The sequence below is a fragment of the Chiloscyllium plagiosum genome, unplaced genomic scaffold (assembly GCF_037043375.1).
Source record: "Chiloscyllium plagiosum isolate Xiang-an unplaced genomic scaffold, Cpla_swu_hap1 HiC_scaffold_6, whole genome shotgun sequence".
Classification (NCBI taxonomy): Eukaryota; Metazoa; Chordata; class Chondrichthyes; order Orectolobiformes; family Hemiscylliidae; genus Chiloscyllium; species Chiloscyllium plagiosum.
The window spans coordinates 72175333-72282976 of record NW_028270144.1 but is presented as its reverse complement, the minus strand read 5'-3'; the positions used below and the strand labels follow the sequence as shown (position 1 = coordinate 72282976).

The 107644-nt window shown below is 41.5% G+C and overlaps 1 protein-coding gene across 1 annotated transcript; it reads right to left on the bottom strand.

The window, feature by feature from the left end:
• Positions 1 to 23702: 23702 nt before the first annotated feature.
• LOC122550649 (interleukin-1 receptor type 1-like) lies at positions 23703 to 87204 on the bottom strand. The gene is made up of 9 exons (XM_043691721.2): positions 87016 to 87204; positions 85236 to 85416; positions 67109 to 67277; positions 62940 to 63008; positions 60064 to 60196; positions 55713 to 55861; positions 49632 to 49775; positions 40381 to 40548; positions 23703 to 24560 (listed from the first exon to the last, which is right to left on the bottom strand). The coding sequence occupies exons 1-9, from the start codon at positions 87189 to 87191 to the stop codon at positions 24154 to 24156; spliced, it is 1596 nt and encodes a 531-aa protein (XP_043547656.2). The 5' UTR covers positions 87192 to 87204; the 3' UTR covers positions 23703 to 24153.
• Between the last annotated feature and the right edge of the window lie 20440 nt (positions 87205 to 107644).

Genomic DNA, 107644 nt, shown 5'->3' with positions numbered 1-107644 from the left:
CACCTACCCACCCACCAGACAAATATTCATTAACACACTGAAAAGAAATATCCACCACTGTTTGTTACTCAATGAATGAAGACTTACCAGAATAAGGCAGCTAGCACTTAAAAGGTGGCATAACTTGTCTTCCCTCTATTGAGCTTGCACTATGGACAAAGAATCCAATGAAAGCCCACTTCAAATTTCAGTGCAACGTGTTTATTCAATTCCCATTTCCTTGTTCCCCATTATTATTTCTTCTGCCTAATTCTCTAAGTGGCCTCTGTCCACTTTGGCGTATCCTTTCTTATATATTTAAAGAAGCTCTTCCTGTCTACTTTCCCCCCCCACTTTCTTTTGGTCATTGTCATTAGCTTTTAAAGCATTCCCAATCTTTCACTTCGCCACTAGTTTTTGCTACATTGTATACAGTTCTTTCAATGTAATAAATTTATATTTAACTTTCTGAATTAAGATTAGATTACTTACAATGTGGAAACAGGCCCTTCGGCCCAACAAGTCCACACCGCCCTGCCGAAGCGCAACCCACCCATACCCCTACATTTACCCCTTTACCTAACACTACGGGCAATTTAGCATGGCCAATTCACCTGACCTGCACATCTTTGGACTGTGGGAGGAAACCGGAGCACCCGGAGGAAACCCACGCAGACACGGGGAGAACGTGCAAACTCCACACAGTCAGTCGCCTGAGGCGGGTATTGAACCCGGGTCTCTGGCGCTGTGAGGCAGCAGTGCTAACCGCTGTGCCACCGTGCCGCCCACAAATTAAACATGGCTGCTTTATCCCCTTTTCAGACTGTTTCTTCTACACTGGTATATGTCTTTCCTATGTGATTCATTCTTTTTTAAAACATTTGGCATTGTTCCTCAACCATCTTTTCTGTTAAAGTCCTTTTCCAATGTAGACAAGAAGGAGGCTGGAAGAACACAGCAAGCCAGGCAGCAACAGGAGGTGGAGAAGAACATAAAAAAGAAAAAAAGTATTCAATGTACCCTATACAAGACCTATTTATGTATCTATTCACATAGATACCAAAGTGGTACAAGAAAAGACAGAGTCCACAAGCATAAAGAAACACAGCAAACAGTGTTAAAGGGGAGGAAATTGTTTTCAAATAAAGGCCAATATTAATGGCTGTTTAATTAATGCTTGAAACAAAATAAATAAATTAATGACACACATAGAGGTTAACAAACATGATCTTATAGCCATTATGGAGACATGGTTACAAGGAGATCACAGCTGAAAATTAAATAATCTGGGCATGTGTCTCTTCAGAAAGACAGGCAGAAAATAAGGGTGGTGGGGTAGTTTTGTTACCATGAGATAAATAAGAATGATAGCAATACATGATCTTTATTGCATAATGTAGTGTACAATAGACAATAGACAATAGTTGCAGGAGTAGGCCATTCTGCCCTTCGAGCCTGCACCACAATTCAATATGATCATGGCTGATCATCCTTAATCAGTATCCTGTTCCTGCCTTATCTCCATAACCCTTGATTCCACTATCCTTGAGAGCTCTATCCAACTCTTTCTTAAATGAATCCAGAGACTGGGCCTCCACTGCCCTCTGGGGCAGAGATTTCCACACAACCAACCCTCTCTGGATGAAGAAGTGTCTCCTCATCTCTGTCCTAAATGGTCTACCCCGTATTTTTAAGCTGTGTCCTCTGGTTTGGCACTCACCCATCAACAGAAACATGTTTCCTGCCTCCAGAGTGTCCAATCCTTTAATAATCTTATATGTCTCAATCAGATCCCCTCTCAGTCTTCTAAACTCAAGGTATACAAGCCCAGTCGCTCCAGGCTTTCAGTGTAAGGTAATCCTGCCATTCCAGGAATTGACCTCGTGAACCTACGCTGCACTCCCTCAATAGCCAGAATGTCTTTCCTCAAATTTGGAGACCAGAACTGCACATAGTACTCCAGGTGTGGTCTCACTGGGGCCCTGTACAGCTGCAGAAGAACCTCTTTGCTTCTATACTCAATCCCTCTTGTTATGAAGGCCAGCATGCTATTAGCCTTCTTCACTACCTGCTGTACCTGCATTGCTTACCTTCATTGACTGGTGTACAAGAACACCCAGATCTCTCTGTACTGCCCCTTTACCTAAATTGATTCCATTCAGGTAGTAACCTGCCTTCCCTTTCTTGCCACCAAAGTGGATAACCATACATTTATCCACATTAAACTGCATCTGCCATGCATCTGACCACTGACCTAACTTGTCCAGGTCACCCTGTAATCTCCTAACATCCTCCTCACATTTCACCCTGCCACCCAGCTTAGTATCATCAGCAAATTTGCTAATGTTATTGCTAATACCATCTTCTATATCATTAACATATATAGTAAAAAGCTGCGGTCCCAGTACTGATCCCTGCAGTACCCCACTGGTCACTGCCTGCCATTCCGAAATGGAGCCATTTATCACTACTCTTTGTTTCCTATCAGCCAACCAACTTTCAATCCAAGTTAGTATTTTGACCCCAATACCATGCGCCCTAATTTTGCTCACTAACCTCCTATGTGGGACTTTATCAAAAGCTTTCTGAAAGTCCAGGTACACTACATCTACTGGATCTCCCTCGTCCATCTTCAGAGTTACATCCTCAAAAAATTCCAGAAGATTAGTCAAGCATGATTTCCCCTTCATAAATCCATGCTGACTCTGACCTATCCTGTTACTACTATCCAGATGTGTCATAATTTCATCCTTAATAATAGACTCCAGCATCTTTCCCACCACTGAGATCAGACTAACTGGTCTAAAATTTCCTGCTTTCTCTCTCCCACCTTTCTTAAAAAGTGGTACAACATTAGCCACCCTCCAATCTGCAGGAACTGATCCCGAATCTATCAGCCTCTGGAAAATAATCACCAACGCATCCACGATTTCTCGAGCCACCTTCTTCAGTACCCTGGGATGTAGACCATCAGGCCTTGGGGACTTATCAACCTTCAGACCTAACAGTCTCTCCAACACCAATTCCTGGCAAATATAAATTCCCTTCAGTTCAGGTCCTTCAGCCACTGTTACCTCAGGGAGATTGCTTGTGTCTTCCCCAGTGAACACAGATCTGAAGTACCAATTCAATTCTTCTGCCATTTCTTTGTTCCCCGTAATATATTCCCCTGTTTCTGTCTTCAAGGGCCCAATTTTAGTCTTAATCATATTTTTTTTCCTTTCACATACCTAAAAAAGCTTTTACTATCCTCCTTTATATTTTTGGCCAGTTTACCTTTGTACCTCATTTTTTCTCTGCGTATTTCCTTCTTAGTAATCCTCTGTTGTTCTTTAAAAGCTTCCCAGTCCTCCGTTTTCCCACTTATCTTTGCTATGTTATACTTTTTCTCTTTTAACTTTATATGTTTCTTAACTTCCCTCGTCAGCACGGCCACCCATGCCTCCTCCTAGGATCTTTCTTCCTTTTTGGAATGAACTGATCCTGCAACTTCTGCATTATACACAGAAATATCCACCATTGTTCCTTCACTGTCATCCCTGCTAAGGTATTGCACCATTGAACATTGGCCAGCTCCTCCCTCATAGCTCCATAGTTCCCTTTATTCAACAGAAATATTGTCACTTCCGATTGTACTCTCTCCCTCTCAAATTGCAGATTGAAGCTTATTGTATTATGGTCACTACTTCCTAATGGCTCCTTCACTTCAAGGTCCCTGACCAATTCTGGTTCGTTGCACAATACCAGATCCAGAATTGCCTTCTCCCTGGTCGGCTCCAGCACCAGCTGTTCTAAGAATCCATCTCTGAGGCACTCCACAAAGTCTCTTTCTTGAGGTCCAATACCATCCTGATTCTCCCAGTCTACCTGTGTGTTGAAATCCCCCATAACAACTGTCGTAACATCTTTGCGACAGGCCAATTTCAGCTCCTGATTTAACTTACATCCGACATCCAGACTATGTTTGGGGGCCTGTAGATAACTCCCAAGAGGGTCTTTTTACCCTTAATATTTCTCAGCTCTATCCACACTGACTCTACATCCCCTGATTCTAGGTCGCCCCGCGCAAGGGACTGAATATCATCCCTTACCAACATGGCCACCCCACCCCCTCTGCCCATCAGTCTGTCCTTACGATAGCACATGTAGCCTTGAATATTCATTTCCCAGGCCCTGTCCACTTGAAGCCACGTCTCAGTTATCCCTACAATAACGTATCTGCCAATTTCCAAAAGTACGTATAGGTAGAGATGAGAACTAACAAGTGGAAGAAGACATGGAGTTTAGAAGGATGACGGAGGTATCTAAATGAAACATACAGAATACTGAGTAGATGCTGGGAAGATGTTTCCATTGATAGGAGAGACGAGGACCCAAGTGCACAGCCTTAGAGTAAAGGGTTTGGAGTGTACCCCTGATTCAGGACTCGAAGAAGGGTTACACCTGAAACATCGGCTTGTCCACCTTCGATGCTGCCTGGCTTGCTGTGTTCTTCCAGCCTCCAGCTTATCTACATTGGATTCCAGCATCTGCAGTGACTTTTTGTCTCTAAATGATCTTTTTGTTGGCAGATCAGGATCAAAGGCCAAGTGGCCTACTCATGTTCCTTGTTTATAAGACTATAAGACCATAAGACTTAGGAACAGAAACTAGGCCATTCAGCCCATTGAGTCTGCTCTGCCATTCAATTATGGCTGATAGATTTCTCTACCCTTCTCCCAATTTCTCTTGATCCATAACTCTTGATCCCCTTAATACTCAAGAACCTATCTATCTCAGTCTTAAATATACTCAATGACCTGGCCTCCACAGCCTTCTTTGGCAATGAGTTCCACAGAATCACCATTCTCTGGCTGAAGAAGTTTTTCCTTATCTCCATTCTAAAAGGTCTTCCCTTTACTCTAAGGCTGTGCCCTTGGGTCCTAGTCTCTCCTATCAATGGAAACACCTTCCCAACATCTACTCAGTATTCTGTATGTTTCAATTAGATCTCTCCTCAACCTTCTAAACTCCATGTCTTCTTCCTCTTGTTAGTTCATTTATTGCTATCATTCTTATTCTCTCTCATGGAAACAAAGCTACCCCACCACCATTATTTTCCACCTGTCTTTCTGAAGACACACGTGTCCTGAGTATTTAATTTTCAGATTTGATTTCCTTGTAACCATGTGTTCATAGTGGCTATAAGATAGTATTTGTTAATCTCTATTTGTGTCATTAATTTGTTTATTCGTTTCAAACATTAATTAAGGAAGCATTAATTTTGCCCTATTTTGGAAACCATTTTCCCCCATTTAACACTAATTGCTGCCTTTGTTTATGCTTATATAATCTGTCTTTTCTAGTATCACTTTGGTAGCTATCTGAAAGCGGATAGATAAATAGATCTTGTGAAGGGTAAATTGAATACTTTTTTTCTTTTTTTATATTCTTTGGTTAAATGTACAAAGAGAGGGGACTATCTAGGCAGAGGCACAGACAGAAGTTTCTGTGGCCAGCAGCAAGAAATCAGAATTGTGTGTTGCCTCCCTGATGCCAGGATCAAGGATGTCTCAGAGAGCATGCAGAATATTCTCAAAGGGAAGAGGGGCCAGCAGGAGGACATTGTACACATTGGAACCAATGACATAGGAAGGGAAAGGAAAAGAGTCTGAAGGCAGAATGTAGAAAGTTAGGCAGAAATTTTAAAAGGAGATCCTCAAGAGTAGTAACATCTGGATTACTCCTGACGCTACAAGCTAGTGAAGGGAGGAATAGGAGGAAGGAGCAGATGAATGTGTGCCTGAGGAGCTGGTGTATGGGAAAAGGATTCCCATTTTTGGATCATTGGAAGCTGTTTTGGGGTAGAAGTGACCTGTACAAGAAGGACGGATTGCACCTAAATTGGAAGGGGACTAATATGCTAGCAGGGAGATTTGCGAGAGCTGCTCGGGAGAATTTAAACTAGTAAGGCGGGGAGGGGGTGTGTGGTGGGACACGGAGATAGTGAGGAAAGAGATCAATCTGAGACTGGTACAGGTGAGAACATAAGTGAGTCAAAATGTCAGGGCGGGCAGGGACAAAGCAGAGAACAAGGTAGGACTGATAAATTAAACTGCATTTATTTCAACGCTGCTGGAACAGCGCAGCAGGTCAGGCAGCATCCAGGGAACAGGAGAATCGTCGATTCTTCTGTTTCCTGGATGCTGCCTGACCTGCTGCGCTGTTCCAGCAACACATTTTCAGCTCTGATCTCCAGCATCTGCAGACCTCACTTTCTCCTGCATTTATTTCAATGCAAGAGGCCTAACAAGGAAGGCAGATGAACTCAGGGCATGGTTAGGAACATGGGACTGAGATATCATAGCAATTACACAAACATGGCTCAGGGATGGACAGGACTGGTAGCTTAATGTTCCAGGATACAAATGCTACAGGAAGGATAGAAAGGGAGGCAAGAGAGTAGGGGGAGTGGCGTTTTTGATAAGGGGAAAGCAATTCAGCTGTACTTGGGCAGAATATTCCTGGGAGTACATCCAGGAAAGTTATTTGCATGCAACTGAGAAATAGGAAAGGGGGGAGTACATCCAGGAAAGTTATTTGCATGCAACTGAGAAATAGGAAAGGGATGATCACCTTATTGGGATTGTATTGTAAATCTTCCAAATGTCAGCAGGAAATTGAGAAACAAATTTGTAAGGATATCTCAGTTATCTGTAAGAATAATAAGGTGGTAATGGTAGGGGATTTTAACTTTCCAAACATAGACTGCGACTACCATAGTGTTAAGGGTTTAGATGGAAAGGAATTTGTTAACTGTGTACAATAAAATTTTCTTATTCATTATGTGGATGTACTGACTAGAGAAGGTGCAAAACTTGACCTATTCCTGAGAAATAAGGCAGGGTAGGTGACTGAGGTGTCAGTGGGGGAGCACTTTGGGGCCAGCAACCATAATTCTGCTCGTTTTAAAATAGTGATGGAAAAGGATAGATTGGATCTAAAGTTGGAAGTTCTAAATTGGAGAAAGGTCAGTTTTGAATTAGGCAAGAGCTTTCAAAAGTTGACTGGGGACAGATGTTTGCAGGTAAAAGGATGGCTGGAAAATGGGTAGCCTTCAAAAATGAGTTAACGAGAGTTCAGAGACAGGCTATTCCTGTTAAGGCTGGTAAGTGTAGGGAATGCTGGATGACGAGAGAAATTGAGTGTTTGATTAAGAAAAAGAAGGAAGCGTCTGTTAGGTGTAGACAGGATAGATCGAGTGAATCCTCAGAGCAGTATTAAAGCAATAGGTGTATACTTAAGAGGGAAATCAGGAGGGTAAAAAGGGGACATGAGATAGCTTTGGCAAATAGAGTTAAGGAGAATCCAAAAGGAATTGATTAATGTATTAAGGACAAAAGGGTAACTAGGGAGCGAATAGGGCCCCTCAAAGATCAGAAAGGCTGCCTTTGTGTGGAACCACAGGAGATGGAGGAGGTACTAAATGAGTATTTTGCCTCAGTGTTTGCTGTGGAGAAGGACATGGAAGATATAGAATGTGAGGAAATAGATAGTGATATCTTGAAAAATGTTCATATTACAGAGGAGGAAGTGCTGGATGTCTTGAAACACATAAAAGTGGATAAATTCCTGGGACCTGATCAGGTGTAGCCTAGAACACTGTGGGAAGCTAGGAAAATGATTGCTCGGCTCCTTGCTGAGATATTTGTATCATCGATAGTCACAGGTGAGGTGTTGGAAGACTGGAGGTTGGCTAACGTGGTGCCACTATTTAAGAAATTTGATAAGGAAAAGCCAGACCAGTGAAACAGACATTGTTGGTGCACAAATTGTTGGAGGGACAGGAATTACATTCATTTGGTAAATCAAGGAATAGGCAATATGGCTTTGCACATGGGAAATCATGTCTCACAAACTTGATTGAGTTTTTTGAAGAAGTAACAAAGAGGATTGATGAAGCCAGAGTGGTGGACATAATCTATATGAACTTCAGTATTGCATTCAGCAAGGTTCCTCATGATAGATTGGTTAGCAAGGTTTTATCTTATGGAATACAGGGAGAACTAGCCATTTGGATACAAAACTGGCTTGAAGGTAAAAGACAGAGGGTAGTGGTGGAGGGTTGCTTTTCAGACTGGAGGCCTGTGACCAGTGGAGTGCCACAAGGATTGGTAATGGGGCCATTGTTTTTTGTCATTTATATAAATGGTTTGGATGTGAGCTTAAGAGGTATAGTTAGTAAGTTTGCAGATGACACCAAAATTGGAGGTGTAGTGGACAGCAAAGAAGTTACCTCAGAGTACAACTGCATCTTGATCAAATGGGCCGATGGGCTGAAAAGTGGCAGATGGAGTTTAATTTAGATAAATGTGAGGTGCTGCATTTTGGAAAAACAAATCAGAGCAGGACTTATACACTTAATGGTAACGTCCTAGGGAGTGTTGCTGAACAAAAAGACTTTGGAGTGTAGGTTCATAGTTCAGTAGATAGGATAGTGAAGAAGGTGTTTGGTATGCTTTCCTTTATTGGTCAGATCATTGAGTATAGGAGTTGGGAGGTCATGTTGCGGCTGTACAGGACATTGGTTAGGCCACTGTTGGAATATTGTGTTCAATTCTGGTCTCCTTCCTATCAGAAGGATGTTGTGAAACTTGAAAGGGTACAGAAAACATTTACAAGTATGTTGACAGGGTTGGAGGATTTGAGCTATATGGAGAGACTGAACAGGCTGGGGCTGTTTTCTCTGAAGCGTCGCAGGCTGAGGGGTGACCTTATAGAGGTTTATAAAATCATGAAGGGCATGGATAGGATAAATAGACAGTCATTTCCCTAGTTTTGGGGAGTCCATAACTAGAGGGCATAGGTTTAAGGTGAGAGGGAAAATATTTAAAAGAGACCCAAGGGGCAACTTATTCACGCAGAGGATGGTGCGTGTATGGTATGAGCTGCCAGAGGAAGTGGTAGTGGCTAGTACAATTTCAGCATTTAAAAGGCATCTGGATGGGTAAATAATAGGAAGAGTTTAGAGGGACATGGTCTAGTGCTGCAAATGGGACTAGATAGGTTGGGATATCTGGTCAGCATGGACGGGTTAGACCAAAGGATCTGTTTTCAGGCTGTACATCTCTATGACTCAATGACTCTATTTCATCCTCAAGCAGCAGATTTCCAACTCAATTAAGTCACCAGATATTTATCAAGTCAGAGACTTGGAGAGAGATGAAGTGGTGGTAAAAGTATTTGGCAAACCATTCTCTCATTAATTCATGGGACTTGTCACTCATTGGCTAGCCCGACATTTATTGTCCATCCTAAGTTGCTCTTGCAAAGTTGATGGTGAGCTGCCTTCTTAGCAGTACAGAAAATAGAAACAAGGGGAGACTGGTTGGCCCTTTGAGCCTACTCCTTCACTCAATATGATTATGGTTGGTCATCCAACTCAGTACCCTGTCCCTGTTTTCTCTCCATATCATCTGAAAACTTTGGTCCGATGAATTTTATCTAACACCTTCTTGAATGTTTTGGACTCAACTGCTTTCCGTGCCAGAGAGCTTCACAGGCTCAATACCCTGAGGGTGAAGAAATTCCCCATCTCATTTCTAAATGGCCTACCCCTGTTTCCTTACACTGTGACTCCTGGATCTGGAACAATTCTTGAGCTGCTGTAGTTTATTTGCTGTATGTAGGCCCACGATGCTGTTAGGGAGGGAGTTTGAGGATTTTGACCCAGCAGCACTGAAGGAACGGTGATGTATTTGCAAGTAAGGACAATGAGTAGTTTGGAGGGGAACCCACAGGTGGTACTGTTCACGTGTATGTGCTGTCGTTGTCCTTCTAGATGACTGGGTTGTGGATTTGAGAGGTGCTGCCCAAGGAGCCTTGATGAATCTCTCCATTGTACCTTGTAGATCGTACAGACTGCTACTGTTTAATGTTGGTGGTGGAGGGATACTGCAGTGATTGTAATGAGGTCACCCAGGTGGAACTCATAATCTATGAGTTCCCTGTTTGGGGCTGTTAACCTGGTCCAATCAGGGAGCCCGAGCTGACAGATATTAACAAAAGAATCAGGGGTCAAAGCCAGGGCTCCTTTGATCGTCCTCACTTTATCTTCTACAACAGGTGTAATCCAGTTTTGTTGATCATGTAGCCCAAGTAGGTCACTTGGGGTGTCTGGAACACACATTTCCCATTCTAAGGCTTATGCCCACCATGGAGAAATGTCTCAGGACTATGTACACGTTTTCTAAATGCTTTTTATTGGTCTTCTTTGTTAGCACATTATCCAGATGAAAGGCGACCTGGGGTAGACCTCATAAAATGTTCTACATCATTTGCTGAAAAATGACACAGGCTGATGGTACCCCAGATGGTGGTCTCATATATTGGTACTAACCATTTTGGGTATTAATTATAGCATACCTTTGGAATCTTCATCTAACTGCGATTACAAGTATTCATGGCTCATGTCCAGCTTCGTGAAGGACAGCTGCTCTCTAGTTTGCATACAAGTCCTCTATGTGAGGGATTGAATATTTGTCCAGCTGTGAGAAGCCATTTATTCTTTATTTAAAAACCCACAAAGGCCAACTGACCCATCAGACTTCACCGGTATGACCAGTGCTGCCCATTCCACAAACTAGACTGGTTTGATGATTCCTTAACTTTAAGCATCCTAATTTCCACCTCTACCTTTGCTCATAAGGCAAAAGGCACTGGGCGGGCCTTGTAAGAATTGCCTCCCGGTCAACATGCAAAGTGGCCTTGGCTCCTTTGATCATCCCTAGACCTTCCTGAAAATCTTCCAGGTATTTGATTTGGATTTCACTCAGGCAGCCATTTTCTAATTGAAACATGTTGAGCCAATCAAGGTGAATCTTTCTCAACCAATTTTGCTGCATCAGGCTCAGGCGTGAGCGTTCTACTACAATCCAAGGTATTTGAACCAACTGCTTCTTCAGAACCGAAGTTGTACCGTTAATGTGGTACAAGGTTCCTGGTGCAGGTTTCCATTCTAGCTGAGGTCTTGCACAAATTTAAGGGCTGGAGCCCAGAGCAAAAGGGCCATCCCAACCCGAATTGAAACCTTTCTGGACCTGGCAAGAACGGATCACCGGAGAGGACACCATTTTATTATGGGGAGCAAGAATGATTGTCCCGAGCAAAAGTTGCCTTCAGATACTGGCTGGATCCCACCAGGGTCACCTAAGGGTGTCCAAAATGAAGATGTTGGTGAGAAGTTATGTCTGGTGGTCAGCATTGGATACAGACATAGCTTCGTTGGTGTGGCATTGCCCAGAGTGATAACAAGGACAAAAACTACAACCCAGCAGCACCCCCCACATTCCTGTAAATGGCTGGGTAAACTCTGGAGTCAGATATACGTTGACTTGCTGGTCTATTCATGGGCTCAATGTGATGGCATACGGCCTTCATGGAGTTATTTCAAAGACCCAGAGTGGGAGAGACAGAAAAAGCTGCTGAAAAGTAGAGGAAGACCATTTTATGTCAGCCACTAAGCAATATGCTAGTGAGAACCGGTTCTTTGTATGAGGAGACTACGCTTGTGCAGGTTTAGAAACCAAATATTCAGGGGAAAGAGCCTTGCAGAGAGCAGCTAGTTTGGGGATGTTGCAAAAACTGAGTGAAATAACTTTCAAAGGATACCTGAAGTGACGTAACAGGGAAAATGAAGCTTTCTGAAAATCTGAGAAGAGTATTTCCACTGTGGGTCATTGGGAATTTCATCTGTTTTTAAAAAATGTTATTGGCTTCTGTACGGATTAGCAATATAACAGAACCAGGTTTACCAGAATCCATTTTGCAGGTGAGCAAGGCTTCAGTAAAGCTAGTCTTTTATACTCAAAGACAGAGGACAGAACCTTACAGGGTTCTGAGTGATGTAGGCGAGTGTATGGAATGAGCTGCCAGAGGATGTGGTGGAGGCTGGTACAATTGCAACATTTAAGAGGCAGTTGGATGGGTATATGAATAGGAAAGGTTTGGAGGGATATGGGCCAGGTACTGGCAGGTGGGACTAGATTGGGTTGGGATATCTGGTCGGCGTGGACGGTTGGACTGAAGAGGCTGTTTCCATGCTGTACATCTCTATGACTCTGTGACTCTGACTAGATTTGTGGCAGAATCAAACGTCTGGTGAAGCCTATCTGTACTTTGGAAACAACTCAATCCACAATGGGAAGTTTCATGCGAGGCAGTGGTGAGTTGCCAATTAGGGGCGATTATTGCTTGTTAAAAGCCTTGTAAACATGACACTTCACCTCATTAATATTCAACTTTCCATTTTAGCAAATGTGCCAAATAATCTGGAAGTTGTGGAAACCCAGTGCGGAAATCAGAGCAGGAACCTGGCAGATTCACCTCACTGATTGCTGATATCCATGTTGGATATCTTTTGCACTAACATCTCGGGCATGCAGTGGTCGTATGCACCCACATCCATGGACATTGGCATCTGATGTGTGCCAACCTCTAAGTACTCTCACAGCATATCTTTGATCCAGTTACAGAACAGTTCTCCACTTCAATGCTGCATTGGCAATAATATTATAATGCTACTGCAAGGATGCTGTTAAAATCACACAACACCAGATTATAATCCAACAGGTTTATTTGGAGGCACTAGTTTTCGGAGCACTGCTCCATCATCAGGTGGTTATGAGGCAGGATCATAAGACACAGAATTTATAACAAAAGATTACAGAGTCATGTAGTTGAAATGATATACAGTACTGAACAAAACTAGATTAAGTCTTTCATCTTTTAGAATGAGTTTGTTAGTTTCGGTTCTTTAATATGTAAATCCCAGAACTTCGTTTAAATCACATTCTGAAGATAGTTTAAGATTTTATAACAAAAGGTGCCTTCTCAGCTCAGACAATGCATTAAAGGTGTGAGGTTAAAGTCTGTCTTCAGTCAGACTGGTTCTATTTCTAAAGTGGAATTTAGCATGCAAGCTGCTTAAAATTAGGGGCAAAACAATTTAGTGAAATATATGAATGAGGAGTCATCAATGATAAGTGATCTACCTCCTTTGAAGAAATCTTTATTTGCTTTATCCTTAAAAGCTTTTGTTTAAAGAAAATAATTTAGCACAACTACAATCTAAGCATATAATCTTGATGTATAGGATTACACAATTAGAATGGTGATGAAGCAGTCAGACTTCACTGTTCTTAAAAAGTGAATAACTTGCAGCACCCATAGTTAAATGTGGAAGTCACAAGTTTCTGTCTGAATCATACTACTTTTCCAGTTGCTGTATTAACTTAATACTTCACTGAGAGAGTTGATATTTAAACATAGAAATCTTACTTTTTTTAGCTAAGTCCAAGTCCCACAAGATTATTGGGGGATTCTCACCACAAGGCGTAGTGAGTTTTATTATTGAATTCACCTCATTATTTACTTACTATGCCCCATGGCATCTCTCACAGTCGATTTCCACCCCATTAATACCATGCACCATTCCAGACATAACTTGTCATTCGCTGTATAGCCGCTGAAAATCTGGCAGCCCTGGTTCCGGTGCCATCTTTAAGGCATGACTGTAAGCTGCCGTGTTCAGAAGCATGTGCACAAGATGATGAACAAAGGGGGAAGATGGCACAGTGTTTCTCCAACAGAGACCAGGAGTTCCTGGTTAGTGGGGTAGTACAACAATGCATTGTCCTCAGTGGACCAGCAGAGGGATATGACACCAGACAATGCCAACCTGGTCTGAGGTTGCCACCTGGGTCAGTGCTGTTGCCAGGGTGTGGAGGAATGACCAGCAATGCAGAGAGAAGATCAGTGACCTATTCTGGACTGCCAGGGTGAGCGCTACACTCTTCTCTCTGCCACTTCACAATACCTATCAGTGGCACTGCACAAACCTCTCACCAAGGCTCACCCTCCACCATTCTCCCACCATTGTCTGGAACACCTTCCCATACCTGCTCTTCCCCCCTCAGTCTCCCATACCACTGACCTAGCACACACTTTGTGTTACCTCCTCAGACCATTGTTACATCTCACCACCTCTCTCCAACAGCTATGCTACCCATCATCATCTCACTTGCTCCCCCCGCCCAGTTTTTTTTAATTGCAAGTGAAGACAGCACAAATCAGGGCAAAAGAGCCTGTAAGGGTGAGCGGGGCAGCCCAAAATTTATGTCCTCACCCTCTAGAAGGAGAGATCCCTGGCCTTCACCAGAGTAAACCAGGACTTCTCTTGTGGAGTCACACAATATCCATGTCATTCTAAACAAGGAAATCCCCAGGATTCTGTACACCTGTCACTCTCCCATGATCCCCACTCTCACTCATCATTGTCACACAGCATTGTTAAGCACTAGCCATGAAGCTTTCTCTCTTTGGTCTTCCTTCTGCAGAGAAATGTCTGCTACAGATCCTCCAAGTTCTCTGAGTACTGAGGCCTCAGAAGTGGCATCAGCAAAGCTGCCTCCTCCACGCCACCAGCTCAGCTACCGATCCCTCAGTGGGAATGGTTGTGATAGAGTGTGCATACACAATCTGGTAGCTCCGCAGCTGAAGAAGCACCCAAGGCTGCTGGTACTCAGAGAACAGCCAGAGACCAGACACCTGCTCAGCCTCAGGTAAGAGAGGACCCCATGGTGTCAATAGTCTGGGAATTTGTCCAGACACACAGGATTGGCAGGAAGGTATATGGCATGAAATGGCTCTCATTACACCAAAGCTGCATCAATGCAATGAGTCATGTAATTGTTTGACTGCCTCCATGGGCAGGTTGGTGGCTGCCACAGAGACACAGGCCAGCAGTCTCAGGGTTTGCTGGATTGTCACACACTCTTGCACTCCTTATATCACCCATTGGCCCCCAGGAATAAAATCCTGACCACAGGGTCGGTGGGGACTGGTGGGGGGAGGAAGACCTTGACCAGCAGGCACACAGCTGGAAGTGAAAGAGGTGGAACCACACACAGACACCTCAGCAGTCTCATCTCAGAGCACTCCGGAGGTAGGCAAGCCCTCCACCTCCAAATGAGATGTTGTTGCCCATGATCTAAGATGGTCATCATTTGGAGTATGTAGCAAGCTGAATCCATCAGGTGCTCACTTTATTTCCCACATTCAGTTTTCCCAAAGTTTAGCTTATTTGGCTGTTTTAGTAAGATGATACTCTTGACTATTATTGAGGTGACTTATGGTGTTAAAAAGACATGTAACAAGTGTTTAATCTTGTCAATTGGCACCTTGTCAATGCACAGCAAGACTCTCACTGTGGTACTGAGGGTGTGAGGTGATCTTGACATTGACATTTGTCACACTTGTTGCCTGATTCTGCCTCACACCTCACCCATAGCCGTCATTACTTCGACTCCTGTAAACATCCACCAAATGAAGTTATTCGCGTATCTACCAAATACCTGCTAAACTGGTTAAAAAAGGGCCTCTTCATTAAAATGTGATAAATCTTTTTAATTGACATGATAACTTATCACCAATGCCAAGCATCCCTTCCACAAATTTTGAATGTAGTTTTATCAGTGTGGTGTGTCATTCCTTCAGATTTTATTTATTGTTGAAGATAGTTTAAAAATACATAATATATTAAAAATACCTTGCATTTTGATTCTTTTGCACCTATCCTATTATGCCGTCTTTCTTTCTATTTCACTTAATGCTCATCATTTTACAGTGAATAAAAAGGGCTGACTTTCACTTCCTGGTTTAAACTCTGTATGCCGCATTAAGGATTGTTCAGAATATTTTGTTGAGGAAGCCTACAATTGGTTGCACTCTTCACATGCATCCCAGTTCGCTGTCTTGGTTTTCTGATAACTACAAATCACAGTGTAAAAGCCCACACAAATTCTGTGAGAAAGTGCAAGAGAATGCAAATCATCTATAGTTAACCACAAAATTGATTTTTTTTGTTATACTTTTTAATGTATTTTTCTTAATTGTTTTGTGGAGGCTGGCATAAATCCTTCAATGATTCAATCCAGAATCTTGTGTATTTATATGCTAAAGTGATCCCAGCACAGATTAGGGAATATTCTTTATATCTCTCCAGCCTGACCAATTGCCCTTACTTCTACTGTTTTAGCTGAATTTTCCCAGTTTCAGCTAAAATGTTTGATTGTGTGAGATTCATGTCATCTTGCAATGGCTCAAAGCAACCTGGCTTACAGTATCTTCTGCTGCTCACCTCATTAAGCATTCAGGATCTATGGTGGCCTTCCTGTGGAATCACACAGATGTTTGTAAAAGAAGAAATACCCCAGATCTCTGGGCCACTGTAGACAGGCACCTGCTCAGCCCCAAGCAGAAGACAATCACGTGGTCTTATTCATTAATGACACTGTCAAAATGTACAGGCAGTAAGAGGCACAGCAGACATGTTTGTCAGAGGTAGTCGGTAAACTGGAGCAAAGGACAGAGGAATCCGCCAAGGTCACCAGCTGGCATTGTTATGTGTGGGTCTGGCTATCTCCATGAACAGGTTGGCAGCCACTCTGATGAGCCAGTCCAGTGCACACAATGGGTGCCAGGTATGGACACAGACCTTCACTCCATAACTGCAGACATAGGTGCTCAGCATCAATGGTAGGGGGTACAAGGGGCCATTGATCTCACTCCGAGTGCCCCTTCATCTCAGGGAGGCTGGATGGTACCATGAGGCACCCACAGGGAGGAGGTGGCACATATAAGACTCCACAGAAGATTCTTCTCAGAATTCCAGAAGTGCTTAGACCTTCACATCCCCAGTTATGATGTCAAAGACTGCAGGTATTCCAGATGAAGTGGGTAAGTCTGACAAAGGGTCACTGGACTCGAAAAGAAAACTGTTTTTCTCTCGACAGATGCTGCCTAGACCTGCTGAGTTTCTCCAGAACTTTCAGGATTTTCCCCTGGGGATAAAAAAAACCCAAGTTTTCCAGGCCAACACAGTCAACTTCAGATCAGATTCCCTCCATCCCACCTATAGACATCCTACTTAGACAGGGTGGGTGGGAAAGGAAGAAAAGGCCTTGCTGAGAGCATATCAGTGACATGGGTGACATAATTCTAAATAATCCTGCATGATTATAAACTTGCATGCGCTTACACTCTGAAGGATTTGGAGGGATATGGGCCGGGTGCTGACAGGTGGGACTAGTTTGGGTTGGTATATCTGGTCGGCATGGATGGTTGGACCGAAGGGTCTGTTTCCATCCTGTACATCTCTATGACTCTATGATGTCTTTGTCCCTGTCAGACCTGAATAAGTCAGATCCATGTGAGATTTGGCAGCATCTCGAACATCCCCAGGATGAAGGAAATTGTGATGGCCAATCCTTGTTCATTTCTCATAAGCAACTGACTTTTCAGCTTACAGGTGTCAGCGGTCCTTGGACTGTTGGCATTGAGGACCCTTTCATGTGGGTAAAACTGAGGGTGATCACAATGTTCTAGGTCATGGCATGCACACATTTTCCACAATTACACCTACCTTGTGAGTGAGAGTACAGAATCAGTGATGATTTCGCACATCACTGGACTCAAGGTTAGGTGACATACAGTAAGCAGTTCACACCTCCACTCTGCCTCATAATACATTGGTTTGCTGATAAAAGCTATACAAAGCATTGCCTCTCACTAATTCAGCACTATCTTACAAGGAGCTCAAGCCCATGATTCTATGAACACGCTGAAACATTGAAGGGTTACTGATGTTGAAAGGGTCAAAAGAAGAATCTTCAGCATTCATCTAAGCCTGCGGCCTACCTTGAGAGATTTCATTGCACAGCACATGTTTGCCAAATGCTGACTGAAGCCTTAAGAGCTACCTCTTGTGGGTGTCACGGTGGCTCAGTGGTTAGCACTGCTGCCTCACAGCGCCAGGGACCTGGGTTCAATTCCCGCCTTGGGCAACTGTCTGTGTGGAGTTTGCACATTCTCCCTATGTCTGTGTGGGTTTCCTCCGGGTGCTCTGGTTTCCTCCCACGGTCCAAAGATGTGCAGGTTTGGTGAATTGGCCTTGCTAAATTGCCTGTAGTGTTCGATGCATTAGTCGGTATGAATGTAGGGGAATGGGTCTGGATGGGTTGCTCTTCAGAGGGTCGGTGTGGACTTGTTGGCCGAAGGGCCTGTTTCCACACTGTAGGGAATCTAATCTAACCTGATTTAACCTCAGCACCATATGAAGTTAGGGCCCTGTCTCAATGCCTATTGCTTAGTGAGTAGGACATCTGTTGTGTGCATACTTGAAAGTGGGATTAACCAAAGATATTGAATGTACAATCAGACATTCAGACATTGTACAATCAGAATGGACAATGAGACACTTAATCTGCAAATCAAAAGATAAAGGACTGCAAAAATAACAAGTTCCACATGCTTTTTGCGTTATGTAGAACTCTTTGTCACAGAACCAGCAGAATGTTAAACAGGTAAAGAAAGTTCCGATACGGGTCATTTATTCTGGAAACAAGTTTCAATTAAATTCTCTCAGGCTTCTTGCAATTAATGATGATGAACATCAATTACCTGAAGGACACGGTGGAGAGTATTTCATAGGTTTAATTGAGTGCCTGATAATCGATAGCAGGTAACATAGCCAGCCACGCATTGAGACCTTGCGATCTTGTTTGGATTATGCCGGATAATCAAGGTTCTTCTGTATTGCTCTTTTGGATATCCTTTTAGGTCAATATCCAGATTCTCATCTATTTCCTTATAAAATGGCTGTTATCTCCCAGTTTTACTGTATCCAGGACATCCCTGTTTTGTTGGCTCCAGTTGTGAAGGAATGGCATGCCATGAAGATGCTATACTTCAGAGTAGTCCAGGTACTTGAACCTCATCATGAGGAGGCCTATGGTCTGTTCCACATTAACTTGGTGGTAGGATGAGCCTTATTGTTACTATGGCTGTATCAGTCCTAAGGGTTTTATAAATGTGTCATCAACCATGTTTAGAGGAGGTAGCTCTCATCTCCCAACAACCAGTTGCCCAGACAACTTGAATAGAGGCAGGAAGCTGTGCGTTCTCCAGTATGTAAGCTTCATTGGAAGTTCCCAGGATATTGAGAAGACATGTTCAAAATATGGCATCTTTGGTTTAGATTGATCATTGATTGAGTTGAAGCCTTTTCTGTTGATGAACTTTGCAAATTGGTGTCTAAAAACTAGTCTGATAGAGATCTGTGTATACTCCCCCTTGTGGAGTTCCCTGCTTTTCCTATGCTCAGTGAGATTCCACCCTTCTTTCTTGAATTGCACCCTTTCACTGTATTCATCCAATTCATGTCCCTGTCTATTGAAACTCATCCCCAGACTTGAGTTTCTCGCTTTCCCCAGGACTATACAGACTGCTCCCTGATAACCGCCTCTGACCATTATTGCTCAAATCCCGAGGGCTGACTATGGTTCATTGACGACTGACTTGGCAGGTCAGCCCAACTGAACATAGATATCTCTACAACACATGACTACAAGTACTTGTAAACCCCAGACTAGTTGCGCTTGCCCTGCAGGATTGGCCACAGACGGCAAGGACATGGATCCCAAACTCTGGTAAGATGAAGCACCTACCTGACCATGGCCTGCTGTACTGTAATGAACTGACTGTAGTTTGCCTTGACCCCACCAAGGATTGCTCTACTTTGACTTTCAAGCATGACTATTTGCTTGATGCATAGGCAATGTATTTGATGTGTTAGCCATAGACACCTACTGTCGCTGGGACACCGACATAGCACATTGTCATATAGCAACACAACTACCCCGTTGACTGTTCAGTGTTATGAGCCATGGCAAGATTCCTGCCTTTCTCTTTGCATTAGAAAGTGTAATGCCAGCCAGAGAGGCAAGCAGCTCCAAGTAAGCAGAAATGAGCACTAAGGAATGAAGCTAACAGCAATAAGCTGCTTTCCATTTAGATGGATGAAATATGGGCATGTCTCTGAGTGCTAAATGACCTGGCAGAAGCATGCAAATCATGGGTGTCCCTGAGCTCCAATTTAAAGTCCTGAAGGCCTGATGTGTGTGTGAGTTGGATCAAGCATCGACCTGTTGATATTGTGAGGTTGGTAACTTGTGTTGATGAAGGGTGGAGATGAAAGGTATCCATGAAGCATACAAGGTGTTAAGAGAAACGTAGAGTTGGATGAAGACCAAAACAAGCTAAAACCACAAGTAACTTGTAATAATCACATGTCGGGAATTTGCATTGTCTAGTTTCTTGGAGGTGGAGATGGGTTCCTTAATTCCTTATACGATTATCCTTGCTAGCAGCTGAAAATGTGTTGCTGGAAAAGCGAAGCAGGTCAGGCAGCATCCAGGGAACAGGAGAATCGACGTTTCGGGCATAAGCCCTTCTTCAGGAATGAGGAAAGTTTGTCCAGCAGGCTAAGATAAAAGGTAGGGAGGAGGGACTTGGGAGAGGGGCGTCGGAAATGTGATAGGTGGAAAGAGGTCAAGGTGAGGGTGATAGGTCAGACTGGGGTGGGGGCGGAGAGGTCAGGAAGAAGATTGCAGGTTAGGAAGGCGGTGCTGAATTCGATGGATTTGACTGAGACAAGGTGGGGGGAGGGGAAATGAGGAAACTGGTGAAATCCAAGTTCATCCCTTGTGGTTGGAGGGTTCGTAGGCGGAAGATGAGGCGCTCTTCCTCCAACCGTCGTGTTATTGTGGTCTGGCGATGGAGGAGTCCAAAGACCTGCATATCCTTGGTGGAGTGGGAGGGGGAGTTGAAGTGTTGAGCCACAGGGTGGTTGGGTTGGTTGGTCCGGGTGTCCCAGAGGTGTTCTCTGAAACGCTCCGCAAGTAGGCGGTCTGTCTCCCCAATATAGAGGAGGCCACATCGGGTGCAGAGGATGCAATAGATGATGTGTGTGGTGGTGCAGGTGAATCTGTGGCGGATATGGAAGTTTCCTTTGGGGCCTTGGAGGGAGGTGAGGGGGGAGGTGTAGGCGCAAGTCTTGCACCTCCTGCGGTTACAGGGGAAGGTGCCGGGAGTGGAGGTTGGGTTGGTGGGGGGTGTGGATCTGACGAGGGAGTCACGGAGGGAGTGGTCTTTACGGAATGCTGATAGGGGAGGGGAGGGAAATATATCCTTGGTGGTGGGGTCCGTTTGGAGGTGGCGGAAATGACGGCGGATGATGTGTTGTACATGGAGATTGGTGGGGTGGTAGGTGAGGACCAGTGGGGTTCTGTCCTGGTGGCGGTTGGAGGGGCGGGGCTCAAGGGCGGAGGAGCGGGAAGTGGAAGAGATGCGGTGGAGGGCATCGTCGACCACGTCGGGGGGGAAATTGCGGTCCTTGAAGAAGGAGGCCATCTGGGTTGTACGTTTTTGGAACTAGTCCTCCTGGGAGCAGATGCGGCGGAGACGAAGGAATTGGGAGAATGGGATGGCATTTTTACAGGGGGCAGGGTGGGAGGAGGTGTAGTCCAGGTAGCTGTGGGAGTCGGTCGGTTTGTAGTAGATGTCCGTGTTGATTCGGTCGCCTGAGATAGAAATAGAAAGGTCGAGGAAGGGGAGGGCGGAATCTGAGACTGTCCAGGTGAATTTGAGGTCGGGGTGGAAGGTGTTGGTGAAGTGGATGAACTGTTCAACCTCCTCATGGGAGCACGAGGAGGCGCCGATACAGTCATCGATGTAGCGGAGGAAAAGGTGGGGGGTGGGGCCAGTGTAGTTGCGGAAGATGGACTGTTCCACATATCCTACGAAGAGGCAGGCATAGCTGGGGCCCATGCGGGTGCCCATGGCTACTCCTTTCGTTTAGAGGAAGTGGGAGGATTGGAAAGAAAAGTTGTTCAGGGTGAGGACCAGTTCAGTCAGTCGAAGGAGGGTGTCAGTGGAAGGGTACTGGTCGGTACGGCGGGAAAGGAAGAAGCGGAGGGCTTTGAGTCCTTCGTGATGGGGGATGGAGGTGTACAGGGACTGGATGTCCATGGTGAAGATAAGGCGTTGGGGACCGGGGAAGCAAAAATCATGGAGCAGGTGGAGGGCATGGGTGGTGTCCCGAACGTAGGTGGAGAGTTCTTGGACTAAGGGGGACAGGACGGTGTCAAGGTATGCGGAGATGAGTTCGGTGGGGCAGGAGCAGGCGGAGACAATGGGTCGGCCGGGGCAGTCAAGTTTGTGGATTTTGGGCAGGAGGTAGAAGCGGGCGGTGCGGGGTTGTGGGACTATGAGGTTGGAGGCGGTGGATGGGAGATCCCCCGAGGTGATGAGGTTATGGACGGTCTGGGAGATGATGGTTTGGTGGTGGGGGGTGGGGTCATGGTCAAGGGGGCAGTAGGAGGAGGTATCTGCGAGCTGGCGTTTGGCCTCAGCGGTGTAAAGGTCTGTGTGCCAAACTACTACTGCGCCTCCTTTGTCTGCTGGTTTGATAGTGAGGTTGGGGTTGCAACGGAGGGAGTGGAGGGCTGCGCGTTCCGAGGGTGAGAGGTTGGAGTGGGTGAGAGGGGTGGGGGAGTTCAGGTGGCGGTTAATAGCGTGGCGGCAGTTTGCTATGAAGAGGTCGAGGGCAGGTAGGAGGCCAGCACAGGGTGTCCAGGTGGATGGGGTGTGTTGGAGGCGTGAGAAGGGGTCGTTAGAGGGTGGGCGAGAGTCTTGGTTAAAGAAGTAGGCGCGGAGGCGAAGGCGGCGGAAGAATTGTTCGATGTCACGCCATGTGTTGAACTCATTAATCCGAGAGCGTAGGGGAATGAAGGTGAGGCGTCTGCTGAGGACTGATCTAGCACCTTGCTAGCACCCTGTTAGTAGTATCTTACCATGTGGCTTTTGTAGAAACATGTAAATCACATCCACAGCTGGTCCTTTCATTTTCCAGTTATTTCATTCTGGAACTTCTAACAGTTGTTCTAGTACCACCTGTCATTTAGAAAATCATGCTGACTAGCTTGATTTCTTCATGTCTGCAAATGCTTTTGAATTATTTCATGTTATAAATCCCTGTGGTAGGTTTTACAAGGGTAATGGTGAGAAACCACAGGTGCAGAGTGTTATAGCTTTGTGACTTTGATATCGCCCAACTGCAGTGGTCTTGTGCAAGATTCCTTTCTGGTGAGGTGTCCACAGAAATTTTAGATTTCGTATTTTACCAACAATTGAAGTAAGATTAACTGATCTGTCATGAGTCTTTCGTTTTCTAGAGCTGTGACAGATCTATCAGCCTCTAGCCCTCTGGCAAAATTCCCTTTCCAAAGAGTTTAGAATAATGTAAATTGTCACATTTTTTGTGATTGTCTACCTTATATTTGTGCTTTAAATTGTTAAATGCCTACTTCTGACAACATCCCACCTCTGAAACTAAAGCTACACATTTTGTAAGTAAGTTGAAACAGAAGGCGCTGGAGAAACTCAACAGGTCTGGCAGTGTCTATGAAAAGAGAATTGAAGATAATGTTTCAAGTCCAATATGATCCTTTGTCAGAAGAATAGCATTCTGTTGTTCAGTTCCAAAGAAGATATTGGACTCAACATTGGCTTTATTTTTCTCCACAGATGCTGCCAGACCTGCTGAGTTTCTCCAGAAAGTTTTGTTTTTATTTCAGATCTCCAGCATCTGCAGTACTTTGCTTTTATTTGTACCTGAGAAGTATATCTACTACAGTCTCTCCACAGACGAACAAAATTGATTTGCATCTGTTTGTCAATCAGAAACTGAGAGTCAATCCTGTCAACTGATATCTGAAGCAGGGAGACATTGCAGAGGAAGATACTCAAACAACACCTTTTCCAAAATTATTCACCATCTGCTATGATTTATTTCACATAATTTTAATTCATCAATGAGTACATCAAAAGAACAGACTTAACAGATTAAAAAAACATGAATGCACAACTAATTTTTGAATAACATGCAATAAGCACTGATTATTGCTAAAATTTTGTGTTTGGTAATTCTCCTAAATTGCAAAATAAAGAGCTGTGTTCACATGAGAGTCCAATATCTGCTTCTGGTGAGTAAATTTTCACGCCAGGGATCCTTACATAGAAAATAAACCTTTACACATTTAACAGTAATAAATGTCTGAATAAAACTCATTTAAAAGGGGACTTTAATAGGCACTGAAATATTACATAAATTCTCTTTCTAAAGCAAGAAAAATATCAAAGTCAATTTTTATGTTGTCTTGTCATTTCGAAATGCTATGTAATGCCAGTATCTCTTTTCCAGCTTGGCAGAAGTACATTAGGTCAACGAGGAGAGGTTCAAGTTTGTTCTTTTCCGAGTAATTGCCTGTCACTCAGCTTGAATTTTATTTGTGAGTTGTACACAGCAGACATAGAAGACTTGCTTCTCAATGGCATTTTGTACCTCACTTGTTTCCAAAACCTTGAATAAGAGCTGTTCAGTTTGCTTCTACTATCTGGTTTCCATTTAATAGTACCATATCTTTGAATGATGTGTCTTATGGATTCTGGAAAGTGATTCAAGTAATCACCTTTCTCCAATTCAATTAGAATGACTTTTATTTCATTCTGGATTAAAGCCTTATATAATCCAATCTGCTGTTCAAATCCACAGTATGCTTGGTCACTAGTCAAAGGCTTCTGAGCCAAAATGATTATCAACCTTCTGCTGTTCCTTATGTTTGCTTCAATAACTTCAACCTCGGCTGTAAATATAAACCAGGCATAACACCTATTTCAGATATTTTCTTATTAACATTTGTTCTGCAAAGATTTATAGAGAGGCACCAAAAAACCATTAGGGAGGAAATTGATTCCAATAATCATAGAAGCCCTACAGTGTGGAAGCAAGCATTCTGACCTATCAGGTCCACACTGACCCCACCCCCCATCACCACCTTACCCCTGCATTTGTCATGGCTAATCCACCTAAACTGTGCACTTTTGGACTGAGAGAAAAAAATAAATAAATACACAATTAATTTTTGAGTAACATGAGCCAGGAGGTGATCATTGCTAAAACTTTGTGGGACATCATATTACATAGCCTGAAATTTTGTGTTCAGTAGTTCTCCTAGATTGCAAAATAATGCACTGTGAGGAAACCCACGCAGATATGGGGAAAATGTGAAAACGCTGCAGAGGGTGAAATTGAACCTGGGTCCCTGACGCTGAGGCAGCAGTGCTAACCACTGAGCCACTGTGCCACCCACATTGTGGCTTGCTTCTGTCTGCTTTTCTGTACAAAATTCAGACAGATAAGCACAGACTATACACAGTTGTAATCGCCCATGTCCAATCCCCAATGGAAATGTTTTGACTTCTAAGTGCTCTCTTAAAATAGGCATTTGATAACACACGTGCTCAATATTTGTTATCGTACCACAATGTCTAGTTTGGCTGCTGCTGTTAAACAGTCCTGCAGTCTCAATTCCATGTTTCCCTCTTGAAGGGAAGCGGCACTGAATTACTGGAGACATTTGCCAAATATTCAGAAGAATATTTATAGAAATATTTATACGTATAGTGGCTTATAGATACATATAAAATTATGAAGGGAATCGAAAAAACAGAAATAGATAGGATGTTTCCACTGGTACATGAGTCTAGGACAAGAGTGCATGGCCTCAAGATTAGAGGAAGTAGGTTTGGAACTGAACTGAGAAGAAACTTCTTCACCCAGAGAGTTGTTAATCTATGTTATTCCTTGCCCACAGAAGTAGTTGATGCTACTTCAGCAATCACTTTTAAAGTTAAGTTAGATACTTTTTTGAAAAATAAAGGAATTAAGGGATATGGTGAAAATGCGGGTAAGTGGAGCTGAGTCCACGAAAAGATCAGCCATGATCTTATTGAGTGGTGGAGCAGGCTTGAAGGGCCGGACGGCCTACTCCTGCTCTTAATTCTTATACTCTATTTTTGCTGCAATTTCATACAATGTATGGGGAGAAAGCTCCAGGGACATGGAATGCAGTTCTTGAGCTTTTAATGGTGGACGTGAGCAGGAGGAGATACACCATGCTTGTATAGGACAATGTGGAAGGAGACCCTGGAGAACTAACACAGTGAGAAGAGATCAAGAACAGACAACCAGGAAAGTTAACAAACAGATTCTGGAACCAAGAACCTGACAGCAATGTGAAAATATGTCCAGTAATTTCACGAAGTGATCAATGTGAATTGATGCATCTGCATATGACATCACCTGCCTGTTGGATAAGGCTGAAGATAAAAGGAACTGATAAGAGGCTTTACAGTGGACTGTTATGTGAGTGGAGTTGCACTGTATTATTCAAGTCAGCAAAGAGCTAAGATGGCAGGAAATCAGTAACTGCTGTCTCTTCCAATTAAAGATTGGTTACGTGCACCAATAACTCCAAATAAGGCAGACACTTGGCAAAGAGACCTGCGTATAAGAAAATCCTTGATTTTCAGCAGAACTTTGAAGAATGACTTTGCAGGATGTACCCCGTGTTGGGATACATGGTAAAGGCATCAAGAGGAGTTCCAGCTTGACCAGGCACCAACTTTTCCAGATAATAATGTTTGGGGTTTGTTACAGAACCCAGGGTAGTGGAAGACAGTGATTGAGTTATCTCTATTGGTTAAAACTGTGTGTTATTCATTTTAAGTACTTGATAAATTAATTGAGTTTTATCGAACTCTAAGTGTCTCCCACTGCATTTTCATCTGTGTATATACTTTTGTCTCTCAGAGACGGGCAATGGAATTTGGCATCCCTGGGTGGGCATCAATAAGAAGTAGCTTTAAGTTACTCTGACACCGGACCTAGTAACCTCTGAATTTTCCAACATCCCGCTGGAATACGTGGGTGTAAATAAAAATAACAGCAGATACACTAGAGAAGTTAGCACTAAAAGAAAATGTTGGATCAGGGCACTCTGACTTAGGAGGATTTCACCAATAGTATGTGGCTGGAAAATGGCCAAAGTACCATGAATGTATTAGGTGTGACTGATACAGGAATGCAAATGCATGGAGTACAGCAAAAGATAGTTTGTGCAAAAAGAACTTTAAAAATGTGAAGAAAGCCGTAGCTGTAGGCTGTATGTTGGAAGACTGAGTAATAAAGCAGCAGCAAGAGCTGAAGCTATGAACAGAGATGGCTGAGATTAAAGAGATGCAGAGACTGACTGAGAAGGTCAAGAATTTACAAAGCCAGAGAGACACAGATCTCAAGTATAGCAACCATTATCAGATGCAGTGTGAGAAATTGATAAGGGGAAAGGAGAAAAGTGAAGAGGAAACTAGAACACAGATTATTCCTCTTTGTGCTAATATCTGGCTCTATAACTTCTCTATCAGCATTTACAAACTCACCCTTTGAGGAGGGATGGGAGCAAGATGGTGATGTTGACTGGGAAGGGCTTGCAGATGAATTGGCCAGATATGGAAAGCAGGACCCAAGGCTCCTATGGACCCCCACGATCATGAGGAGAAAACAGCCAGCAGCACCAGGAGGCCATTGCACAGTGCCTCCTGACCTCACATAGCCCACCCTTTATAATGTTCAACAGCTAAGAGATATAGCCAAGTGGAAAGGGGATTGTCAGCCTCACATGGCCCCTGGGAGCTTTTCCAAGTTATCCCCAAGCAGCAAACCAGACACTGGTTAGATAATAAGTTGGAGGAAAAGCTAATCCTGATGTGTCCCCCTCCCACTATACATTCAGCTTTGCCCAAGCTACAAAATGCAGGAGGCGGTCCATCAGATGAGTTAAGGGAGGTTGTACTGACAGCCATTGGAATTAATAGAGGGGCCCCAGTGAAAACCCTAAATAATTGCACACAGAGGAAGAAGGAGCATCCAACAAGGATGTGGGTAATGTTCTGCAGCATATATGGCCCCGGGCTAGACTTGGCTGCACATTTTGACAATCGGTGGGTCCATATAGTGGTGTCTCATGGGACAGAGAAGTCATGAAAGGCACATGACATGTTTGACTGCTCTGACAGTACTCACACTGAGACCTGGGAATTGGGGAAAATAGTCAGAGCTTGGGAGAAGGAGACAAGAGGATATAAATCTAAGGGAGGATAAATGGCATCGCTTAGGGATCAAAGGGCAGCAAGGAGAAATGAAGGAAAGGGATCAGTTCCAAGGGGACCATCATCACCCTCTCATATTAGAACTATAATTAGGTTTTATTGCCACGTGTACTCAAGCACAGGGAATACTGGAGTACAGTGAAAAGTTTACTATGTCACCATTCACAACACCAAGGAACGAGGTACCTAGCCACAAAATCTTAGGTAAAGAGTAGAAAAATGAAGAAATAAGTTAAAAGTTCAACATTATAGTCCTTGCAAGTATAAAGTAGTAAATAAGAAATAAAGTTAGAAGTTCCAAATTGCAGTCCTTCTTTAGGCATGGGCCTGCAGTCAATACTTGCTGGCCTTCCCCAGGAGGCCTCGAATTCTGTCCCGTGCTGGGCTCAATCTCTCAATCTCTGTGCCTCTGTAGTGCCATCTCACCACTGACTGCCATCCAGACTAACCAGCCGCATTGCCACAGGCTGCCACAATCCTGCCATGGTGCCCCTCCAGGCCCCAGCCACTTTCACAATGCCACCAGAGTTTGGCCTGAGCACCCTGAACACCTCGTGCCCAACTGGCAAAGTCCCTGCTCTGGACCCCCAGCTGCTAAGTCCATGACCGGCTCTGTCCAGAAGGTAAGTAGAGAGAAAGTCTAAAAAAAAGAAAAAATGGAAGAAAAAAAGAAAAGCGGTCAGAGCAGACAAACCCCAGCTCAGGGGCTCTACTCCGCCGACATCTTGGATAAGAACTGAGAGGAAGGGGATGTGGGCGTGGACAACAAGGCTGACGTGTGGCCATAGGGAGCAGCCAGACCCCAGGAAGCTCATGGAAATGTTTCAATTGCAATGAAGAACAGCATTATGCCAGACATTGTCCAAATCCCCAAGGGGAAGGATGAATCAGGTGCAGGTCCAATCCTTATGACTAGAGGGACCCCAGTCTGTGCCACAGGACAATGTGCAACCAACTGAGGCAACAAATGGATTGTACCCCAACCCACACCTGAACACATCCATTATAAATAGCTTTGCAGGTCAATCTCAAGTAGGACAAATGACTAGCCCTTTAAAAACACATATAAGAGAGGTATAGTTGATGCTTCCAACAGTATTAATAAACCTTCCAGCAAATCAAGAGCATATCCTGGCCAGAGCAGGACTCTACTTTGATCCAGTGAAATGTATGATGTGGCAAATGCCAGAAATAAGTCAGGAGCAGTATTTTATTGATATCCCTGCAGGACTGTGCAGGGAGAGAGAGAGTGCATGGTGAGAGAAATGTGGATCAGTCCTACTGACATGAGTGAGGACCAGATAGTGTAAGGAATTATTGGACAAAACCAGGAAGAGTTTGCCAAACATAAGCTTGACTCTGGACAGATGCAAGGAGAGATGTGCATTTGGGCCAAGATCCAAGCCCCAAAAGCGGTATGGGATTCCCCAAGCAGCTGGAAGCTAATATGGAAAAGATAGTACAAAGCCTGGTAGCATAAGGCATGTAAAGGACCATTGCCTCCATGAATGATTCACCTATTGGAGCGGTAAACTAACCAGATGGGAGTTGGTAACTGATGATTGATTATTGAGAATGAAATAAGCTAACACAGTGGCTACCACCCAGAAACCACAATTAAATAGAGGGAATCTGCACAGTGGTTTATGGTGCTAGATATAAGTATTGGATTTTGGGCAATCCCCTTGTCCAAGGAGTGTCAGTATAAATTTGCATTTACCTTTTAGGGACAACAATATACGTGGACAGCTTTGACACAGGGATTTCACAATTCTCTGTTAATATTTCATCAATGGTTCAGCAATGGGTTGTGGGATTTTTCTCGGCCAGACTCCCAGGTACAGGATGTTAATGATTTGCTTCAGCAAACAGGATCAATATCAGTTCCTGAATGAATCACTGCAATTGCTAAAGGAGCTCAGGTTAAAAGTGAATCCGATAAAGGCTGAAATAATGAAAAAGCAGAGAATGAATTACTTCTGGAGTGGTGTTAACACCAGGAGAAAGAGAAGATAGACAAACAAAGAATTGAAACAGTGATTAGACTTCACATTCCCACAGATGTGCTGGGATTAAGATCGTTTTTGGGCTTGACTGGGTATTTTAGAGACCATATTGGCTTTTACCACTAATGATGTTACTAAAGAAAAATGCCCCATGGGAATGGAAGGCAGAACACAGGCAAGCAATAGCAGCTTTGAACAGGGCTTGACATGTGCTCCTGCCATAAAAACCCCAAATCCAGCGGAACCAACCTCCGTGGAGGTGGCTGCAACCGGGTTCATAATATTGCCAGTATTATTGCAAAACGCGCATGGTCAGTGAGACCAGTGGCCTATGTCTCATGCATACTCATGCCAGTAGACCATGGCATGTGAAAGGCACTTCCTGCTCGTGTTATGGGCGGTACAAAAGGGTTCAGAAAAGATTTACAAGGATGTTGCCAGGGTTGGAGGATCTGAGCTACAGGAAGAGGCTAAACAGGCTGGGGCTGCTTTCCCTGGAGCGTCGGAGGCTGAGGGGTGACCTTATACAGGTTTACAAAATTATGAGGGGCATGGATAGGATAAATAGACAAAGTCTTTTCCCTGGGGTCAGGGAGTCCAGAACTAGAGGGCATAGGTTTAGGGTGAGAGGGGAAAGATATAAAAGAGACCTAAGGGGCAACTTTTTCACGCAGAGGGTGCTTTGTGTATGGAATGAGCTGCCAGAGGATGTGGTGGAGGCTGGTACAATTGCAACATTTAAGAGGCATTTGGATGGGTATATGAACAGGAAAGGTTTGGAGGGATATGGGCCAGGTGCTGGCAGGTGGGGCTAGATTGGATTGGGATATCTGGTCGGCATGGACGCGTTGGACCGAAGGGTCTGTTTCCAAGCTGTACATCTCTATGACTCTATAACATTTTACCTACATTGTAGGGTTGAACCTGTTGACAATCTTGACAGAAGATACACCCAATCAGATGCTGCTGGATGGACGTACTAATGCTGACACAGTGAGCCAAAACAGAATCGCCATATGGACACTGTTATTACAGGGGAGAAACACAAGAGGTAAAAATGGTTAAAAATACTACCATGTTAACAGATAATTTAATTTACCAGGGACACCCCATGAGTATCAGATGGTGATAACAAGTGATTCCAAGAGGCCATTTGTATCAAAACAAAAAGAAGCGAGTACTCAAAACAAGAGACAGATAGAGACAGAAATAGGAGAACAGCAAGGGAATGCCAAATCACCCTTTGTTGATGGCTGGTCATCAGGATGGAGAATGGAGAACTGGTCGTGGTATCTATATCGAAGATGAACAAGAACAAGAAGTCAATAGTATAGTATAGCCCTCAAGCTGCTGTGAATGCTCAAGCAGCTGAGTTGGCAGCAGTGGCAAATATCGTGAACCACCCAAATAAACTCCCCCTCCAGAATCAACTGTCTCTTCAGATAGCATGTGCGTGTGCAACAATCTGACGCAATACTGTACCCCTGTAGGAGGCAAAAGGCCTTGTGTCAGCATATGGGGAGGTCCTACCATCCACCTCATGGCTGAGGTACATCTTTGAAATGGTGAAAGGGCAAGAACATGGAGTGATGAAAGTAAAAGCTTATTCTAAGTTATCACCAGAATGAAATAGAATGGCAGATGAATCATCCAAAAAAAGGATAATAACTGGAGAAGAATGGCAGCTGTAAATCAAGGAAACAGGGAAAGAAAGTGAAAGAAATGGCCTCAATTGACTTAGCAGGAGAACAAAGAAAAGATAAAGAATTATAAAAAGAATTGGGAGGGAAGGAGTCAGAGGAATATAAGGTTCAAAAAGGCCGACACATAAAAGAGGGTGTGGTACTGTGTAAAGAGAAATTTGTAGAACCAGAAAGAGAAAGGGATCAGATGATTTATTGGTACCATGACATATATGGATGCCAAGAGTTGGAAAGCACCTTGGAGAGTTTGAAGGAGGTATATTAGTGGCCATGGTGAAAGGAGACGTGGAATATTATGTGAAAAATTGTCTGATATGTTCCCAAAACAACCCTGACAAAAATGTGAAGAACAGAGTCCTTAGATACACAAGGCTAGTAGAGGGGCCCTGGACAAATCTACAAACTGGCTTTGCTTGTCCCTTACCCCCAACTACAGAAAGTTATAAGTATATCCTGGTGAGAGTAGATACCTTCACCAAATCGCAAGAGGTGTTTCCCACTCGAATCAATACTGCTAAGATTGCAGTGAAGATCCCTGTTACAAAAAGCTTTTACTCGTTATGGTTTACCAAGGAGTATTGAACCAGATCAAGGGGTGTATTTTACAGTACAGGTGATGTAGAATGGCATGACACTGGTAGGGATAAAACAATGTTTCCACATACCCTATAGGCCCCAATCCAGTGGGATAGTCGAAAGGATGAAACAAACTTTGAAGTTTGTTGGCCAAAATGGTGCAGCAGCACCAGGCCACTTGATTAATGGTGCTTCCTTTTGTCTGGATGATAATAAAAAGCACTGTAGCTTCCTGGACAGGATTTACCCCTTATAGGTTGATGACAGGTTGAGAGATGTGTGGCTTGGAGCCACTGCTAAGATTAGACTTATCTGAGCTAGAAGTAAAAGGAATAATGAAAAATAAGTACAACAGCGCATTGAGGGTGTGAGATAAAGCAGATTATATGGTCTCAAATTATCTGGGAAGGAAGAAACAACAAAGTAAGGCCTACTTTGACTCCAAGGCAAAGCCAAAAGAGGTGCAGGTGGGGCAACAGGTAATGACGACTGCAGGTGCTGGAGATTAGAGTCGAGAGTGTGGTGCTGGAAAAGCACAGCAGGTCAGGTAGCATCTGGGGAGCAGGAAACTCGATGGTTCGGGCAAAATTCCTGCTCTTCCAGCAACACCTTCTCTACAGGTACTGATGCCTATACATCAAACAACATTCTTCCTGACCCCTCGCTTTGCAGGACCATATGAAGTGATAGATAAACCAAGTTCATCAGTATACAAGTACTAACAATGCCTAACAAGAGTGGCTAGTATCATATTAACCAGCTACAAACATTTGTAGGGGACAGGATAATTATCATCATTTACACATGACGTTGGAAGAATGTGATGCCCCAGAATTAGGAAACTTAGAGTTGGACTGGTTTCGGAACGTAAAACATGGCATCGTGGGAACAGAGCAACCTGAACAAAATGTATATCCGGCAAGTGCACTGTTATCTCCCAACCCCCTTAAGATTCAGATGGACCCTTCAGGCTCACCAATGCAAATGAAAATGAAGGGAAAAGAAAAAGGGGAACATAATGGATAAAAGTTCTATGCCTCATCCAAAATGGGTGAGGGGAAGGAATGGAAGGCTAGAAGCAACCCTTGATGTACATAAATTGGCTGATGGGGCGAGGAGATTAGTGCTCTAAATAGAATAACAAACATCGAATAAACTGTAAGCAAGAGCAGAAACTATGCTTGTTTTGCAGGAAACTAAGACAACGCGGTAAAATAAAGGAAGAGACAAACATGGGAGAATCAATTGTCATAGTCATCTTCCTTGGAATTGCGATTAGTGTAACCATGGAATCTTGGGAACAGCCAGCTGACGGACTTGTATTGTGGAAGGAAAGGGATGGCGATTGTTGAGTGCAAACATAAAAACTTAAGTGTTCAAACAAATGTCATGTGTTGGGACGAGATGTGAGTCTTTCTATCAAGTTTTGGGATCCACTCCTTTCTTCAGGCAATGGCTCTGTCAGACTAAAAGATGGTGATACCTTTTACATGGTCTGAGACAAGAGTAAGCCTCAAGGATTGAAAACCTAAGTATTTAACAGCTCAGTTGAGTGGTTTAGAGTAGAGTTTAAGCCCACACTTAACACAAAGCCAAATGTATCCAAAAAGGATGGGGACAATTTGCTTAGGGCCAGATACTTGTATATTGTACAGAGATAGCCCACTAACTATCACCTAGTGCGACTGCCTGGAACTACCTCAGAGCCACAGTGTAGCAGATCTCAGAGAGGTACAAGGGGAGTAGGGTTAGTATTAGAAGAAGCAGAAGAGATAATTAATCTCATACCAGGATATGGAGACTTACAGGTAGCGTTTAGCCTGGTGGATATACAGGTGTTGTCTTGGTGCAATAGAACAACATTGAAGACAACTTAATCATGGTGAATTTATATCAAAAAGAAAAAGGAGGAAGAGAGGATTGATAAAGTTAGCAGGACTAGGCTATGTGTCAGGTGTAACAACTTTTGAAACCCTTGACATAGCAGAATTAGAGGCTCTGTTAAATTCCCTCCAGGAAAAGATGAGGATAATAGTTGGCCAGGACTACCAGGATCAAGAAAAGACGGGTAGGATTGGATTGCAAGCAGCACAGGTAGCCCTGAGCACCATCAAAATGTTGAGACGCCTTCAAGATGTTTGTTAAAAGTTAAGAACTGGGAAGACTGACAACTAGATTATAGGCAAGGTGGCTCACGAGGCAACATGCAGTAATAAAGCACAATTGTTCATATTTTAGCTGGCTCCTGTCTACATTAAGCACAAATATGTTGATTATTAGATGCTCATAGAGTTCCAGAATAGGTGTCAGAGGAGCATTTGAGAGTATGGGTGGTAGAGGAGATGCACCAAATCAACTCAGAAGCCTCACTCTGAAACCAGGTCTTAAGCACCTGTGATGATAATAAGGTCAGCTCAACATTGGTGTGGTGCTTGTTATACTCCAGCATGGGGGCAATCTGACACACTCACAAATGTGAGTTCATAATGTGTGTAAATACCATAAAGGAACTTCAATATCATTAGGTAACCCACCAACCCATGCTATTGTTCTAGAAGGATCCAAAGGGGGCTGAATTTGTCCTAGTGCCATCAAGGGGAAACCACTGGGCATGTCCAGAAGAAATGATCGAAGAAGGACTAACTCAGTGTGGATTTGCCTCCTATGAGAACTGCTTATTGTCTATCCTGCTGGTGAACAAACAAGCTTTTCTTAATATGTCTTGGTGGGAGACACCTTCAATGTTGCCATGGGTGCCTCAGGATATCAAAAGGAAGGGCATGGTGTACCCTAGATGGACTAAATGTGACAAACAGCAATATCTCTTCTGACTTAACCATTCTGTTTAAGTCAGAACCCATTGAGAAACTAAGCATAACTCTATCCATCCACCTAAATGATGCAGACAAAGATTTTTGGCAGTTTATAGCTACGGAACTTCCATCTATACCACACTTCACCGCAGGCTGGCTGTAGGTCATTTTTGAGGCAAAGGAAATTATCCATAAATGGGCCATGGATGAGAAGGAGATTAAAACTCACACAAAACAGGCAGATAGAAACTTGCATCTCCAAGTTCCTGGAGTAAAATTTGGAATTGAGGACTGAACACACATCCATTCATGGATCAGAATTGTGTCTCACGTGATTGTTGTGCTGCTATTTTCTATAATTGTGATAGTCTTATTTTGTTTGTTAAAAGTTAAGAACTGGGAAGACTGACAATAGAGATGGGTCTTGGATATCAAAAAGATAGCTCATATGGAAGAGGGCTTGTAATGGCTGCTTACTATAGAGTAGGAATAATCTAGATGTAGCTAATTGATCATGTTTCTTACTATTCATTCATTTGCATTGATATTTTGTGTAACTTGCAAGGTGTGGAAAGCGTATAACATTGTATTTGCCACAGAACAAAAGGAAAATGTGAAAGATATTGTAAATTGCTTTGTAATGTTGTCAGACTTATGACTGTGTTTTTGATAAGTACAATGATATAAATGGCATTTCAAATAAAACAAATGAAGTACTGCTTTGTTGAGAATGCATCAGTGTAAGGGAGGTAATGCTCACCACTCCCTGAAGGTGCCCTGGAGGATATAGCAAACCCAGTAGGAATGATCCTCAGATAAATATTTGAATCAAATGTGGGGCGAGAAGTTGGATAAGGCTGAAGTTAACAGGAACTGATATGCGCCTTTGCAAATGGGCTGTTATATGAATGGAATTACACTGAGTCATTCAGGTCTGCTAATAACTAAGATTGGAGGAAATTAGTAATTGCTGTCTCCACCAAATAAGGAGGAACCATTTAGGACTGGTGATGTGCACAGACAATTCCAAAGAAGGCTTACACTTGGCACAGAGACCTGTGCAGAAAGAGCACATGGAGATCCTTGATTTTCAGCAGGACTTAGGAGAATAACACTGCAGGAGGTACCCTATGTCAGGAGGCATGGTGAAGACATTGAGAAGATTCCAGCTTGGCCAGCTGCCACCTCTCCCCAGTAGATATTCCCTCTGGTTCTATGTTTGGCTTCGTTACAGAACTCATGTTAGTGAAGGACAGTGGTTGAGGTATCACTGGTAGCTAAAAGCATGTGTTATTCATTAAAGTACTTAATAAATTAATTAAGCTTTGTAGAGCTGTCTTTTCTGTATCTTCATCAACATATCTCCTGTTATCTCTTAGAGACGTGCAGCATACCAATCCTGTCACTACTCTATTTTGTTGCACGATACAACACAATCTAGTAACTCATTCAATACATCCCTGGCATTCATGGACTCAACCAGAATGCCAGCTGACCCTCACATACCAGAGACTGCTGCCAGTCTCTCGTTCACCTTTTGCTGATACCTTCTTGTGAATTAGTATCATGCAAAATGTAAAAGCAATTCAAAAGGATGATAGCACAAACTGATTGGTTAGACCGGCCAGGAAAGATAAGTTGAGGCTTCTTCTCTAGAAAAGGCTGATAGGTGGCCTTAAAAATAGAAAAAACGATTGATCAATTAGACATAGAGAAATGGTCGTGCAATTGAATTGCCTAATGTATTCCTCGGGGGCAGGTTATGTCATGGATCCTCTAAGCATGTGAGATCATGCAATCTCCCCTCCGGCTCTCCTGCACCATTCATGTCTTTAGCACTCCCTCCATTAATCTAGATCCCTCTGTCTGGAGACGTGCTCATTTTGCAAACTTTTTCATTGCAGAATCTTTTTGTTGGGCTTCCTTTAAAAGGCAGCTGCGTTTAACAAAGAGCTGTCTGTCTGTATTTGTGGTCAGCACTGAAACCTCAAACACAATCTACTGTATCCAGAATGCAGATGCAGAGCTGAAAAGATAGAGCAGCTATAGAGGTACAGGGACTTACATAAAAATCATTCAGGGAAGTTGGGTAAATTAATTTTCAGTCTTACCCAAACTGACGTGATCTGCTTGGCCATGCCATGAATCCTTGGCTGGTACACCCATTACGTTCTGAGGAAGGGTCACCGGAGCTGAAACTTTAACTGGGATTCCTTTTCTCAGATGCTGCGAGAAATGCTGAGCTTTTCCAGCAACTTCTGTTTTTGTTTCTGATTTACAACATCTGCAGTTCTTTCAGTTTCCACTTGTCAATTTGTCCAAAGCAAGAAATATAAACGTATCACGCATAAATCCAATGGAGGATTTATCACCCAGCTAGTGATAAGAATGTGAAATGCAGTACCACAGGGTATAGTTGAAGGAATAGTGGAAATATATTTAAGGAAGGAAGGAAATAAACAATGTGATGGCATAGGTTAAAAAGATGAGATGAGGTTTATGTGGTGTATAAGTGCCAGCAAACTCAAGTTGGACCAACTGGGTTGCTTGTCAATTGAATCAAATTTATTTAGCAATTATAGATAAATCTGGGACATACATGTGTAGTTGCAAGTTTATGAGATCATAAGAACATAAGAAATGGGAAGGTAAGTATATCTTTTAGATCCTTGAACCTGCTCCATCATTCAATGCAATCATGACTTGATCTTTTTTCTACCTCAACTTCACATTTCTGTTCCCCCTACCACGTGTTGCCTTAAGAGATCAAACGCATTCAATCTCAGTCTGGAATATATTCACTGAAGGAGCATTCACAACCCTCTAGAGCAGTAAATTCTAAAGGGGCAGAACCCCCGATTGAAGAAATTGCTGTTCATTTCAGTCCTAATTACACGACTGAGTCTTTACCCTAAAGCTGTGCCATTAAGCTTTAGACTCCCCATCAGGGAGACCAAGGTACACACCCTCACTAGCCCCTTCAGAATCGTCTTTCAATGAAATCACATGCTATTATCCAAACTCCAGAAAATTCAGACCCAATTTACTCAGCCTCACAACTTAAGACAACTCTCACATCCCTGGAAGCAATCTAGGAAGGCTTTGCTGTACTGCCTCCAAGCAAAATATATTCTTTTCCAGATAATGGCCAAAACATCACAGACAATTCAACCAAAACTTCCCCATTCTGCATTCCAATTTCCATATAGCAAAGGAAAGGCTTACTATTCCTGTCTGCTAACTTTATGAGTTTCTTGTATGAATACTTCCAAGTTTCTCTTAACAGAACAAGTTTAAGCATAGGAAGCTAGAAAGACAAATATGTATTCATCCTTGCCATTCAAAATGAACAACTGACATGTTATCAGCACAGGAGAAAGTGAGAACTGGAGATCAGAGTCAAAAAGTGTGGCACTGGAAAAGCACAGGCAGTAAGGCAGCATTTGAGGAGCAGGAGAATCGATGTTTTGGGCATAAGCCCTTCCTGATAAAGGGCTTATGCCCGACAAATCAACTCTCCTGCTCCTCGGATGCTGCCTGACCTGCTGTGCTTTCTCAGCACCATACTTTTTTACTCTGGTGTTATCAGCTCAAACAGGTGAAAGCATACTCATCTGGAAATGTCTACTGGTAGAGATGGCAATTTACCAGAAAGATTGTGATAGGAATGTGCCGTTCCCTCCAAACAGATTTTGAACATGTCAAATTTATATTGTCTTCTATTTTTATTTTCCAGTGTCAGTATAAACAAATTAGGAATATGATGTGTTTTCTCAACCAGCTGCATGCCTTTTTTCTGCATTAGGCTCATGGTGACTTAAACATACAAGTTCTAGACCTAACGGGATGCAATCATTAAGGAAAGTCCTGAGTAGGGTGTCCCAGAGCTCAGAATTAGGATGACTATGGTTTCTAACATGCATCATTGATTTGGATTTTGAAACTTAATACAAATCAGCTACATTTGCAGATGATAAAAAAAATTACAGTGCATTGTAAAATTTAATGAGTCAATATAATGCTGACAAGATATGTGAACTGACCAAATAATGGCTGATGAAAATTTGTATGAATAAGTGTGAAATATTATAAATAGAATAGAAACATAACTCCATTATAATGATGATAAAATAGTTAAGAATAAATTTGCATCGGTCTAATCATCTTATTAGACACAATGCTCAATAAGTCCTTCCAATGCAGAGTAGACATTCATTAACGATGGCAAGTGAACGTTGTACAATGTAACCAAAACAGTAAAATTAAAGTCAGAGGAAGCTCCAAAAATTAATTGCTTTTCTTAAAGCACATGTTGATTTCTGTGCTGCATCCAATTCTGGATGTGGAGAATGAGAGAGATGGTGAAGTTGGAGGTAGTACAGGGCAGGTAGGGTTAGGATTATCATTGATGACCCCTGTGTCAGAGTCTTAGTTATAAGCTGCTATTACTGAGCAACCTTCCCGCTCCCTAGCTTACACAACACAGCATGCCAGAAGTGCTGAAATATCCTGAAAGTTAGCTTACTTTGCAGTATTACATAATATTAGCTCAGAGTAACATAGGCATATGCAACACTCAAAGAACAGTACCCCCTCTACACTAGTTACACTGTTTGCCTCCATACAAAAAGCTAGATAGAATGAAATAAATCCATTTCATTATACATTTACTTATACGTGATACTTATGTGTAATTTTGAAATATTTAACAATTGAGTAAAATGGAACAGATGTAAATAAGTCTTAATGAGGATGATCCAATTTATACTTCTTTCTCTGATCTAATTTTAAATAATTGTCATTTTCCCATAATTCAATCTGTCATGGAGTCATACAGCATAGAAACAGAGCCTTAAGTCCGACTCATCCATGCCAACCAGGTTTCCTAAACTGAACTTGTCCCATTTGCCTGCATTTGGCCCATTTCCCTCTAAAGCTTTCCTATTCATATACCCATCCAGATGCCTTTTAAATGTTGCAATTGTACCCATCTCCACCACTTCCTCTGGAAGCTCATTCCATACATGTACCACCTTCCGTATGAAAAGGTTGCCCCTGAAAGCTTTCTCCTCTCACCTTAAACCTATTGCCTCTAGATTTGGATTCCTCTAGCTTGCAAAAAGACTTTAGCTATTCACCTTATCTATGCCCTTCATGATTGTATAAATCTCTAGTATAATATAAATACTGTGTAGTATTATATTAGATCAACATTTTGTTTTTCATCTTTATTTTTGGTCAATGGACTGACACAGAAATAAAATTAAAATGAAGATGTTTTAAAAGAAAGTACTAGTCAGTACTTTTTGTTCAGTGACCAGCATTTACAATAGAAGGAATTAAATTTCTTCATCTTACCCTGACCAGGAAGATCATCTCTGCCAGAAATGAACAGTTTGTAGCCATACTTTTCTTCAAGGGTCTCTGGCAAAGTGTGGAGAGCAAAGTGGTTTGCATTACAGTTATCAAGAGATCCTTCATTCACATATCTTGGATAGATGACATATGCATCAAACATCTTACCATCTGTATAATCAAAGAAAAATATGTAATTGTAACGATACTAATTGATAATAAATAATTTGCTTGTACTGATTAAAGATGGTGCATTTATTTTTCAACAAAATGTAATTTGAAATTGTAAGTGTGCAATGCTCTAATGCTGTAATCTGAAATTTACACTACAAGACTAAATAATCTTTGTTGTCTTAACCTCATTCAATGTTAGCAATTGGTTGATGAGAGTAATAGAAACAGAGTGATTTATAGATTCATAAATCCATACAGCACAGAAAAACATCAAGACTGCACAGTCATAACTACTACTAAAATTGTGTTAATCCCAATTTCCTCTCTTGTCTCATATCCTTGAATGTTATGATTTTTGAAGTACTCATCCAAATATTTTTAAAGGTTTCCAGCCTCCACTACCTTCTCAGGCAGTACATTCCAGATTCCCACCATCCACTGAGTGAAAAGGTTCTTTTCCCAAATCCCCTCTGAATCTCCTTACTCTAAATCTATGCTCCCTCGTGTTTGACCCCTCAACCAAGGGGAATAGCTGCTCTCTATTCACCCTGTTCATGCCCTTCATAATCCTATACACCTCAATCATGTTCCCCCTCCATCTCCTCTGCTGTAAAAAGAATAATCCAAGCCCATCTAGACTCTCCTTATAGCTAAATTTCTCCATCAAAGGCAACATCCTGGTGAAGGGTCGAGAGTGTGTTGCTGGAAAAGTACAGCCGGTCAGGCAGCATCTGAGGAGCAGGAAAATCAATGTTTCGGACATAAGCCCTGCATCAGGAATGAAGCTTGTGGGTCGGGGCTGAGAGACAAATGGGAGGGGGGTGGGATTGGCGAGACGTAGCTGTAGGTGAATGAAAGTGAGGGAGAAGGTGAGTGGTCAGAGAGGGCAGTGATGGACGGGTCAGGAAGTCAGTGCCAAGTTGGAGGCTTGGGACTGGGATAATGTGTGGGGGAGGAGAAATGAGGATGCTGTTGAAATCCACATTTATCCCATGTGGTTGCAGGGTCCCAAGGCAGAATATAAGGCGTTCTTCCTCCAGGCATCGGTTGGTAACGGTTTGGTGGTGGAGGAGGCCCAGGACCTGCATGTCCTTGACGGAGTGGGGGGGGGGAGTTGAAGTGTTCAGCCATGGGGCAGTGAGGCTGATGGATGCAGGTGTCCCAGAGATATTCTCTGAAACAATCCGCAAGAAGACGTCCTGTCTCCCTGATGTAAAGGAGACCACACTGGTGTAGATGACATTGGTAGAGGTACAGGTAAATTTCTGATGGATGTGGAAGGATCCTTTGGGGTCATGGTTGGAGGTTTTGCACTTACTGTGGTGGCAGGGAACAGTACCAGGAGTGGGGTTTCAGCTGGTGGGGGGGGGGGCGGGCATGACCTGACGAGGGAGTCACTTTCTCCTAACATCCTGGTGAAGTTCCTCTGTACTCCCTCTCATGTTATTAGATCTTTCCTGTAGTGAGGTGACCAGAACTGCACACAGTACTCCAGCTGACCAATGCTCCATACAACTCCACCTTCTTCTCTTGTACTCTGTGCCACAACTGATGAAAGCAAGTGTCACATATGCCCTTTTAACTATCCTATTCAAATGCTTTGCTGACTTCAGGGATCTGTGAATAATTACCGCAAGATCCCACTGTTCCTCTAAAGAGGGTCCCTGTACTGACCCTTGTGGTACAGTGCTGGAACTGACTTCCAGTAACTCAAACTGCCTTCTCCATTACTTTTTGTATCCTATTATCCAGTGTCCTGCCATTCATTAAGTACTCCCTCATTGTGTTTCTTCTTTCAAAGTGCATCACCTCACACTTACCAGGGTTAAATACCATCTGCTACTTGTCTGCTCATCTGACCAACCCATCTAAATCTTCCTGTAACATGCAACCATCTTCTTCTCTATTAACCACGCTACCAAATTAGTGTTGTATGCAAATTTGCTGAATATTCCTCTCACATTTTCATCTGTATTATTTATGTATTTAACAAACAATAAGTGTCCCTGTACTGATTCTTGTGGTACAGTGCTAGACACTGGTTTCCAGTCACTCAAACTGCCTTCTACCATTACCCTTTATGTCCTGATTTGGAGATGCCGGTGTTGGACTGGGGTGTACAAAGTTAAAATTCACACAACACCAGGTTATAGTCCAACAGGTTTAATTGGAAGCATACTAGCTTTCAGAGCAACGCTACTTCATAAGGTGATAGTGGAGGGCTCGATCGTAACACAGAATTTATAGCAAATATTTACAGTGTGATGTAACTAAAATTATACATTGAAAAATTGATTGTCTGTTAAGTCTTTCATCTGTTAGAATACAGTTTCACTTCTTTCATGTGTAAATCACAAAATCTTTTTTTAAAAAGTTGCATTCTCGGGTTAGCTGTTAACAATGGTGATAGCTAGACAATATGTTGAAGGTGTTAGCCCCCTGTGTTCTCTGTCTATGCCATGATGTTTAGATTGATTCTAATCTAAAACATGAGATAACAGAGTTTTACATAAATTCATGCAGTTTTTGAGCTCAGAGTTCTCCATGAATGCATGCAGTTTTTGAGCAAAATACAATGTAACCCTGCAAGTACAAATTCACCCCACAAAATATATGTGTACATGTGGGTCTTTGTCTGTCTGTGTGTGTGTGTCTGTTTGCGTTGGGGATTGTGAGTGTGAGGAAGTGTGTGTGTGTGTGTGTATAGTGAGTGCAGAGTGTCTTAAGTCTGTGAGGAGATGCATGAGTGTGTGTGTCTGTAAAGGTGTGTGTGAGTGTCTGTGTGCGTGTCTGTGTGTGTGTGCGTGTGTGTATAGGAGTATCTCTGTGTGTGTGTATAGTGCAATGGTGGTCACCTGTAATGTGACATGAACCCAAGGTCCCGGTTGAGGCCCTCCTTATGGGTACCGAACTTAGCTATCAGCCTCTGCGCGGCCACTTTTCGCTGCTGCCTGTCCCGAAGTCCACCTTGGAGATGGTCACCCGAAGGTCCGAGGCTGAATGTCCTGGACCATTGAAGTGTTCCCCAACTGGGAGGGAACCTTCCTATCTGTTGATTGTTGTGCGGTGCCCATTCATCCGTTGTCGTAGCCTTTGCTCGGTTTCCCCAATGTACCATGCCTCCGGGCATCCTTGCCTGCAACGTATAAGATAGACAATGTTGGCTGAGTCACATGAGTATCTGCCATGTACAAGGTGGGAGGTGGCCCCACGTGTAATGGTGGTATCTATGTCCACACTCTGACAAGTCTTGCAGCGTCCACCGTGACAGGGTTGTATGGAGTTGTCCTGAGAGCCGGGCAGTTTGCTACGAACAATGATCTGTTTGAGGTTTCGCGGTTGTTTAAAGGCAAGTAGTGGAGGTGTGGGGAAGGTCTTAGTGAGGTGCTCATCCTCATTGATAATGTGTTGCAGGTCACGAAGAACATGGCGTAATTTTTCAGCTCCTGGGAAATACTGAACAGTCAGTTGCAGCACGTGTCTGTCTCCTGAGGAGTTCATTACGGTTCCTTGCTGTGGCACATCGGAACTGGCGGACGATGAGTTGGGCATCGTACCCCGTTCTTGTGAGGGCATCCTTGAGTACTTCCAGGTGTCCGTCACGTTCCTCCTCATCTGAGCAGATCCGGTGTATGCGTAGGGCTTGTCCATAGGGAATGGCTGTTTTAATATGTTTTGGGTGGAAGCTGGAGAAATGTAGCATTGTGAGGTTGTCTGTGGGTTTGCAGTAGAGTGTGGTGCTGAGGTGTCCATCCTTGATGGAGACGCATGTGTCCAAGAATGAAACAGATAGTCGAGAGTAGTCCATGGTGAGTTTGATAGTGGGATGAAACTTGTTGATGTCACTGTTTAGTTTTACCAGTGATTCCTCGCCATGGGTCCAGAGGAAGAAAATGTCGTCAGTGTACCTGGTGTACAATGTTGGTTGGAGATCCTGCATAGAGAAGAAGTCTTGTTTGAATCTGTGCATAAAAATGTTGGCATATTGGGGTGCAAATTTGGTCCCCGTAGCTGTTCCATTTGTCTGGATGAAGAACTAGTTGTCAAAGGTGAAGACGTCGTGGTCAAGGATAAAGCGGATGAGTTGTAGGATGGTGTTTGAGACTGGCAGTTGTTGGTGTTGAGTACTGTGGCTGTTACCGCAATGCCATCATTATGGGGGAAGCTGGTGTAGAGTGCGGAAACGTCCATTGTGACGAGGAATGTTCCCGGTTTGAGTGGTTCGTGGGTGCTGTGTTTCTGTAAGAAATCCGTAGTGTTCCGTGAGTGCTGAGTTTCTGTAAGAAATCCGTAGTACAACCCCCAACCCAGACAGACACACACACACAGACAGACAAAGACCCACATGCACACATATATTTTGTGGGGTGAATTTGTACCTGCAGGGTTACATTGTACTTTGCTCAAAAACTGCATGCATTCATGGAGAACTCTGAGCTCAAAAACTGCATGAATTTATGTAAAACTCTGTTATCTCACGTTTTAGATTAGAATCAATCTAAACATCATGGCATAGACAGAGAACTCAGGGGCCAACACCTTCAACATATTGTCTAGCTATCACCATTGTTAACAGCTAACTCGAGAATGCAACTTTTTAAAAAGAAGGTTTTGTGATTTACACATGAAAGAAGTGAAACTATCACTGCATTCTAACAGATGAAAGGCTTAACAGACAATCAATTTTTCAATGTATAATTTCAGTTACATCACACTGTAAATTTTTGCTATAAATTCTGTGTTATGATCGAGCCCTCCACTATCACCTGATGAAGGAGCGTCGCTCCGAAAGCTAGTGTGCTTCCAATTAAACCTGTTGGACTATAACCTGGTGTTGTGTGATTTTTAACCTTTATGTCCTATTATCCTATGATCCATCTCACCAGGATTCCCTCATTTCCAGGTGCTTTAACCTTTTTAATCAGTCTCCCATGTAGGACATTGTCAAAACTTTTCCTAAAATCCATATAAACAACATCAACTGAACTTCCCTCATCCACACATTTGATCACATTTTCAAAAGATCACAAATGTATTTGACAAAGCCATGCTGACTATCCTTAATTAACCCATGCCTTTGAAAGTGAGTATTAATTCACTCCTTCAGACTCTTCTCCAATAATTTCCCTACCACTGACATGAGACTCACTAGTCTATAATTGCCTGGTCCACCCCTCTTAATAAGTGGAATCACATTAGCCACCCTCCAGTCCTCTGGCACATCCCCCTGTCACCAGAGAGGAATTAAAAGTTTGTGTCAGAGTCCCTGCCATTTCCTGCCTCACCTCCACAGCAGCCTGGAATGCAATCCAACCAGGCTAGGGGATTCATCCAGCCTGACAGACCACCCAGTACCTCCCCATTTCCTATGTCAAACTGTGCAAGTTCCACACAGTCTCTTTTCCTGAAATCCATACCTGCATTCTCCTTTTCCAGAGTGAAGACTAATGAGAAGGATTCAATCAACTCCCGTCCAATATTTTCTGCAATCTCACACACAAGTTGCCCTCTTGGTCCCTAATGGTCCCTATTCTTCCCCTGGTTAACCTCTTCATTTTAATATATTTATTAAATAGCTTAGGATTCTCCCTAATCCTGTTCACAAGTTCTTTATCATGCCCCTTTTTGCTCATCTAATTGTTTTCTTAAGTTCTCTCCTGCACTTCTTGTATTCCTCTGGGGCTGCAGCTGAATTGTGCTCTTTGGACTTGATAAAAGCCCTACTGTTCTTCTTTATCTAATCCTGAATTGTCCTAAATATCCAGGGTTCTCTGAACTTATTGCTCTGTCATTTACCATTAAAGGGTACATTTTGGGCCTGTACTCTCCCCAGCTCCTTTTTGAATGTCCCTCCCATTGCTCTGCTGTAGACTTATCCACAAGGAACTGTTCCCAGTCTACTGTGGCCCGATCCTGCTTTATTCGAAAAAAATCTGTCTTCCCCCAGTTCACAGCTGTCTTTTGCAGGCCATCTTTCTCCTTGTCTCTGACAAATTTGAACTGTGCCATGTTGTGGTCACTATTGCCTAAACGTTCCCCCACTGCCACATCAAGCACTTGTCTGGCTTCTTTCCCCAGATCTAGCACTGCACCGTCCCTTGTTGGGACTTCTACATGTTGATACAAAAAACTGCGCTGGATACATTTAAAGAAATCTGACCCCTCTAAACCCATAACACTATGACAATCCCCTTATACAATTACCCAATTATTACTCTTACACATCTCTGTGAACTGTCTACATAATTGCTCCTCTATTTTGCACTGACTCTTTGAGGATCTAGAGTACACTCCCAGTAAAATAGCTGCCCCCTGAACATTCCTACGTTCTACCCCCAAAACGTCATTTGAGGACCCTTCCAAGACATCATCTCTCCTTATTGCAGTAATTGACTCCCTCATTAATAGCGCTACACCACCACCTTTTTTACACCTTCCTCTATCTCATTGACGATCCTATACCACCAGAATGTTGAGTTGCCAGTCTAGCCCTTCCCTCAACTATATTTCTGTGGTGGCAACAATATCATCTTTCCATGTGTCAATCCACACCATTCACTGGTTAGTCTTATATTACACTCCTAGCATTAAAGGCTTGCCAGCCTTGCCTTACTCTCTTGACACTCAACGTAACTGAACTCACTATGACTGTCTTCCTTTCCTGTAGCATGATGTGTCCCTGTTTCATCAATATTCTGAGTTCCCTCCCTCTGCCAGACTTGTTTAAAGCCCTCCCAACAGCATTAGCAAACCTACCTGCAAGGATGTTGGGCTCAGGTATAGACCATTCCATTTGTACTTATTCCACCTTCCCAAAACAGTCCCAGTGTTCCAGAATTCTCAAGTTCTGCCTCTTGCACCAACTCTTGAGCCACATATTCATTTGTCCTATTTTCCTATTTCTAAACTCACTTGCACATGGCACCAGGAGTAATCCAGAGATACAACCATTGAGGTGATAGAGTCATAGAGTTGTACAGCCTTCAGTCCAATTCATCCATGCTGACCAGATATTGTAAATTAATCTAGCCCCATTTGCCAGCATTTGGCAAATATACCTCTAAATCCTTCCTAATCATATACCTATCCAAATGCCTTCTAAGTGTTTTTAAGAGTACCAGCCTTCACCACTTCCTTTGGCAGCTCATTCCATACACACCCCACTCTCTGCATGAAAAAGGTACCCCTTCGATCCCTTTTAAATCTTTCCCCTCTCACCTTTACCTATGCCCTATATAGTTTTGGACTCACCAACCCTGGGAACATCTGGTTTTTAATCTACTGCCTAGTTCCTTGAATTCTTGATGCAAGATCTTATTCATCACTTTGTCCATATTATTGGTACCAACATGTGCCAAGGCCTCCAACTTATCACCATTCCCTTTCATGATGCCCTGCAGCTGTTCAGTGACATCCTAACCCTGGCACCAGGGAGGCAACACACCATGCTGGAGTCACGTCTTTGGCTGCAGAAATGCCTGATTGCTCCCCTAACTGAAGAATCATCTATTCACACTGTCCCTTCTCTTTTCTTCTCACTGTCTCTCCCCCCACCAGCACCTCCACTTCCATACAGTCAAGCCACTTGTGGTGCCAGAAGCTTGACTCTGATTGTATTCCTCTGAGGTACCAACACTCTCATCAGCTTCCAAACTGCAATACCGGTTAGTGAATGGGACCACAGGAGACTCCTACACTGCCTGCCTGTTCTTTCTGGACACCCATTTCCTTCTTTCCTCTACTGGTATGATATTGCATTTGACAATGTCAAATGGGAAATAACTGCTTGAAAGACATAATACAAAAATCAAATTGATTTTACATGCTAGTTGATGTACATAATATTAAAAACATTCAATACTGCTTTGTAATAGTCATGAACTGACAGCCATATTACATTCTATTTCATATGCATAAACAAACACTGTGATTACAAATTGTTTAATTTTTGTAGTCCTAAACTCAGACTGATATTGTATACCAAATAATTTAGAAAACCTGAATCATCAGATATTATTATGCAAAACTGATGTACAGGTATTTAACTTTAGAAATCTAGTGCACCACATGTGTCCAATGCAGGTGGACTGACAAATCCCTTTCCTTCAAGTTGATTCTCCCAGTGATGAGTATGAGCTAACAACCTGTCCACATGAAAAGAAACTTAGAGAAGAGCACACTGCAAAGCCCAATCTGCCAGTTGTTAAGGTATCAAGAAATTGGGCTATGCGCAGAAGAAGGTAAAAGGAAAGGAAAGTTGGGTTCTGTTGTTTTGTATCTTCTCTCTCTCTCTCTCTCTCTCCCCCACCCTCCCCCATCTCCCCCCCGCCCCCCCCCCACCGTCTCTCGTCTCTCTCTATCTCTCTCCTTCCCACACCTGCACCCCACCCACACCTCACCAATCCCGTAGGGGCAGCCTGTTGGCTTTAGTGGTTAGCACTGCTGCCTCACAGCATCAGGGACCCAGGTTCGATTCCAGCTTTAGGCGACTGTCTGTGTGGAGTTTGCACAATCTCCCCGTGTCTGCATAAGTTTCTGCCGGGTGCTCCGATTTCCTCCCACCGTCCAAAAATGTGCAGGTTAGGTGGATTGGCCATACTAAATTGCTCATTGTGTTCAGGGATGTGTAGGTTAGGTACATTAGTCAGGGATAAACATAGGGGAATGGCTTTGGTTGGGATACTCTTCAAAGGGTTGGTGTGGACTTGTTGGGCCAAAGGGCCTGTTTCCACACTATAGGTATTCTGTGTTTCTCTCACACACACACATATACTGCCTTTTTAGGAAACTGGGCATGTTTTGGAAGGATTATCACACCGATTATCAATCAGCTTGAACTGCATTATGAACACTCTTTCTAACAATCTTAGGGAATTTGAATCTAGCACATCTGGCTCAGAGATACAGTCACTACACTGAGACATAAGACGTTCATGACAGGAAGTAGCAGCAGAATACATTTTATTGTAAACTGCACAAAATCTCCTCTTAACAGCTAGCATTTATAATAATGTTATTTTCTGGAAAAAATTTAATATATATATATATATCAAAGTAAAATGAAATAATATAGTAGTTACCATCAATGTCCTTGTGGGATTTAAATAGGTCACGATACCAAAGGACAATGTCCACTTTGCAAATCATACTGATTGTTGTACAGGCCAAAGTCATGAAAATCAATGGAACAAAGATCTTAATCACATGAAGTATCCTATTTGAGGCTAGGAAAAGAATTAAAGAATTGTGACTGAAAGAAAGGTTGCTTTAACAGCATTTTAATGAATGATGCAATCTGATACAATTTTGAAACATATTTTAAGAATGTCTCCTCAAAAAACAACAAGCATGACGACCATTGTATAATAGTTTAATGAAGTATATAGATTTATTTGACCATCAATTATCGATCTATATGCAAGCCACCCGAAAGCTATTTATTAATTTTGAATTTTAGCTCTGACTATGTGCAGTATAGGAGCACAAAAGTATAACTTTGTTTGGATTCAGTAGTAAAAAAGCCTACAAACCTGTTCTAATACATGAGAAAGATTCTGTGGCAGTTGTTTGAAGAAACAACTTGGTATCTTGGTATCTTAGTCAATAGTAATCTCTCAATCAACTTCACAAAAAGAGGTTTTTTTAACCCAATGGTATTTGTGGGGAATTATTGTGCACAATATTGACTGACATGTTTGCCTTTATAACATCAGTGACAACAGTTTGAAAATAATTCATTTGTTGTGAAATGTTTGGGACTTTCTAACTTTAAAACATGCAAGTTGTTTGTCTTTATATCTTTCTTTATGTGTTCTTTCTGTTCTCTGTCTTAGGACATGCTTCATTTTCTTGTTGATTCTTGATTACTGTTTGTTTCCTGCCTGCCCCATGACTGAAGACTTTTTGAAAGGTATTAATTTTGTCAGACACATCTAACTTCAATAGTCTTGGTGATGTCAACCAGACAACACAATAGCACTTCCCTGAGCTGTGAATGCCTAAGCTGTGTTTCACTAATACTGTGGTAGAAATGTGAACGTTACTGTACATTTCCTCAGACCTCATCATAGCTGAATCATAAAATGGTGCTGTGAGTTTTGGCTACAGTGCATATCATTGGATCCAAAACAGTGACCATTCCATAACTCTTTTTGAATTGGATGCAAAGCAATGTATATACAGCCACAATTGCAGTCAGTGATGTCCCACAACAATGGAAATGTCGCTGCCCTATAGTTTGGAAGGCTGCTAATCACAACTGAATGCTTTTCAAAGGAAAATGATCAAAATGACTTCACCAAAGAAAGCAAAGCACCAGCTACCTTCATGGTGTGTGTGTGCAAAGAGATTCCAGAGATGTGACAAGGATCTCCCATAATTGCTTGAAAGGAATCCACCTCATTTTTGTTTAATAGAGTTGCTAAATGCATATCTAATGCACTACACCTGGTTTGTGAGGATTTTTAGAGCAACATGAATATTTCTGTTAATATGTCCTTTGGAATCATTTAGATCCAAGAGCCTGATCTTCAAGATCAGTAGGAGCAGGAAGATAGGTCTTTATGGAAATGTTATGAGTGAAATGCATCATCTGATTATGCATTTTTTCCAAAACCTAAAGCTGTAGAGGTATGCTCGAGGAAAATGACCAGATCATTAAAAATCGTAAACGAACAGTGTTCTGCACGACTTTAAAATCCTTGAAGATTCAAATAAACATTCCTGATCTCTGTCTGATATCAAAATTATAGTGGAAATAAAAAAGACAGCATTGGATGTTTAATAAGATAGTTTTCTGCATTATAGAAGTCAGAAATCTTAATTTTAGTTGTCACCAGTGTTATTGTTCAGCTGTAAAACTCCAGTGTGGGGGTCTTAACTTCATACAACTTGTATAAATGGCTTAAGTGAAGAGATATTTGGTTGCTAAATTTGCTAATGATGCAAAGGCAGTTCAGAAAGTAGATTATGAAGAGGATTTAAGCAGGCCACGAAAGATACGGATTTGTTGTGGTAAATAAAGTATAAAGTGCAAAAGGTGAAATTTTCCACTTTGCAGAAAGAACTTAAAAATGCTGCAAAATTATAGAGTTCTGAGAAGCAGAGTCCTTGAGTAGTTTTAAGTCAGAAGGAGATAGATTCTTATTAGAGCATACAAACGTAGAATAAAAATCATTAAGTTGGGTCAAAGGGGGGGGAAAGTGGCTAAAAAAAGAAAATTAGTGACTCTTCACTTAAATGTTTGGGCCAAAATAAATGAATTAACAAAACAAATATACATTAATGGGCATTATCTTCCAGCAATTAAGAAGATGTCGGTTACAAGGAGATCAAAGCTGGTTACTAAATATTCATGCGCATGTGATTTCTTGAAAGGACAAGCAGGAAGGAAAGAGTAGCAGGGTAGCATTTTTGTAGAGGATGAAATAAACATGACAGCAAGAAATGATCTTGGATCAGAGATGCAGAATTCATATGGGTGGAGGTAAGAAATATAAATGGGAAACGACAAGTCAGAATTGGCTCTAGGTCCCCAGAAAGTAACTGTACAGTGGGCAGAGAATAAACCAGGAGATAACGAAGGCTTGGAAGAAAAGACAATACATTAATAATGGGTGACTTCAATCTTCACGTAGATATGGATAATCAGATTGGCAGAGGTAGCCACAAGGAAGAATTCATACTGTGTGTTCAAGACAGTTTCCTGAAACAATATGTGATAGATCCAACGAGAGATCAGGCTATATTGGATCTGGTGAGGTAGGATTAATAAATGATGTTAGAGTAAAAGATCCCATGGGAAACAGCAACAGTAAGATTGTAGAATTTAGTAGTTAGTTTATGTGGGAGGAACTTGTGTTGGAAACAAATGTGCTAAGCTGCAAAATTGGTAATCATGAAGAAATGAAGGCACATCTAGCTGGAATGGGCTGGGAAAGATATTTAATACCAAAGACAATTGAGGAATAATGGCAAATGTTTAAGAAAATAATTCATGGCTCGCGGCATAGTAATATTCCAGTGGAAAAGAAGGATTCTAGGAAGGGTACACGCAAACTTTGTTTTAACCGGCACCTAATGAACTGGCACTCTCAACATACTGGGAAAATTATACACCTGAAATATCAAAAGTTAACTGTATTATCGTGATTTCTGCAATATCAGAGCAATCAATCAAGGATGCGAGTGAGAAGGCTTTCTGTGAGCAAGTTTTATTTTAAGTTATTATTTAAGTGATTTATGCTGTAAGTCAAGTATCGCAGTGATGTGTATACTCTCCTGCATTTTGTTTATATTACTGAGTGTGCATTTTTACATTGATTATATGGACCACTTGATCAGCATTCCTGGTCCCATAAGTTCCAGTTAATAAAAAGTCTGCCGTATATACAATGTGGTTTACAGATTACTAGCAAACCAGAGGATTGGGAAAGTTTTAAAAAGCAACAAAAGATAATTAAATAAATAATAAAGAGGAAAATGATAAACTTTGAAGTAGATTTGCAAGCAATAGCAAATAGAAAGCAAGAGCTTTCATAATTATATAAATCAAGGGGGGGGGGGGGGGGGGGGCATCAAAATTAATGTAGATCCCTTAGATAATGATGCTGGGGGAATACTAATAGGGAACCAGGAAATGGAAGAGGACTGGATCAAATACTTTGCAACTGTCTTCCCAATAGAAGATATACATGTCATTCCAAAATTACTAAATAATTAAGGAGGGAAAGGAGGAAAGGAATTAAACATAGTGACTGTGACTACAGAATCCAGAGGGATTTGGAATTTGGTACAAAGAAAGGCAAATAGAATGTTGGCCTGTAAATAAAAGGGAATATAGTATACAAATATGGAAGTTGTCCTAAATATGTACGAGGCACTAGCCAGATGACAGCTGAAATATTATGAACAGTATTGAACATTCTATTTCAGGAAAGATATACTTACTTTTGAGGCAGTCCAGAGAAAGTTCACTAGGTTGATTCCAGATATAGGGAGCCTATGTTATGAGGAGAGCTTGAGTAGATTGGGCCTGTATTTTTGGAGTTTCAAAGAATGAGAGGCAACTTTATTGAAACACGCAAAATTCTTAGGGGACTTTACAGAGTAGATGTGGAAGGTTGTATCACCTTGTGGGAGAGTCTAAGATAGATGGCATAATCCCAGAATAAGGGGTCACCTGTTTGAAATGGAGATGAGGAAGATTTTCATCTCTCAGAGGGTAGTGAATCTGTGGAATTCTTTGCCACAGAAGGCAATAGATACTGGATCATTAGGTATGTTCAATATTGAGATAAACAGATTGTAATCAATAAGGGAACCAAGAAGTATAGGGAAAAAGCAGAAAAGGTCATTTGAGGACTATCACATCAGATGTTACCTTACTGAATGGCAGAGCAGTCTTGGTGGGCTTAATGGCTTTTGGCTTACGTCCACTCCTATGGCTCATTATTAAGCAAAGGGGCGAAATGGTTTGGTGGGGGGTTAGACAGGAATGTGGCGCAATTCATATAGCAATGATTATATTAATTGTTAGAGCAGGATCAAGGAGCCAAGAGGCATAATGCTGCTCCACCAACTTCATATGTTCATATATCCTTCTGTCTGCTTCCCCTCAACTCCCTGTCCCCTGCCTCCTCCTCCTCCTCCAGCCCCCACCCCACTTTCTGTACAGGATCTGTTGAAGTTTGCAAGACATTATTAACCTATTATCTGAAATCATCACTCAGTGCATGGATAAAGAACTAATTTATTTTAAAAGTATTTGATTCACACTCTGCCTTCCTTCCTCTCTGTGTCTAATTGCAGAACTTATTTAGCACCTAGACTTTTTTTAACTAACTTGCAAGTATCTGTCATTTCATTTTAAAAAATACAATGCATATTAATTCCATGCTTTAAAATAAACGCTTTAAAATGTAAGCTTGTTCCTCCATCAATCTTGCTCCCATTCTGATATAAAGGCCACAATGCTTGAAGGTTCATACTTGTGGTCAGATAGAATAAAGAATTCGCATTTAATAGCACTTTGCATCTAAATGTCCCAAAGTAATTAATGAATTGTTTTTCAAAAGTACTCTCTGTCATAATACAGAGAAGTAAAGCAGTTAGTCTCAATATAGCAAGATCCTGCAAACAGCAAATGAGATGAATGATCAGATAATCTGTTTGGGTAATATTGGTTGCAGAAAAATGTTAGTTAACGCACTGAAGGACTTTTCCACTGTTCTGCAAGGCAAGTGAAATTTCTGGCCACTACCTGGCCAATCAAGGGAAAATTTGGGCTGGATAATTGTTATCAAGACAGTACAGAGTTGAGAGCTTCATATCAGTATACTGATGAGGAAAATGCAAAATCCTGTCTGAGATCTCCAGAGTAGAAATTATACTGATGCCTTTTGATGAACAAGTAACAGTAGCACTAAGTCAAGGTTACTATAAATCAAGACCAGTGTTATTCCTTACCTATTCTTTTGACAAACTCTGAGTGGGATTGAGTCGGAGAAATGCGGTGCAACAAGGTAAAGTAATGCAATAAAAAGACAGCATTAAGGTGGAAAGATGCAGACTGCCCATTCCCGGCTTAAAAGATAACAATGACACTAGAAAATACCTAGAAAATCTCACCAGGCACTGAACAGACAAGATATTCATTCTTAGCACCAGAGAGGAACTGCCTCAAAATTACACAATAAGAGTGAATGGACTGACGTTCTTGCCAAAAAATGTACAAATGAACAAATCTATCAGGATATCACAAAAATAAATGAATTAATTGAATCACTTCAGATACCTGTTTCTAACTCAGCCGTTTTTAGGGACAAATGTCTATCATGTTAACAATCACCCATCACAAATATGAATTGCAAATGTTAAAAAGAAACTGCTGAGAAAATTGGCCAGAAAGGTAGGGCTAAATTCAAAATCATTCACTCTTCCACAGAAAGTAAGAACAAATATTCCCTCTGAGTTTACGGTTAAGCCAATGCCTTTACCACCATGGAAACAATAATTCCAACTCTACTCATACAAATATGGAAACAGGCTTTTGTCAGTGTTTTAAATTTTACATTATGCATAGACTGGTTGTTAAACTAAATATGAAATAGCAAAATACCTTTATTTCAGTAAAAAAAACTAAATCCAAAAGCAAACCGTACATTGAGGTGTAATTTTTATAAAGCCATAGCTTTTGCCTCGTGGGTTATATGCAAAACATTCAAATGTGGTTTGAAAATCTTCTTCAATGATACTGGAGATAGATAAGGTTCTTAAAGATACTACTGCATGCTTAGCTTCTTTTTTGTCACTGTGAAAGTATAAAAATAAAGCAATTAGTAAGTGTTGATCATTTGATACATATTATTCAGAATTCTACTTTTTTGAAAAAACATTACATTTTAAAATGTCAGTTCAAGTACATACATTAACTAAAAGGTAGCCATGATGTGGAGGTGCTGGTGTTCGACTAGGATGGGCAAAGTCAGAAGTCACATGACACCAGGTTATAGTCCAAGTTTATTTTGAAATCATAAGCTTTTGGAGCACTGTTCTTTCATTAGTTGAAGTCTGATGGTGGCTGTGAATATTTTGTGTTTAGCTACCAAGATTGAAAAGTGTTTAAACTTGTATGTGCCTTTAAGTCATTGCCAAATTACTTTGAGAGGCTAATTAGTAACTAACGGCTACGGAAATCTTTCACCTTCCTGTTTTCTGAGAGAAGATGGAACATCAAGATTTTAAAAAGCAGAACTAACTGAGTTTTTTTTGTTATGTTTTTGAGACTTTGAAATTATGGCAGGCAAAGTGTGAGGGATGTGACATTTGCAAGATCTATATACGAGATGAGCTTATCACCTTTAATGTAGGTCACAATGAATTTGCAGTTTATGGAAATGATTTTCATCTCTTCCCCAATTAGTAGAGAAATTACATTTGTCCCACTTGAAGCAGTGGGGAATCTTCATCAAAATATTACGAAAGGGACGTGGAATGTTATTTTCAGTCTGATGAGCATGCTGACACCAAGTCTCCAGATTTCTTGAGTCTTAGTGGTGGATATTAACATTTGTCTATTTACTCTGAGCTCTTTTTTGTACTGGCCACAGTGAAGTTGCTTTCATGGTTACTTCAAAACGATATGTTTAAAAGAAGCATGTGTATGGTGCAGCTGCCTTTAACTGTCCCAAGCTTTTTTCATCTATCTTACACCCAATTCTTGTCTTCTGTCATTGGTGTCATCCACAGGTGGTCCCAGTCCCCAGAGAAGAAGCAGAAATTTATATCTTGCTGAACCAAATGATTTGATGTATGTACCTAATCAGGGATAAATTTCCAACAGGAATCTGTTTCTTTAAATACAAGTTGACCACAGAGATAATCAGAGCAGAGATTGAAAAACACACTCCCACATGATAACCAACTGCCTGACACTAAACTCAGCAACAGAGAGGGCATTCAATTGTTGAGTTGAATATATTTAAATGGAGATCAATAGCTTTATTCAGACTAATGGTTAAGGGAACAGTGCAGGAAAGAACAGTTGATGCAAAAGTACAGTAATGGTCTTATTAAATGGCTGTTCAAGCTCAAGACACCTTATGGCTACTCCTTTGTTATGCTCTGATGTGTAACTTTTACATTAACTCCAAGTGCAATCAAGATTACGCTGCTGACAATTTCACTGTTGTTGGCAGTGCAAGAAATGTAAATAACAATGCCCCATCACTATTGCATTTAGAAAGATTATGACGCAAATCTGCCTGAGAGGAAGAGACGTTTGCAGTCTGTTGTTGATTGTGTAACTTCAAACATTGACTTAAACTTCAATTAAGGGCATTTTTGAAAACCGTAACCTAAATAACTTAAAATTAAGTCCATTTGTGTGCTAATTTTGCCACAATCCATTTGAATTGAATTGAATGTATTGTCACGTGTACCGAGGCACAGTGAAAAGCTTTGTCTTGCGAGCAATACAGGCAGATCATAGAGTTAAGTAGCATAGATAAGTAAATAATAGGTAACAGCGGTAAAAAAATAAAAACACAGGTACAGATGAATGTTCAGAGTTTGTGAGCCCATTCAGTATTCTAACAACAGGAGGATAGAAACTGTTGCAAATCTGGCTGGTACATGTGTTCAGGTTTCTGTACCTTCTCCCCAGTTGTAGAGGTTGTAGAAAAGCATTGCCAAGGTGGGATGGATCTTTGAGAATGCTGGCGGCCTTTCCTTGACACCAGGCCTGTTGATGGATTCTATAGATGACCTTTGTGATTGTCTGGGCCATGCTCACCACTCTCTGTAACTGTCTCCGACCTTGAATGGTACAGTTGCCATACCTGGTGGTGATACATCCAGACAGAATGCTCTCGATGGCGACCTATAAAAGTTGGCAAGGGTATTCACCATCATGCCAAATTTCCTCAGCTGCCTGAGGAAGAAGAGATATGTTAAGCCTTTGTAACTAGTGCGTCCACATGAAGAGTCCAAGAAAGCTTGTTGTGGATGATCACTCCCAGGAGCTTGACACTCTCCACTCGTTCCACCTCTGTTCTGTTAATGGGTCCTTGGTGCTGTGAAGCAGCAGTGTTAACAGTCAAGATTTAAAGAAAACACTGACTGACACCCTACACTCCTTCTGTAAGTGTGAGAATTCAAATTAAGTCTTTGACCTAAACGCAATACAGTAAGGAAAATTTGTAACTTCTTTAAAGTGCCTGTTGGTTTGTAATTGTTTTTAATAATGCATGAAATAGACTTATAAACGTTTGCACAAATTGTAAAGGGATTAATTGTAATTTTCTTGAATAATATAACTCTTGACCCAAGTAAACCAGTTACCTTTACCTGGAGACAGTACCAACAAGATGGAGGTTAAGATACAAAGCGCCATGCGTCCAGACAGAAAAAAGGCAGACAAACAGTTGCAAGTGTAAGAATGAAGGAGAGCCACTGCAGAGGGAAGAACAGAGAAGGCACATACATGAATATACATGATTGTACAATACACTGCGATAAGACAGAAAGCTGAAGGATTCCTGATGAAGGGCTTATGTCTGAAACATCGATGCTCCTGCTTCTTGGATGCTGCCTGACCTATTGTGCTTTTGCAGCACCACACTCTAGACTTAGAAAGATGAAGACACAGTTATAGCAGAATTGTGAATTGTACATGTTTAATACTATTGGTTCAGTTTTCTTGATCAAACCAGACTACTAAACTGGGTTTATTAAAGGGGCTTGTAAAGGAATCTCTGGGGAATAGGCTGCCAGAGGAAGTGGTGGAGGCTGCTACAATTACCGCATTTAAAATGCATCTCGATGGGTATATGAATAGGGGGGTTTAGAGGGATATGGGCCAAGTGCTGGCAAACAGGACTAGATTAGGATACCTGGTCAGCATTGGTGAGTTGGACCAAAGGGTCTGTTTCCGTGCTGTACATCTCTATGACTCTATGACTGTACCACCTGAACTGTTATGAACCTGGTCTTTATGAGGTTTTGCAGGAGCGAACAGTCGCTGGGATCTTGCATGGAAGTGAATTGGTTGAGTCTTAAGGGCTGAACTGATTCAGTGGGAAAATGAGAACTCTTATTTACCAGAGACAGAGTTAGAAAACATGGAACTATAGATAGTATCACATGTTGCACGGACTGTTGTGAAGGCTAATGTGCAAATGAGAAATAACTCTTATCATAACTGCCCTGCAATATAAAATCTACTGTTGCGCTTAAAATATCATTTGCCTGCTAACTTATGTTTTATTTGCATTGGGACAGAATTAAGTTAAAATGAAAGTTACAACATGTGAAATCTCGATAACTTCTTCGTTTGGGAGTCATTTGGTTCACAATTTCCCCATAAACATTGTAGCAGAATTTCAAAGTGATTATTTTTGATGCATGAAAAGCCACAGCACATTCTGGAGTTTGCGGTTGTAGAAGTATTTCAATTTTTAAAGCAACTTACACAGTTAGTATGAAATTGCAATAAAACAAACCAGAAAAAAATATTTGCAAAAAAGCACCAGGACAAGTGGTGTCTTTGACTGTGCCTAATATTAATTGCAAAAAATTCATATATCAAACATTTTAGATTGGGTAGAACATTTTAAGCGTAATTGAGATGGATTTCAGCACCTGAATCAACAGAAGGCATACGACAGTAAGAAAAGATGAGAATAGGGTAATGACATGCATAGCACATTTATGCTCAAGTTTCATTGATCTTTTACTCCAGACTACTTTCCCTTATTAACATCCTAATTATATGAGATTCTGGGCATAAATACATGGGCAATTCCATCCCATGTAATGATGAAGGAAAGAAAGGACCTTTATTATCAAACATACATTTGTAAATTACATATTAATATATTTTGACAGACAGAGGTAGCTTAACTCCAGAGAAGTCTTTTTCATAATCAGTGCATTTACAGAAGTTTCTTTTCATTCATCCCACACTTTCCTAACAAGCAATCAGTTTAGCTAAGGATTAAAAGTAAAACATACATTTTGTTTCCTTGCTTAATTCTGAACATATCTTCAGGAATATCAGTATTATTCATTTTCCAGGTAAGCTCCCAAAATTCTGCCACTTCACCAGATCCCAGAAGAACTTCACAGGTCATATTTAGCTCTGAGCCTGTGAAATAATCAGAAAAGAACTATGCAGCCTTAATATACAGAAATATAGTTAATAAAATAATGCTGCACAGTTTCAAGTGTAATCAAACTGATTATGCCAATGTAAAAAAAAACAACCTGCCATGCAATGTGTTTCTTTTTTCACATCTAAACATTAAGGTTGGAGTTACACAGAGGAAATTAGTAGAACCTGAAGGATTTCCCGATGATACTTCTAAATTATTAAGTATTTAACATATTACTTTAATTATTAGAACCATAAAGAACAACAGGAAATTAATAAAGCCCAAATAACATCACTAATTGAATTAACATCATTAAATAGTTTTACTTAGTGGCACATTCATTAACATACTAAATGTCTAACAATACATTTGTCAATACTGAAAAATAAATCTGCCATTATGCTTCAGCATAGGATAGATAATGGATTAATTGATCATTCAATTCCTTGCAATCAAGAAGAAATGTACAAATAGATATGGTTAGGTTAGGTGAATGGTCCAAAATTTGACAAATGGAACTTAACGTGGATAAGTGTGAGATTATCTATTTTGGTCAGGGAAGGAGAAAGGCAACTTAAATCAAATAGAAACTTCAGAGTGTTTCGGTGCAGGGGGGTCTGGGTGTCCTTGTGAATAAATCACTAAAATCTAGTATGCAGTACAACAGGTAATAAATCAAATGGAGTTTTGGCACTGATTGCTAAAGGAATAGCGTATAAAAGTAGGAAGTGTTGCTGCAGCTGCACAAGGCATTAATGAAACTGCACCTGGAGTACTGTGCACAATTTTTAATGTAGTTGTGTTGGAGATGGTTCAGAGGAGAGCCATTGGATTGATTCTGGAGATGAGGTGTTTGTCTTATTAAGGGAGATTGAGCAGTTGAGGCCTATACTCTCTGGAGTTTAGAAGAATGCGAGGTAGTCTAGTTGAGGTATGTAAGATGCTAAAGGAGGTTGACAACATAGATGCAGAGAGGATGTTCCCTCATGTGTGGCGATCTAGAACAAGAGGTCATAGATAGATGAAGAATAATTGCATTTCTTGTACGGTTGTGAACGTTGCTGGGCCATTGAGTAAATTTAGATTAGATTCCCTACAGTATGGAAACAGGCTCAACAAGTCCACATCGACCCTATATTTACCCCTGACTATTGCACTTAACACTATGGGCATTTAGCATGGCCAGTTCACCTGACCTGCACATCTTTGGCAGAGCACCCAGAGGAAACCCATGCAGACACGGGGAGAACGTGCAAACTCTACACAGACAGTTGCCCAAGGCGGGAATCGAACCCTGGGTCCCTGGTAAGGAGGGGATAGACAGATTTTTAATTATTAATAGTTGAACGGTTATGAGGCGGGATAGACAGGAAAGTAGAGTTGAGGCTAACAATGCCTCCACAATCTCCACAGCTTTCTCTTTCAGAACTTTGGTGTGTATTCCATCTAATTTGGATGATTTATCCACCTTCAGGCCTATTAACTTCCTTAGCACTCTGTCCTTAGACTCCTGTAGTGATTGGAACCAGGGAGACCTTATTGATTATGCGACCCTTGATTGGGGTTGTTAGCTTGGGACAGTCAGGGAGCCCTGGCTGACAGATATAAGCAGGAGATTGAGAATCTCCTCCCTTCAAAGACTGTTTGGCCACAATCAGTGCACTCCACACATTAAATAAATGGGAGCTCAGCCTCTGTGCAGTTATTTTAACTCCTGTGAAAGTTGTGGGAGGGAGAGGAAGGGGTAAGAGATTATCTGTGAAATACATTAGTCATGGTCAAGGGCCCTTACAGTTGGTAGGAATCCATGATTGAAGGCGAAGATTGAACTAGAAAAATAAATAGGAAAAAGCCCATGAGAACGTTTACTCCAGGTAGCTGTGAGAGTTTACAGATCTGGAGTTGATAGCCTATCCACAGAAATGGAGACAGAAAATTTGAAGAAGGGCAAGGCAGTGCTAAAGGTGAACCAGGTTAATGAGAGAAGGGTAGAACAATGTTAATGAGATTTTCCATTCAGGGTGAGAACAGGAAGTGACACTGATATCCTCATCAAGTACAGAAAATGGAGGTTGGGGTGTAAGACTGGAAAAATGTATGTTTAACATAACCCACTAGAAAATAGGCTATAGCTAGTACCTGTGTGGGTATGCAGAGTATCATCTTTTACCTGGAGGAAAAGTAGGGAAAGAGCATACATGAAGAAAAAGATATTCAAAATGAGAACAAGTTCAGCCAGGCAGACAAGGGAATAATGTGTCTGATGTTGGTTCTGAGCTCCACTGATTTCACACTTATCTTTGTATGTTTAAATCATTCTCATGATTTTCCTGGTTCAAATTACTCAGTATCATTCAGCCCATTCAGTTACTGAACCACCAAGGAAATCTGTCATTCCATTTTCATGTTGAAAGTCAACTAGGCATTGTTTTAAGTTGTTAATGTGCATTGTGCTAACTTCTCTAACCAAAGATCTGTTCCACATATATGACATAGCAGTTACTTTGAGGAAAGAGAATTTTCCAGTCTGGGTGGGACTGTGAATGTGGTCAAATAAATGATCACTTCCCTAGAAAATGATTTATTATCTTTCAATCATTGCGTTTTCAACATCCATATGATGAAAATAAATTGAACATATTTTACAGCCAGCATTACAATAAAGGTTAAAATACCATTAGAATATTTGAGACAGAATGAAAGCTCCATAAGTTACGACTATTTCTTCATACTTACCAAGTCTTGCTTCAATTGTTTCATTTGTAGGGCTTATCATTTCAGGTTGTACTTGATTGATTATTGTCTCTGAAACAATCAATTCAAAATGTAAAGATCTCAATCAAAGATATCCTATATGCAACTACAAATGTGCAGGAGTACAACTATTCAATTCTGGTAAATGATGACAGTAATTTTGAGAGCTATAGAGTCATTATATCACAGAATGTTGACAGCACAGAACACATCACTTGTACATATATTGGCTTGTGCTTGGAGAGTGTAAAGCCTAAAATGCTCTTGGGCCTGAGATGATGTAATCAGTTGAAAGTGCAGTAGAAAGGGAAGGAGCTCCAACAGGATCTGAAAATGTCAGGTCCCCAATATTTGCCTAAAGGTTACAAGGGAGTTGGTGAGGTCATAAATGGCTAATGTGGGAGTTCTGCCTATCTTAACAAAGGGCCATCATTAACATACTGTAGTGTCAGCTACTCAGCATTCTGACAAACACTTAGTGAAGAGAGAAACACCATTGGCGAAAGCCTTGCTGAGGGTGGGGGAGAGTTGGAAATTGGATGAAGATATGATTTGGTATTGTCTGCAATCATGGAGAGGAGGGAGGTAATCACAATGAACCTCTAAGGCAATGTCCTGCTATCCACCTCCACAACATTGGTGACTGACACATGCACACTGGGTTAGGAATACCTTCCAGACATTTTACTCTCTAAATCTCCTCTTTGATCCTATTCCATTTGTTATAGATAGTATAGCACCCAGATTGATACCCAGTTCTTCACCCAAAAGCAGCTTCTGCTCTGTCTCTTCCCAATCCTTCTGTGAGTTTCAGTTATTGGGATGGCAGGTTACCAGAGCCATGTAATACTCTCCAACTGAATCATGCTGGAGGTTAGCAGTAACCAGTCCTCTATACCTCTTTCCTCAGAGAGGATCCATAGGTTTTTGGAACCCACATATTTCAACCCTGATAAATAGATTTGGATGGTTTTAAATTTATATTCTACCTTTTTTTTCAATAAATGTTTATATATATATCATGCATAAGTGCTCTGTGCTCTTTTTGTAGTTTTAGAAAATTATGTAAAACATTTTATAGAATCGAATATGAAGTAATAAAATAATTTAGAAATACATTTTATTGTCTTAAGACACTTTAAGAAAAGCACATAAATAGAAATCAGTGAAAATTGATGTCTATGATGTAATAATTTCAAATTTTATATGTAAGACATGCCATTCAAGTCCTTTCTTAGGCGCATTTATTCCCTTTTACGGAAAGGTAAACATTGTTCGAGGTATTTCTAATGATGGTATTAATAGCTGATTATTTATGGCAGAAATATGACTTGTCTCCTTGTTGTAAGAGATGTCCTTTGCTGATAGTTCATTCTGTTGGGATCTCTTTGGTTAGATATGCTTCCATCAATCCCTGTTATTAATACTAATCCACTGGGCTTACTCATATTAATGTTGAAACTTTATTGCTGGAACAACACAGCAGGTCAGGCAGCATCTAGGGAACAGAAGATTCGACGTTTCGGGCACAGGCCCTTCTTCAGGAATGAGACTCATTCCTGAAGAAGGGCCTGTGCCCGAAACGTCGAATCTTCTGTTCCCTAGATGCTGCCTGACCTGCTGTGTTGTTCCAGCAATAAAGTTTCAACTTTGATCTCCAGCATCTGCAGACCTCACTTTCTCCTTACTCATATTAATGGTCAGCAATTAACCACCAATAAGATTTCAGCAGAAGATGCATGTAGTTGAGTAATGAGAAGTAGCTTATTACATATAACTAAAGTAGCAAGTTAGATTAAGACTATTATGATAAAGTAAACTTCAGAAATTTAATATTGTTCTTGGATTGAAAGAATCAGCAATAACACTGTTAAGCAAAAGGACAAACTGTTATTCAGCAACTAAAAGCAATTAGCCATGCATGTGAGAATGAGGAGTCGAAGATACATATACATAACTGTTTTAGCAACTGTTTGTTAATTGGCTGCCTTATACCACAAGGATAAATGATTGTCCTGCAAAAGAATTTAAGAAATAGGAAAGGTTTGGAGGGATATGGGCCAGAAGCAGGCAGGACGGACTAGTTTAGTTTGGGATTATGGTCAGCATGGACTGGATGGATCGAAAGGTCTATGTCTGTGCTGTATGACTCTCTGACTCTATGCAATAATCACAGGAAAACTGGCAGTCAAGGCCAAATGTAACAAGAAACACTAAAGTCACTCCTGATAAGGAGACAAGCTTAGACTTGATAGCTCCAGAAGAGTTGTCAATATTGTGGATAAAAGAATCTAAAGGAGCATCAATAATGTCACACCATAAACTTGAAAGAGAGAAGACTGTATAAGAATTCAACTCTGGGATTCTTCAGGAGTAAAACTTTGAAGAACAACACTGCACAAGGATCAAACCCTGGACATTCAGAGACAGATGATGTTGAATGGAATTGTAGTTAAATTCCACCATTAATCAGATAATAACCATGTTGAGTGATGAGGTTTAACTTGCTTATTTGAGGGTCTTATTTTGGTTGCTATATGGAATAAGGTTTAAATTATTGTTTCAGTATTTGATTATCTGTGAGATTTCTTAGTAAGTAGTCAAATTAAAGGTAATTTATGTTAATTTTACACATAACACTACTTAACTATATTACACTTACTAAGAGACATTGGTACCTTCTAAAGATACCAGGTTAATCTCAGGTCCATGGGTGTTAACAGTGGAGGTAAGATTAACAGACTAGAATAACTATCACAGAAAATCAGAACACACCAGCTCCTCGCAGAAACAATCACACCTGAATAGAGCTATACAAAGGCTTCAAAGTTTACCCTTTCAAGCCAACTGTCCTGTACAACTCTTCTTTACCACTCCTGTAGCCTGAGAACTTAATAGATTCCCTTCATCTCCCTCAATTCAGCAGAACCTTTACCTAATCCCCAACATGCGATTCTACTTTGACAAAACAAACTCTTCTCAACTTATGTATGGTAATGTATCTGAAGGAAGGCAAAGGAAACGTTTTGTGGACACTCTGAAGACCTTATTATGAAGGGAACAAATTGACATTGGTGTTTAGGAGGATATTGCCACAAACTGTGATATGTGATGATGACTCATTGAACAAGCTGCAAAATGTTGGAAATTGACCGTAGAAACTGCTTTGATGAAGTAATACAATTGAAAGGAGAGACAAAGCAGAATCCTGACTAGAGAATCCTCCTTTCTCCACGACACCTCACACCCTCTCTGCCCAAAGACCCCATGAACTGGTCTGCTGAGTCACTGGAGGACACATCAAACATGGGGTATGACAGATAGCATCCTCATTTCAATGGACAAAGAAAGCAGTTTCTGATCTTTAGCTGGTATTTTTTATATATATGCATTTTTTAAGTTTCTCAGTACGGTTGATTTATGGCTGTATTGTCTCCCATTCAAATAAGAACAGTGGAAGTATGTGTGTGTCAATTTCCCTTCCCTGTTTATGAAAAGTTGTAGGAGTGCCTTCCACCAGCTTATTCCTGAACAGTTTCTCTTTCTCACTCTTGCCTCTTTGAAGATCCATTCTCTGTTGTCCAACTCTCAATAGCATCTCCTTCTCTCTTTCTTATTGCTCCCTTCCATCATTTGCAAGTTGGATGATATGCAAAGACCATAACATTAAGGCTCCTGTCTCCTAAAGATCACATTACTTTGTGAATATAGAGTAGATGCTAATGTTGTGGACCAGTTAAATGATTACCTTATTTTTAAAATCTCACATATGCACAAATTAAAGCTGGCATGCATTTGAGACAAGTCACCAGATATCAAAAGTACACAAGAAACAAAACTAATTTTGTTGTATATTCCAAATTATCTAAATGTGTAACATTGTATTAAGCAAATTTATGCACATAACTATTCAGATCACATTCCAAATTTTACTTGAATCATCCTGTTATATTTTCCAACTTCATCACACAGCTGAAGAAACAGGCATCCTTTTACCTATGTCTATGAGTGCTATTCTTCCACCAATTATACAAGTGCAAAAGTCTGTCCTAAATTAGTTCTGTAAAACATGCCATACTGTACAAAAATCTACTTTCTTAGTTTTGCTTGGAGAAAGAGTTGAAGACTAATATGTTTACCAATTGACCTACCTTTCATTTTTAATTGTGTTGTCCTTGTTACATTATATTTCTTCCCAAGATACTTGTATTCAAGTTTACACGTGTAATATCCAATATCTTCATTGTCTGCATTGTTGATTGTCAGTTTATTGTCATTACTAAAATATTTTTTATTGTCAATTGTAAGAGGGATACAATCCTGAAATGGAAAGCAATGGTTTAAATTCATGTAGCCTCATCTTTAAACTATCAGTCATAAATATATTTTTGGTTGTTAGCAAATTTATACCCAATTTATACATAACTTACAGGCTGTGGGAAATTAAACCTGGATGGTAGCAATAATTAATGTTAAGTAATGTAATGAGCTGGAAATAAGGCTGTTAACTAAACTAACTAACTACTTTGTCATAATGGCAATAGACCATTGATATAATGGAACCCTTAACCACATGCCATGTATTATTCAGCCAGGAGAGAACCTTCCAGTGGAGGTGGAAAGTATTTGATAACCTGTTTTTCAGGAATACATACATAGAACATAGAACAGTACAGCACAGAACAGGCCCTTCATCCCACGATGTTGTGCTGACCACTGATCCTCATGTATGCACCCCCAAATTTCTGTGACCATATGTATGTCCAGGAGTCTCTTAAATGTCCCCAATGACCCTACCTCCACAACTGCTGCTGGCAACGCATTCCATGCTCTCACAACTCTCTGTGTAAAGAACCCGCCTCTGACATCCCCTCTATACTTTCCTCCAACCAGCTTAAAACTATGACCCCTTGAGTTAGTCATTTCTGCCCTGGGAAATAGTCTCTGGCTATCGACTCTATCTTTGCCTCTCATTACCTTGTATACCTCAATTAGGTCCCCTCTTCTCCTCCTTTTCTCCAATGAAAAACGTCCGAGCTCAGTCAACCTTTCCTTATAAGATAAGTCCTCCAGTCCAGGCAGCATCCTGGTAAACTTCCTCTGAACCCACTCCAAAGCATCCACATCTTTCTTATAATAGGGCGACCAGAACTGGACGCAGTATTCCAAGTGCGGTCTAACCAAAGTTTTATAGAGCTGCAACAAGATCTCACGACTCTTAAACTCAATCCCCCTGTTAATGAAAGTCAAAACACCATATGCTTTCTTAACAACCCTGCCCACTTGGGTGGCCATTTTAAGGGATCTATGTACCTGTACACCAAGATCCCTCTGTTCCTCCACACTACCAAGAATCCTATCCTTAATCCTGTACTCAGCTTTCAAATTCGACCTTCCAAAATGCATCACCTCGCATTTATCCAGATTGAACTCCATCTGCCACCTCTCAGCCCATCTCTGCATCCTGTCAATGTCCTGCTGCAGCCTACAACAGCCCTCTATACTGTCAACGACATCTCCAACCATTGTGTCATCTGCAAAATTGCTGACCCATCCTTCAATCCCCTCATCCAAGTCATTAATAAAAATTACAAACAATAGAGGCCCAAGGACAGAGCCCTGTGGAACACCACTCACCACAGACTTCCATGCAGAATATTTTCCTTCTTATACCACTCGCTGTCTTCTGTTGGCCAGCCAATTCTGTATCCAGACAGCTATGTTCCCCTGAATCCCATTCCTCCTGACCTTCTGAATGAGCCTACCATGGGGAACCTTGTCAAATGCCTTGCTAAAGTCCATATACACCACATCCACAGCTCGACCCTCATCCACCTTTCTAGTCACATCCTCAAAAAACTCGATAAGGTTTGTGAGGCATGACCTGCCCCTCACAAATCCGTGTTGACTGCATTTAATCAAGCCATGCTCTTCTAGATTGTCATAAATCCTATCCCTCAGAATCCTTTCTAACACCTTGCAGACGACAGATGTGAGACTTACTGGTCTGCTACAAGTTAGGGATTGGTGTTACAATTTTCATTCACACACCATCAGTGTGTGCCCTTGAATACTTAATGCAGTGGTGATACCTGACCAGACCAGGCAAGCAGGACTCAATTGAAGGAGGGGAGCAATATCAATGGTGGTTTTCACAAAAGGGGGATCAACCTAAAAGAAAGATTAACAGAGAGCTGGCATGGCTGAAAGTGTAAAGTAGGGAATGGAATTTAAAAGAATTGATTGTTGGAGGCAATGGAATAATTCTGTTGAATCTAGGGAACAACTGGGATTCAGAGAGAGGAATAATGGTCATGGAGCAAGGGAGAAAATTAAGAGTGAGAGCTGGATATTAAGGGCAGGTAACGCAATGGGTAAGATGTTGTGTCAGGCAGGGAGAAAGAACAGTTGCACTTAATGAGAAGGGTGTGATGGTTACTCTGGGCATAGAGGTTTCAATGGGAGTGGGATCTTTCAGAGCAGGATCAGACAGGGATATGGTGAGAGGGCCAATAATCAAAAGGGAGGGGATTGATAATGGACAAAGAAGATAGGGGACAAAAGGAGAATACCATTGAAAGTTATGATGAGGTAGAGAGAGTCCTGCCAAATCTAGAGTTCCCTGTTATCCAGAGGCATACAAGGCAAGATAAAGTACAAAAATGCAGAGAATGACAATCACAAGAAATGTAATATTTTAGGAGGCTTAGAGGACTAAAAGTGGTGATATCAAAAAATATTGTTTGGTGAAATGAAGGAAGTCAAAAGGATGCTTTTATTGCTACATGTTGAAAAAAGGATTGATTGGACATATCAGAGATGTACATGGTAACTTGTGTATGAATGCTGAAGATCTGTGCAGCGATTTTAATGAGTAAGTATTTTATCATTGTTTTCACAAAAATTTGTACAGCCATTCTAGGTAAAGGGAATGTGAAAGACCAGATAAAAATAAGCAAAATGTGAATGTATGCATTGGAGGGACGAACCTTTCTGAAAGTGGATAAATAACCAGCCCCAGATGACTAGTATTCTAGACTCATAACAGAAACCAGGAAGGAACCTGGTGTTTGAAGGATCATTTTCCTTACTGGATGCAGGTGATGTATCAGAGAATTGGAGATCTGCACTTGTGCCACTATTCAAAAAGGGCGCAAGGAAAATGACAAATAATTATAAGCCTGTCAGTTTGACCTCATTTGTGAGCAAATTACTGGGATCAATATTGAGAAAAAAGATTAACTTGTACTTGGAAAGGCAAAGGTTCATCAGAGATAGTCAGCATAGTTTTATTGAGGGTGGGTCATGTCTTACCAATTTAATTGAATTTTTGGAGGAAGTAACAAGGAGGATTGATGAGTGTAGTGCAGTGGATATTATCTACATGCATTTTTGTAAGTAATTAAACAAAGCTCCATGTGACAGACTGGTCAGAACAGGTAAAGCCCAGGGGAAAGTTTTGAGTTGGATCAAAAGTTGACTCAGTGACAGGAAACAAATCCAAATATTGATGTTTCTTTCAGTTTCTAGTGGTATTCCACAGAGCTGAGTATTATGTCTCCTGCTGTTTTTGATGTGTGTCATTGATTGAGACTTAACTGTGGGAAGCATGATTGGCAGAGTTGCAGACGACACAAAAATTAGTCAGGTAGTTGAGAGTGAAGAAGATGGCTGTCAACTGCAGGATGATGTTGATGGTTTGATGAGTAAGTGGAAAATGGCAAATAGAATTCAAACAGAGGTGTGAGGTTTTGCATGTGGGTTGGGCTAACAAAGCAAGGGAATACAGAATAAATGGGAAGCTATTGCACACACCTCACAGTGTATGTCCACAGGTGTCTGAAGGTGACAGGACAGGTAGTAAAGAAAACAAATGGAATGTTTTTGTTCATTGGAACCACCTATAATGCTGTTTAGGCCACAGCTGGAGTTTTGTGAACCGTTCTGGTTACCACATTACAGGAAGGCCATAATTGCTCTGGAGACAGTTCAAAGGAGACATCCAAAACTATTACCAGTGGTTGAAAATTGTAGGTATGAGGAAAGATTAAATAGACTGGCATATTTTCATTAGAACAGCAGAAGTTGAGGAGTGATTTAAGTGAGGTGTAGAAAATAATGAAGGGGCTTGGATAGTGTGAAAAGGGATGATTTGTTTCCCTTAATAGAGAGATCAGTATCAGAGGAGACAGATTTAAGGTGACTGGTAGAAGAATCAGAGGGGACCTGAGAAAAAAGACATTCTTACCCAGTGGGTGGTGAGTACCTGCAATTTGCTGCCAAGTTTGTTAGTCCAGTTGGAAAGCCTCAACTGATATACAGGGAACTGAGATCTGCACCTGAAACTTTGTAACCTATAAGGCAGCAGCCCAGCCATTGGAAAGTGAGAAGAGTTCATTCAGTTTGGACCAACATGATACACTGAATGGGCTTTTTCTCTCTGCTGTAAGTTTGCTCTAATTCTACAGGTGATAGAAATGGGGTGGAGTGGTAACTGTAAATTGTGTGGTTGCATTAGGAGGCTTGATGTTCAGCATGTTACTGGATTTGGTGTTGAATTCACAGGAAAGTAATGCTTACAGACATTGACCAAAATTCAAACAAGACATTTGAGCCAGTGCACAAAGGAATTAATTGGGAGCTTAACATTCTCATTATAGTTCACATTTATTGTGACTCCGATTGTTTCAGCTTGTTAGGAATCCACCAGAAGTTAGACTAATAGATTCCAGGGTGACTTAAAACTTAGCCGTTCATAGGTAGCTAGATAGCTGTTTACTTAAAATGTCCTAGACTACCTGTTCAATGGAATGCTAGGAAAGAGGGATTCCAGGGTGATCATACTAATAAAAGAGTCTAGGTTTTGCCTACATATCCACATATTCTGCAGAGAGTAGTTTAATTACCTTGCTTTGGTGAAGTTCCTCTTTCTTAAGGAAGCTACTGCAGTAGCCCTTCCCCCTTCACCCTAATATTAGGGGTGGTACAGTGGCTCAGTGGTTAGCACTGCAGCCTCACAGTGCCAGAGACCTGGGTTCGATTCCACCCTCGAGTGAGTGTCTATGTGGAGTTTGCACATTCTCCCTGTGTCTGCATGGGTTTCCTCCAGGTGCTCTGGTTTGCTTCCACAGTCCAAGGACGGGCAGATTAGGGGGAGGCCACGCTAAATTGCCCATAGTGTCCAAGGATGTGAAGGGTAGATGGATTAGCCATGGGAAATGCAGAGTTATAGGGTAGGGGGAGTGGGTCTGGGTGGGATGCTCTTCGGATGGTCAGTGTGGATTCGATGGGCTGAATTGCCTGCTTCCACACCGCAGGGACTCTACAATCTAGATGTACTTACTAGCCAAAATGATGGATTATTTTCGATGAGCTTCTCAACCAGCACATGTCAGATTTTACATGGTAATGCGTGAAAGAAGACATATCAAAGTAATCAAAATTCTGCAAACTAGGTCAGCCAAGGGATAAAATCTGTTCTTTTCAGCCACCAAGAGAGTTCTGAAGGTTGTGTTGGTTGCCTCTGGCCAAGGTTAAAGATGGCTCCATCAGCTGGAGAAAGATTTAGGGTTAAAACAGGGTGGGACTGAATGGGGAGTTGTGGTGCTCCACCTAGAAACCATGTCATCAGTATTGGTGAGAGAACCTGAGGAGATAAGACTGAAATTAAACCAAATAACTTTTTTATATAATAATGTCTAGATTGTTAACTGAATCACTTGCAAATTTGTTAAGTAAGAAATTGATTCAAGGTCAACTTTATGGAATTGAGAGCGATGTGAGAGGCAGGAATATTGATTCATGGGACAAGGCCATCAGTACTCAGGAAAGAGGGAGTCAATCTGTTGGGATAGGTTGCACTTAAACTAGGTTATCCTGGCAAATTGATTAATCAGACTCACACAATTGTTATGATGCATAAGGAATCCATTCAGCCTATTATGTCTGTACTGGCTCCGAGCATGTTAACTTAGTGCCTATCTCATGCTCTTTCACTGAGACTCTGCATAAGCAGAGTGGTAGGTAGGCTTTTGAACTGACGAAGGAGGGCTGGTATTGTTCAGGGTAAGGCAAGTTCAAAAGCAATAATGGCAATGTTCATACTGTTGAGCAGAGGAGTCAATAAAGAAAGGATCAGAAAGGCATATACAACATATTCATATAAAAATAAATGAAGTGATAGAGGAAACAGATGTTAATGGGTTTGATCTCAGCCATTACGAAGGCATGCAGAATAAGGAAGGTTGAAAACACTGACAGGAGAGTTTGGTGTTTCATTTCACTCAGAAGTCTGAGACTTAGTGTGTCAACATGTACCTTTTACATGCATGTTCGAGCCTGGATCTATGGATGTTGATGATAGAGGTTCCAACATGTTTTTCATCTCAGGGCTAATTGGAAATCTCTCCTAATCTTGTTGACTGCTGTTGGCATGTAGAAGGATTTGCAATTTGATAGTCACCAGCACACATCTTTCCCATTGGAGCTGTCAGTCATCCAAAGACTTAAAGCACTCTTATTGTCTCTTCCAGTTGTGGTGCCCATTTCACATCCTAAATTGGGAGGAGCTCCAGGGGTGAACTATTAATTCTGCCTCCTCAAAGGTTCTTCCTGTGTCTCATCCAGCCAGGCCATCTTTTCAACCCAGTATTCAATGTGATGACAGAATCAAACACTTGAACTACAATTATATATATCTGACTGAAGGTACAAAAAAAAATTCTGGAAGCAGTGGGAACTAAGGGACTAGTGAAAATGGGAAACATAAGAATGTTTGTACTAGAAAAGACTAGGACTTGAGAAGTTATGGAACTAAAGCCAAGAAACCTACTTAACTTCATGACTTATACACAAAGGTACTAGAAGATGTAGAGTATTGAGGAGCCCTAGCAACATTAGAGTCAATAGGAATCAGGGGAAAACTCTCCATAGGCACAAAGTTGTTGGAGGTTGGTCATTGCAGTTTCAGAGAAGGTCTTCAGGAGGCCCTCACGGTGGTGTCCACAGCTGCTTCATCAATGACATTCCCTCCATCGTAAGGTCATAAGGAGGGATATTTGCTGATGATTGCACAATGTTCAGCACCAGTGGGACCTCCTCAGACACTGAAGCAGCCTATGCCTTAAGGCAGCAAGACCTGGACAATATCCAGGCTTGGGCTAAAAAGTGGCAAGTAACATTCTTGCCACACAAATGCCAGCCAAAGACCATTTTCAACAAACGACAATCTAACTATTATCCATTCACATTCAATAATGTTGCCATCACTGAATCTCCCACTATCAATGTCCTGGGGGTTACTATTGTCTAGAAACTGAATCGAACTAGCCATTTAAATACAGTGACAAGATTATGTCAAAGTGTAGGAATCTTGCAGCAAGTAACTCAGTTCCTGACTCCCCAAAGCCTGTCCACCAAACACTTGTCAGGACTGTGATGGAATACTCCCCTCTTACGTGAATGAGTGCAGCTCCAGCAACATTTAATAAGATTGTCACCATCCTGGACAAAGTAGCTCACTTAATTGGCACCATATCCACAAACATCACTCCCTTCATGACCAACACTCAGTAAAAGCAGTGTGTACTATGTACACGGTGCACTGCAGTAATTTACCAAGACACCTTAAACAGCGCCCTTCAAACCCACATTTAATTCCATCCCAAAAGACAAGGACAGCAGGAATGTGGGAACATCACTACCAGCAAGTTCCTTTCCAAGTCATTCACCATTTGAACTTGGAAATGTATTGTTTTCCTTTGGTGTTGCTGGGTCAACAACCCTCACTAATAGCATTGTGAGTGTATCTATACCAAAAGGACTGCAGTGGTCCAAGAAGGCAGCTCATGACTAGGCTCTCAAAGGTAACTAGGTATGGGTAGTCAATGCTGGCCCAGCCAATGACACCAACATCCCATGAATGCCTTTTAAAAAAGCTCTGATATTAATCCTGATGTGCCAGTGAATTTTTAAAAATATTTTTAAGGGATCCAAGATGGCGGCGACCCAGCAAGACTGAGTCGATAGTGCTCCTCCCAAGACTTGGGTACAGTGGGTCACCCACCCCCTACCACGCTCACCAAATCATTTATAATAGTTGTGTAATTTAATTAGTTGTGTAATATTACATTTAAACAATTTAATCCTAAGTAAAAATGACTAAAGGGAAGGGAGCCCGCAGCTCTCAGCAGGCAGGAACCCCTCCCCCACCCTCTCCAGCTGCAGCAGAGGCGTCCACAGCCGCCCCGGGGGACTTACCAACAGTAACAAGCCTTGCAGAAATTATTTCCAAGCTTGACTCGAAGATCGATGCCTTTATTCCAGAATCCAGAAATCATTGGGACTCGCTCTCAGCCGCGCTGCAGAAGCACGACCGAGAAATCCAAGAAATTGAACGCTGAGTCGGAGGGGCGGAGTTAAAGGCCGCGACCTCCGAAAATACCGCTCAATCGGCCGTGGATCAGGTCCGGACTCTCGAGCAGCGAGTCCGGACCTTGGAAAATCATATTGACGACCTCGATAATCGAGGTCGTCGAAAAAATATTCATTTGCTGAGCCTTCCCGAATGGGAAGAGGAAGGCCAGCTTACAGCATTCCTGGAGCAGTGGCTGCCACAGCTTTTAAATCTGCAAGCTGGATCAGGCCAGGTAAGGGTGGAATGGGCCTACCGGGTCGCAATACGCAGGCCCGGCTCGAACCTGCACTCACGCCCGGTCCTGTTCCGGCTGCAGAGCTACAAGGAGAGGCAGATACTCCTAGAAGCCTCTTGAAATCTCGGAAAAGACCCCCAAGCTATGATCTATAAAGGATCCAAGATCATGCTATTTCAGGACTTTTCCCCGGCTCTGGTTCGAAAGAGGAAGGCATTCGACGAGGCGAAGAAGCGTTTAAGGGACTTAAATATTCAGTACTCCTTACGCTACCCAGCGACGTTACGCTTTAACCATGAAGGATCCGTGTATATAACTTTGGATCACCAGAAAAGGCTAAGGAATTCTTGGACTCTCTTAGATAAACTGTAAGACATAATGGATGTTGGTCTGCCTTTCCCTCCGCTTTGCTTTATATCCCCCCCCTTTTTTTTCTCTTACCTTACTGTTTAATATTATCATGGGGGTGGGGAGAGGGATTTGATTTTCTCCCCCCCCTTGGGGTTATTTTCTGTTATTATTTTATGTATATATGAGGGATGTATGTATATGTGTGTGTATATATATATATATATATAAAAGCTGGGGGGTTTGGTTAATGTTGGTGGGGGGAGGTGGTTACCTTATTCAATTTTACCTCTGTCTCCAGGAGCGGGGTTGTTTTCCCCTTGTTATTTTGTATTATTATATTTAATTATTATTCGTTGAGGTGGTAATTTTATAGTTATATGTTTATATATGGTATTAACATTACCAAATATACCCAGGTGTTGGTATGGGTGGGGGTAGGGTGCTCACTGTTAACTCTAGCTTTGTATTATATTTGAATTCTCCTCATTTTATTGAGGAGTGCCTGGGTCAAGGGTGGGGCATTGATTGGGAGAGGATATGATGGACTTTTGGAGAGGAAGTGACATCCCCTGGGAACAAGGGGGAAAGTCTCCACTTAGATACGTTTATATTTTTTTTATTTAGAAATAGTTTTTTACTGTATTGTTGTGGGTGTATTAAAGAGGTTTTATTTTTGTAAATTTTATATGTTCTACGCTCGGGATGTTCTGGATAGGGTTCCCCCTCCCGAGGGGTCTCGGATTGGCCCAGAGGATTATGGTTGATCAGTCGGTTAAGTGGTGCACCTGGAATGTCAAGGGGAGTAATTCGCCAGTCAAAAGGAAGAAAATATTATCAAATCTTAAGAAGGAAAGAGTTGATATAGCTCTCCTACAGGAGACACACCTGTCAGATAAAGAACACTTGAAATTACGACAGGGCGGATTTGATCAGGCCTTTTTTTCTTCTTTTAGCTCAAAAAGCAGGGGAGTTGTTATTCTTGTTCGGAAGAATTTCCCTTTCAAAATCCTAAAGCAGATAAAAGATTAATCTGGACGATATATCTTGATTAAAGCCCTCATAAATGGAGAGGAATATGGGATTTTAAATTTGTACTGCCCCCCGGCACACCCATTTAAATTTATAACGGAAGCCTTTTCAAAATTGATGGCTTTTGATACCCATCATATAATTATAGGGGGAGACTTTAATTGTATTATGGATCCGGAAATAGATAGGATTCCCAAGAGTACTGCAGGAGTATCTCCCAGATCTAGACAATTGATGGATCTGAACAAAGAATTAGGATTAGTAGATGTATGGAGATGTCTTCATCCACAGGCCAGAGATTTTTCTTTCTACTCTAATCCACATAAATGTCATACCAGAATTGATATGTTTTTTGCCCCCTCGATTTTTTTAAATTCCATATCATCCTGTAAAATAGGTAGTATAACAATTTCTGACCACGCTGCTGTATATATGGAAACTAAGGCAAGGAACAATGGGACATCCCCTCGGCATTGGCATATGGACCCCTTCCTATTGAAAGATAGTAAATTTGTAAAGTACTTCTCTCAAGAATTTAAAACTTTTTTAGAAATTAATTCAGGTACAGCTAGCAACCCGTCAATGATGTGGGAGACCATCAAAGCTTACACGCGAGGCTTGATCATCTCCTACTCAGCGACCCAGAAGAAATTAAAGGGAGAACAACAGCGTCTGCTTGAAGCCCGCTTAAAAGCGGCTGAAACAGCATACACTAATAGACCTATTATTAAATTGCAAAGGATTACAGCTCTTAGGACAGCTCTAAACACTATGCTTACTCAAACGGCTAAGAGGGAAATATTATTTGCAAAGCAAAGGTTATATGAATATGGCAACAAACCGGGTAGATACTTAGCATTTCTTGCAAAGAAAAAAAAGGCCCCTCAGACTATTACATCTATCAAGGAAAGTACGGGTATTTTGACTCATGATCACAAAAAGATTAATGCGATCTTTAGAGAATTTTATTCTGAGTTATATAAATCACAGGATTGTGAAGATAGGATGAAGAGGATGCAGTCATTTTTAAAAAATTTGACTTTTCCAGGCCTAACTCCGGAACAAGTATCGGTCCTAAATGCTCCTCTTACACTCCAAGAAATACTTGATGCAATTAGGCAACTTCAAAATGGTAAGGCGCCGGGCCCAGATGGTTTTCAAGCTGAATTCTATAAAGAATTTACAGAAATACTGGCTGGTCCACTTATGGGCATGTATAACTATGCATATAGTCAGGGCTGTCTCCCGCCTTCGCTGAAAGAGGCAAATATCTCTCTTATCCTTAAAAAAGGAAAGGACCCAGAAGATTGTACATCATACAGACCAATATCCTTGCTAAATGTAGATTTTAAAATCCTCTCTAAAACGTTACCACTGAGACTAGAAAGGATACTGCCACATATTATAAAGGAGGATCAGACGGGGTTTATTAAGGGCCGTAGATCATCCAATAATGTTAGAAGGGCTCTGAATATGATTCAAGCTTGTCATCAGGGAAAGATACCAGGAGTAGTGGTTTCATTAGACGTGGAAAAGGCATTTGATAGGGTCGAATGGTCATATTTGTTTTACACATTGGAGCGGTTTGGCGTTGGACAGGTGTTTACCAAATGGGTCTCAACATTGTATAATGATCCCAAAGCAGTTGTGGTTACCAATGGATTAGGTTCGGATAGCTTCAGTATGGGTAGGGGCTGCCGTCAGGGATGTCCCCTCTCGCCATTGTTATTCACGCTAATAATTGAACCACTAGCAGAAGCTATACGGGCTGATCCTAATATAGTGGCCCCAAGGATTGGTACAGGTAAACATAAAATTATCCTTTATGCAGATGATGTTCTTCTATTCCTCAGTAACCCTTTGATGTCCATACCTAGCCTAATCCAAGTTATTAATACATTTAGTGCATTCTCAGGCTATAAAATTAAGTTTTCAAAATCGGAGGCTATGCCAATGGGTGGCCTTGCTATGATACCCTGCTGAGCGGACGGATCCCTTTTTCCCTTTCGTTGGTCCCTGGTGGGCTTCTTATATTTAGGCATTTTTATTACTCCAGTATTTGGTCAGTTGTTTTAGGCTAATTTTGTGTATTTATTGGAAAGGATAAGGCAGGACCTCCAGCGATGGGGAGACCTACCAATTTCCTGGTTGGGTAGAATAGCACTAATCAAAATGAATGTCCTGCCCCGTCTTCTATATCCTATGAGAATGCTTCCGGTGATGCTGCCGAGGACGGCTTTATGTAAATTATATGGCTGGCTGGGTTCCTTTATCTGGAATCATAGGCGGCCCCTCATTAAGCTGAAGAAGCTACAGCTTCCACAGGCAAGGGGTGGATTGGACTTCCCAGACTTTAGGAAATATCAGTGAAGTTCCCTATTAAGTTACATAGCTGATTGGGTCTTGTCTGATCCACAATCAATCTGGTTGGACATCGAGGCTTCTCAAATAAAATACCCACTTATTAACCTTTTATTCTCAGACAAGAGGAAAATCATTACAGATCACTGTAAAAACCCTATAATACTAAATACAATCAAGGCTTGGAATATAATGCGGCAAAATGAGGGCAATTTACATAAAACATCCCCCTATGCACCGATAGTGGGAGCATGGGGATTCCAACCGGGGTTAACAGATGCCACTTTTAAACTCTGGAGATCCAGGGGTATCTCATGTCTAGGGGATCTATTTAAAGATGGGGTCCTGATGTCTTTCGAACAGCTGCGTCAAAAATTCGGATTACCCAATGGAGACCTCTTTCGATACTTCCAAATTCGAGATTATATACAGAAGAAGACTACATTATTAGATAGTCTTTATAAATCCGATAGAGAATGTAGTGTCCTACGACCAGTGGGGGTATCTTCCGTCAGTACTATTTATCATTTACTACATGATGAAGTATCGGGAGATATGGATAATCTGCTTAAAACATGGGATCAGGATCTGGGACTAGAAATCTCCACAGAAACGTGGAATGATATTTGGGAAAATGCTAGAAGAATTACTATTTGTAACAGAACCCAGGCTATCCAGCTGAAGATACTTCATAGGGCCCATATAGCACCGGTTCGATTGGCAAAATTTAAGGCAGGAGCATCTCCAATGTGTCCTAAATGCAAAATAGAGGTGGGCACTCTTGTACATTGCTTATGGACTTGTCATAAGATCCGTAGATATTGGATTATAGTAGCAAGTACCCTGACAGAAATTTTAGGAACGGAAATTAAAGTGGACTCTGTATCTCTCCTCTTGGGCTTTTCGAACTTTCCCTCCCTGCACACGTACGGGAAGAGACTATTTTCTATTCTTTCTTTCTGTGCAAGGAAAAATATTTTGGTGAACTGGGCGGCTGAGGGCCCCCCTGGACTTTCAAATTGGGACAGACTAATTATGAAATGTATTCCCCTTGACTTCCTTACAAATATGGAGCACCGAAAGACCGAATTAATTTATAAAATATGGCAGCCCTTTTTGAATTACATAAATACAGATATTTCGGCTATCCTAACAAGGGCTTTTATTTAATTGAGATTACAAACCTGGCTGGTCCGGGCCCCTCGGGGGAGGAATCCCGCATGAATACGGGTTTTATTATATCTGATGCTAACACATCCCGAGCATGTAAGAGACTTAAATATACACTCTGGTTAGTTGTAGGTTAGATTAGTAGATAGTTGAGTTTTGTAGATAGTTGAGTTTTGTTTGTTTTTTTTCTTTTTTTCGTTTTTTTTGTTTTGGTTTTTTTTTGTTAAATTTTGGCTATTGTATATTTGAGCTAATTGTATATCAATGTTTATATCTGAGAGTTTTGTTTATTTTTGTAAACTTGTAAAAATGTTAAATTTCTAATAAAAATATCTATAAAAATTTTTTTTAATAGAAACCTTTTCAAATTTTGTAAAAAATATCTATATACAAGAAAGAGAAATACCAAAATACAGAAAGATAGAGGCAGTACAACAATATTGTATGGCAATCCTATTAATAATGATCTACCTACTATTCTACCAGAACAAACATCTCTACTTAACTTAAACTAAACTACAAACAAATTGAATAAAAATTAAATTAGACCGAATTCAAATTAACTTAAATTAGATTATATCTCACTACTTTATTCTATTTCACTCATCACACCTCCACCAGTCATTGTACCCGTACTCTTTTCCCCAGTCTCCCCGTCCTACGGCCCCATGGGCATTCAGACTGATTCCCACAGCTAGACCACAGTCCTAATTAATATTGCTGATAAGTCTACATCAATATAATTTAGAAAGGGCCGCCATGTCATGTAAAACTGCTCCATTTTATGGTGCACCATATTTGTGAGGTAGTCTTGGGGAAGATGCTCCATCACCAGCCTACACCATCCCTTAAGACCTGGTGGTTTTTCCAACATCCAATTCATTAAAATGTTCTTCCTCGCACAGTGGGTAAGAATGTTACACAATCCCTTCCTGTGTTCCCACAGAGAGGGCAAATATGGCAGAAGAAGAAATATCGGATCCACTTTGACTTCAATCCCCAGAATGCCTTTCAGTTCCATTGCTATAGCACTCTAGTATCTCTGGATCTTACAACATGACCAGTAGCAATCTGTAAGAGTGCCTATACTAATTTTACATTTGGGACACCCTGGAGACACTCCTCTCTTGAATATCAACGTATGCTAACAGGGCGCTTATTTGATATCACTTCAAGTCCAGAAGATCCACCCCTCCCTCACCTTGCAAGAGCTGCAGTTTAGTAAATTTAATTAGGGGGCGCCTGCAACACCAAATAAAGGACCCTAGCCAACCATCGAGCCTCCGTAGCACTCGTCTGCATAGCTCCAATGGGAGCATTCTCATGGGCTACAACAGGTGAGGAAGAACATTCATTTTAGTTAGGGTTATTCTGCCTCACCATGAGAACGGTAACCTCTCCCACCACTGCAAATCCTGTTTTATCCTCTCCAGTGATTGTGCATAGTTAGCTCTATACAGCTGGTTGTAATAAAAATTCCCAATTACAAAAAACCTTTTGACGACTATCTAAATGGGAACTGCATTCTATCCTTCAGGTCAGGCACCTCCACTAACACCCCACTGGCAGGGCTTCCAATTTTGTAAAATTGATCCTGTCGCCCAAAAAACTACCAAATAAATTGATTGTTTGAATCAGTCGAGGAACAGACTTCTCTGGATTGGCCAAGAACAAAAGGACTTCATCAGCATATAGGGTGATCTAATGCTCCCCCATTCCCACCAATGGCGCCACTGTTTCAGGATTCCTTGCCAAGGTAAATAATAGCGGTGAAAGAGGACACCACTGTCGACTACCTCTCCCAATATTAAATTATTTGACTTAGTGCCATTTGTGATGACAGCCGCCTTAGGATCTTTATACAAAACTGCCACCCATCTAGCAAAGGCTCCACCCAGACTTTAGGACCCCAAACAGGTACATCCATTCTATCCAGTCAAACGCCTTTTATGCATCTAGGGAGACCACCAAACCCAGGATCAATCTTTGCTGGCATACTTGCACTATGTTCAGTACCATCCTGATATTGTTGAAGGAGCTACAGTGAATATTGTTAAGGTGAAGGTAGACTCTTGTTAGGCAAGGGAATCCAAAAGTTTTGCAGGTAGGTGGGAAAGTGGAACTGGAAACAGATATAGATCAGCTCTATCCTTCTTGAATTGTGTAGCAGGCTCAAGTGGCCAAAGTGCTGACTTTTATTAATTTGTAAGTTTGTTAAATAACAAAAATGCTAAAATCTGTTGTTACTTGCATACTTAGTGCACTCAAGTCCCAAAACCAACTGATCACCCCCTTATTTGCAGCATTAAATATGATTAGTCTGCCACTTACTCTTTAGAAGGAACACCCGTCAGTAAGGTGTGGCATTGCTTGTAGCATTAGCATATAGTAATCCTCCACAAGAGCATAAGGAATTTGTACAGTGACACCACTGATGGAGATTTACTATATAAGGGCCCTGGCTTATCATGAGCATAGTCTTCACTCTGTTGTTAGGATAAGATGACAGAGCACTTCTGTTAGAACTCATTGGATTGGAAGCAATAGATCAGCATGGATTAAGATTTGGTTCGTTAGCAGAAAATAGAGTAGGAATAAAGGTGAACATTTCTGGTTAAGAGGCTGTAACCAGTGGAGTGTCAAAAGCATAGTCTTGATATCCAGTTTTTATATCTATTTAGTACAATTGAAAGAAATCATATCGAGTAGACATATGTAATCTGAGTTTACTGATAATACAAGGTTAGATGGGAAAGGAGGTTATAACCAGGACAAAATGAGGAATTTAAACAGTCAGGTAAGTGCAAAAGCCTGTAGAAAATGGAATATTTAGTGGGGAAATGTGCAATTGTCAAAAAACAAAGTGAAGAAAATTTTGTAGAAGAGACGACAAAATATTTTGCATTTTCAGGAGAATCTGGCATCCATGTGGAATCACAGAAAGTCAATACGCACTTACAGCCAAAAATTAGGAAAGTAAATAATATGCTAACTTATGTATTAAAACAATTGGATAATAAAAATAAAGTTATTTTAATGCAATTGTGTGGGCATTTTGGTGCGAACTGGAGTATTGTGAAAAGTTATGGTCTCCTTACCTAAAGACATAGATACTTTCCTCAGATAGTGTACAACAAAGGTTCACCAGTTGACCCCCTAAGATGAAGCAATTAACCTATAAGGAGATATTGAGTAGACTGGAACTATATTCCTTCAAGACTGCAAGAAACTACAGAGTCATGAACACAGCTCAGTCCATCAGGCAAACCAACCTTCTATCCATTGACTCCATCTATAGTTTCCACTACCTCAGGAAAGCAACCCACATAATCAATGACTTCTCCCGTCCTCTTCCATCAGGCAGAAGATATTAAAGTTTGAATACACTTACAAATAAATTCTAGAACAGCTTCTTCCCCACTGTTATCAGATTTTTGAACAGAATTCTCGAATGTCATTTTTGATCCCTTTCTCTGCACCTTCCCTGCAGCTGTAACATTATTCTGCTACCCTGATATACTTTGTATGATAAGACTTACCTGTATGGCACCCATAGCCACACTTTTCACTGTATGCGGTACATGTGACAACAATAAATCAATGAATATTAATGATTTGCAGATGCCGGTGTTGGACAGGGGTGTAGAAAGTTAAAAATCACACAACACCAGGTTATAGTCCAACAGATTTAATTGGAAGCACCGGCTTTCTGAGGTGCTTTTCATCAGGTGGTTTTGGGGGAGCGGTGCTCCTAAAGCTAGTGCTTCCAATTAAACTTGTTGGACTATAACCTGGTGTTGTGTGATTTTTAACGATGAATATTAAGTGATCCAATTGAAACTCATATCACTATTAAGAGATTTGACAGGGTATTTGACAAGAAAATATTTTCCAAGAACTGGGCATCCTTGTATACAAATAAAGCCTAGTCATTGAGCATAGTCAAGTCAGAGACTAATAGATCTTTGGCTAACAGAATCAAGGGATGAGGAACTGAGGGCACAGTCATGTTCTCATTCAGTGATGAAGTATGCTCAGTAAGCAAGAATTTTCTAGGTCCTATTTCCTATGTCCTTCTGATTGATTGCAGCTGACAAAATTCCATTAAAAAACTATTGATGGCTCTAACAAACATAATGAAGGTAGGAAAATTTCAGATCAGCAGAAAGGCATATGTTAATCTGTTGTTTTTGTGTCTCCATAATTCTTCAAATAACCAAAGACAAATGACCAGTAATGGTGATATGCCTTTATAGAGTATTCAAAATCTTCAGGAGTGACTTGAGTACTTCCAATCACCTGACTGATATCAGAAGTGGATGTTAGATTAAGTTCTATCCATCAAAATGCTGTGCATAAGAGCACTTCTGGATTTAAAATTAAAATGTCGTGTAGCTTTGTTGATGAATACTAGCAGTAAATTAATCAAAATGGCAATTAGATGTTTAAAAACTGTTCACTAAACAAGAGCTAAACTGATATTTTGGCTTAAGAACCAATTTAGACCGCCTCCTTAAGGACTCTTCTGGCACAGTGGTCAGTTTCTTACCTCTGGGTCAGAAGGGCTAGGTATAAGTACTGCCTGCTCCAGACATGTGCTATCATTTGTTTGAACAGGTTGATTAAAAACATCAAGGCAATCTCCTTCACACTTAAAGTATCTGAAGAAAATCACCTCATCTGAAGTTTTTTTCAGCATTTTGCCCGACAATCATACCTTGAACCATTGCAGAACTGAAAATGGTTGAAAATAGTCTTCTATATCTGAGCAATGAATCAGTATAGAACCAGGAGATTCCGTCTGATCCAACTCAAGTAAATTCTCATGAAAGCACTGATCATGGTGTAATTGAAGCACTTCTATATGAAAAATGTCCATGACACAATAAGTTGCATTCCTGAAACAATAATATTGGTCACAATTATACAATAACTCATAAGAAAAGCAAACTTATAAAAGCTTGATTACAGTTGTAATATAACAACATTAATCAACAGAATGACCTTATAAATTTAAATGGATCACTCTTTTAAGCAAAAAAACTATTTAGTTACCTCAAAACATATCTGTTTCAAACATACCAATCTTTTTGAACCTCTTCCCCCAGACCATCAAGGTAAAACGGAGGTTGCAAATTTCTGTTGTATAGTGCATAGTCAATCTTTATAGTTTAATTGCAGCTTAGATTTGATGAGAACCTGTCCTAAAAAGCTGTCAATGAAAGTAATGAAATATATGTTGCAACTGGGCCCTTCTAAATGTCTATAGGATAAAAGGTTCACAGAGAGACACAGTTTAGCTCTAAACAGAGAATATGGTTTAATGAAAATAAGGGTTAAACTTGAAATGTCAACTTCTGCATCTCCTAATGCTACCTGGCCTTGCTATGTTCTTCCAGTCTCTTGTCTGTCTACTTAATGAAAGTAAGGCCAGGAATAGATAATGAGGACTGCCCAACATACATTTAAAAATTTGCATTTTAACAAGAAATTCCAATCAAGACACAGGTCCTTAACAGCAGAAGTTAGTTGATGATTTTAGGCCAGTGTACTGTGTGTGTGTGGGGGGGGGGGGGCGGCAATTGCAGAGCAAATTGAACAGAAGGAACTGGGGATGGGATACAAGATCGTGAAACATCTGAATGGAAAATCACCTCAAAATCAGCTCCTGTCAAAGCCTCCAGTTTTTTTAAAAACATCATGTTTTTGGAATGTGACAGATTGTTGAAGGAATTATGGAACTTAATTAGACATTTTCAGAAGCAGTTACTGAGCAGCATTTCACCATCCATATGAAAGCATTTCCCATAGGTCATCTGTCAGGTTGCATCAATCTTTACATCTCCAAACTAGACATTGCAGTTCATTGCACTGGTACAGGCACAATCACACAATGTCCTTTACAACCTCAACACATTAATGGTGGTTTGGCAAAATTGGGGATGGCTGCTGATAAGATTCAAAAATGTCAATGGTGTATGGACTGTACTCCACCAATGAGCAATGGGCATAGTGACATGGAAGAAGGGGCAGTGACAACTGGCAATCCAGAATTGGTAGTGATTGCAGTTGATTTCTCACCTAATGACAAACATCAACATCATTCTGCCATTGACTTAACGTGCATCCAACTGAAGGGCGAAGCCAGACTGCTCCATAGCCAGGAACAGCACCATCTTGAGATCAGCACCAGCAGCTCACTGAGATGAAATGCATGATGCACAGCCAGGTTTGATCTTTTCATCAATTCCATCAAATGGGAGATAATCTTGCCTGACTGAACTGAACCGTTGAATATTCTTCCTCATGATTCCATATCTCATGCATACGTTAATAGATAACAGTCAGAAATTTAAAACATTCAGGCCATTTTTACCAGTACAACACACACCATCAACATTTACTAATCCAAGAATTGGGGCCCTTTTCTTCAAAACTAATGTGATTCAATTATTGACCATATCTATTTATCTCTTAAATTGAAAAGGAAAACTTACCACAAGTAGCAACTGTAGGTCCCAGAGTCTCTCAGTAATGCAGGCAGAAACCAAAGGAAAGGTTCTTTTGAATCCATCTGCCAACTTTGATTAGTGATTATAGCAGTATTCTTGTTGCATTGAAATATAAAGGAATCATTTTTATCAGCGTTTGATAAATCCCTTGTATAAAACATTGTTAACTTAAATGCCTCGTGTTCAAGAATTGATATGTTATTTTCATTTTGAAGATCAAAGCAGTCATCTGAATGTGTAGAGAGAAAACCTCTTTTAAATTACGGAAATATTGTTGGTCAAGTTTAGTTTTTGTCAGCTGATTTTTATCAGACTGATTATGTGCATCACAATGTTGGTTAGAAGATGTGTAGTAGAGTTATTGATTCAAGAACTCAAATTGTTTTCATTCAGAGAAAGGAGCCTAACTAGTAATTCATTAGCCACATATTCAAGTCTTAATCCATTGAAACTCTGGTTCAGTGAGTTCATGTCCTTCCCCCATTAGTGCACAGAGCCAGTCTCACACCACCAGGAGGCAATGATGAGACCAGATGATCTGGTTTGACATTCTACATTGAATTTCTAATCATTTTTTTAACTGTATAATGTGAAAACAATTTTTTAAATGGATCATCTTTGTTCAATTTACCTGGTATAGCCACAATTAGACAGAGGTAGGCTGCAGCAAGGATGATATATGGTAAAGATGACATATTTCTGCAGAAATTTGTAGAACCATGTGTTAATTTGCAATTTCAAGCTTTGCAGTATTCTAATTCATACTCTAGATATAAAATAAATAATACAGCAAATGATACTTTAATGAAGTGGCAGAGCATGAAAACAGTTTCGTTTACATAGATGATTAAGTACATCAACTTTTAAATTACATTTGGAATGCAAACAATTATTTCATTTTTCACTTGAGGAAAACTGGGTAGGGATGATTTATAGATTCACAAATAAATGGTGCAAGTGTACTCCATTTGTGAAATAAACAGACTATATTATGTTAAATAGAAACCGAAAGAACTGCGGATGCTGGAAATCAGAAACAAAAGCAGAAATTTGCTGGAAAAGCTCAGCAGGCCTGATAGCATCTGTGGAGAGAAATCAGAGTTAATGCTTCAGGTCCAGTGATCCTTCTCTAGAACTATAATACTATACATTTGATTTACACAACATGCAAAAAGATAATTAATCATTTGACTCAATATTTTTCCTATCCCATGTTATCACAGGCTATACACCCTTAAAATATTTCAAGAAGGTAGCCAGACTCTAACTTTGCCAGTTGCTTTAAGCAGGTATAAAGTGGATATTCCCAGGAGAGAATCAGTTGGTCAACCCACTTAGTTTCACGCAAAACAGAATTTATTTACAAGATTACTGAATGAAACACAAACAACAGGAATCAGAATACCGAATAACTTAACCTCTATGGAAAACCAATAGATCATCCCAACGTAATGATGTTGTTCCAAATACTTGGAGCAATCCCCATAAACACCCCTTGGCACAAAAGGTAAAATCAAACATAAGTTCTTACAGGTTAGAAGTCAGAGAGAGAGTTGCAGCCTGAACCTGCTTCTTTGGATCCAGCAGCCTTTCTTTAACACTACTGCTAAAAGAAACAAACCAGAGAGAAGCTGAGCTGAGAGAACTGGCCACTCCCCTTTCATTGTATAAGTTTTTTTAAACTTGAAAGCCTCTGTCTGAGGCAGTATCTGTTAGCTATTATTAAATTGGCCCTAATACCATTCACCTCCAGACTTTTCAGAGTCTGTATCGTTTATGACTTCTCTAAAAATAAGGATTAGATAACTTTGATAAAGGAGCAGCTTCGTCACCCCCATTATAATCAAAGAAGATGCTTCCTGCTTTTCTATCTTCTGAATTGCTCCCACTTCTTTCCAAATCTAAATTGATTCATCTACATTAAAAACATTCTCCAAGCAAAACAAATTTTATTATTAAGTGGTTGCAGATCTGAAAGGGACTCTCACTGTTGTGCACTGTTCTGGGATTATGTCTTAAAGGAGAAGTATATTTGAGAATATTAGGTCAAGAAGGAAATTCATCTCTTCGGGCAACTGAATACCAAAGAAATGGCATGGATTCAGAAGGAAGTATTCCAGTTGCAACATCCAGAGATTGCATTCTACCTGAATACTCACCTTTATTCTTTACTTCATGAAGCCAACTATCACCTTTGGAAAAGTAAATTACCAACCCTAGCAGATTCACCATCTCATTCTGTCCATCAGTAACTGATTCATACCCTGCCTCTACAAGGGGGAATGCAGACTGACATCGCTGATTTCCGAAGACATTCCTTTTTGCACCAGAGAAAATCTGGCAACTGAGAAAATGACGCTCTTTAGAAACATGATATTCACGAGATAATCTATTTGTCCTTTTAAAGCTAATCCAACCTGATCTATCACAGAGATACATCTTACACCACAAAACTTGAATCTTACTTCTAAATCACATCCATGAAGTCTTTAAAGCAAATTCATTCTTAAAGAATAACCAGTGGATTGGACATTTTGACATGAGCAATTGTCCAGGAATATAGAAGTACAAAAGGACAAAAGTCAAAGTGCTGAGGATTGTACTCACTGATTCAAATCCTCTTCTATCCTGTTTTCTTTGTTTCATAACAGTAAGTCATTTTCCTGCCTTACTGATTTCATGAAAAGTAAAGGTAAAGTTGCCATAGTCCTACCAGATCATAGGCCTGCGCTGTCATTAACAAGAGATGACTGGTGATGGTTTAACCGGAGAATCACTATGCCTCAGGAGAAGGGAGAGGTTGAGAAAGGGATTCCTTCATGGTAGGCTCAGCTGGTGCAGGAATTGAACCCAGGCCATTGATGTCACGCTGCATAATCGATTTCATGGCATTACTGCAAAAGCTACTTGCGACAGCAAGTGTGACAGATAAATGATAGAGAGGACACTCCAAAATACAGGCATGCTCTCTCAACCTTTGAAACATAAAATATTGATGCAGCAGCCATCGACTGATAGTGGCCTTTTAGGGGGAGAGTACAATCATTGTCTAGGATGGTCTGCAACTCCTGCTGAGCCCACGTTGACAGAGAGCCAAATAAGCTTGCGGAATGTTCCAACCCATGTACAGGAAAATGGCCCAGCAGTACAGCATTGATTAATTAGATTAGATTCCCTATAGTATGGAAACAGACCATTTGGCCCAACAAGTCCACACAGACCTTCAAACAGTATCCCACCCAGACCCATTCCCCTAACATTATGCGCAATTAAGCCTGGCCAATTCACCTAACCTGCACATTGTTGGATTGTGGGAGGAAACCGGAACACCGGGAGGAAACCCACACAGAGAGTCTCCCAAGGTGGGAATTGAACTCATGTCCCTGGCACTGTGAAGCAGCACTGCTAACCACTGAGCCACCATGCTGCCCTGTTCTCTAGGGTTGATTATATATTTAAAGGCCTCTTCTTCCACATACTGTTAATTTTTTAACACCACAACAAACTTTTTCCAGCTGTGTCCACATTATACCCCAATGTATTACATACCCAAGCGTACACGTAGCAATTCAGTAATATTGTTTCCCTTTTTTGCTGACAGAGGATATTTTGATACATTGGAACAAATATTTACCAAATGTTGTACACTAACCATGTAGATCCAACAGAATGAAACAAAATATATATGCCACTCATTTAATACACAGAATGACATAGCTTCTTGGAGCTATGAAGATTTATGATAGTGCCATGAGTTAACTTGCATTATCAATTCCCAAGTCTGCAATAGAAAGCTAGTTTATGTAACAGCAGCCATGATAGGTCTCACTGATTGTTATAAAAACTTCTCTGTTTCAATGAAGCAGTTTCAAAAACACTCAGGCTTGAAGCCATCAAGGACAAAGCAATCTGCTTGATCAGTACCCAATCACAACATTAAATAGTCAGTGCCTTCAGCACAGAAGCACAGCGACTGCAATGTATACCATCTACAAGATGTACTGCGGCAACCCCTCAAGGCTCTTTCAAATACATCTCCCAAACCTGTGTACTGAAAAGAAAAAGGAAGCAAACGCATGGGATTCCCACCAACTTCAGATTTCCCTCCTGCCCACACACCATCCTGACTTGGAATTTTATCACCATTCCTTCAATGTCACTGGGTCAAATGCCTTTAACGTCCTAACAGCTGCATCTATCTACACCACATGGTGTGCAAAGCGCAAGAAGAACATTCATAGCAGAAGCAAATGCTGACCTTGTTAATGATACTCATATCCAAAGAACAAATAGAGGAACCCAGCAATTTATAAACTGAATTGAATAGTAATTAAGTGTAAGAAAATTGATCTGCATGATTCTAAAGAAACACAGTTGGATCCAAGCCTACCTGTTAGAGTCAGGGTGATTCCAGCAGACGAACGGAATACATGTCAGTTCTTTCAGTTAATTAGTAAGCATGACTCTGCTGTTGTAAAATGACTGTACAACTATTTGTAGCGATAAGTTATTCATTATGCAAATGATATCTACTTTGAAATGATGTAGAGATAGAGAACAAATCAAATTTCATCAGAACAATTAACCATTTATGGAGAACAAAGCTGACTAAACAATCTATTAAACCATTCCTCTGTTAAATATTATTCTAGACTCAATAAATAGTTGGAAAGAAATAGTTTTAATATTTATACAAGTGAAAGATGCAGCAAATTCACATTGTGATATTGAAAAAAACTTAGCATACTGAGAATAAAACTTTCAAAAACTTCCTTAATATTAATCTTATGCCTAATTATTGAAAATCTGTAAGTTTCATCTTTCTCTACGAGTGCAGCTTAAATGTACTGTGTAAATGTATTGTAGAATTTATAAATGACTTGGATGAAGAAGTGGAAGGGTGAGTTAGTAAGTTTGCCGATGACACAAAGGTCGGTGGTGTGTGGATAGTGTTGCAGCCTATAACATGACATTGACAGGATGCAAAGCTGGGCTGAGAAGTCACAGATGGAATTCAACCTGGATAAATGCCAAGTGATTCATTTTGGAAGGTCGAATTTGGATGCTGAATACAGGTTAAAGACAGGATTCTTGGCAGTTTGGAGGAATAGCGGGATCTTCGGGTCCACATACATAGATCCCTCAAAGTTGCCACCCAAGCTGATAGGGATGTTAAAAAGTCGTATGGTGGTTTAGCTTTCATTAACAGGGGGATTGAGTTTAAGAGCCCCGAGGTTTTGCTGCAGCTCTATAAAACCCTAGTTAGACCACACTTGGAATATTGTGTCCAGTTCTAGTTGCCTCATTATAGGAAGCATGCAGATGCTTTAGAGAGGGTGCAGAGGAGATTTACCAGGATGCTGCCTGGATTGGAGAGCTTAGCTTATGAAGAGAGGTGGAGTGAGTTCCAGCTTTTCACACTGGAGAGAAGAAGGAAGAGAGGTGACTTGATAGAGGTGTACAAGGTAATGAGAGCTGTAGATAGAGTAGATAGCCAGAGACCTTTCCCCAGGGCAGAAATGGCTGTCACAAGGGGTCATAATTTTAAGGTGTTTGATGGAAGGTACAGGGGAGATGTCAGAGGTAAGTTCTTTACGCAGAGAGTGGTGGGTGAATGGAATGCACTGCCAGCAGTGGCATTGGAGTCAGAGACAACAGGGACATTTAATAGACTGCTGGACAAGTACATGGACAGCAGTAAATTGAGGGGTGTGTAGGTTATATTTACCTTAAGATTAAGTTAAACGCTTGGCATAACATAGTGGGCCAAAGGGCCTGTACTGTGCTGGACTGTTCTATGTTCTATGAATTACCTAACCATTCCATACATATTTTCACTTTGAAAATTTGAAAGACCTTTCTTCATTAGTTATACTCTGCTTCTTATTTATTTAGAGGTAGATGTTTTAATGATTATAATGATGTCAACCAGGTTAGACCTCATAGAACATGAATTCCCTGATTGTGACTGTTAACCTGGTCCAATCGGGGAGCCTTGGCTGACAGATACAAACAGGAAACATAGAAACATATAAAGATAGGAGCAGGAGGAGGCCAATCGGCCCTTCAAGCCTGCTCCACTGTTCATCACGATTATGGCCAATTGTCCAACTCCACAGCCTAATCCAGCTTTCTCCCCATAACCTTAGATCCCATTCAGCCCAGTTGCTATATCTACTTCCTGTGGTAATGAATTCCACAGCCTCACCATTCTTTGGGTGAAGAAATGTCTCCTCATCTCCATCCTAAATGGTTCACCCCAAATCTTCAGACTGTAACCCTTGGTTCTAGACGCACCCACCATCAGGAACACTCTCCCTGCTTCTACTCTGCCTACTCCTGTTAGAATTTTATAATTCTCTATGAGATCCCCCTTCACTTGTTTGAACTCCAGCGAAAACAATCCTAACCTAATCAATCTCTCTTCATACATCGGTCCCGCCATCCCTGGAATCAGCCTGGTAAACCCTCGCTGCACTTCCTCGAGAGGAAGAGCATCCTTCCTCAGAAAAGGAGACCAAAACTGCTCGCAATATTCTAGACAAGACCTCATCAAAGCCCTGTCCAACTGCAACAACACATCCCTGCTCCTGTACTCGAACCCTCTCACAATGAAGGCCAACATTCCATTTGCATTCTTTCCCACCTGCTGCACCTGCATGCTTACCTTCAGCGACTGGACGCCCAGGTCCTACTGCACACTCCCCTCTCCCAATTTACAGTCATTCAGGTAGTCATTTGCTTTCTTGTTTTTGCTTCCAAAGTGAATAACCTCACATTTACCCAAATTATGCTGCATCTGCCATTGGTTTGCCCATACACCCAACCAGTCCATTTCTGCATCCTTGTCACAGTTTACCCTCCCACCCAACTTGGTATCATCTGCAAACTTGAAGATGTTACATTTTGTCAGAGGTTCTGTTCACACTGAGAGCTGGCTCTGAGGAAGTGTATACATGTGTAAATAAAGGATGACTTGGTGATGGGATACCGGCTTCTGTGCAGTTATTTCAGTGACAACAAGAGAAAAATTATGCTTGTGAAGAAATTCAGTCACAGTAGCCATGTTTGAGTTGGGGTAAGCATTGAGAAGTTTTATTTGCTCAATCCTGCTGTTGAAGACTAAGTCCAGAAGGTGGAAAGAATACTTTTTTTTTCCTGGGCAAACGACATTGAGGTGAATGAAAAGCAATGAATAATTCTTTTGACAGCTTGTGGAACTGCACCTTCCAGATACTTCCTCTCAGGCACCAGATACTTTTCAAGAGTTTGATGGATTCAGTTAAGGAATATTACAACCCAAGCCTCCTCTAATTCTGAGACATTGTCAGTTTTATTCAGCAGTTCAAGAACCAGGGGAATCGGTATTGGGATTTTTGATGAGGTTAAGACAACTGGCAGAAGCATGTAACTTTGGTTTAACCCTTGATGAGATTCTGAGAGACATTTTGGTGTGTGGGATTAACGATGTAACCATGCAAAAGCACTTACTAGCTCAAGTCCAAATGGACTTCAAACAGGAACTACAACTAGCTTTGTCATTGCAAAATGCAATTGGTGGATCATATGACTTCTAGGCTTTGCTGATGGAAGTGGACACACTCGCCAGGCCAACAGAGGTTGGGGGACTCCACTTGAATGAAGGCAATGGTATAGCCTCATTCAGGACATATCCTGAAGAGAGAGACTCTAGGTCAGCCACAGCAAAACCTCAAAACAAAACCATTTTCTTCACGATCCAGGCTAGAAAGCAATTGTCGATGCTGCCGGTATATGGACTCTAGACAACAAGTCAGCCCCAGTAGTCCTGAATTGAGGAAGACAACTCATAAGCCAATATCCAGGAGGGTGAACATCCTGGAAAGCCAACTTACATCTGGCTTGGAGCAATTAAATTGCTCAGCAACATCCAAATTCGAGCCAATCAAAATTAACGTCTGGTTAAATGGTCACCTAATTCTAATGGAGGTTGATACCAGCATGGCTGTATCAGTGAATGTAGAATCAATTCTTTTACAAAATTTACTGTGGCGTCCAACCCTTAAATTTGAGTATGGCCTCGGCTAGCCTGAGAACCTAAACTGAGGAACCTTTACAGATTAAGGCTACAACATCGCTTCCAGCCTCATATAAGATTCAGCTGCTCCTTGGATGCTGCCTGACCTGCTGTGCTTTTCCAGCAACACATTTTCAGCTGGGTATCAGATAAGCAACTGAGGGCATGGGTGGGGGAGAAGACATCCTATGTCACCTTAGAAGTCTCAACTCTCATCAACCAGGTCTTGAGCAGTTGTGATGGCAATAATGGTCAGCTTTATAGTAGTGCAGTGCTTCTTATACCCAAACATGGAGACACTCCCTAATGCGAGTTCATAATGTGGGTAAATACCATGAAGGAACTTTGATATCATCAAGTAACCCACCAATCCATGCTATTGTTTTAAAGGGATCCAAAAGGGGGATGGATTTGTCCCGATGCTATCAAGGGCTAAACCACTGGGTATGTCCGGAAGGAATAATTACAAAAGAGCTAACTCAGTGTGAATTGGCCTCCTATGAAAATTGCTCCTTATCTATCCTGCCAGTGAATAAAAGAAACATTTCTTAAGTATGCCTTAGTGAGAGACACTAACAATGTTCCACATCAGCCTGAGGATAATAACAATGAAGGGCATGATGTACCCTAGATAGACAACTGTGGCATTCAGCAATATCTCTTCTGAATTAACTATTAGCCACTAAACTCTGTTTAAACCAGAACCCAATAAGAAACTGTGCATAACTCTATTACCTAAATAATGCAGATGAAGATTTACGCTGATTTGTAGCCACGGAACCTCCACCCAGTCCACACTTGACTGCAGACTGGGTGAAGATCATCTTTAATGCAAAGGCAACTATCCATAAATGGGCCATGCATGGGAAGGAAATTAAAACTCACACAGAGCAGGCAAATAGAGGCTTGCAGGCCCTAGGTTTCTGAAGTAAAATGTAAATTAGGTACTGAGTGCTCAGGTCTATCTGTGGATCAGAATTTTGTCCCATGTGATTGTTGTACTGCAATTTGTTATACTTACTGTTATAATAGTCTTGTTTTGTTTCTTAAAATGACAACGGGGCTTGGTCTCAGATACGAAAAGACAGCTCGTATGGAAGAGGTTGTGTAATGGTTGCTTATTTAATAACGTAAACATAGCTAGTTCATAGTATTTCTTACCAATCATTTATTTTTCATTTGTTTGATGTTAGGCTTCTCTTACAAGATGTGGAAAGCATATAACAGTGTATTTGCTGTGGAATGAAACTGCTTTGTAACTATTTACATTTATGACTGTGGTTTTGATAAGTGCAATGATCTAAATGGCATTTTAGAGAACACAGCTGAAATAATGCTTTGGAGATGCCGGTGTTGGACTGGGGTGGACAAAGTTAAAAATCACACAACAGCGGGGTATAGTCCAACAGGTTTAATTGGAAGCACACTAGCTTTCAGAGCGACGCTCCTTCATCAGGTGATCGTGAAATAATGCTTCATTGACAATACATCGCTGTGAGGAGGTAATGCTCAACACCATTTGGAGGTGCCCTGGAGGGCATAGCAAACCAAACAGAGATGATCCTCAGATAAATCAGAAATGGGAGATATTGGATAAGGCTGAAGATAACAGAAACTGATAAGAGTTATACAATGGGCTAAGTTAAAAATCAACGAGGAGAAAGTGAGGACTGAAGATGCTGGAGATCAGAGCTGAAAAATGTGCTGCTGGAAATGCGCAGCAGGTCAGGCAGCATCTAAGGAGCAGGAGAATCGACGTTTTGGGCATAAGCCCTTCTTCAGGATTCCTGAAGAAACGCTTATGCCCGAAACGTCGATTCTCCTGCTCCTTAGATGCTGCCTGACCTGCTGCGCTTTTCCAGCAACACATTTTTCAGCTAAGTTAAAAATCATACAACACCAGGTTATAGTCCAACAGGTTTATTTGGAGGCACGAGCTTTCGGAGCGCCGCTCCTTCATCAGGTGGTTGTGGAGCGGAATCATATGACACAGAATTTATAGCAACAGGATTGCAGTGTCAGGGAATGGTACAATAAACAAATTTAGCTTGAGTCTTTCATCTTTTAGAATGATCATGTTAGTTTTAGTTCTTTCATGTGAAATCCCAGAACTTTTTTAAAGTTGCATTCTCAAGATAGCTTTTAACAATAGGTGCCATCTCAGCTCAGATAATGCATCGAAGGTGTGAAGTTAAAGTCTGTCTGTGTCCAAATGTTAGGTCAGACTGATACTATTTCTAAAGTGGAATTTACAGAGTTTTACATGGATTTATGCATCTTTTGAGTAAACTAAAATGTAATAGCAAATGTTGTTCCTTTGTTCAAGAAGGGAAGTAGAGATTATAGACCAGTGAGCCTTACGTCGGTTGTGGGTATACTGTTGGAAAGGGTTATAAGAGATAGGATTTATAATCATCTCAATAGGAATAAGTTGATGATGGATAGTCAGCACAGTTTTCTGAAGGGTGGGTCATGCCTGACAAACCTGAGTTCTTTGAGATGGTGGCCAGACAGGTGGATGAGGGTAAAGCTGTTGATGTGGTTTATATGGATTTCAGTAAGGCGTTTGATAAGGTTCCCATGGTAGACCACTGCACAAAATACAGAGGCATGGGATTGAGGACGATTTAACAGTTTGGATCAGAAATTGGCTAGCTGAAAGAAAACAGAGGGTGGTGGTTGATGGGAAATGTTCATCCTGGAGTTCAGTTACCAGTGGTGTACTGCAAGGATCTGTTTTGAGTCCACTGCTGTTTGTCATTTTTATAAATGACCTAGATGAGGGCGTAAAAGGATGGGTTAGTGTATTTGCGGATGACACTAAGGTCGGTGCAGTTGTGGATAGTGCCAAAAGATATTGTAGATTATAGACGGACATATATAAGCTGCAGAGCTGGGCTGAGAGGTGGCAAATGGAGTTTATTGCAGAAAAGTGTAATGTGATTCGCTTTGGAAGGAGCAACAGGAATAGAGAGTACTGGGCTAATGGCAAAATTCTTGGTGGTGTAGATGAACAGAGAGATCCATGTACATAGGTCCCTGAAAGTTGCCACCCAGGTTGATAAGGCTGTTAAGAAGGCATACTGTGTGTTAGTTTTTATTGAAAGAGGGATCGAGTTTCAGAACCATGAGGTCATGCTGCAGCTGTACAAAACTCTAGTGTGGCTGCACTTGGAGTATTGTGTGCAGTTCTGGTCACCACATTATTGGAAGGATGTGGAAGCGTTGGAAAGGATTCAGAGGAGATTTACTGGGATATTGCCTGGCATGGAGGAAAAGTTACACAAGGAAAGGTTGAGGAACTTGGGGCTGTTTTCATTAGAGAGAAAGAAGTTGAGAGGTGACTTAATTGAGAAATATAAGATAATCAGAGGATTAGATCAGGTGGACAGTGAGAGAGGTTTTCCCAGGATGGTGATGGCTAGCACGAGGGGGCATAGCTTCAAATTGAGAGGTGATAGATATAGGACAGATGTCAGAGTTAGTTTCTCTTCATAGAGAGCAGTCGGGGTGTGGAATGCACTGCCTGCAACAGTAGTCAACTTGCCAACTTTACGGGCATTTAAAGTCATAGAGTCATCAAGATGTACAGCACGGAAACAGACCCTTCGGTCCAACTTGTCTATGCTGACCAAACATCCCAACCCAATCTTGTCCCGCCTGCCAGCACCAAGCCCATATCCCTCCAAACATTTCCTATTCATATACCCATCCAGATGCCTTTTAAATGTTGAAATTGTATTAGCCTCCACCACTTCCTCTGGCAGCTCATTCCACACACAAACACACCACCTTCTGCGTGAAAAAGTTGCCCCGTAGCTCTCTTTTAAATCATTCTCCTCTCACCCTAGACCTATACCCTCTAGTTCTGGATTGCCCCACCTCAGGGAAAATATCTTGTCTATTTATCCTATCCATGCCCGTCATGATTGTATGAACCTCTAAAAGGTCACCCCTCAGCCTCCAAAGCTCCAGGGAAAGAAATCTCAGCCTATTCGATCTCTCCCTATAGCTCAAATCCTCCAATCCTGGCAACATCCTTGTTAATCATATCTGAACCCTTTCAAGTTTCACAACATCCTTCCAATTGGAAGGAGACCAGAATTGCACGCAATATTCCAACAGTGGCATAACCAATGTCCTGTACAGCCGCAACATGACCTCCCAACTCCTGTACTCAATACTCTGACCAATAAAGGAAAGCATACCAAACGCCTTCTTCACTATCCTATCTAACTGCGACTCCACTTTCAAGGAGCTATGAACCTGCACTCCAAGGTCTTTTTGTTCAGCAACACTCCCTAGGACCTTACCACTAAATGTATAAATCCTGCTCAGATTTGATTTTCTCAAATGCAGCATCTCACACTTATCTAAGTTAAACTCCATCTGCCACTTCTCAGCCCATTGACCCATCTAATCAAGATCCCATTGTACTGTGAGGTCACTTTCTTCGCTGTCCACTACACCACCAATTTGGTGTCATCTGCAAACTTACTAACTGTACCTCTTATGCTCACATCCAAATCATTTATGTAAATGATGAAAAGTAGTGGACCCAGCACCGATCCTTGTGGCACTCCACTGGTCACAGGCCTCCAGTCTAAAAAAAACCCTCCACCACCACCTGCTGTCTTCTACCTTTGAGCCAGTTCTATATCCAAATGGCTAGTTCTCCCTTTATTCCATGAGATCTAACCTTGCTAACCAGTCTCCCATGGGGAACCTAGTCAAACACCTTATTGAAGTCCATATAGATTGCGTCTACTGCTCTGCCCTCACCAATCCTCTTCGCTACTTCTTCAAGAAAGTCAATCAAGTTTGTGAGACATGATTTCCCATGCACAAAGCCATGTTGACTATCTCTAATCAGTCATTGCATTTCCAAATGCATGTACATCCTGTCCCTCAGGATTCCCTCCAACATCTTGCCCACCACCGATGTCAGGTTCACTGGTCTATAGTTCCCTGGCTTGTCCCTACTACCTTTCTCAAACAGTGGCACCACATTCGCCAACCTCCAATCTTCCAGCACCTCACCTGTGACTATCGATGATACAAATATTTCAGCAAGGGGCCCAGCAATCACTTCCCTAGCTTCCCACAGAGGTCTAGGGTACACCCGATCAGATTCTGGGGATTTATCCACTGTTATGCATTTCAAAACATCCAGCACTTCCTCCTCTGTAATATGGACATTTTTCAAGATGTTACCATCTATTTCTCTACATTCTATATCCTTCTCCACAGTAAACACTGATGCAAAATACTCATTTGGTATGTCCCCCATCTCCTGCAGTTCCACAGAAAGGTGCCTTGCTGATCTTTGAAGGGCCCTATTCTCTCCCTAATTACCCTCCTGTCTTTAATGTATTTGTAAAAATTGTTTGGCTTCTCCTTAACTCTATTTGCCAAAGCTATCTCATGTCCCCTTTGTGCCCCCCTGATTTCCCTCTAAAGTATACTCCTACTGTCTTTATACCCTTCGAAGGATTCACTTGATCTCTGCTGAGTATACTTGACATATGCTTCCTTCTTTTTCTGAACTAAACTTTCAGTTTCTTTAGTCATCCAGCATTCCCTATACCTACCAGCTTTTCCTTTCACCCTAACAGGAATATACTGTCTCTAGACTCTTGTTATCTCATTGAAGACTTCTCATTTTCCAGCCATCCCTTTACCTGTGAACATCTGCTCCCAATCAACTTTTGAAAGTTCATGCTTAATACCGTCAAAATTGGCCTTGGTCCAATTAGAACTTTAACTTTTAGATGCTGTCTATCTTTTTCCATCACTATTTTAAAACTAATAGAATTATCTTCATTCTTCTCAAAGTGCTCCGCCACTGACATCTCAGTCACCTGCCCTGCCTTATTTCCAAACAGGAGATCAAGTTTTGCACCGTGCAAGACAATATACAGAATTAAATATAACATGACAGTTAAAAAGAACTGCAATATGTGTAAAGTTTAAAAAGAAATTCACCAGATTTAATCTATAGCGTGGTCAAAGCATTTTTTTACAGTTTTGGGCATAGCTGGTTGAAAAACTGCTTTATGGAAAGTAATTATTTCACTAAGACTTCTGAAGTAACTCCACAGAGGCAGGTATCAGATCACCAAATCACTCCTTATTTCCATCTGCTTAATACTTGACACTGCTCCGGCTTCCTCAGAGCCAGCTGTCAGAGTGAACAGAACCTCTGACACTTTTGTTCTTATCTGTCAGCCAGAGCTCCCTGCTTGAACCAGATTAACAACCTCAATCAGGGAACTTATATTCTATGAGGTCTAGCTGGCTGACCTTGTTACAATCACTACGTCCCTCCCCACTCTGAGTCTGGGGACGTAGGCCGGTACCTTTCCTTGTAGCCTCTCCTGGGGTGGTTTTGCAGTGGGTTCAGTTCCTCCTTTTCAGCCTCAGATACTGACAGAGTGTGCTGGACCATAGCCCGCCTCTTGCACCCAAAGGGTCTCAGATTAAATGGATCCTCTTCTTCAGGCAGTAAAGTCGTTGAGGCTGTAACATTCTCCATGCTCATCTCAGACTTCTTCGATGCGAGACTGAGGGATGAATCCATGAGTGCTGACAGCCTTTCCAGCTATTCTGAGGGGCCGGGTATATTTTGCACCTTTCATGTGGTCCATGACCGCATCACTCACCCGACCTTTGTACATCAAGGGATCTGACCTTGTGTCGACCTCAATTTCTTACTGATCCAAGGCCATTTCCGTGTTTTCTGCACCAAACCTTGTCTGAAGTAAACTGTCTGTCTCGTGTAGAGGAATCCAGCAATAGCGTTTCCTATGCTGTTTCACCCACACACTTTGGGGGAAGATGAGATTTAACTTGGTATGGAGACTTCTCCTTATCAGTAACACTGCTGGAGCTATCCCTGTAGTTACATGAGGGGTAGTCAATAATGAAATAGACAGTTTGGTAGCAGGTGAAACTGTAGGCTATTTCTTTAAGCTTACCCTCAAAGCTTGGCCTGCTCTTTCCGTCAGACCGTTGGGTGATGGATGGTAGGGAGCCATCCTTATATGCTGAATGTCATTCAACTTGAGGAAATACTCAAATTGCCTTCTGATAACTGATAGCCACTGCCTGTGACCAACTTTTCTGGGAGTCTGTGCATTGCAAAAGATGCACACAGTTTTTCTATTGTGGTCCCCATGTTTGACAAATGAACTTGATGCACATTGTTGCCAGTCTCTAAGAGACAACAGTACGTACATTATTGAAGATTCAGCAGAGACACTAGAGCTCTATAAAACACAGATAATGTATAGAACATAGAACATTACAGTGTAAAACAGGCCCTTTGGCCCTCAATGTTGTGTCGCCCTATTAAACCAATCCGAAGCTCATCTAACCGACATATTCCATTCTCATCCATATGTCTATCCAATGACCACTTAAGATCAGCGCTGAGGGTGTGCTACACTGTCAGAGCATCAGCGCGGAGGGAGCAGACACAGTTGGAGGGTCAGTACAGATGGAGCATCGCACTGTCGAAGGGTCAGTGCAGAGGGAGCGGGCATTGTCAAAGGGTCAGCACTGCGGGAGCAATTACTGTTTTATATGCTAGTGCATTGTTTTGGACCTTTGGAGAAAAACATGTCAAAACGTCAGCACTTTTAAAAGGGAGAGGAACAGACAAAGGCAGCACATGGGAGGTCAGTGCAGGAGAGAGAGAGAAAGAAACCCACACTGCTAACTGACACAGCAGTGAACCTACACAGTTACTGCCTTTGCTGTTGAATTCATGTATCGCTGGAAATTGAAGGGGTCTGGGAAAATTAACAAACAGTAAAATTCACAATTGATCCTGGAGAAACTTGTTCGGGAAAGGTCACAGCACAGAAACAGATAAGTGAATAATTTTAAGTGTGGCCTTGCTGTAAAGCTACAATAGTGAGTTGAGTGGGTTCTTTCTTGATTATATGGTGTATTGAGATATGTCTCTTGATTAAACTTAAAAATATAAGCCATAAGTATTAAGTTAGCCTGGAGCAGTGTTTTGTAGAGGAATAAGATGGTGCAATTTTTTGGGTCTGCAGATTGAAAGAAGCAAAAATAGCCTTTAGTAGAGTAATATGCCTTCTTGTTGGATGTGGGAGTTTAGGGAGAGTTTACATGTTATTGAGGATTATATCTGCAATAAATGCCATTGGTTATGAATTCTATCATATAGAATGGATTGGTTGGAGAAACAGAGGCAATGAGGAATTTACAAGGGTTAGGGAGTGTGATAGCAGTTATAGAAAGGAAGTAAAGCCGCAGGTATAGTCACATAGAAGGGTTAACTCCAGGAAAGGGAAGAGAGGTAGGCGGGTAGTGCAGGAGTCTTCTATGGCTATCCACATTTCAAACAGGTATGCTGTTTTGGAAAGTGGAGGGGATGATAGATTCTCAGGGGAATGTAGCACAAATAGCCAAGTTTCTGGTATCGAGACTGGCTGTAATGTGATGAGGCATACGTTGGGGTCCAAGCGATCAGTTGTGATAGGGGACTCTTTAGTCCGAGACACAGACAGACCTTTCTGTGAAAAATCAGAATGGTGTGTTGCCTCACTGGTGCCAGGATCAAAGATGTCTCAGAGGGGGTGCAGAAGGTTCTCAAGGGGGAGAGGGACCAGCAAGACGTCATTGTACACATTGGAACCAATGATATAGGAAGGGAAAAGAATGAGATTCTGAAGGGAGAATATAGAGAGTTAGGCAGGAATTGAAAAAGGAGATCCTGGAGAGTAGTAAGTATCTAGATTATTCATGAATCTACGAGCTAGTGAGGGTGGGAATAGGAGGATAGAGCAGATGAATGTATGGCTGAGGAGCTGGTGTAAAGAGGAAGGATTCATATTTTTCAATCATTGGAATCTCTTCTGGGGTAGAAGTGACCTGTACAAGAAGGACGGATTGCACCTAAATTGGAAGGGGACTAATATACTGGCAGGGAGATTTGCAAGAGCTGCTCGGGAGGATTTAAACTAATAAGATGGGGGTGTCGGACCCAGGGAGATAGTGAGGAAAGAGATCAATCTGAGACTGGTACAGTTGAGAACAGACGTGAGTTAAACAGTCAGGGCAGGCAGGGACAAAGCAGAGAACAACGTAGGACTGATAAATAAAACTGCATTTATTTCAATGCAAGAGGCCTAACAGGGAAGGCAGATGACCTCAGAGCATGGTTAGGAACATGGGACTAGGATATCATAGCAATTACAGAAACATGGGTCAGGGATGGGCAGGACTGGCAGTTGGGAGTAACACCAATCTCCTAGAACAGTTTAAAAAACTAACCATCCAGCAGCAGCAGGAGCTGGTGAGGTTAACAAAAAAACTGAAAGAGCCTGCCCCGAACCCGTCCATGTTCCTACTGGCTGAGAGGAGATAGACCGTATGTGAACATGAGGGAAGGCGACCCGGACATTGAGTGCCTTTGGACATAGGAGTAGAATGGACATGCCTACCCCAGAGGTATGAGACCAAACTCCCGCTAGACAGGACAGTGAGGACAGCTGATGGAGCAGGTGCTGACAGGATTGAAATGAAAAGGACTAAACCCATACACCTTGAATTTGGCTCCCATGGGTTAGTAATCTGTATATGGGTAGGACCTCTAGACCAGCCGCTCATCGGGATGGATATCCTCACCCCCAGCTGAATTTCCAGTTACATTTTGATGATGGACAGGTAACATGGTCTATCAGAACCCTGCAAAGGGAAAATCTAAAAGACCATTCCATCTGGACTAAAGATAAGGATGACTGCAAGTTACTGAAAATGGAATGAGACGCTTAAAGGGACTTTAATAAAAACCCACTGTACCTCTAACAGTGCAAAGGCACGTGGGAAATGGATATTAACTACAGATCACAAGAAAGCCGGATGGGCTATCACGTCATGCTGCACTATCAGGGTATCGGGAAGACTATCACCCAGAGCATCAGCATGACCAGCAGAATTACAGGCTCTGACTGAAGCCTGCAGAACAGCAGAGGATCAGTTTGCCAACTTTTATACAGACTCCCGCTATGTTGCCGACTGTCATCTTATGGGTGACACCCTAACATCTTGCTGTTAGGTACTAACCAATACTGTAAGTTCTGCTTCCTCACAGATATTGGCTGCCTGGAAAGACCTGCCAGAGAGAGGTCATGACAGCATAACAGGCCAGAGGGTTCTTGTGAAAAAGATCCACAAGGAACCCTTAGGTGTCAAATAGATAGGACCATACAAGCACTGTCAAAAATCCAAGGAATGGAGGCCTGGATTCATGTCTCCCACATCAACACAGGCATCTCACAATACAGTGGGACCAGAGACTGACTGACCACTATGATGTTGGCCATGATGTGGAGGAGCAGGTGTTGGACTGAGGTGGACAAAGTTAAAAATCACACAACACCAAGTTATAGTCCAAAGGTCAACAGGTATCTCGATGGGACCCAATGAATGTAGCTGATGAAGAAGCAGTGCTCCAAAAGCTAGTACTTCCAAATAATCCTGTTGGACTATAACTTGGTGTTGTGTGATTTTTAACTTTGTCCACCATAATGTTTGTTATTGTTATTCTAATTGAGCAGGCTTTCTTTTTGTAAAGTGTAGTTGCCAAACTGTTAAAAATATGTAAGCTAGGATAAGAATTGTGTGATGCTTTTCATTAGGTCTCAGTAAAATCAAAAGGAGGGAACTGTGTGATACTGAGTTTCAGGTTATCTTTATTAACTCACTCACCAGCTCCCTGTATTCATCAATACTGGGTTTCCGTTCATTCATTCATAACCCTTTACTAACCCGTTATTGACTATAAAATGGTTTTATTAATTCATTCATAAACTAACGGTTATATTTAACTATCAAAATTTAAAACTACCCTTTCTAATCAAACCCATTACTGCATTTTCATGCCTTATCAGCCCTTGCTACAAGCAATGTTTACCTCTGAATAAGTGTAGCATACAGAACGACAAGGAGGATTGATGAGGGCAGAGCGGTGGACGTGATCTATATGGGCTTCAGTAAGGTGCTTGACAAGGTTCCCCATGGGAGACTGGTTAGCAAGGTTAGCTCTCATGGAATACAGAGAGAACTAGCCATTTGAATATAGAACTGGCTCAAAGGTAAAAGACAGAGGGTGGTGGTGAAGGGTTGTTTTTTAAAACTGAAGGCCTATGATCAGGGTGAGGTGGGGAAGGGGAAATGAGGAAACTGTTGAAGTCCACATTGATGCCCTGGGGTTGAAGTATTCCGAGGCGGAAGATGAGGCGTTCTTCCTCTAGGCGTCTGGTGGTGAGGGAGCGGCGGTGAAGGAGACTCAGAACCTCCATGTCCTCGGCAGATTGGGAGGGGGAGTTGAAATTTTGGGCCACAGGGCAGTGTGGTTGATTGGTGCGTGTCCCGGAGATGTTCCCTAAAGCACTCTGCTGTTGTGGTTCTGTTCGCCGAGCTGGAAGTTTTTGTTGCAAACGTTTCGTCCCCTGTCTAGGTGACATCCTCAGTGCTTGGGAGCCTCCTGTGAAGCGCTTCTGTGGTGTTTTCTCCGGCATTTATAGTGGCCTGTCCCTGCCGCTTCCGGTTGTCAGTTTCAGCTGTCCGCTGTAGTGGCCGGTATATTGGGTCCAGGTCTATGTGTTTGTTGATGGAGTTTGTGGATGAGTGCCATGCTTCTAGGAATTCCCTGGCTGTTCTTTGTTTCGCTTGCCCTATAATGGTAGTGTTGTCCCAGTCAAATTCATGTTGCTTGTCGTCTGCGTGTGTGGCTGGTCGTGTCGTTTCGTGGCTAGTTGATGTTCGTGGATGCGGATCGTTAGCTGTCTTCCTGTTTGTCCTATATAATGTTTTGTGCAGTCCTTGCATGGGATTTTGTATACTACGTTAGTTTTGCTCATGCCGGGTATCGGGTCCTTAGTTTTGGTGAGTTGTTGTCTGAGTGTGGCTGTTGGTTTGTGTGTTGTTATAAGTCCTAGTGGTCGCAGTAGTCTGGCTGTCATTTCAGAGATGTTCTTAACGTACACTCTGCTAGGAGGCGTCCAGTCTCCCCAATATACAGGAGACCGCATCGGGAGCAATGGATACAATAAATGATATTAGTGGATGCGCAGGTAAAACTTTGATGGACGTGGAAGGCTCCTTTAAGGCCTTCGATGGAGGTGAGGGAGGAAGTGTGGGCGCAGGTTTTGTAGTTCCTGCGGTGGCAGGGGAAGGTGCCAGGATGGGAGGGTGGGTTGTAGGGGGGCGTGGACCTGACCAGGTAGTCACGGAGGGAACGGTCTTTGTGGAAGGCAGAAAGAGGTGGGGAGGGAAATATATCCCCTGGTGGTGGGGTCTTTTTGGAGGTGGCGGAAATGTCGCCGGATGATTTGGTTTATGCGAAGGTTGGTAGGGTGGAAGGTGAGCACCGGGGGGGGGGGTTCTGTCCTTGTTACAGTTGGAGGGGTGGGGTCTGAGGGCGGAGGTGCGGGATGTGGGCGAGATGCGTTGGAGGGCATCTTAAAGCACGTGGGAAGGGAAATTGCGGTCTCTAAAGAAGGAGGCCATCTGGTGTGTTCT

What these genes read in the sequence shown, in the direction of transcription:
- LOC122550649 (XM_043691721.2), bottom strand. Translation starts at nt 87,191, where the DNA reads ATGTTTTATACAAGGGATTTATCAAACGCTGATAAAAATGATTCCTTT. An exon ending in ACCTACAGTTGCTACTTGTG is followed by an intron (nt 85,417 to 87,015) that starts GTAAGTTTTCCT and finishes TTATTGTTTCAG; the next exon opens with GAATGCAACTTATTGTGTCA. An exon ending in ATTAAGCAAGGAAACAAAAT is followed by an intron (nt 55,862 to 60,063) that starts GTATGTTTTACT and finishes ATACTTTCACAG; the next exon opens with TGACAAAAAAGAAGCTAAGC.